Below are 121896 nucleotides of genomic sequence, written 5' to 3' on the forward strand. Positions count from 1 at the left end.
ACAGATGACTGTGTGGGAACCCACTCAGACATCAAGAGTTGTCATAGGGACCAGGCACAGTGGCTAATACCTGTAATCCCAGCACTTTGGGAGGCCAAGGCAGGTGGATCATGAGGTCAGGAGATCGAGACCATACTGGCTAACATGGTGAAACCTCGTCTCTACTAAAAAAAATACAAAAAAAATTAGCCGGGTGTGGTGGTGAGCACCTGTAGTCCCAGCTACTTGGGAGGCTGAGGCAGGAGAATCACATAAACCTGGGAGGCGGAGCTTGCAGTGAGCCAAGATCGTGCCACTGCACTCCAGCCTGGGTAACACAGCAAGACTCTGTCTCAAAAAAAAAAAAAAAAAGTTGTTATAAAGATTATTTAAATGAAAACATTTGAGATACCGAAGATGAAGAAAGAAATCTTACCAGAACTTACTTTATCTAATTAAAGCAGAGCTCCCAGAAAATACAGCTGCCATTAACCCCATCCAAAGAGTTTCTTTCAAATTCAGCTGCCAAGAAGATAGCCTACTCATTCCCATTAGCACTGAAAAATGGAAATGAAATCCTAAGCTCCTAACTGACTGAACAGACCCACTCTTGGCTGAGGGGATCCCAGAGTGACTTTCAAAACTGAGTTCTCAGATTTACAGAGGGTTCCATCTTAGAATTCCATAAAGGTAGAGAGAAAATTATTTTTCCTCCCCTATTACAAGTTGGGCACGATAAGATGACAGGGGTCAGATACACCTCATTATATCCCCTCCTTTGCTAACCATGATGAGGCTTTCTTCCCTAAGGATTTAACAGAAACAAGCCTTTCAAAAGACTCCACCACTGATTTCAACCAACTGCGTGAAGCTGCCTCTCCTCTCTTGCCTAATAAGAGACCACCCATTATGGAGAGGTTCTGGACAGCGTACACAGGATGCACAGAGCGAGTTTTCATATCCTCTGCTTCAACTTTTAATGTCAGAGGGCTGAAAACTCCACCCTGGGATCATGTTAACACTGCCATTTTTTTGTACATTGGACCCATGAAGGAGCAAGAAACTCAATTGCGCATGCATGCATTTCTCCTTTCAGAAATATGCATGACTCCTCCTAGAGCTTATTAAATATGTGTATTTGGCCATGCCACTCAGTATAAATTACTATTTCCTTTACCTCTCCCTTGAAGTGTCTGTTTCTGACTTCTGGCTGGAGGTTATGCTTCCTAGCCTGTCAGGACTATCCTGCAGGCTGCAACCCTTTACAGGAAATAAATCTCTCACTGGGTGCAGTGGCTCATGCCTATAATCAAAGCACTTTGGGAAGCCGAGGCGGATGGATCACCTGAGACCAAGAGATTAAGACCATCCTGGCCAACATGGTGAAACCCCGTCTCTACTAAAAATACAAAAATTAGCTGGGCATGGTGGCGCATGCCTGTAGTCCCAGCTACTTGGGAGGATGAGGCAGGATAATCGCTTGAACCTGGGAGGTGCAGCTTGCAGTGAGCCAAGATCACTCCACTGCACTCCAGCCTTGGCAACAAGAGTGAAACTCCGACTCAAAAAAACAAAAACATAATGAAATCTCTCCTTTCCGAATTTATGAAGCTCATCATTCTTCAGTTGACAGCATTAAAAAGTTCAAAAAGACCTTCCATACTGTCCCACAGAAGCCCTAGAAATCTCCATTTTGTTAATCATTTTGGATGCCTGAGAACTTGTAATACAATGAGTAGAAATGTTGGTACCCCATTTATAGCTGTCATCCTGCCAGTTCTCAGGAGTTTGTATAAGTCTAAATCTGCAAGGGTCTCATCTCATAAGGACCCTTGTCTCTTTCTCTGTTGCCTTTGCCCACTGGCTCTGGCAACTGGGGTCTTTCTTTCTCCTTGGCTATCTTTGGATATGGGGGCTCCATCTTCTGTGCCACCTTAGGAAATGCCTGTTGCATGCATGGCTAAGTCATTAAAAAGCCTACAGTTTGAGTAACATTTTGAGTGAGTACTCTCTGAAGCTGAGTTGGAATCTCAGGCTTCTTTGTCTGAAAGGTAACGCTTGGGCTAGAATTTTCTTATCCTAGCTTTGGTTTTGAGGCCTCTCTGTTCTCCTCTTGGGTTGGCAGTTATTCCTGGCTTTTTGTTTCATGGTGTGTCTGTGATCTTGGTCTTGCTCCTTTCAGAGGAACTTCTCAGTTGACTAAATTCTCCCTTCTCAAACCTCTGCTGACTGTGTGTTCTACCAATATGGAACTAATTCTGTCTACTTCCTTTCCTGTTTGCATGACTTTACCAAGAATTATTTAGAACTTTAATAGTTCTTTTGTGGCCGGGCGCGGTGGCTCAAGCCTGTAATCCCAGCACTTTGGGAGGCCGAGGCGGGTGGATCATGAGGTCAGGAGATCGAGACTATCCTGGCTAACATGGTGAAACCCCGTCTCTACTAAAAATACAAAAAACTAGCCAGGCGTGGTGGCGGGCACCTGTAGTCTCAGCTACTTGGGAGGCTGAGGCGGGAGAATGGCGTGAACCCGGGAGGCGGAGCTTACAGTGAGCCGAGATCACGCCACTGCACTCCAGCCTGGGAGACATCCGTCTCAAAAAAAAAAAAAAAAATAGTTCTTTTGAGAAAATTTTGATCTTCCAAATTGCTTCCTTTAGACCTTTCCTTTCCTAATTGAGTCTCTCAACTCCCTATAATCACTGAAACTTTAGGCACCCCACTCCATGCCTTGGAGGCTCTCAATATGCTCAAGGATCTGCAAAAGCAAACACCTAAGGCTGAAAAATAAAATAGAAAAAATAAAACAAAATTTAATTCTCAGCTTCATACGATTATATGTCAAAAGAAAATCTTGAAAATCTTTAAAATCTCCAAAAACATTGGTGGAAAAAAGCTTTAGCCCTCATATGAAGAAGATAAAAACTTGTTCCATTTTCCAGAAACACAGTTATAATACAAACATAAAATGGGGTAAAGACAAAAACCAAGTCTTCTATATAAACTAGTGAATTTTGTATTTTGTATTATTGTCATCACATTAGTCAGGGTTCCCCAGAAAGGCACAATACGTAGGATATATGTAGATAGACAGATGAGAGAAGGTTCACATAATTATGAAGGCTGAGAAAGTCCACGATAGGCTGTCTCCAAGTTGGGGAACCAGGAAAGCTGGTAGCATTGCTCAGTCCATGTCCAAAGGGCTCAGAATCAGTTAAGCCAATGGTGTAACTCTCATTCTGAAGCCAAAGGCCTGAGACCCTGAAGTTCTGATGTCAAAGGCAAGAGAAGGATGTTTCAGTTTCAGAAGGAGATAATTCACCTTTCCTCTTCCTTTTTGTCCTATCTGGGCTCTCAAGCAATTGGATGGTGCCTGTATTAGTCTATTTTTATACTGCTATGAAGAAGTACCTGACTCTGAGCAATTTATAAAGAACAAAGAGGTTTAATGGGCTGACAGTTCCACATGGCTGGAGGGGCCTCACAATCATGACGGAAGGGGAAGCAAAGATGTCTTTCTTCACATGGCAGCAGCAAGAAGTGCTAAGCCAAAGGGGAAAAGCCCGTTATAAAACCATCAGATCATGAGAACAGCATGGCAGTAACCACCACCATGATGCAATCGTCCCCCACCGGGTCCCTCCCACAACATGTAGGGATCATAGGAACTACAATTCAAGATGAGATCTGGGTGGGGACACAGTGAAACTGTATCAGTGCCCATCCACATTGGGTCAGAGTGGATCTTCCTTATCTCAGTGTCTTCCAGAAACACCCTCACACTTATGCCCAGAAACTGTGCCTTACCAGCTATGTTAGTATCTCTTAATTCAATCAAGCAGAGATCTAAAATTAACCATCAGAATATTTATGCCTGTTTCATGGCTAAAATTTCAGATGAAAGCTATGAGATCTCTATTTGTGTTTGTATGTCTATTAATGTATGTTCTGTATATGTGATTTTTCTTAACTCTGGATAGCACTGCAAAATTCATTTATAAAATCCTCTAAAAGTGTTCTATTCTAACTTGGCTTGGAAAAAAAACATTGATAAATAAATATTCCCCAAACTCCTAGAAATATAGGAACCGATCCAAATGTTTTTCAAGTTAACATGGTTTGGATACAACTTAGTTAAATAAGATAAATTTAATATTTTTTGTGTAATAAAACAACTATGTCTTCAGAGTTACCACTATTAAATATAAAACAAACAAGTTTCTTTCTTTTTTTTTTTTTTTTTTTTTTTGAGATGTAGTCTCTCTCTGTCACCCAGGCTGGGGTACAGTGGTGCGATCTCAGCTCACTGCAAGTTCCGCCTCCTGGGTTCAGGCCATTCTCCTGCCTCAGCCTCCCAAGTAACCAGGACTACAGGCACCTGCCACCACGCCCAGCTAATTTTTTTTTGTATTTTTAGTAGAGACAGGGTTCCACAGTGTTAGCCAGGATGGTCTTGATCCCCTGACTTCGTGATCCGCCCTCCTCAGCCTCCCAAAGTGCTGGGATTATAGGTGTGAGTCTCCGTGCCCAGCCAACAAACAAGTTTCTATTCTGCTTGAGTGCTTACAAGAAGCTAATATTATACTTACTAGATAATTAGAATCAAATCTATAAGCTTAAAGATTTTAAGTTGTCATTCTTATGAAAAACATTATTTCCTCTTTTTTCATGGTGAAAAGATATACATCTATTTAGAATCAGCCAGCTGGACTCAGTTTAGATGATCCCAGGTTTGTTGGCAACATCCAAAGCATCGTAATCAGGAGTCAGTCGAACATATGCCTTCTTCTCTCCATCAGGCCGAATCAGGATGTTGACCGTGGCCACATCCACGTCCCAGAGCTTCTTCACAGTCTGTTTGATCCGGTACTTGTTGGCTTTAACATGGACAGTGAACACAAGTTCTGCATGGCTGACTCAGTGATCAGTGGAAACTTGATGATAGCATGGTGGTCAAGCTTGTTTCTCCGGGGGGCGCTCTTCCCAGGATATCTGGGCTGCCTCCAGAGTTGCAGTGTCTGGGGATGCTGGAAGGTGGATGAGGTGCAGATCTTCTTTTTTAGGGGGGCTGTGGATACATTTCAACACTGCTTTCTTGGCCTTTAAAGCCTTTGCTTTGGCTTCGGCTTTAGGAGGGGCAGGAGCTTCCTTCGTTTTTGGTGCCATCTTGTGAAAAGCGAAAAACATTATTTCAATAATAAGTTTTTTTACAGTAAATCTGCCTAATAGTAGTTTCCAAGATACTTTTGGTAATTTTTAACCTTAAAGTTAAGCTAAGTAAAATATTTCCATTAAATATCTACATCATTTATAAATAAGATATAATACTAAAACATTAATTACTGAACATAAGAAATTCAAGTTTGTATACTTTTGGCTTCTTATTTTTACAGAGAAAGTAGATATTTTGGCCTGTTAATAAACACGTTTTTGCCCACCACATTGAGAAATTGAGACGGAGCGACACTCAGTCTCCAGAAAAAAGAAAAAAAAGAAATCTCTTTCTCTTAAGTTAACTCTTGTTTTTTTGAGATGGAGTCTCGCTCTGTCACCCAGGCTGGAGGGCTCACTGCAAGCTCCGCCTCCTGGGTTCACACCATTCTCATGCCTCAGCCTCCCGAGTAGCTGGGACTACAGGCGCCCGCCACCACGCCAGCTAATTTCTTTTATTTTTTAGTAGAGACGGGGTTTCATCATGTTAGCCAGGATGGTCTTGATCTCCTGACATTGTGATCCGCCCATCTCGGACTCCCAAAGTGCTGGGATTACAGGCGTGAGCCACCTCACCTGGCCACTCTTAAGCTAACTCTAACTCACAACAATTTTAGTAGATTATGCTTTTGTAAACAGAAATGGAGCATTTATCTTTTTTTCCCCACCTGATTTCTCTAGAATTTTGAAATTCTTACTGAATACTCTTACTTTCATGACAATATAGTTGTTAGCAAAAGTCCAGTAAGAATATGTTCACCTTGTAACAGGACATAATTGGAAACTTTGTCTATATTATCAAGGCTTTTACTGAAATATCATATTTAGGAAGTGTACCTCAGACTAGTTATGACTAGCAATTGTAAGGAACTAAGGTTGACTTTTATGGAGTTAATGCTTACAAAGCACTCTGAGAAAAGCCAGTCTGATACCTAGATTATGGGGTTCACAGCCTTACAGATTAGTAAGGAAGATCATTTCCTTGTAGGCCCAGGAATTTGGGGCTAATTTGAGGGCCTCAAGCAGAGAGGAAGTCACACGAAGCTATAAGGACTGCAGCTGAAATTTGATAGTATGTTCTTGGCTTGGCTTTTAGCCTCAATAAGGCCTTTAAAAGTCCAATCTGAGATTCTGTAGGAAAATTTGCAGCAAGGAACTTGAAAGCACCTATGTGGTCAACTCTTGTTCTTGCTGCACTAACGTAAATGATCAGGCAAAATCTAACAAGGCTAGACTTATTTTTGAAACAAGAATAATCTTACTTTGATTATCTATGATCAAAAATGATGGTTACTATGGAGATAAATTTTATGTTTCAATGGAAAACTATAAGTCGGATGGGTGTGGGGGCACATGCCTATAATTCCAGCACTTTGGGAGGCCAGGAGTTCAAGACCAGCCTGGGCAACATGGTGAAACCTCGTGTCTACTAAAAATGGAAAAATTAGATGGGCATGATGGCATGTGCCTGTAGTCCCAGCTAATCAGGAGGCTGAGGAGGGAGGATCACTTGCACCCAGGAGGTAGAGGTTGCAGTGAGCTGAGATTGCACCTTTGCACTCCAGCCTGGGAGACAGAGCCAGACCCTGTCTCAAAAAAACCTTTTTTGAGGAAAACTATACGTAACGTAAATGATGAGTAGACGGGTGCAGCAAACCAACATGGCATATGTATACCTACGTAGCAAACCTGCACATTGTGCACATGTACCCTAGAACTTAAAGTATAATTTAAAAATTTTAATAAATAAAAGGAAATCTATAGCCTTTGTGGGTTATCAGATTCTAGTCTAGTTTCTTGTCTTTGGGCTATTTTTACCTGTTTGTAAACTGGATCCTGTCATCTGATGAATTTTGTCCTACAATGATACTTGTGGAATAAGAAGCCAAATATTGTCTCTCCTGTTAATGTATCTATTGTCAGTTAATTTGAAGGTCTCCAACCCTGGAACCAAGTTAGAAGAGGAAGGTTTTTCTCCCCAAATGCATAACCAAATTGTGGTACATTCATGCAATGGAATACTATTTAGCTGTAGAAAGGAACAAGCTACCAACTCACACAAAGACATTAGTGAATCTTGCATGCACATTACTAAGTGGAAGAAGACAGTCTGAGGAGAATGCACACAGTGTGACTTCATTTAATGAGATTCTGGAGAAGGCAAACTACACAGATGGGAAGCCATTGGCTCCATGGGGTGGGGGTTTGAAACATTCCATATGATACTTTAATAGTGGATACCTGCCACTACGCATTTGTCAAAACACACAGAATTTTACAGCCAAATGGGTAAGCCAAACTCTATTCAAATTAAATAAAATTATTCAGGATATGGAGTATCCCAACACAGAATACATCATGTGAAAAAGAAATTAACTATGCTACAAATTACTATGGTTTGGATGTGGTTTGTCACTGCAAAAACTCGTGTTGAAATTTGACCCCCAGTGTGGCAGTGTGGGGTGGTGGAGCCCAGTGGAAGGTGTTTGGGTCTTGAGGATGGATTCCTCATGAATAGGTTAATGTCCTCCATGGGGATGAGTGAGTTCTGCTCTCACAGGAATGGATTAATTCCTGCAGGAGTAGGAGTTAACAAGAGTCTGGGTTCCTTGGCTTCCCTCCTGCTGTCGCTCTTGCTATATGATCTCTGGTGCACCCCTTGCTCCCCTTCCACTTTCCACCATGAGGTGAAAAAGACTGAGGCCCCACCAGATGCAGCTGCCTAATCTCGGACATTTCAGCCACCAGTATTGTGAGCCAAATGGACCTTTTTAACTTATAAATTACCCAGCCTCAGGTATTCTGTTATAGAAGCACAAAGTGGACTAAGACACAAATGTAGGAAAAAGCTCAATGAAGGTGTAGGGAAAATGGTGTTGACCTAAGTCACTTCAAAAATGAATAGATTCTGTAGGCTGAAGGCAAATGAACTACACTTCATCACTGGATTCTATTTTATAAAGTTCTTTCCAACAGGAGTAATTGTGAACAATTGTAAAACCACAGTATCTGTATCCGGAATAAAACAATGACTTACATAAGTTGCAGATGGTAGGAACCAGGTCTCTCACTGTTGAAGTGGGAGGTTACAAATTAGCAAGGGTAGAAGGCTAGAATGATTCATGTGATAGTAGATCAGAGGTGGAGACATCAACATAAACTTACATTTTGTTTAGTGTAGATACAAACAGTTCCACATAGAAACCTTTATAATTAGGGGTGTATAGGTCTGTTAGATGCACACATATACTTCCTAGCATTGCTAAGGACAGACAAGATATAATGTGCTCATTCAGCAGTCAGATGTAAGTTTTCCTACCATTCTCAAAGGAATCAGGCTCTTTGAAGAAATGTCTGGTACTAGAACTGGGACAGTAAATATATGAGCCAGGATAATCTTGAAGTATCAGAAAGTAAGTATGTATGAAAAAAAAATTAAAATATGTAATAAAAATAAATAAAAATTAATTCTTTTATTGAAAGAAAAACAGGAGCCAATAAAAAGAGCTACCCATGACCAACACAGGAATGAATTGTGCAACATAATGCTGTAGTGCTGAATAGTAACTAAAGCTTTAAGTAATTATCTAGGTGTCTGTGTTTGTATACATAGGTGAATAAGCAAATGGAGTTGAATAGAAATCTCCTTTGCAAAAGAATTCCAAATAATTGAGGTAGACAGTCAGCCATCAAGAAGGTGGAGCTCCTCACTCTGTAAGTGTGGGCTCCACATAGTGACTTGCTCCGAAAGAACACGGGCAGTATGGACAAGGAGGAAAAATAACGTCACAGTGGAGAAACCTGACAAACTAGCTCCACCGAACAATCCAAGTGAACATCAAAGGCGACAGTTCACCTTGAGAAAATGAAGTGAGAAGAGTAGCACTTCACCTCTGTGATCTACTTCTTCCAGACCCATAACCCCAGTCTAATTATAAGAAAAATTCCATGTTTAATCACAATGGGGGACATTCTACAAAATTCCTGACCAATCCTCCTCAGTACTGTCAAGGTCATCATGAGATGGAAAGCTGGACACGCTGTCACATCCAGGAGCCGCCTATGTGATGACTACATGTCATGCGGGATCCTGGATGGGTCAGGGTAAGATGGAACTAAGGGAATCCAAATGAAATATGAATTTTAGTTAATAATCTATCAGTATTTGTTCATTAACTGTGACACATTATGTAAGATATTAATAAACCATGTGAGACACACTGACAGAAGATGTTAATAAGAGAGGAAAGTAGGTTGAAGCTACAAGGGAAATCTCTGCAACTTTTCTTTTTTGCAATTTCTGTGTAAGTCAAAAACTGCTATAAAAAATATAACTGTATTTGAAACATTGTTATATTTTTCAAACACTTCCTTTTTAAATTATTTATACCATGAATTGCTAGTAATTGACACTGTTAACTAGCCCTGTTTTTTAAATAAGAGCATTTATGACACAAAAAAATTAAACAATGCAGACTGATATATAAATCAAAATAAATGTTCTTTACATGTTTTCTGTTACAGTGGTAACACATATGTGTAAACTTACTTATCATATTTTTTTCTTGTGCTGTGGTTGTGTCCTGGGTTCATTCTCTAAAATGCTGTTCACCTTAGACCAGGAAAAAAAATAACCTACCAGACTCTGTTTCAATTCATGACTAAATATTTTCAAAAGAGTGACTTTGTAAAAATATGTTCCAATGGCAAATTGATTCATTGTGACTGGATCACTTCTTCCAAAGACTTCTTGTCTTTGTTTTGTTCCATGCCTACCTTTTAGCCTAATACAACAGAATCAAATATTGGCCACTGGGAAAAAAATATTCAAAGAAAGAAAGAATGTGAACAGAACTTGTGACCATGAAGATTCAATGTTTTACCACAAAGCTTTCTAAAACAGAAGAGTATAAAAAGATATTAAAAGTCAATTTCCTCAATAGGCTTTGCAGAAAATGGGAAAACTAGAGAAAAAAAATGGCAGGACATTCTACGGGTGATTTTAGATGTTCCTATGCTTTACAGAAAAAAAATACTTTACCTTTTAAAGAATCACAAAGAAGTATTAGAAACCAAAACTCTGGAATGTTTCCAAATTTAGTTGAACCTCTATGTTGTTATGTCTATAGAGCTAGTCATGAAGTTGATGATTTTTTTTTTAATCCGTGCCTTGTGTAATAAAATACCCAGTGAATACTTAGTGCTCATAGGAAAACATAGTAGACCTTGTGAAAGGAAAATCAACCTTGGGGACCCAAAATCACTAAGCTAAAGGGAAAAGTCAAGCTGGGGCTGCTGAGGGCAAACCCGCCTCCCATTCTGTCCAAAGTCACCCGTCTGCTCACCCAGAGAAATGTGTATCTGAGTGCCTCATCCGGAGAGGGTAATCGGCAACGCAAAAGAATGAAACCATTTGTGTCTTACCTACCTATGACCTGGAAGCTCCCTGTCTGACCTTCTCTTCAAGTTGTCTCACCTTTCTGGACTGAACCAGGGTGTATCTTTCACATATTGATCGATGTCTCACGTCTCCCTAAAGTGTGTAAAACCAAGCTGGGCCCTGACCACCTTGGGCCCGTGTTGTCGGGACCTCCTGCAGAGGCATCAGGGGCGCATCCTCAAACTTGGCGAAATAAACTTTCTAAAAAATCTGAGACCTGTCTCAGATTTTCAGGGTTCACACATGTAATGTAGGGTATCAATGTTTATAAAACAGACATTATTCTATCTACTATTAAAATATGCTGCCAATTAACCTTAGACTTTCTCAACAAAATAAAAAATGTTGATGAGGTAGAAATAATATATTTAAACTTAAATAATGTTACAAGTTTTAATATGCCTACTTTTCAATTTTTCAATACCATTTTTACTACTTTAACACTGTAAGAAAAATGAGTAATGAAAACATGAATAAAAGAGTTTACAGAGGGTGCACATGTTTCCTTCACCTCTGCCCATCCCCAGCTTTCATCCCAACTGTCCTGATAGTGGCTCTAAGCATTGCTCCTTTCTCTGTACCAAGATCTCCCCGCTGAAGCAAACCCAAATCTTACCATATGTTATGACACGCTGTGATGATGAGCAACCAAAGTCTCAAGGAAGGGATGCTTTTGTAAAACAAGACTTGCAGGATATAACGTGTGAAGTAAAGCCCATGGCAGAGCTCCCTTTAGCACCCAGGGAGCAGACAGGAAGCTTTTGCCTCACCTTCCTCACTGGCCCGCAGCCACGTCTCCCCAGGTCAGTCTTGAGGACAATGAAACTCTAGTCTTCACTGTGGACACACTACCAGGTGCTCCAAAGCCATGGCCTCTTCTCTGGTGGGTCCTGAGGAGAACAAATCTCTGGTTCCAATCCTAACCCCAATCCTGTCTCTAGACTTTGACCCTGACCCTAAACCCTGATCCCTACCCTGGTCCCTAATTCTGACCCTGACTTTGACCCTGACTCTGATCTTGACCCTGACCATGACCCCACCTCTAACCATACTTCCGGCCCTGGCTCTGACCCAGGCCCTAATCCTAACCCTAACCGTACTATTATGTTTACAATCTATCTCTAATCTTATCCCCTACTGCTAAATAGCTGTACCCAAAAGCACTTTTTAAATTATTTAACTTCTTTTCCTTGAATTATCTAAGGACATCCTAAAGGAGATGTCATTATGTATTTTGCAGTCCCTCTGAGTGGTATGGCTTCAGATAGGAAGTTCTAATACTTTGCAAGACATAAAAAGTTTGGAGAGTAACAGCATGGGTTTGTCAGGGATGCATGTTGGCATTCATGATAGTCATTGGTGCTGTTCTCCAAATATTTTCAGTTCAGTTTTCATGAATGCATTCTGACTATTCCAACCCACCTACTTAAATTTTTGCATGACAACATAGCTTTTTTTTTTTTTTTTTTTTTTTTTTTTGGCCAATGGAGGTGAGAAGAAATAACATGTGACTTTTTCAGGAGAAATCTCTAAGAACAGAGTTCTATTCAGCATGCTTTTTTCTCTTTTCTATAGCAATAATTTTAGCAACATTAATAGCTTCAAAAACTAACTTAGCTATTAGGTTTTTTAAAATGTCTTTTGTCTTCCAGTTTGTAAGCCACACTTATCAGGACTACAGAGTTGAATTATTAGAAGTGATAAAGGAAAGATAATGCTTATCTTTCAAAAACATGAATTGCCTGTTTAATAGGCACAAACAAGTTTTGTTCTATTCATCAGGTAATACACAAAACTTTACACAAAAAGTGAGGGTCAAGGAATGCAGAGAACACACAACTGACTTCATGGCAGGAAGATTCTGAGTGCTAATTCAATGTTACTTCTCATTAGCTGCAAAATATAATTGTATTTGAAATTTTCATCATGGACACTAACCATCATTATGGACACAGGATGGCCATTGACCAATGAGAAAAGATGGTGGTCATAACAACCAGCAGTGCCCATGGCACATCCGCCAGTGTGCAGTGACTGTCAGCTCTGACTGATCTGGATGTCTTAACGGCTTCATCTGTGAGTGACAGGATTGCCTGGTGTCAATGGCTCTCAAACCTGGGTGCTTGCTTGAATCTCTTAAAGAACTTTCAAAAATATGCTCATCGCTAATTCACAATTATACTGTTTAGGAATTATGAATCTGGGTGCTCCTGTATTGGGTGCATATGTATTTAGGATAGTTAGCTCTTCTTGTTGAATTGATCCCTTTACCATTATGTAATGGCCTTCTTTGTCTCTTTTGATCTTTGTTGGTTTAAAGTCTGTTTTGTCAGAGACTAGGATTGCAAACCCTGCCTTTTTTTGTTTTCCATTAGCTTGGTAGATCTTCCTTCATCCCTTTATTTTGAACCTATGTGTGTCTCTGCATGTGAGATGGGACTCCTGAATACAGCACACTAATGGGTCTTGACTCTTTATCCAATTTGCCAGTCTGTGTCTTTTAATTGGAGCATTTAGCCCATTTACATTTAAGGTTGATATTGTTATATGTGAATTTGATCCTGTCATTATAATGTTAGCTGGTTATTTTGCTTGTTAGTTGATGCAGTTTCTTCCTAGCATCGATGGTCTTTACATTTTGGCATGTTTTTGCAGTGGCTGGTACCGGTTGTTCCTTTCCACGTTTAGTGCTTCCTTCAGGAGCTCTTGTAGGGCAGGCCTGGTGATGACAAAATCTCTCAGCATTTGCTTGTCTGTAAAGAATTTTATTTCTCCTTCACTTATGATGCTTAGTTTGGCTGGATATGAAATTCTGGGTTGAAAATTCTTTTCTTTAAGAATGTTGAATATTGGCCCTCACTCTCTTCTGGCTTGTAGTGTTTCTGCCAAGAGATCTACTGTTAGTGTGATGTGCTTCCCTTGGTGGGTAACTCGACCTTTCTCTGGCTGCCCTTAACATTTTTTCCTTCATTTCAACTTTGATGAATCTGACAATTATGTGTCTTGGAGTTGCTCTTCTTGAGGAATATCTTTGTGGCGTCCTTTGTATTTCCTGAATTTGAATGTTGTTGTGCCTTGCTAGGTTGGGGAAGTTCTCCTGGATAATATCTTGAAGAGTGTTTTCCAACTTGGTTCCATTCTCCCCATCACTTTCAGGTATACCAATCAGATGTAGATTTGGTCTTTTCATGTAGTCCCATATTTCTTACAGGCTTTGTTCGTTTCTTTTTACTCTTTTTTCTCTGAACTTCTCTTCTCACTTCATTTCATTCATTTGATCTTTAATCACTGATATGCTTTCTTCCAGTTGATCAAATCAGTTACTGAAGCTTGTGCATTTGTCACATAGTTCTCATGCCATGGTTTTTAGCTCTATCAGGTCATTTAAGGACATCTCTACACTGGTTATTCTAGTTAGCCATTTGTCTAATCTTTTTTCAAGGCTTTTAGCTTCTTTGTGATGGGTTCGAACTTCCTCCTTTAGCTCGGAGAAGTTTGATCGTCTGAAGCCTTCTTCTCTCAACTCATCAAAGTCATTCTCCACCCAGCTTTGTTCCATTGGTTTTTAGAATTTTCAGTTTTTCTGCTGTGTTTTTTCTGCATCTTTGTGGTTTTATCTACCTTTGGTCTTTGATGATGGTGACGTACAGATAGGGTTTTAGTGTGGATTCCTTTTTGTTTGTTATTTTTCCTTCTAACAGTCAGGACCCTCAGCTGCAGGTCTGTTGGAGTTTGCTTGAGGTCCACTCCAGACCCTGTTTGTCTGGGTATCAGGAGTGGAGGCTGCAGAAGAATGAATACGGCTGAACAGCAAATGTTGCTGCCTGATCATTCCTCTGTAAGCTTCGTCTCAGAGGGGTACCCGACCATGTGAGGTGTCAGTCTCCCCATACTGGGGGGTGCCTCCCGGTTAGGCTGCTGAGGGGTCAGGGACCCACTTGAGGAGGCAGTCTGTCCGTTCTCAGATCTCAAACTTTGTGCTGGGAGAACCACTCCTCTCTTCAAAGCTGTCAGACAGGGACATTTACATCTGCAGAGGTTTCTGCTGCCTTTTATTTGGCTATGCCCTGTCCCCAGAGGTGGAGTCTATAGAGGCAGGCAGGCCTCCTTGAGTTGCAGTGGGCTCCACCCAGTTCGAGCTTCCTGGCTGCTTTGTTTTACCTACTCAAGCCTCAGCAATGGTGGGCGCCCCTCCCCCAGCCTCGCTTCTGCCTTGCACTTAGATCTCAGACTGTTGTGCTAGCAATGAGGGAGGTCCCATGGGTGTGAGACCTTCCGAATCAGGCGTGGAATGTAATCTCCTGGTGTGCTGTTTGCTAAGACCCTTGGAAAAGCACAGTATTAGGGCGGGAGTCACCCGATTTTCCAGGTGCTGTGTGTCACAGTTTCCCTTGGCTAGGAAAGGGAATTCCCTCACCCCTTGCACTTCCTGGGTGAGGTGATGCCTTGCCCTGCTTCAGCTCTCACTTGATAGTCTGCACCCACTGTTCTGCACCCACTGTCTGACACGCCCCAGTGAGATGACTCGGTACCTCAGGTGGAAATGCAGAATTCACCCGTCTTCTGTGTCTGTTATGCTGGGAGCTGTAGCCTGGAGCTGTTCTTATTCTGCCATCTTGGAACTGCTCCCATCCCCTTTTTTTTTTTTTTTGAGATGGAATCTTGCTCTGTTCCCCAGGCTGGAGTGTAGTGGCATGATCTCGGCTCACTGCAAGCTCCGCCTCCCAGGTTCACGCCATTCTCCTGCCTCAGCCTCCCGAGCAGCTGGGGCTACAGGCATCTGCCACCATGCCTGGCTAATTTTTTGTATTTTTAATAGAGATGTGGTTTTGTCGTGTTAGCTAGGATGGTCTCGACCTCCTGACCTCATGATCTGCCCTCCTCAGCCTCCCAAAGTGCTGGGATTACAGGTGTGAGCCACTGCCAAGATTTTTAAACAAGGTCAGAGTCTGACCCAGAGGCAGGTCATGCAGAGGGTCTGGCATGGGTAGTCAAGCGCTGCTTTGTGCCAGGCACCAGGCACCTCCTTCTCAACTCTTGTGATCCCAATTTACAGATGAGGGGACTGCGGCTCAGGGAAGATGTCACAGCCCAGCCTGCCACTGAGGCAACTGCTCAAAGCATTGAATACACAGGATGGTAGCCAGAGGGAAGAGCAGGCTCTGCATTGAAGAAGGAACCTGGGTTCAAATCAGGCTTCACCATTCCTTTGCTGTGTGGGCCTAGGAAAGTCACTCAGCCTCTCTGAACATCAATTCCTTTGTTTATAAGGAAGGTTGTAAGGTTTAGAGATCATGAGTAAAAAGCCTTTGGCACTTAATATATGTTCAATAAGTGGCCACGCCCATCCTCTCATCCTCAGAAGGGCAGGTGGGGCTTAGAGGACAGAAGTGGCCATCAGATGACTCCAGCCACCAGTCAGAAACCTGGCAAAGAGTTCCTGGTACCAGCAACCTTGCGTGTAAGTCATTGGGTGCAAGGAAGAGCCCCCAAGCCCCAACAAGCTCACAGGTAAGTTATCGTTGGCCATGAGATAGGCTGCCATCCTCTAGAGGAGCCTCCTACCTCCAGGGGCAGTGGCTCATGGCGGCCCAAGTCATGGGCATCAACACCTTGTCCTCTTGGTCATCAATGAGCACTTAGATGGGTCTTCAGGTCGTCAGTGCCAACAGCAGAGGGGACACTCCCCTCTTCTAAAGCTTCCTCGTATTTGGCTCCCCAGTGCGGGTCACTGGCTCTGACCTCCTCTGCTGCCAGAGTGGCCCAGGACTCACCTCAGCCCTGCTGGTCTCCAGTCCTGCAGACCAGGTGGGATATCCCTCCTGAAAGGCCCACACTCTGGCTCCAGGACTGGCCAGCCCCTCCATGGACTCCTCCTCCTGTTACCCTCCAATGAGACATTGAGGCTTGTTTTATATATATATATATATATATTTTTTTTTTTTTTTTATAGAATGCACATCAGGCCAGGCACAGTGGCTCATGCCTGTAATTGCAACACTTTGGGAGGCGGAGGTGAAAGGATTGCTTGAGGCCAGGAGTTCAAGACCAGCTTGGGCAACATAATGAGACCCTGTCTCTTCAAAAATATAAAAATAAAATTATCCAGCCATGGTGGCATGCACCTGTAGTTTTAGCTATTTGGGAGGCTGAGAAGGAAAAATCACTTGGACCCAGGAGGTCGAGATTGCAGTGAGCCATGATTGTGCCACTGCACTCCAGCCTGGGCAACAGAGCAAGACCCTGTCTCTTAAAAAAAAAGGAAAAGAAAAGAAAAGAATGCACACCAGACTTCATCAGACCAGCACAGAGAAATGCACAGATGCAGAAGAAGCTGCTCAGTGCCGTAGAGCTAGGGCCACTGATACATGCAGGATCACGCAGTATGAGCACAGGACCAGGCTACTTCTGAGTGGCAGGAACAGAATCCCAACCCAGAGAGGCCTAAACAATGAGGAACTGGGTGCCACATCCCACATAATGGAAAGGCTGGAGGCACAGCACCCCCAGACTGAGTAATTCAGCAGCTCCACCCCAGTCGGGGCCCGAGTCGGCCTCTCTGTTATTTCTATGGCTTTTCACTCATCTTCCCACAGAGGCTGTGGCAGCTCCAAGCATCATATATTTACACAACAAGGCCCAAGGACATAGAAAAGCCACATCCCAGAAGCAGCCTTCTCTTGTGTAAGGTCTAAAACTAATATTATTAATGAAATTATGCGCTGCCTTGACATCTGGTGAAACCGGGAAGGCTTCGAATGGCCTAACCACAAGTTCCCCTCTGCACGCCTCTACCCTCCTTCTCAAGGGGGCCAGTCACAGTTCCTGCTTGTCCCTGCATTTCCATTCCCTATCGGCCCACAGAATTATTCAAACAAGCCAATCACATCACCAGAGAGAAACTAGGGTCACCCCATTCTCTTAATACTGCAAAGTCTGCCTCCTTCAGCCCCTGCCAGGTCCCTCTGCTTCCACCACAGCTCCCATGGGCCCTGTGTCCTCCTCTCCTAGCCTGTGGGCATACGAGCCTCATAAACTTTTGTCCGTGCCATCTGTCCATTGTGTCAACATTGTGTGTTGGGCCATCCCCATAACCCTGGAATGAGAATCCCTCCCTCAACAGCAGGGTGAGTGGGAGGCGATGAGAACACCCTGACCCACAGCAGAGCTCTCTCCCTAGGGCAGAGGCTCCCCGAGGAAGGGACGTTGTTCTATCCCGTGTGAATTCCCTGTTCGCACAGTAGTGCCTAGAAAAGAGCAGGTGCTTGATGCCAGTAGAGTAAATGTGAGAGTGGAAACCGAACAGTTCAGCTCTGTCATTGGCAGGGGCTGTGGAGCATGCCCACACCTGAGCCAACAATGGCAGGGAGACTGGCATCACCTGGACTGGCCTCAACCTGGGCTCCTTCTCCGGTGTGCAGGGGTGGGCAGGTCCAGGGTGCTGAGGTGCTGCTTTCTCGGGCCTGGAAGAGGCCTCTGCCACCTGAGCCAGTTGTAATAAAATTGTATGTATATACTGTCTTGATCCAGTTTTGAGGCCCTGGTTAGATGCCACTTAGTTTACTTTCCTGAGCAGTTAAGTCTACATTCTAACCACTTCCCTTAAGGGGCTGCCACTATGACCATCTCTCCAGACCGCCATGCCCCTGCCCTAGCTGCCTGGTGTCAAGTTCCAGACAACCCGGGATGGCTCCCAGCCTCCTGAGCCTGCAAAATTGTGTCAATGAATCAATTCCCAGGGAGCCCATGAAGCCCATCTCAGCCCACCCCACTTGCCATGTATGAGCTGCTCAGATAGCCCCGGCGTGCTGGCCCGTCGTCCCGGGTGAGCCCCCTGAGTGGCCCTGCCTGGCAGCCAGCTCTCCTTTGGAGCTGTAAGGAATCAAAAGCTCCGCCTTTCATCTCTTCCAGAGTGTTTGTGTTGTGTCCACCGTCAAAAGAACATTGAAATCTTACAAAACAAACGGCATTGTGAGCAGGATGGCGTGGCCGTGACGCTGGCGCTTGGACAGCTTCGTCAGGGACTGCCCTTGGCTTGTCGTTTTCTCCCAGGCCACTTCGAGAGGGTTTGGGGCAGAACTCGAGCCTGCACTTCAGCCCAGTTGCCTGCTGCTGCGTCTGCCAGGGATTGCCGAGTCTCTCCCCACCCAAATGTCCTCAGTGTGGGACTATTCAAAGTGGACAGAGCTGACTGACTAAACTCCAGGACTGGACACCAGCCCAGGAGGCTCACGTTAGGGCGAGGGGAGTGAGGAGAACCACAGCAGCTCTTCTCTTCCTGGGGGAGGCGTTCCTGTGTGTGTGGTGGAGGCCTGTCCTAGGGCTCATTAGCTCTACAGCATCAGTGTTTACTCTTATTTGGGGCAGAATCCTGGCTTGTCTGTGTCTTTCAAGCAACTCCTGTGAAGGAAGGTGTTGCCGGACTCCCCCCCGCACAGAAGTGGAACCCTGGCCTCAGTGCTGACGCTGCCCAGGTGGGGGCTGCAGCCTACCTGTCTCCTTCGTGCTACACACCTTGCTGCGGTCACCAGCAAACTTCACTCTCCCGACCCCCCCACCACTCCCATTGGTGCACTCAGAGACTCCTCCCCCCACCACCACTCCCATTGGTGCACTCAGAGACTCCTCCCCCCACCACCACTCCCATTGGTGCACTCAGAGACTCCTCCCCCCGCCACCACTCCCATTGGTGCACTCGGAGACTCCTCCCCCGCCACCACTCCCATTGATGCACTAGGAGACTCCTCCCCTGCAGATTCTTTGGCAGCCTCCTCCAGCCTCCCAGAGTCTCCGGACCCCCAATGCAGCCATGAGTTGCCCTGTGGGCTTCTGTTGAGAAAAAACTGCCCTCCTTGGCTCCACGCTGTACACCTTAGAGAAAACATTGCTGGCCACATACTGGGATCTCCTGAAAATAGAGGCTTTCTGAGCCCCTGAGCCCGTGGGCCTCCCTACAGTTGCCCATTATTCTTTGGATCATGACAACAGCCCCCCACAGCTTGGCACAGCTACCAAGGCCTCCCTGATGTTAGATGGAGCCAAGCCTGCAGCCACTGGTCCATTTCACCAGCGTGAAGGGTGGTCTCCCATGTCCTCAGTCCCTTGTGAGGTCACCCTCCCCAGACCCCTTGGCTATCTGGAAGCCTCTTGGATTAACTGAGTGAGGCCATCTCTAGACACGAGCTCTTGGGCCAGGGCTTGCAAGATTTTCGGTGACTGCTCACCAGACTTGCTTCTAGTTTCCCATGCAGGAAGAACGTGATGACCACGCAGACCACGGTGAAATGGAAGTGATTCATCAACACAGGAACAAAGCCATCCACAAAAGAAAGCAGTAAATCTCTCTAAGGCTGTATTCGTCAATACGAGTGCAGGAGCAGCTGGAAACCATGAGAAACTCATGGTAACAATGCTTATGATATCGAGGCCTTTCTCAAAATTGCAGAAATGGTAACTGTGTGTGTGCACACACTCCCGTATGTGCATGTGTGCAGGCTCAGAAGCTAGATGCAGCCTGCCAGACAGATTTCTTAGGGAAATACTGAACTGGGGCCTTAGAAAACTCTGGTACCAAACTTCTCATTTATGAATATCAAACTTAACCAGGCTCAGAAAGTCCCTGAGGACTCTCTTCATTTGTCCACAAGTTATTCAGAAAGTCCAGGAAGCCACTGACCTTTGTTAAGAACCACCACCAGGGCCAGGTGCGGTGGCTCATGCCTGTAATCCCAGCACTTTGGGACGCCGAGGTGGGTGGATCGCTTGAAATAAGGAGTTCAAGACCAGCCTGGCCAACTGTGAAACCCTGTCTCTATCAAAAATACAAACATTAGACGGGCGTGGTGGTGCATGCCTGTAATCCCAGCTACTGAGACTGAGGCAGGAGAATCACTTGAACCCCGGAGGTAGAGGTTACAGTAAGCAGAGATCACGTCACTGTACTCCAGCCTAGGCAACAGAGAAAGACTCTGTCCCAAAAAAAAGAAAAAGCCTAGGAGTTTGAGACCAGCCTAGGCAACATAGTAAAACACTGTCTCTACAGAAAAAAATACAAAAATTAGACAGGTGTAGTGGTGCACACCTGTACTCCTCACCCCTTCCTCCCCAACACAGAAAAAGCAGAAAGGACCAAGTCCCCAAATTAGTGCAGCGGGTCCAGATGCATGGGTGGGACTTCTGTGAACTACATTCGCTTCCTAGCTGTGAAACGGAGCCTCTGAGCTTTAAGCCATCCCTCAGGACCCTTGAACCAGGCCCGACCCCACGCAGAACCTGCCAGTGGTAAACCTGTCCTGTCATACTTCTGAGCTGGGCAGGCTCCAGCCCTCCCTCACAGGCCCGAGAGGCCACCGGAGGTAGAACCTTCAGAGCCAGCTCAGCAGGTGACTAAGGGCTAACGAGGCCCCGTCAGTGCACCAGGTGGTCCAGTGAGCCATGGAGGGAGTGAGCCCATGAGAGCTGGGTTCCCACGAAGGCTGGGCTTCCACTGGGACTGAGAGACTTTATTTGCTGATGACAGCTCCGGGAGCTTTTTGAATTTGCTTTCCTTCCCTAGCGTTGCAAGGCCACAGCGGCCCCTTGTAAGAGCTCACAGTGAGGCACTCACATTGTGTCAGCCTTGGGTTTCGCTGGAGGCTCAGCTGTCAGCTGTGGGGTTGGCTCACGTAGCCGTCCCATCTTCTGCTGTATAGGAATTCACAGTGCGGTGGCTCCTGCGGTGACCAGAACAAGAACTGCCACTTGCTAGAAGGGTAGGTACAGAAATAGCCTTAGGCCTGGGAGGTGACAGCCTGGAGATGAGGTGGGGATCTGGGTGTGTGTGTGAGAACCAGAATGTTCCCTAATAGAAGCTGCACTCAAATAGGGGAGAAAAATTTTCTCCTGAGAGTGAAGCTATGAGACAGGGCATGGCACGTACAGGACGGCGAAGAATCCTGGGGAAGCCCAGGTAGCCTCCATTTATGTCAACACCAGCTGTCATGTCCTGGGTGTTACCTCATGCCTGGTACTTCCAAGGGCGCTCACACACATTATCTCGTTTAATCCACAGATAGCCCTGGGAGAGAGATTAGCATCACTATCGTGTGGACAAGGAAACCGAGGCACCGAGAAGTCAAGTAATTTGTCTACAGTTGCACAGCAAGGAAATAGCAGAAGGGAGACTTTGTTTGTTTGGTTGGTTGGTTGGTTGGTTGGTTGTTTTTGAGACAGAGTCACTCTGTAGCCCAGGCTAGAGTGCAGTGGCACAATCTTGGCTCACTACAGCCTCCGCCTCCCAGGCTCAAGTCATCCTAGAAGGGAGATTTTTAACCCAGGACCTGAGGTCACTCTAATCTGAGTGCTCTCTGAGGTCTCCCAGAAGGGAGGAATTCTGTGGTACATTCATGATGTGAGCAGAGAGAGGATGGCGCCTATGAAGAAGACAGAGGTACCACACTGACCCTGCGCGCAGCCGTCTCTGGGGAAGGCAGTATGCAGAAGAGAAAGCCAGAGGCCCCAGGTCAGAAGTGCCAGGCACGGAAACAGGCAACCTTTTCTTGGGAAGGAAGGCTAAGGCACAGGGCAGTGAGGCCAGCACGGAGGGGCCGCTCACCAGCCCCGGGCCTCCAGGGATAGCAAACACGCAGCCATCTCTGCCCAGCCCTGCCTGTGAAGCGACCTCCACAGATCAGCAGGCTGGAGCCAAGGTGTGCATTCCTTGAGTGGGGTTTCAGCTGCAAATTCTACACCCTTTGTCCACTGTTTAACGAAAATGTGACATGTCTTGCCCTCAGTCCAGCGCTTTCTCACCCCCCAATACCATCCTACCATCCTCAAAGGGAGCCGTTGTGAGGAGCCCAGTTTCTGTCCATCCAGGTGTACATTTACCTCTGTGTCTGCAGACACATTCTATTAGAAGCAAACAATGGATTACGCTTTAACGACGGCTCTGCCACTTCTTTTACTTCGAAAGAGCGCTGTCCCGGCGTCCTCCAGTGTCAGTACATGGACCCCTACTGTCCCTTTTCCACCCACAGCAGGGTGTCATCCCACAGCCTGGACACAGGCCTCCTACGCCAAGCGGATTAAACACTTCGTGAGAAGGGACTGCACTTTCCCACGTAAAGAGCAAGTGATCGGGCCTGGAGCTGGTGGGGAGGGACTGTCATGTCTCAGAGGACTGGGTAGCGCCAAGATTCTGACCTCTCTGATTTTTTTTTTTTTTTTTTGAGACAGAGTCTCGCTCTGTCACCCAGGCTGGAGTGCAGTGGCCGGATCTCAGCTCACTGCAAGCTCCGCCTCCCGGGTTCACGCCATTCTCCTGCCTCAGCCTCCCGAGTAGCTGGGACTACAGGCGCCCGCCACCTCGCCCGGCTAAGTTTTTGTATTTTTTTTTTAGTAGAGACGGGGTTTCACCGTGTTAGCCAGGATGGTCTCGATCTCCTGACCTCGTGATCCGCCCGTCTCGGCCTCCCAAAGTGCTGTGATTACAGGCTTGAGCCACCGCGCCCGGCCTGACCTCTCTGATTTTTTAAGGGGTTTGGGGGAGGCGATGGATCTGAGAGGTGATGGGGTCTGGCAAGTGATAGTTTGGAAAGATGGTGGGGTCTGGAAAGAGATGGGCCTGGGGGCTGGGGTCTGGGAGGTGAGGCAGAGGGGATGGGTCTGAATACTCCTCGGGATGCAATGCCTAGTCCTGCACGGTCAGGGTGGCTCCCAAACAAGCCGGGCTGGTCAGATGCGGGCAACCCTCCCCTCCACAGCTGTGGTTGCCCTCTGCTCCTCAGCCTCTGGTTTCCTACACACCTCTGAGGTGCACCTCTCTGGGCGCCTCCTCATCTCTCATCCAGGTGGGACGGTGGCAAGTCCCCTCCCTTCTTTCCAAGGCTTAGCAGCTCTGAATCATAGACCAAGACCTGGGGCGGCCAAGAGCTTTTCCTTCCTCTTCCTTTAGGCCCTACTGCTTGAAAAACAGGTCTGTTGCCACAACAGGAACCAATGCACCCAAAGGACACACTTTGTGTCATGGGCTGCAAGTTTAGGAAACCAATAGGACAGACCCTGTGGGGTCTGAGGGTTCTTTGGCTTTCAAGATGCCTGCCTGTGAGCTCGTTTTTCCCGCCCTTTCTCCCTGTCCTTCAATAAGCACTCATGGCCTTGCCCATGGGCCAGGCACTGCGCTAAGCACTGGGCACTGAGACGTGAAGTAACAATTTCTTACTACCCTCCATGCAAACATTCCATTCTTCTTTAGCAGCAGGTTTTTGCATTCTACTTTGTTGAGGTTTTATGGTTTTGATGTGTTTCTTGATCTCATGCTGTCCCTGATCTCCAAGTCCCCTGGGCCAACTCAGAGACATCTGGGCTGGTCCCTGTGCCCTGTTTCTTCTGGCTGTGCTCCAAGTGCTTGGCCCTGGCCAAGCATTCCAGGGACAGGAGAAACAGTAACCCTCACTGGACCCTGCTTTCTTCCCCTAGAGGAGAACCCACATTGGCCTTGTGAAAGGTCTTGATGGCCCCACCCTGGAGTGCCTGCACCTCGCAGGCTCCCACGTGCACCTCCCTGTCCAGCCTGGCTCCCTGTGCTCACACAGCCTGGGTGTGACACTAGGGGAGTGTGTTTGAGGCTGAATGAATGGACAAGTCACCAGCTGGAAAGAGAAGCTCAGAGAGGGAATGAGTTCACCTCTCCATGAGTTCTAAAAGATCACGTGCACAAATGAGAATAGTTGCCTTGATTTGGAAGAATCGGGGGCATTAGGACAATGCTGTTTTCCTCTGTTTTCTAAGTAAGGGTGTATTTTTTCCAAGAGAAAATAGGAATGCTAAGAAGAAAGGTATCTAGCACTTGAGCCCCCACTGCCACAGTCTCTCTCCTTGACTGTAGGGCAAGGCAGCTTCTCCAGAAGGTGGATTCCTGGTCATCCACGAGGGAGTGACAAAGGCGGGTGAAGGAAGCCCCAGGTGGAAGTATAAGTTTGAGCAGAAAGGCCTGGGGCCAGGGTCCTTGCAGGATGCATCTGCTAAATTCTGTTATTTACTTAACAACCACTCCAGAGTCTAAGAAGGCAGGTGGCGGCTATCTGAGGGATGCTGTGAGTGAAACCTAAAGGAAGATGCGTTGCACTGGAGCAAACCAACCTAGCCCCAAACATGCTGGGACTGCATTCCAGAGACCCACTGGCCCAGCCCTGTGGCTCTGATGTTTCGGGCAAGTTGGGCCAAATTCCTGGTGCAGCTTGCTGGGCAGGTTGTGAGCTCTCGTGGGGAGGTGCAGGGTCCGGTCTCTCTCTGGGGCAGAGAAGGCGGGCTCCAAACAGGGAAGAAGAGGGATCTTACTCCTGGAGTTGAACAGAGGGAATGGACTAAGTTCAAGGTATGCGGCATACCCTTTACATTTTGCCTGAGCCCAGGCTGCCCTTGGCCTTTCTGGGTCTGACCAGGAGCCGCCTTCTCACACAGGTCAGAGGCCTCCCCAGCCCCAGGGCTCACCTGCACTGTCCCCTTGGCCTGGCACCCTCCCTCCCTCTTCCTGCACATCCACATTCCATGCAGCCTCACAGGCCTTCCTCAAGCTCCACTGCAGCATCAGTTCTGTTCTCCTCCCCTTCCAGAACTTGCCCCCAATGCCTGTTCCTTCTGCCCTGGACTCCTGTGGCTGTTTATATTCTGCCTCCTCCCTGCTCCATCGCTTTCCTCAGACTCTCACTGTTGATCTCTGTATGTGCGCTTGAAGCCCGCAATGTGTGGTGCAGTGCCAGACCCTCCTCCAGGAGATGGCATGAGGCCTGGTGTGTGCTGCTCTTGTGTCGGGAAGGCTCTCTCCCTTCACCTGGTAACCACTGCCCACCAGTCCAAAGGGCACTTCCTCCCACAAGCTTCCCTATAGACCAGGCTGAGCCGGTGGTGTACCTGGGCTCCCTGAGCCTCATGATAAGCTTCAAAGAGGCAGGGGCCCCTCCTCCATGGCGTCCCCATTGCCCAGCGCTTACTGAACGTGGGCTGGAGACAGGAGGCTCTATTGAGTTTACTGTTACATCCACAGGGTGGGCACAGGGGTACTACCCAAAAGGTATTCAGAAACAGGGCCCCACCGTGCAGCCTGCCCCCACCCCAACTTTGTTCTAGAACGGTTGGTCCATGTGCTCCCTGCCATGATCTGAATGTCTGTGTCCCCTCCCCAAATTCCTATGTTGAAATCCTAACCCCCCAAGATGATGGTGTCAGGGCTGAGACCTTCGGGAGGTGATCAGGCCATAAAGATGGAGCCCTCTTGAATGGTATCAGTGTCCTTAGAAAAGAAGCCCCAGAGAGACCCTTCACCTCCTCCAACGTGTGAGGACACCACAAGAAGGTGCCGTCTGTGAGCCAGAAAGCAGACCCTCAACACACGCGGAGTCTGCAACACCTTGATCTAGGACTTCCAACCTCCAGAACAGTGAGAAACAGGCTCCTGCTGTTGACAAGCCTCCTGGTCTACCGTAGTTCATTACAGCAGCCCGAACAGACCGAGACACGGTCTCCGAGCACTTTGCCTGCAGTCACGGGCAAAGGGTGCCCAGCATAAGCCCTGGCCAGGTGCCTCTCAGCCTCACTTGCTGTCCCTCTTGAAAAGAGCTCTCCTAGGGAGCAGGGACTCTGTCTTTCCTACTCACATACCCTCTACCCTCCATCCCCATCCACAAGACACCCAGACAATGCCAGCCTGTTGTGCCACATCTCCCTGGTTCTAGAAAACATGATCCTACAAGAGGGTGGGGAAAAGAGCTCATGCAGATCATTGTCCCTGGAGGCAGTGGGCACACGGAGCCCGTGGCCCGTCAGAGGACAGTGCCCTGGTGAGCAGCCACCACTTCTGATTTTCCAGTTTGTGGATTTGTGCAGTAGACACAGAGCCTGCCTGCTGGAATCAAGAGGCCTGGTCACCAGCCATGTGGTCTGGGCACATTAACTCCCATCGCTAGCCTGTATGGTGGGTGACACCTGCCGGCAAGGCTCTGTGGGATTAAATGAGGCCATGCAGGCAAAGTGCCTGTGGCAGTGCTGGGACTTAGCAGGCCCTTAGTAACAGATTCCCCTCCTGCACTGAGGCCAAGGCAGCTGAGGCTGCCATTCCCCCATCCACCAGCAGGTGCCCTCACTGCTTCACGCCTTCGATGGAACCCAGGGCTGTGGGTGACTGTGTCTGTGAGACAAATAAAATCCCTAGGGATAAGTGTGGGTTCAGGGTAGCTCTCTGAACTCATGTCTGCACCCAGCCTCGGCATCCATAAATGGGGATGACGACCCCCACTACCTTCTGTTCCCAGAGGTGAAGGTCCCAAGCCCTGTCCACCAGGGCAGGTGCCCAGGGCCACGCCTGAGATGACCATGAAGACTGGATTTGGGAGGCTGCCGATGTCTGCATGGAACTGGCATTTGAATGGCAATTGCTAATCTTGAGCAGGGTTTTCATCGAGGGTTCGAAGCTTTAGAGGTGCAGTGTCACTCAGGTTCAAGGTGCTCAGCAGTTCTGTGTCCTTGGGCAGCTACTTAACACTTCTGAGCCTCTGTTACCTCATCAGTAAAATGGGAGTCATCTTACCTACCTCAAAAACCAATGCACCTGCTATTATGAATGGGCAACTCCTGCCCCATTAATCTTTCCCTAAACACATCCCTCTCCCCACAATCTCCTCCCTCCCCCTGAACACACACAAGCTGGAGGTAACCTCTTCCTTCCCCAGGCTGGCTCTGCAATGGCAACTTTCCAATTCCTACTTTGTGGAAACCCGCCCAAGGCCAAGTTAATATTTGACAGAAGCCCCAGATCCACCCTCTTATTCACACCCACTGGGAAGACTGAGGACACTCACTGAGTTACTACTGGCTGAAGTTATTTTTTCATATCCTGCTGGAAACCAAAATATGGTCCTGGGCTTCTGATAAGTATCAACCACCACATTGATCAGCAGGTGGCCCAGAGCACGTGGGGAAGCTGTGCTGGGAAATGAAGACAGGCCCATCTTTACTCACCAATGCCTCTCTCTTACCAATGTCTCTCTCTCTCTCTCTCTCTCTCTCTCTCTCTCTCTCTCTCTCTCTCACCAATGCCTTTCGTTCATCAGCAGGTGACCTAGAGCACCTGGGGAAGCCTACCAATGCCTCTCTCTCACCAATGCCTCTCTCTCACCAATGCCTCTCTCTTACCAATGCCTCTCTATTACCAGTGCCTCACTCCTTACCAGTGCTTCTTACATCCAAACAGGGCACTTACATGTCCTCCTCTGGTGGTCAAGCACAGACAAGGCTGGAGCCATCCAGCATCGAGCACTCACCAGAGGTTGGGTTCGGCTTGGGGCTGAGGATATGCTAGGGTGGGGAAGGAGAGAGGCAGATGGGGGTGGTTGGAGGACGCCCTGCGGAGGGTAGAGTCTAGTCATGAAGATGAACATCAGGCGGAGAACTCCAGTGGAAGGAAGGAGTCACAGAGATAGGGACAAACTCGCTTGACCCTGGCCGGGCTGCCCTCCTCATCCTCTGAAGCCTCTTTCAGAGATTGCCGCCCCTCTGCCTTATCAAAGGAGGGCTGGGACTGCTGAGCTCGACTGAGCTGCCCCTGGAGTGAGCTTTCCCCAAAGGCTCAGGCCCAAGTGGGAAGAGTTAGCAACAGAGGCGTGAAAGAAGTAGCAAAATACCAAACCAAACTACAGACAAAACCCCTCCAGACCAGGCAAGGACATTATTAGGAGTTGATAGGATCTTCTTGTTTTTAATTAGTGTGTGCTGATGGGAAATTTCCAAGCTGCTTTCGCTGGACTGCCCGAGGGTCATCTCACCCCCCACTGCAGGCTGCGGCTTCCTGTAGCCACCTTGCTTTAAGGCTTGTTCCCAGGACGGTCTCCTGGGGAGGAAGAAGATGTCCTCTCAGAGGCCAGCAGGTCCAACTAGCGAGCTATGAGATGCCCACGGTGGGTGAGGACCTGGGCTTCTGAAGTCCCACAGCCCATTGTGCCCAGAGAGATGCTGCCCTGGGGACCCGACACAGTGAACTTGGTTGCAGCCATCCGAGCTAGCAGCTCTCTCAGAGGCACAGCGGGGTTTTCTCATTTCAAATGCCTGGCCCCTTTCCAGAGGCGCTTTAGAATGGCCAGCTGATGGGAGCGCTACTTTTCTTTGGAAAATGCGTCCACGAATGTACTTCTCTCCCTAGGGACTGGGAAGGAGGAAGAATTGTGCAGCAGGGAGAGATGAGGGCCCCACTGGAGAGAGGGGAGCCCCTTGTCCTGCCTGCAGCAGCTGCCAGTGAAAAGAAAGAAGGGTTGGGAGTCTGAGCTGGAGGCTGCGGGGACAATTCCCTCTTGGCAGGAGAGAATCCGGACGGGGGCGGATTTCAGGCTTCAGTGTTTGTAGGAGGAAACACAGCAATCCACTATTAATAGTAAATTAAAATAAATAGGCAACTGCTGTATAGTAATACTTGTTTTTTTTTTTTTTTTTTTTTTTTTTAAGGCAAAAAGTAATAGATAGTGAAACAGAGAAACAAAACAGGAAACACTGGCAGTCAACAGGCAGCAAAGAACATGCGGGTGGAGGTAGCAGCGGTCCCACCCTCCAAAGGCCCGGGCTGCCCAGACCAAGAGAAAGAGATGAATCTCTTCTGGTAACGTCCCTTCCTGTCCCATGGAACCAAGGCAGACCTGCCCCAGCACCACCACCAGCAGCCTTCTGCTGGGGCCGGCACAGCTGGGAGCAACCTTCTTCCCTCAGGCAGGCGCGCAGCGCCAAGTACAGAGGCCCCGGTGCACGTTCCCAGCGCCGAACCAGCGCCGGCTCGGGGTACGCGGAACGGGCCGGCGGCCGGGGCTGGTCCCAGCCCCCACTGCAGACCCCCAGGCTGTGGCGGCGGTCCCGTTCCGCCAGGAAACCGCCGCCTGGAGCTGTGGGTCGCGCACATTAACGCATCCAGCGGCAAAATGAAGGAGACCCAAATTCAAAGTTAGAGCAATGGTGACCCGAGGGGTGCCTTGGTGGGTTTGGGGTCCCGGTTACTGATGGTTAACATTCTTAGGAGATACTGGTCACCTACGAAGCGAGAAAGGCATGAGGAGCCCCTGACCAAAGTGGTTTTGCCCTGCTTCCCACAAGAGGTGCCACCCACGGCTGGAACGCAGGAGTCAGGTCCACCGTCCCCAGCTCTGCACGCCCGCAGCGGGCCCTCGAGGAGGTTCAGGGCGGTGCCCGCGGCGCTCGGGCCGGGTCTGCCGGGGCGTGGGGCTGGGGGCGGAGCTGGGCGGCGGCCTGGGCTCCTCCCTCCTCTGCTCGGGCTCCCCTGCTCTTAACCCGCGCGCGGGGGCGCCCAGGCCACTGGGCTCCGCGGAGCAAGCGAGAGGTCTGCGCGCAGTCTGAGCGGCGCGCGTCCAGTCCCGAGGCCCACGCCAGCACGCCCTCATGGCCCCCGCAGCGGCGTCGGGGGGCAGCACCCTGCCCAGTGGCTTCTCGGTCTTCACCACCTTCCCCGACTTGCTCTTCATCTTTGAGTTTGTGAGTGACTCCTGGCCAGGGAAGGGACTGGGGGATGCTGAGCCGTGCGCTCTCTCGGGCGCCCAGCACAGCTCTCGGACTGGATCCGCTAGCTCCGCAGGTCCCGGGAGCATCGGGGCAGCAGGGACAGGGCGGGGACTAAGCCAGGGAAGCCCCCTCCCACCTCCGGTCGTTTGTCCCCTTCTAGACCAACGGAATGAGGGAAACAGTCTACAGGACTATGGAGGAAAAACCGGGTTCCCAACCGGGGTCGGATGTTGGCAGCGGGTCAGGCGGGGACGGCTCTTGGTGCGCTGGTCCCAGAGCTGCGCTCGGGGCCCTCCAGATGCGCCCGGCGCCGCCGAAGCTCACGCCGCGCTTTGCGCGGTTGGGTAGAAGTGCGCAGCGTTTTGAAGGGAGATAGTGTCGGAAAAAAAAAAAATCAGCAAAAGAAACGTTAGTGTTACCAACCGAGATCTGGAGATGAGAGGGAGTTGAATCCGGTTTATTTTCTTCTGGCCTTTTACAGTTTCTGGCGAGGGGACGTATTTGCGACCAATTCGATCTGGAAATGAGGTCCTAGTTTGCGCGGCCGCAGTCCTTCTGCCCCGTGTGTGGGGTGGGAGTGGAGGAGACGGGGGTTGGGGGGCCGGCGAGAGCGATCCGCGTGCCCTGGCTGACCTTGGGCAGCTCCGGGGCCTCTGCACCTGCGGTCGGTCCCGCCTTGCGCGCACGGTCTCTGCCTGAGGCTGCGGGAAAGCGCTTCCTACTGAGAACTCCTGATAAACGCTCAAGGCGTCGCGAGGCCGAAGTGACCTCCCTCAGCCTCAACTCCCCGGGGCCCGCTGGCCCTCACCTGGGAGGGGTGTGCCCTGTATATTCTGTGGGTGCGGTCCGTCGCCGCCTCAGGGACACCTTTTCCGGCACCCCACCCTCAGAAGCACAGGCGTGGAGAGTTGGAGGGGAAAGAAAATGTCGGAGCCTGGCTGTTTAAAAATTGGACCCCAGGTTGTTATTGCCTGATTGGAGGGGGAGGGTCAGTTCGTCCAAGGAGGGCTTGGGGGCAGAGGCTAGGCAGGGGCCGCTGCGGCGGCCTGGGAGCAGGACTATCATTGAACTTGGGGTGAAAGTCGAGTCGAACCCCAACCTGGGTGGAACCGGTGACTTTAAATCCTAGGGATAGGCGGAATCAAAGCAGTTACATTTAGAGGAAACCCGGGAAGCCAATGAACGCAGCCCCACCATTCACAGAGAGCCAGCCCCTCGCTGGTCTTCAACATACAAGAGGGAGTGCCCCTGAGAGTAGGAACAGTCCAGTGAGACGGGGCGATCTCATCTGCGGGAAAGGTGACCGGAGGCTCCCACCCAACCCACCAATGCTGCAGAGACTACAGGGGTGTGGGAAACCTTGGAACCGTCTACTACTGGCAGCTTGCTCCGACAGCGCCAGCGTGGCTCTGTGGCCTGCCCATACGGGGCTTCCAGAACAAACAACTCCCCCTCGCCCAGAACGCTTCTCTCAGCTGACTTAGAAAGTCACTTCTCCACCTCACCCCTGTTCCCCACCTCCCTTCCTCACTTCCCAGGAGACCCGCAACGCACAGTCACCTCCAGGCGTCTTCCTCATGCTCTAGATTAGGGGTGGGCTAGCAGGTGCCTGGGAGAGAAGAGGAGAAAGCTGGCCCCAAGCCTCTCTGTTCTCCTCTGTGTGGACTGTAAATATGAAGCTGTATATATTTGATGTGTGGAAGGAATGCGGAATTAAACGGCCTGAGAAGGCGCTGGCCACCCCGGGGGAGGTATTTTTTTAAATTATGGAATATTACAACTCAACAAAAAGACAACCCAATTAGAAAATGAGCAACGGACTTGAACAGAGGTTTCTACAAAGAAGATATACAAATGGCCAATATGGACATAAAAAGATGCTTAACATCATCAGGCATTAGGAAAACAAAATTGAAACCACAATGAGGCCAGGTGCGGTGGCTCACGCCTGTAATCCCAGCACTTTGGGAGGCTGAGGTGGGTGGATCGCCTGAGGTCAGGAGTTCGAGACCAGACTGACCGATGTCTCTACTAAAAATAAAAAAATTTTTTTTAAAAACTTAGCCAGGCGTGGTGGCTCATGCCTGTAGTCCCAGCTACTCAGCAGGCTGAGGCATGAGCATCGCTTGAACCTGGGAGGCAGAGGTTGCAATAAGATCACGCTGCTGCACTCCAGCCTGGGCAACAGAGTGAGACTTGGTCTTAAAAAATACATAAATAAGTAAATAAATTAAATAAATAAATAGAAAGAAAGAAATCACAATGAGATACCACTTCACACCCATTAGGCTGGCTAGCATCCAAAAAATGGAAAACGTCAAGTATTGGGTGTGGAGAAATTAGAACCCTTGTATGTCGCTGGTGGGAATGTGAATGGTTCAGTCACTGTGGAAAACAGTTTGGTGTTCCCTCAGAAAATGACCCTCTGACCCAGCAATTCCACTCCTGGGTATATAACCAAAGGATTCAAAGCAGGGACTTTAGTATTGGCACATCCATGTTCATAGCAGCACTCTTCACAATAACACACAGCCCAGTGGCCATCAGCAATGAACTAAATAACAAAGTGCGACACACCCAAACGATGGATACGACCTGGCCATAGCAAGGAACGAAGTACTGATACGTGCTACAAAGTTGATAAACCTTGAAAACTCTATGCTAAGCAAAAGATACCAGGCACAAAAGGTCATATAGTGTATGATTCCATTTATATAAAATATCTGGAATAGATAAATCTGTAGAGACAGAACACAAACCCTGGTGGTTAACCAGGCACCGAGGGGAGCAATTGTTTAATGGCTATGGGGTTTCCTTTTGGGGGGTAATGCAAATGCTTTGGAATTAGATTGAGTTGGTGGGTGCACAATACCATGAATGCACTAAATGCCACTGAACTGTCAACTTAAAATGATTGGTTTGATGATATGTTAATTTCGCTCAAGTTTAAAAAACAAAAATAGAAATATTTCAAATATCACAGAATATATATAATACTTTAACAGACACCTATATAATTATTGCCCAACTTTGTCAAATCTTAATATTTTGCCTTGTTTGCTTTTATGTATTAAGGAAATGAAGCTTTCAGATGGCATCTAAGCCCCCTAGACATCCTTCTGTTATCTTATTCTCTCTCTCCCTCCATCCTCAAGGCCACCTGTAAGCTGAATGTGGTGTTCACTTCCAAGCACAGTCTAGACTTTCACTGCACACATATGACCTACACATGGCATTGTTTTACGTTTTCACACTTTATGAAAATGCCAGCGTACCGTACATATCCTTCTGCAACATGCTTTCCAGGCAACATTATGTTCTGAGATTTATACATGTTGACTTTGTTTATCCAGTCTTCTGTTAATAGACACTTGGGATAGTTCCAATTTGCTGCCTTTAGCTACTGCAGACAGCATTGCCAAGAACATTCTCATATTTGCCTCTGTAGTTACCTGTTGGAAATTTCTCCCATAAACACGTGGAGGATGTGACTTGTTGGGTCACAGGGGATATGCACATTGTCATTTTCCCAGATGTTACCACATTGCCATCCAAAAGAGTAATTCCAATTTACACACCCCAGGAGCAGATTTACTGGGAAGCCGATGATGTTTAACTAAGTTCAAGACCCCTCCTTACTCATGCCCCTTCCAAGACTCTGCCTAATTTTGTATTCTTTTATAAAGATAGTCCCCCCAATTGTTTAAGCTTCAGGCTAAACCTGGACCTTCCCCGGCCCCCACCAGCAGCACATGAAAGTCGCCATTGTTCCTCATCACTTGGTAGCGTCAGACTTTATAATTTTCTGCTAATCCGATGGGTGTGAAATGCTTGATTATTTTTTAAATCTGTAGTCCACTGAGTTGTTGATGACTCATAGTTCAGATTCCCATGCCTGACCTCCCAACAGCCTGGGAGGCGCAGATGTCCAAGGCGATCAGGGTGGAGCACCACTTCCATGGTGAGGGGACTGCCCACTGGAGCAAGTGAGGGTGGCAGCTCAGGGTGGGGCATAGCCATCTCTCCTTGGCTCTGCAGCCCTATCCCAGACCTCCTGACCTCTGAAATCTGCAGAGTCCTCACAGGAAGAGGAAGGCAGGCCCAACTAGGAAGTGAGACTGCCTTTCCAAATACCTCCAAAGTCACAGAGGCTGTGCCCCTATTGCAGGTGGTGGGTCATCAGCGCAGCCCTGTATAGGCCACGGGTGAAATGGCCAGTGTTCTCTCCTCCTCCAACAAAACCCAGGGCTTTGCCTCTGGTCTGCTCCCCTGCAAAAGTCCCACCCAGTGAGGAACTTTTCCTTTTGGAGCCACTCTCTGTCTCCTCCTTCTCCATTCTAAGCCAGGGGCTTCATGACACTGAGCCACCGTTCAGGAAACAGAAGATGTGCAGGGAAGGCTTTCTGTCTCAGCTATGGCCCCCAGACGCAAGGTCTCCCACAGAGAGACCCCTGTGCCAGGAGAGACCCCTACCCTTTCAGGACTTGTGAAGGAAGTGGCTGAAGAGGGCTGTGAGATCATCTACTCAGCCTCTCCTCCCCAGGCCACAAAGAAGGCAGGGTTGCGAGTGAGAGCCTGAGGAGTGCCACCAGCCCTCCAGGGGCACGCCCTCCTCCTCTGTGCCTCAGAAGCACCAAGAGAAGTGCAGTCACATCACGGGTTGGGGTTGGGGTGGGGAGACACCTGAAACCAGTTTGCAGTTTTGACAGTTTCAGTGAACTGGACAGAGTAATGACTAAAATGACACCTTTTCTGCGGCCCAAAGCGACCAGACTTTTATTAAGAGTGACCAGAGAAGTCTAGGGACCTACGCTAGATTTCTACCTGGCTGGGGAAGAGCCAGCCTGACAGAGCTGGGACTGGGCCACGGGCCGGTGATCCAAGCTGTGGCTGCATTGAGAAGGTGGCGTGGGAGCTCCTAGGAGACCAGAGATGTAGAATCACAGAAACCTCACTTTCAGACAGAGAGCAGCTTGCCTGGGTCACGGGGTCTCCAGGGTCCAGCGAGCACTTCTAGCAGTGAGCAGGTCATGCCCAGCCTTCTCCATTCACCTAAACAGCCACGCGAGATTTTGCTTGCGCTAGAAGGCACCCTGGGATCCTGAGTAGGTAGCCCTGCCCACCTGGCAGCCCTGGGCAAGGCTGGGGTCCCTTCTCTCCCCCCTACAGAATGAAGGGACAGCTCAGGACCACTGGGACGCTCTCACCTTCTCTGCGTCTCCTTGTCAAAAACACACTCTGCAGGTTCTGAGTCACGAGGTCCAAGGCAGGTTGAAGAACACACATTGCACTGCACACCCTCCACTGACTCTCTGAGACTTGGCGCGGGCGTCTGGAGGCCAAGCCACCCTCTTGATATTTTTAAGGGGAACAGAATAGTGGGAACAGTTCTCAGGGAGAGGCTGGGGCAAGCAGTCAGGTGCTCTGAGGTTCTCGCAAGTCAGTCCAGGGACCTCCTCTCTTCCTGGAGCAAGTTCCCTGCTGCTCTAGCTAGGAACGTCTCCTACAGGCACCAGGGAGTGGAGCAGGCCCTGCTTGGCCAGCACAGGGTGGTGTCTGAGCTGGCCTTCCCTGACTGTGTTCACTGGCTTCCGGCTTTGTCCCCTCTCTGTAACTATTTAGGGAGGGCTACTGCCTGATCTGCCCTATTTTCTCCTCTCTTCCTCTCTAAAGGGAGGAGAAGTGTTCCAGACAGAGGTTCCACAGGGGTTTGGTGGAGAAGTGACTTTTCCAGTTTTTCGGGACCAGAGGCCAGCTTTGGTGAGGACTCAGTGACTCTGAGCTGCTCCCTGGAAACTGCTGAGCGATGACGGGGCTCAGATCCACAGGACTGTCGGACGTGTCATCACACCTGAGCTACATTTTAAGATTGCTTGTTAGCTTTTCATACATCACTCCCCCACCTCACAGGGATGGGGCAATGCCAGGACTGGTGCGAAGGCACCCGTTCTGTCCCAGTGCTTTCAGAAGTGAATAGGAAGCCCCAAGATGCGGCTGCCAGCAGGGCTTACCCTCAGGTCGGCCAGGGACAAGGGCTGAATTTTGTACCTGTACTCGCCACACCGGCAGGCGAGGGGCAGAGCACATTGTGCCACCAGCGCAGACTTGCTCTGCACGGACTCAGTAGTGGCTTGGCTTTGCCCTGAGCCCAGACACATTCTCCAGAGAACGGGCTGGGAGTAGGGACTGGACCACCTGGGACCTGCCTTGACACAGGACAGAGCCAACCAGACTTGAACTAGAAGGGGCTGGGGGCTGACTTAAGCCACTCTGGGACTTCCTCCTGGCCCCTCTAGTCTCAGTCCCTGGACACGGTGACTTGGAGCAGCAGACCTCAGGGGCAGCTGCTGATAGGATACCCCAGCAGGTGTTCCCTCCTGGTGCTGACGGGTGTGAGGACAGTGGGGGATAGTGCTCCTTGTCCTTGAAGGAGGAATGTTCTGGGGTGTGTGGCCAGCTCCTTCTCACAGCTTTCAGATTGTTCCCAAGGGCGTGGAGCATGGCGCAGGTCCCTCGTGGTCTCTCATCGATTTGGAAGGCTCCAGATTGCCTTTGACCCCCTGGTGAAAGGCTTGGTTCCCAGTGAGCTCCTGGCTGGGCACGAGCAGCGTAGTCATTTCCCTTCTTGGGGTCATGAATGTGCCACACTCTGATTGTCTGCAGCACGTCTCCCCAGGCTCTCTGCCACTTCTACCGCATTCATAGCTAGTGTTCTACCCTAATATTGGGCGAATCATTTCAATGTACCCAAGCCCTGGGTCCTGAAAAACATATGTAGGAAATCGAAGGAAAGCCTGTCACCAGCCACAGCCAGCCTCACTGACCGGCAGGTCCTGGCCAGAGCCTCCAGTCCCTGTGAGAATGCAGTGGGCTGGGAGGGGAGGGGCTGGAAGGGCAGGGGGAGGAGGCAGAAAGTGAAAGTCCCAGAACCAACTTGGAGGGAGGGGGCCCAGGAGGTGGGCACTCCAGGAATAAGGCCATGGGGAAGAACATAGGTCATAGGTCCCCTGACCTACGAGTGGAGTGGGGAGGGGTGGGGTCTGCATGGCGGCCCCTCCCTCTTCTTCAGACTGAACTGCAGGCCCGCGTCTGCCCAAGAGGGAGAGGGAGCGGGATCCTTTGGCGTTTCATCTTGTGCTGTGTGCGTCTTCAACACAAACCTTGCTGTTGTTTTCCTCTGAAGGAACAGAGGCTATTGAGACTCATTGTTTCAGTGGCGGGCTGGGGAGGGAAAAGCCGGCTGGGAGTGGCCTGACGACTAATTGGTTACTCTCCCTCCTCCATGTTAACACGTCTGTAATCCTGGCACTCTGGGAGGTCAAGGTGAGAGGGTCACTTGAGGTCAGGAGTTTGAGATCAGCCTGGGCAACATGGAAAGACCCCATTTCTACAAAAACTATAAAAAATTAGCCAACCATGGTGGCGTGCACCCATAGACCCAGCTACTCAGGAGGCTGGGGTGGGAGGATCACTTAAGCCTGGAGGTCAAGGCTGTAGTGAGCTGTGATTGCATCTCTGCCCTCTGGTGTGGGTGACAGAGTGAGAAACTGTCACCAAAACAAAAATCCATGGCCATTTCCAAAGCTGACCCTAGACACAGGAGGTAACTGTCACACTCATGGGGTCCTGCATCTGGGCCTCAGCCAGCTCATCAGAGCAGCACCCGGCAGCTGTGGGAACGTGGGTAGGTAACTGTGCCTCAGTTTCTGCATCAGTAAAATGGGGACATAGCAGCACCTGCCTCACGTAGCTACTGCCCCATAGCTATCAAGTGCTGTTATTACTAGTTGACTAATAATTTAAACATCTGCTCTGAAACCAACTGGACGACCCGTACCCACCGCGGGGTCCACAAGGCTCGCCCCCATCACCTTTGCCGTAGGTGTCTTCTGTTCCATTCTCAGGCAGGTGCTGCATGAGGATTGGGATTGGGCCAGGCTGTGGAGGGCACACTTGACTTTTCCCTGGGGTCACCAAGTCCTGCCCAGACACCACCTTCCTGGGGCCTTCCCAGTGGCTCTCCTCTCACCAAGAAGGAACAACTGAGGTCAGAGGTCAGTGTGTCCTCCGCTGGGAGCTTGATGGGGACAGCCAGGAGGTGGAGGACAGGGTGGCAGCCCCAGCCTGCCTTCTGCCCAGGGAGCAGGCTGCTTTCTAAGCCTCTCTGCATCACTTGCCAGCCGGGTGCCAGGATGGGCAGGGAGAGCTTTTTGGGTTCTGAGTGACGCATAGCTACATCTGCCCGCAGGCATAGGAACGAGTTACCAGTGGGTTCAGATTAAAGCTTTCAAAGGCGATTTGTCATCAGTGTCAGTGTGTCGGCTGTATGCCAGGGCATCGGTTCAGGGAGGGGGCAGCCTCTGGCAAAAACCTGTGCCCTCACCTCCCCCAACCTCCATCCTGGCCCCAGCTGCTTGGCAGGTGGGCAGAGTTGGATTGAGGGGCCTGGCAGGAAAGGAATCACCCAGCTTGTGGGTCTCAGGACTCTTTCTAAAACCAGCCACAGACCTCCTTCATCTCCATGTGTGATCGGGGTGGGGGCGGCAGTGGGAATGCTTCTTTGTTGGAGGTGGCCCTTCAGGCCCGAGCTAACCCGTCACCTCCACCGGGAAGCCCACCTTCCTAGCACCCTTTCCTGGCACTCAGAGCACATCCTGCAGACCTTTGTTTTTTGTCTGTCTCGTGCCTACACCCCGAGCCTGCCCACATCCCTGGCCCAGATCAAGAACTCGGAGACATTTGTTCTCAGCAAGCATCGGTAGGGAAAGGGCTCAGGTCTCCACTCTCACCTACCCAACACTGATGAATCATAAGATGAGTCCTTGACCTCAAAGGCGGACAGAGGGTGAAACTGACAAAGGCCGCCAATCCCCAAGAGACTCTGGGAGTTCCAGTTCCCTTGGACCCTCCCAGACCCGGGGCAGGCTGCCTCCTCTCGCCTCTCTCTTGCAGTTGTACACCTGTTTTGTGGGTTTGTTCACATTACTAACCTACCTGATGACTCCCATAAATCCCTTTTGTTTTTCTTGCATTTAAGCCACTCCTGTCTGGTCTAGCATTTCCACGGATTTTGCCTTTTCCAGGTGGCTTACACTGTATTTTCATGGAACCTCTCGGTTTCTGTTTATCCTGCTGGGTAAGGCCACCAGTGTAGACGTGGTAGGCAGAATTTTCCGTTCAAATGAAGACATGCCTATCAGAAAACCCCTAGATTTGTGGATCTGAGTGGAGTTTTCATTCACGCAGGAACTAGTGACCGACCGTCCTCTAGCTCGTGAGGGAGGCAGGTATGAAGTCAGCAGTCACTTGGTCCTGCTGGCTGTGTGTGCTGTGGGAGAGAAGGCTTCCCTGGGGCTGAAGGCGGGTGAGATTGCAAGCCTGAACAGGGGGCTCTTCCCAGTCCAACTTGCCTTGTTAATATAAACTATGGCCCTGAACTCAGCTCTTAGACTTTTTTTTTTTTTTGAGACAGAGTCTCGCTGTGTCGCCCAGGCTGGAGTGCAGTGGTGCGATCTCAGCTCACTGCAACCTCCGCCTCCTGGGCTCACTTCATTCTCCTGCCTTAGCCTTCAGAATAGCTGGGACTATAGGCGCCCGCCAACACGCCTGGCTAATATTTTGTATTCTTTAGTAGAGACGGGGTTTCACCGTGTTAGCCAGGATGGTCTCAAACCCCTGACCTCGTGATCTGCCCACCTCGGCCTCCCAAAGTGCTGGGATTACAGGCATGAGCCACCGCGCCTGGCAGCAGCTCTTAGAGCTTTTAATCCCAAATCTCTATCCTCTTCTTCACAAACTGATCCAAACCCCCTGAGTCGTGCTCTTGCCTTGAGATTAGATAAGGAGCACGGTCTAAGGCCAGCTGGGGGTGAGGATGGCATGAGGGGTCCCTCTGGGAGGAAGAAGCCAGGAGGGGAGAGTGACTGCTGTAGGTAAACCAAGTCAGGTCCCAGCCCCGCTCCCAGGGTTCTCTTTTGTAGCAGCCCCAGGGGTCAGACTCCCAATACTCTGCCTTTTCAGTTGATGCAGGGAGAGGGTCACCACCCAGAGAATCTCAGACCTCTCCCCCGATCTCTCCCCATGGGCTCAGATGGGCATCTTGTGCCAACTACCGGGCTCTGTCCCTGTCCCATGTGGCGTTCGTATCTGGTCACCGTTGCTCAGACACTGACACTTTCACCAGGGCCTGAATCCACCCTTGGTGGACCCAGAGCTGCTCCAGTGGGGACTGTCGCAAGACTGCATGAGAGAGGAGAGAAAGGGAGAGGTGGGCTCCGTTCATTAAAGTGTGTCTTCGAATGAGATCCATTTCACTGGGTGAGCCTGCCTCAGTGCTGACCATGCCACTCCCAGCATCTGTTAAATGCGTGAGTGAATGAATGACCAAGTGAGTGAGTCAGCGAGTAAGAGAGTGAGTGACTGAGTGACTGAGTGAGTGACTGACTGAGTGAGTGACTGAGTGACTGAGTGACTGACTGAGTGAGTGAGTGACTGACTGACTGACTGAGTGACTGAGTGACTGACTGAGTGAGTGAGTGACTGAGTGACTGAGTGACTGACTGACTGACTGACTGACTGACTGAGTGGTGACTGAGTGACTGACTGAGTAACTGACAGAGTGAGTGAGTGACTGACTGGATGAGTGACTGAGTGAGTGAGTGACTGAGTGAGTGGGTGAGTGACTGAGTGGGTGAGTGAGTGACTGAGTGAATGAGTGGGTGAGTGAGTGAGTGGGTGAGTGAGTGAGTGGGTGAGTGAGTGAGTGGGTGAGTGACTGAGTGGGTGAGTGAGTGACTGAGTGAATGAGTGGGTGAGTGAGTGAGTGGGTGAGTGAGTGAGTGAGTGAGTCAGTGAGTGACTGAGTGGGTGAGTGAGTGAGTGACTAAGTGGATGAGTGACTGACTGAGTGAGTGGGTGAGTGAGTGAGTGAGCGAATGAGTGGGTGAGTGGCTGAATGAGTGACTGAGCGAGTGAGGGAAACTTCTCTGGCTTGCTGGGACTGAGTTCCTTCGTACCGGGAGGTAGGTAGGCTGACAAAAGGAAGGAAGCCAAGCCGTGTTTGCTCGTTGCCTCTCGGAACTGGAGCAGAGTCCCCTGCCCTCCCTCTCAGATGCGTCGTCTTAGGGGAAGAGCTGCGGGACTCTGGGGAAGCCTTCAGCAGTAGGGGTCTTGGGTCTTCCCCTGAGCTCCTGCTCTGTGCATATTCATTCTCCCACCACCTGGTGCACGGGGCCCTCTTCACTTCATCCTGGCTTCAAAGCCTGTTGTGCCATTTACCTGCTCTACAGTAGCTCATCCTTAACCCGGCTCTACCTACACACACACACACACACACACACACATGCACTCACATGCACTCATATGCATGCATGTGCACACACATATACACAAGCATACACAGGCACATGCACACATACAAATACACATGCATATGCGGCACCATACACATACATACATGTGCACAGACATACACGCATACACACCTGCACACAAACACATACACATATATACAGAGAAGTACACGTGCGTGCATGCATACACATACATGTAGGCACATACATGCACCTATACACAAGCATACATGTACACACACACACATACATACATGCGCACAGAAAAATGCTTCCTACCCTCTGTCTCACTGCTGGAATGATTAGCTTTAAACCAATCATCCCATAGAGCTGGGCAAAGACTGCTGAGCCTCTCCTGAACCTCACAGGTGTTTTTCTGGTCAGATCACCTGCACAAAATGTCCTCCTGGCATTGAAATAAGCCTTGGCTGCTAAAACGACTCAGTGAGTGAGTAGATTGCCAGCAACATGAGTTGGGGGTGCTTCTCGTGGTGGCCTTGGGAGGACACAGAAGGGCTGGGAGCTTCCTGAAGTCCTCCCAGCACACGGGGATGAATCCGCATGCCTCCCTCGTCCGGCGAGGACATCTCTTCTTTTCCTTCCTGGGGAGATGACCTAAGTGGCAGGGGAGCTCAGCAGTGGTGCTCAGCCTCTCTTCTGTGGCCGGTTTCCTTTACTTCTCAGGAATTCGAGGCACAAACTGTTGTTCACATGTGCCTTTAAAGGCACACACCACGTGCTCTGTGCTGTTGGGCTCTGGGGACCACACGCCCAGGTGTGTAGATGGAAAGCCTTGCCTAAGAAGACCTCTTTGGTTCACGTCTTCATGTGTCCTTGGAAGAATTTCCGCTTGTGGAGGCCCTAACAGGGTGAAATGGAGCCCCAGAAAAATATCCAGAGAATTTGAGTAAGCCCTCTGCACTGCCTCGGTTACCCAGCCCTGCAGCAGAAACACTGGGGACTGTGGATGAAGAGTTCTTTCAGCCCCAGGGAATGGAAACTCCAGACGAATCTCAAGAATGTGCCAGAGAATGCGTCTTCCCGTCCTCCATGACCAGGCCCGTTGTTGGAGGCAAGGCTGGCTCATATCTTAGTGCCCTTTGTGCTTCCTTGTGCGGGGCAGGCACATTTTTCTCAACTTTGGGTTTCTGGAGACCGTCGGTTTTCCCTTTTTGATTCTCTTGAGGTTATTTAAATATTCTGGCTCTCTTTGGACAAGTTTTGGAGTAGATGATTGTGCGTATTGAGATCATATTCAGACTGCTGGGATTTTGGATTTTTCACATAGTTACAAAAGAGGCTGCTTCATCTAAAGACCGTCGTGACAGCAAGAGCTTAGTGGCAGCCAGGTGCCAGCCCCCTGCAGATATAACCTGAGTCACAACTACGGTTATCACTACTTTTCAGATGAGGGACAGAGAGATTCAATAACTTGCCCAGGGACAGCAGGTCACCCAGCTACCAACAGAGCTCACTTCAAACTCATCAACCCTGGCTCCAAAGTGCATACCCTTAACCACCTCTTAAGCACCCTGGCTGCTTCCCGTGGATTAATTTGGAAAGAAAACATGAGAAGCTTCTCCGATTTCACACGAGAGCTCCCAGGAAGACAATTCCTGACAGAATTTTTTTTCACAAACATCATTTCGTTGGGTAGACCGTGGATGTGAACTCTTTGGAAACTTTTTTGTCCCGTTTTGTACATTATCCCATGTTCTTAGAGAAGTTCAACTCTGCTCAGCACCCCCAACTGGCCTGAATTAAAGGTGGGTGGTTTCCAGCTCTGTCATACCAGCGTTGGGAGGGGCCTCCAAACGTGCATGCACCCCCTCGGTCCCCATCCTCAGACAGTGAGGCTGCATCTCAGAGTTCAGAGGACACCCAAGGACGAGCTAGTCTCATGTTCCAGGCGAGACAGGGACCCAAGCTCGAGGAGAGGACAGGAGGGGAGAGGAGAGGAAACGCTATGGTGACATTTTGCACTGAGAGATGGGGCAGGACCTGGACGGGGGCAGTGGACTGGCATCGCTGGAAGGCAGGCAGCGCCCTGAGACAGGAGCCATTTCCTCTTCTGTCTTACAGGAGTTACAGAGCATCGCCCACGGCCGTATGTTACGGCAACACAACATGAGGCGTTGGCCAAGAGTGCGGGGCGTCTGTCCCATCACTCTGCTTCTTTCCTGGGAATCAGACGCTGGGCATGAGTCCTGGGCTTTGGTGTTTTTTTCTAAAGGCAGCCTAGGTGACTTAACGTATAGTCAGGGCTGAGGACGATAGTGTTTGCCGAGGCCCCACCCCCATCTTCTAACTCAAGGCCCTGGGACTCAGAGCACTCAACCCTTGTCCCTCTGCAGCCACCCAACTGGAGACCTTTGTCTGAGATCACCCAGCTAGCTGTACCATCTCTATTTTGATGGACAGTGATGGGGTGCAGCTGCGAGGTTGGGGGAAGTCTGGCCTGTTGGCAGAAACGAAGGGGACACAGACCGTGCCTCCGGGGTGCCAATAATGTTTTCAAAATAATCGCCTCTGTGCATTGCCGCCTGGAGACTGGGAGCCACCTGGAGTTTCCTTGATGAAAGGAAATCCTTGAACCCTCACCTACTCCCTCGCTCTGGACAAATATTTGGCCAGTGGGGTCCTGAGGCCAGACTGGAACAGACTGCGCCATGCCCAGGAGTGCCTTATCTCCCTGGTGTGGGTGCCTTTCCTGCCCTGCTTGCTCTCTGTACATTTAGTAGGTGGAGCAGGGCAGGAACCAGCTTTGACTCATGGTTTACACCAAATCTCAGCTTTGCACACAGCGGGGCTGGAGGCTCACCCTGCTCCAGCCCCACCTTCTGCTACTCCTTGACCCATGCCCAGCTGCCCAGCCTTCAGCCTCCGAAGCCCTCACAGCCGCTTCAGCATCCTCTGACCTTGGCATGTGCCCCTTCCACCCCCTGGCACTCTCCTGGCTCGGCTGCACCTTTCCCGTCTCCTCCTCTTCTTCTCAGGGTTGTCTGCACCCTCCTCCGCCCCGCCCCCAGATAGCCCCTGTGACCCCGGGCTCTGCAGTCCTCCCTGGGCACCTCCTGGGCAGTGCTGAGAAGAACTCTCCCAGTTCTCTGGCCTGGTTAACCAGTTAAATCCACCTCTCTCTCCAAGGCTTGACTGACCCTATGCACCCGTCCAGGCTGCTCTGCCCACTCAGGGCTGATTGTCCACCTGCATCTTAAGTGGCTGCTTATGTGTCTGTTTCCACGGAGCCGTCAGTCTCCCGCATGAACGACGTCTTTTTTTGTTTGTTTGTTTTTGGTTTTTTTTGTTTTTTTTTTTTTTGAGACAGAGTCTCGCTCTGCCGCCCAGGCTGGAGTGCAGTGGCGGGATCTCAGCTCACTGCAAGCTCCGCCTCCCGGGTTCCCGCCATTCTCCTGCCTCAGCCTCCCAAGTAGCTGGGACTACAGGCGCCCGCCACCTCGCCCGGCTAGTTTTTTGTATTTTTTAGTAGAGACGGGGTTTCACCGTGTTAGCCAGGATGGTCTCGATCTCCTGACCTCGTGATCCGCCCGTCTCGGCCTCCCAAAGTGCTGGGATTACAGGCTTGAGCCACCGCGCCCGGCCTGAACGACGTCTTATTCCCAGGTATTGGTAGTGCTGGGCTCAGTGCCAGAAGCTTCACACTCACATCCGTAGTTTCAGCCAGTTCACACCAGCCCACAGTGTGGGGAGACGGCTGCGAGTTGCCATTTGCAGAGAGGAAACCGAGGCCAAGAGGCAGAATCACTTGCTGCAGCGTCCTGCAGACTTCAGAGGACAGCTCCTGTGAGAACGGGAGTCCCCTGCCACCGGGAGGGAGCCAGCAGGGCACCTCTGCAGACGAGACCGCAGCAAAGGTCTGTGCTCCGAAGGGAAGGGGCCGTGACTCAGCTGAGGCAGCAGCTGTTTCTGTTCCACAGACACCTGGCCGGGAATGAAATCTCTCCCGGCTCGGCTGCGCCTTTCCCATCTCCTCCTCTTCTTCTCAGGGTTGTCTGCACCCTCCTCTGCCCTGCGCCCCCCAGATAGCCCCTGTGACCCCAGGCTCTGCAGTCCTCCCTGGGCACCTCCTGGGCAGTGCTGAGGGGAAGGCCCACCGCCCCACTGCTCATCTCCTGGGAGCAAACCACCGGCTGTTGTGATGTCATCTGTGCTGAGACATCTGTCACTAGCTGCACCTTCACATGCTTCTGGGACAGGCAAGGGCTGGTGTAAGAGCGTCCCTAGGAACGCCGTTCCTCAGATGCTCCTGTGTTGGAGGCTCCAGAGAGATGAGACACACTCACCCAGGACCCCTGAATGGTGGGGTCCAAACGGGCCACTGTGCGGCTTCGACGGCGGAGATATTCTGTATCCGTCCCCTTGAGAGAGAATTTCTCACCTGAACACATTGTACTAAATGAAAGAAGTGAGTCACAAAAGTCCATATACTGAATGATTCCATTCATATGAAAGTTCCAAATATGGGAATTTATAGAGATAGAAAGTAGATTCGTGGTTGCTTGGAATGGGGGCAGGGAAGCCACAGCTCATGGGATTTCTTTCCAAGGTGATGACAATGTTTCAAGATTGACTGTGGTGATGGACGAGCATATCTGTGAATATTCTGAAAACCAGGGAATCATACCGTTTCAATGGGGGAATTGTATGGGCTGTGAATTATAGCTCATAAAGCTGTTTAAGGAAAGAAAAAGATAATCTCTCCCCACCATCTCACTCTGAAACAGACCGCTCTACATATACCACGCAAAGGAAAAAAGTCGGCCTCATTTTTTGAAGGACACCCTTGCAAGGTGATGCCCTCAGAGGCTGGGTGGGGTCCTGAGATGTGTCAGGGGACAGGGGCTGGGGTTAAACCCACAGTAGACTTTGTTCTATGGACAACTGTGGACAGGGTTCCCACTACAGACAGCAGGAATCTGCGTGCCAGTGTGGGCAGCATGGACTTTCCCAGGGAGCTGGAAAATAGTCTTCATCAGGTTGGTCAAAGCACACACTGGAACAGGGCAGAGGTCTGGCCTGAGCTCGAGGCCCTCTGCGCAGCTGCTGGAAGCTCAGAGCCCAGGCTGTGGCTGTGCCCAGCAAGATGCACACAGGAGGCTGTGGCCAGCCCTCCAAGTACTGACTTCCCCTCACTTTTCCTGCCCTTGATTCCTCATATCAGTCACGTCTCAAGCCACACGAGAAGAATGGAGTGGAGATGACTCTGCAGACAGGAGCTGAGGGCCACCTTCTCAGATTTGCCATTTCCAGGTGCCACCTGTGCATTAATTCACTTCGTATGTATTTTACAGTTAATTTTCCCAAAATAATGACATTGCGACCATAAGCATAGAAACAACGTCACTATCCAGTTTACCGTTGCCTATCCGCGCTATTAGAGAACTCCAGACACCTGGCTCCACCCTGAGCCCTTCCTGCCTTCATCAGAAAAACCAGAGAGAGTAAAGGAGGGGGAAATCGTTTCCTCACTGTGAAATTCAGTGTTCTTCGATAGCATGCGTATTGGTCACCCATAAGCACCTCTGGCCCACGGGGTCCCACTGGGATTCCGCAACGGAGTCTCTTCCCCACCATGTGCAACCCAAGCTGCTCCTTTGGGATTTGGTTCATAAGTGGCTCCAGTTTAGCCACACCCGGGTACCAGGAGACCAAAGTCCCGCTAGCTGACTTGGACACGGACGCATGGCTGGATAGGTCTTCTCCGGGTCCCCACCAGGGAGGCAGCTGTGAGCAAGGCAGACCTCAAGCCCACCATCACCGGGTAAGGGAAAGCCCCAAGTTATCCCTAACCCAATACACCTGTGTTTATGCCGAGCGCTGCAGAGAAGGCGTGCAGGACTCCCCGAGACTGTGTGAACAAGGAAGCAACTTAAATTGATCCTCCTGGGAGCGTCACGTAGCCGCCAGGCAAAGGGCGCTTAGGAGAGGGGTTCCCAGGCCGGGGCCTCCCTCTGCCCACTGGATGTGCCCGCTGGATCTTCCCATTTCTCCACGCCACCCTCACATGCCTCCTGAATCCAAGCCCTGCCTACACCGATGTGCTCCTGTCCCTCCATCAGTGCCCATTATGGAAAAGGCCGCATAATCTGTTGGATCTGAAACTCAACTGTGGATGAAATCTACACACATACATCTTATCCCATGGCGGTCTGGGCATTTTTATTTAATTGATTTTGCTCCCAGTGCATCCCACCGGCCCTGCCACGTGCCTTCAGGCGGCCTAAGATTCATCAGCAGAGGACGCTTTCTGGTCAGAGATGCCCACATCTGATTCCTTTGGGACAACTTGGTTTTAATAAATCCAAAGTCTTCATTGCACTGATTTTTCTACCTAAATGCAATTCTCTCCTGATTGCTTCTCAGCCAAGCAGCTCAGAGAAGCCTGTGAAGACAATGGTAGCTCTAACCCAGCAGGTGGTCAGCGGGTTCAGGGAGGTGGGGGGTCAAGGGGCTATGTGAATTCAAACCACAGGGGACACAGGCCTGGGAGGGCAGCCCCATCCTCAGCCCCCTAGATGCATCTGTAGTACCTTGGAGGCTTTTGGCTGCAAAGGAATCGCCACATAGGCCTAGAGTGCTCCGAGCCCCGTCCTCATCCAAGTACGGAACATGTGGATGAGGCTGAGCTGATTCTTTCTGGGGGCGGGAGCCAGGGGCGGGGGCGGCGCAGGGGGAGATGAGGAGAAGGGAAAGAGAAGTGCAGAAAGTCTCCACGGGGGTTTGTACGCGCCTGTCCACAGTGAGGAGCAGGGTTTGCACGTACCCATCCGCGGTGGGGAGCGGTTTTGTACGTGTCCAGCCACAGCGAGGAGCGGGGCTGGGCTACCGAGGGGCGCTGCTGGCCCCCGTGTCTGCTCCTCTTTGACTGTGTGGAGCTCACTGACCCTGGCGACCTCAGCTGGGGTGTATTCTGGATAACCACAGGACTGTACTTCCCTCACTGTATGCCCATCCTCAGCCATCCAAGGAGACAAGGCTGGCCTGGGTTACTCCATTCAAACTCCAAATCTGGTCGTCAGAACACTTTCTGGACTTGGGAATATAAGGGGTTGAATCCAGAAAAAGAAACAATGAGCAAGAGAAAGAGAGAGTTGGGGGGGAGAGAGACAGAAAGAGAGAGAGAGAGAGAAAGGGAGGGAGGGAGGGAGGGGAGGGGAGGGGAAGAAGAAAGGAAGGAAAGAGAGAGAGAGGGAAACAAAGGAAGGGAGGCCAGAGGGCTATTGACAGTGTGGCTAATCTGTTTTGCCAAATAAAGACCAAAAAGATATGCTGGTCACTACCATTGCATAAAAAAAAAAAAGGACATTTTAATATCAAAGCAAGTAGGAAGGCTAGAATATCAGAAGAAATAGCAGCCCTTCTCATGACAATACCAAATGGCATAAGTATTTTCCTGGAATGATGAGTTACTTAACTTCCACCTACCTCAGTTTCCTCATCTGGCAAACGGGTCGGCATTACTCATAGGGTTGCTGTATCACTGAGTTATTATTTGTAAAGTGCGTAGGATAGTGCCTGGAATACAGATCTGATATGTTTGTTCAGTAAAAAATTAAATCCATATTTAAAAAGTTAATTAGGCCGGGCGCGATGGCTCACGCCTGTAATCCCAGCACTTTGGGAGGCCGAGGAGGGCGGATCACCCGAGGTCAGAAGTTCCAGACCAGCCTGGCCAACCTGGCGAAACCCCGTCTCTACTAAAAACAGAAAAATTAGCCGGGCGTGGTGGCGCACACCTGTAATCCCAGCTACTCAGGAAGCTGAGGCATGAGAATCGCTTGAACCCGGGAGGCAGAGGTTGCAGTGAGCCGAGATCACGCCCCTGTACTCATGCCTGGGTGACAGAGCAAGACTCTGTCTCAAGAAAAAAAATGTTTAAAAAGTTACTCAGAGCAGGCATGCTGGGGATTGGGATTGAGATCCAGCACAAGGCCTTGCGGGGACAACAGATGCATTTTTGGACAGGAAAATGCCTGCCCTGTCCTCTTTGCCTGCTTGCTGTGTTTTTTGCAGACCAGTCACCCCATGTGACCGCTGGTCGGGGGCCCTTCCTGGGCTGGGGCTCTCCTCTGGGCTGAAACTCACCCCTCCTCCTCCCCCACAGATCTTCGGGGGCCTGGTGTGGATCCTGGTGGCCTCCTCCCTGGTGCCCTGGCCCCTGGTCCAGGGCTGGGTGATGTTCGTGTCTGTGTTCTGCTTCGTGGCCACCACCACCTTGATCATCCTGTACCTAATTGGAGCCCACGGTGGAGAGACTTCCTGGGTCACCTTGGTGAGTGCAGCCCAGGGCGACTGCTGGCTGTAGTGGGGGGCGGGGCGGCAGTAGTACTGGCCCCTGGCCCGGTAGGGTGGGCTTTCCCAGTGCCAGGTGAGACTTCTCCATAGACGTCACCCCACCATGTTCCAAGGCTGAGCCTGCCCAGGGCTCCCGGCGCGGAATCAGGAGAGGCAGGGGCAGAGGCAAGGTCTCCACTGCCAACCCTCATTGGACCTGTTCTGTTCTCCCGCATGACTGCCTTTCCATGGATAACCAGCTGCCCAGCCCCCACACCACCTGTACCCACCAGGTGCCTGCCTGCCCCTCCCATCACCCGCGAGGGCGGTTTTCATCTCAGGGGAGCGGGGCCCTGGAGGCTGACCGAGGTGTTGGGCTCCGGAAACTGGCTCTGAGGGTCAGGCCATGGTTACTGTCCAGCTCCAAGCAGGGCTGCCACAGAGCACAGGGAAACAGAAGTGGCCTTTGGTCGTTATTCTGTATAAATTCTGCCTTGAGGGCCACGAAAAGGTAACTTTTACATGTAGGACACTTGTCCCTTACCTGCTGTAGGGGTGGTGGGGCCGTTTGGCCAAGCCAGTCTCAAAAGTTCTGCTACTTAGACTTTCGAAATCACTTCCAAATCACAACTACATAAAACCCTGTTTTAGTACCTTTTTGCTTTCATTTATTTCTTTATTTTGAGTTGGGGGTCTCATTCTGTCATCCAGGCTGGAGTGCAGTGGCACAATCTCATCTCACTGCAGCCTCAACCTCCCAGGCTCAAGTGATGGTCCTGCCACAGCCTCCTGAGTAGCTGGGACTGCAGGCATGTGCCACCACACCCAGCTAAGATTTCTTGTTTTGTGTAGAAATGGGGATCTAACTATGTTTCCCAGGCTGGTCTCAAGTCCTGGCCTCAAGAGATCCTCCTGCACCAACCTCCCAAAGCTCTAGGATTACAGTCATGAGCCACCACGCCGAGCCCTTTTTTGCTTTTAAATATACCAGGAGCCAAAAATAAGCAATGAAACAAAACAAAACAATAGCAACAGCATGGTCCTGCCTCATCCTGCACTGGTCAGTGAGGCCACACCCACGCTGGACTGTGGCCATGCACGACACTTCTCGGATCCAGGACGAGCTTTTCCCTGGGACACCCCAAGCTGCTGGCCCCTCCTCTACCTCTCCCTTGACCCTTCCTCAGGGGAGACCCATGTCCCATCCGAAGTGCTTGCTCTGGCCCCACGGCAGTGAAGTGAGACTCAGTGCAGCAGGGCAGGCATGGGACCTCCGTGACAAGGTTGGGAGGGGTGGGATTCAAAGGAAGTAGGGGGAGAGGCAAGGGACGGGGGTGGAGGGGACCTCAGCTCTGCATCCGGGCCCCGTCTCTCTCTCCCCATCCCTCTGACGCTCCGTCTGCCCCGCAGGACGCAGCCTACCACTGTACTGCTGCCCTCTTTTACCTCAGCGCCTCGGTCCTGGAGGCCCTGGCCACCATCACGATGCAAGACGGCTTCACCTACAGGCACTACCACGAAAACATTGCTGCTGTGGTGAGTCTGGGCACCCGGGGCTGTGTCCACAGCGGGCGGCTCCGCGGCTGGCAGGGTGTGTGTGGAGGCTGCCCAGGCCCTCTGTTTTCAGCTCAGTAACTTTGGAGTGAGGTCAAACCTTGCCTTCATCCCTGGAGCAGGAAAGCCCCAGAGAAAGGGGGTGTCGTGTCGTGCCCAAGGCTCTGCTTAGTCGTCCGGCCAGGGCTGCATGCCCTAGGCCTGGGTGGGCTTTGCAGAGGGCAGACGTGTGAGGGGATGCAGCTGCCCAACGCCTTACCCAGGTGCTCTGTGAACAATCTTATTCAACATCCACGGCAACCCTACAGCCCAGGATTATGAGACCCATCTCACAGGTGAAGTGGGCCAGAGAGTGTGGGTGACGGGCCCAAGATCACCAGGCATCGTAGGGCCCGGCATCAAGGCCGGGGGCCCAGTCCCCACACCCTCAGCACCGGTTTGGGGCCGTGAGTCTGGCCACATGGGTCTCCTGACGCTCCCCACGCGGCCGTCCATTGAAGCATTCAGCCAGGGGTGGGGACACTGGAGCCAGGTGGATTGTCGTCTTAATGGACTGGATCAGAATGACAGGGTAACAGAATACAGTGTTTCATCACGTGGTTTTCAGAGCTGAGCATGTGTGCCCTTGCACCAGTCTACGATATAAAACACGCTTCTGGCCGGGCGCGGTGGCTCAAGCCTGTAATCCCAGCACTTTGGGAGGCCGAGACGGGCGGATCACGAGGTCAGGAGGTCGAGACCATCCTGGCTAATATGGTGAAACCCCGTCTCTACTAAAAATACAAAAAAACTAGCCGGGCGAGGTGGCGGGCGCCTGTAGTCCCAGCTACTCGGGAGGCTGAGGCAGGAGAATGGCGTAAACCCGGGAGGCGGAGCTTGCAGTGAGCTGAGATCCGGCCACTGCACTCCAGCCTGGGCGACAAAGCGAGACTCCGTCTCAAAAAAAAAAAAAAAAAAGAATTAAAAAAAAAAAATAAATTTAAAAAAAAAACACGCTTCTGACTGTGGGTATTGTTAAAAAGTAAGAAGTTTCAGAAAGAGCATTCGTCAGATATCTAGAACTTGACCTATGAATTATGCAAATCCCAAGGTAGAATGTAGTGATGTCCCGCGTTGTCCCATCTCCCAACACGGCTGGTTTCCAAGCAGCAGCACGGCCAGGTGGCTCCTGACTGATCTTCCTTCCTGGGGAGGCTGGTGACCCACCCTCCATCTTTTTCACGCAATTCCCTCTCATCTCCCTCTCCCAAGGCCGCTTCATACCTCCCCCATCCCAACCAAGCCTTCTCTTTTAACAAACATCAGCAAAGTGTCTGATAATAATTTCCATAAAACTGTGGTGGGCAAGGGTTGCAAAATGCAGATGGGATGTGGTCAGTGGGTCAGCACTTGATGGAAAAACCCAGCTAGGGGAACGAACGCCCCCTCCTGCTGCGCGGGTCTCTAGTTGGGAACCACTAGGCTCTACTGCCTTCCGACTTTTCTCTTTTACCTTTTATCAAAGGCAGCACACAGCCAGAGAGGCGTGCAGTTACAAGCCCACAGCTCAACAGATTTCATACAGCGAACTCCCTGTGTGGCTGGTGTCTGGACTAAGAATTAGGGCCTGATAAACCACTCCCAGAAATCCCCTCAAGTCCTGTCCCCATCACTGTGCCCCACCACCACCCAATTCTGATTTCTGGCACCTGTTCAGTCTCGCCTGCCTTTGAACTTCATATAAGTGGAATTATACAGTGGGGACTCATGTGGCTTCTTTCTCTCACCCTTATGTTTGTGAGATTCACTCAAGCGACAAGTGTGTAGATGTGGGTTGTTTGTTCTTATTACTGTGTAGTATTCCCTTGTAGGAACAGACCAACAGCTACTTATCCATCCCATGATTGACCATGTTCCCATTTTTTTAGTTCAGATGGATAGACACGAATATGCTCATGCAGACAGGAGGGTTACAATTGAGAACCGAGTGTTCTCAGCTGGCAGATGCACCCAAATAAAACCACCAAGGGGAAATCTGCACGGTGTTCGATGTAAAGTCACGCCTTTCAACGCACAGTATCAACTGCATCTGACTGTGAGAGAGAAAGAAGTTCGTTACTCAGGATTCAATCCCAGACCCGCCCAACCGCAGCATGTCCAGTCCAGGGGATACTGGGGTGCAAGGAGGCACCTCACACCCTCTCTCACACAGCCTGGTTTTGGAAGCAGCCAGCCTGCCTCACCTCCACTCTGTGGCTACTAATCAGGGCCTGTTCCAAGCTGAGCTCCTCCCTCTCTCCTTTGTGGGTGGCAGAGCTGCTTTGCCAAAGGGACCCCGGGGATTGGTGGAAGTTGACTGGGACGAGATGGAAATTTCTGGAGAAATCTGGAGGTTTCTAGATTATACAATGGTAGGCGGCGATGGCTGCAGTTTAGGGAGAGAGTTTTCTGAAGCCAAAATTTGCCCATTCGTGCCCAGCTCTGCGTGTTCCCAGTGGGCCATTTCTTGACTCCACTTGGAAAATGAGTCTCCACCGCTCTTCCTGCTGGGGACTTCCAAGGTGCTTCTGCCAAAGGCCCTCGTTGGTCTGGAACGCCCACCGTCTGCGGAGGGCTGCCCACTGGGGTCTGACTGCCTGCCCCAGATACGCTCTCTTAAATGTGTTATTCAATCATTCGGCTTCCTTGCCGCCTGCGGGCAATGAGGGAAAGGGCTTGCCCGGGTGTAGAGGCAGGAGAGCAGGCGCCCTGAGGGCTGGGGTGGATGGGCATTTTCAGGAGTCACAGAGGCGTAGCCGCCCTCAATGGATGTTATGCCCAAGCTGGAAACTCTTGACCTCCACCCAAGGTCACAAAACCAGGTGCAGAGATTGGGCTCGGCAGCAGGCAGGCCTCAGGGAGTGGGGCGATGGGAGCAGACAGTGCTCAGGAGGACACAGCAAGTCCCCAGCGAGCAGGGCCATCGCTCCCGGGGCCACAGTGGCTGATTGGATGGTCCCAACAGCAAGGCCCCTCCTTTCGACAAAAGCTCAAACTCCCTCCTCCCCTTCGCTGTCCCTCACTCCCTATGAAGTCTGGCTCCCTCAGCCACACCTGTGACATTAAGAACCCAAAACAAAATAATGATCGGGCGAGGATGTCCAGGCAGCACGGAGACTTTCACCAGGGCCAGCAAACCCAGGTATTTACAATCTCTCAACCAAGCCACCAGGACCACAGCTGGAGGGTGCTGGTCTCACTGCTGGGGGAGGATGTTGTCCCTCGAAAGTTACCTGCTGGAGATGCTTTCATTGGAGGGGCCTTTGAGGACTCCATCTCAGGTCAGCCGAGACCTCAGGCTGAGACCAGTGTGATGCTGGGCGATAGTGGAGAGTCTGACCTTGCACACCAGGTCCAGGCGGTTGTTAGGTCACACGGAGCTCTGTACTGAGAGGATGTGGTGGGCGCCTGGGCTCAGCAGGGAGGGCGTCCATGTGAGGGGTGAGAAGCAGTGGCAGCCCAAGCTCTCTGGGTCTGGCGCCCCTGCGCCGTGTGAGGCTGGATGCAGTGCAGACGCTGTGCCTCGCCCTCCTGCACAAACCCATTAACGGCCATTTCTCTTGGTTCCAGGTGTTCTCCTACGTAGCCACTCTGCTCTACGTGGTCCATGCCGTGTTCTCTCTAATCAGATGGAAGTCTTCATAAAGCCGCACAGAACTTGAGCTGAAAACCCAGATGGTGTTAACTGGCCGCTCCACCTTCCGGCATAACTTTTTAGAAAACAGAAATGCCCTGGATGGTGGAAAAAAGAAAACAACCCCTCACCCCCACCCCCAACAACAACAACAAAAGCCCTGCCCTATTGCTTGTGGGTGCTGCGTTTACTCTCCCGTGTGCCTTCGCGTCCGGGGCGGGAGCTCGCTGTGTCTAACCTCTGACTGCTGCGCTGTCTGCTAGGGTCACCTCCTGTCTGTGAAAGGGGAACTTCTTGTTTGGGGGTGGGAGGTGGGGACCTGACCTGAGAAGGAAACACAGATCCCCTGCTGACCCCTGGACCAGCTCTCGAGAACTACCTGCTGGAATTTTCCACAGGCTCTCCTGAGCGTCCCCTCCTGTGGCATGTTTTAAGTCTTCACGGACGTTCTGTGTGTCATGGGGACTAAAACTCACCCCACAGATCTTTCCAGAGGTCCAAGGTGGAAGATGGTAACCCTGTGAAATACTTTATAAAGTGTCTTTATGTTCAATACATTTGTTGGGTGTTTTTTGGGCTTGGGTTAAATTCCTCAGCATCAGGAATGCCATCGTTTCAGCTTTCTTTCTGAGGAATCCTTTGACTTAATCTGAATCTCAAGAGACAGCAACAGGTGGCAGTTGAGATGACAGATACTGTGTGTGCTCGGCCACTGCACTCTCAGAGCTCGGTGCTGGGGAGCCCACGCTCCCAGCCACCTGCCCAGATGGCTTTCCCCTCTCTCTGGAAACAGGCCAAGTGCCAGCCGGGGGCAGCTTCTCCTTCCTACAAGACGCAACAGTCTGTGCCCCGCTAGAACCTCCTTCCATTGTGACACTCATCAGCATGTTCCTGGGCAGTCTGCTCTGTTCCCATTATGTGGATAATACATTATTTTAGAATTTCCTCGGGCCACTCCATAGGACAGAAAGGAAAGGAGATTACAGAGTGAAAGGAAGTACAGTGACAAGGGTGAATGCCACGTTTTGGGTCTGAGATGTCTGGGTTGAAAGGAGATGGGATGATTAGGAAGCAGGCACTGCGTTAGGGATCTGGAAAGCCCAGCTCTGTTATGAAACGCTCCTTTATCCCTTGGCTCCGAGCAGTTAGTGCCATTCCAGAGATGGGATGTTGGAACAGGTGCTGGAAGACCTGTGAGCTTCCTGCCATGGAGGCGTGTGGCAGAGCATCTGCGACCTCTTGCTGGCAGCCATGGAGGCAAAGATTCAAGCTTCAGGCCGGGAACGGTGTCACATACGTGTGGTCCCAGGTACTCAGGAGGCGGAGGCGGGAACGTCACTTGAGCGCAGGAGCTCGAGGTTGCAGTGAGCTGTGATGGTGTCACTGCACTCCAGCCTGGGCAGCAGAGCAAGACCCTGTCTCTAAAATAAAATACAATAAAATAAATAAAATTCAAGCCTCAAGTGGTGAGTTCAGTTGACATTTTACTCCTCTTCAACTTGGAGATTCTACAACTAAATTGGTCTATTCAGGAGGTCCTTTGTTAACCCAGGATAACTGGTACCAGAAACCGGCCACTCTTAGTAAGTACACTTCAAACACCCAACGTTTCATAGTACATCATGAGCAAAAGGTTTGATTGGGGCTTTACCTTGAAAAAATTAAACTACAAATGAGAAGTAATCGGAAGTTTGTTACGTGTTTAACAAAATTTCCAGCAAGTGTTGATTGAGGGAAGTCCCATTTTTCAGCAAAACCGTCCACAGGAAGCCAGCAACATGTTAATGAAGCTCACTTTTTACCCTCATCAAAAAGAAAAAGAACAATAAAGAAGGAGGAGGAGAGGAAGAAGGAGAAGGAGAAGGAGAAGGAGAAATGGAAGGCTTAGTTTCCCAAGGGCTTCTCAATGTTTTGACATTTTAATCATTCTCTTTTTTAAAAAACTTTCATATACTCTTTCTCTATTTTTTCTTCAGCCAAAGGCTTTGCCAGTGGTTCTCTGGCACCACTTTCTGATTTCTTCTAGCCCTGGGCATATTTTAAATCTGCAGTTTCATTTCACATTTGACTTGCATCCTGTTCACATTGGATGTAAATTGGATGGGCAAGGTTTCATTTCCAGCCTCAAAAATGCCCCCTCCTGGTCTTGCTCTTCCTCCTCACCCCCCACGCTCACCCCCCATCCCCTGTCGGGTTTCTTTGCTCCCACATGTCTGTTCCCAACTCTGTCCCTGTCCGGCTGTTTTGTGCTTGCAGGTGCACATGTGTGCTGGCGGCAGCCCTGCCAGCCATGGGTGCTGCTCCCCTGGGAGCCCACGATGCCTGGGTAGGAAGGGTTGGGAACGGGGACATTAGAGAAGCCTGCTGGGTGAAGCAAGATGCAGAGCAGGGGCACCGACTGAGCACCTTCCGTGTGCTGGGACCACTGGGGGGATGGTGTCTAGCCCCCAAAGCTGCTTCTTGCTGGCACGCCTCACCTCTCTGCCTCTGGGTGTTACGCAGGAGGGGACCTCACCTCCTTTAGGGCAGAGCCTGGTGCCACCCAAGACACTCAGAGACTGCCTGCTTGGTGGCCCTCACTTGGATCAAATGCAACTGCCCAGAAGATCCAAATTCATTCCTGTGTTACCATCTTCCTGCCATTCTGGGGGCTCCTGCCTTGTGCCAGGCACTGTGTAAGCACTTTCCATATAAAGCTTTCCGTTACTCTCCCAGTGGCCACGTCATCCTACAGGCAGGGAAACTGAGGCTGGTGCAGGTGGTGAGAAGTGCAGCTGGACTGAGGGCTGCCTCCCTCTGGCCCTGGAGCCCTGGGCTTGATATGACCTCAAGGCACCCAGACCCGTCCTCGTTGCCGGTTGTCCTCCCACCTCCCAGGAAGTGGCGGTGAGATTTAGTGGTTGACATGATGCTAGTCGGCAGGGGCCTTCACAGAGTGATGAAGCCAGGCACTTAGGATAGCCCCAGACCACCATTCCCGACCACCACCCCAGACCACCACCCCAGACCACCACCCCAGACCACCCCCACAGACCACCCCCCAGACCACCACCCCAGACCACCCCTCAGACCACCCCCCCCGACCACTCCCCCAGACCACTCCCCCAGACCACTCCCCCAGACCACCCCCCCAGACCACTCCCCCAGACTACCCCCCAGACCACCCTCCCAGACCACTCCCCCAGACCACCACCCCTGACCACCCCCCAGACCACCCCCCCGACCACCCCCCCAGACCACTCCCCCAGACTACCCTCCAGACCACCCCCCAGACCACCCCCCAGACCACCCCCCCAGACCACTCCCCCAGACCAACCCCCAGACCACTCCCCCAGACCACCCCCCCAGACCACCCCCCAGACCACCCCCCAGACCACCCCCCCAGACCAACCCCCAGACCACTCCCCCAGACCAACCCCCAGACCACTCCCCCAGACCACCACCCCTGACCACTCCCCCAGACCACCACCCCTGACCACTCCCCCAGACCAACCCCCAGACCGCCCCCCCAGACCACCCCCCTGACTACCCCCCAGACCACTCCCCAGACCACCCCCCAGACCACCTCCCAGACCACCCCCCAGACCACCCCCCAGACCACCCCCCCAGACCACTCCCCCAGACCAACCCCCAGACCACTCCCCCAGACCAATCCCCAGACCACTCCCCCAGACCACCACCCCTGACCACCCCCCAGACCACCACCCCTGACCACCCCCCAGACCACCCCCCAGACCAACCCCCAGACCAACCCCCAGACCACTCACCCAGAGCAACCCCCCGACCACCGCCCCAGACCACTCCCCAGACCACCCCCCAGACCACCCCCCAGACCACCCCCCGAGACCACCACCCCAGACCACCGCCCCAGACCACCCGAGACCACCAGTCCCAATCACCACCCCAGACCACCCCCCAGACCACCCCCCGAGACCACCACCCCAGACCACTGCCCCAGACCACCCCAGACCACCACTCCCAATCACCACCCCAGACCACCCCCCAGACCACCCCCTGAGACCACCACCCCAGACCACCTCCCCAGACCACCCCAGACCACCACTCCCAATCACCACCCCAGACCACCATCCCCAATCACCACCCCAGACCACCGCCCCAGACCAACCCCACAGACCAGCACCCCAGACCACCTCCTCCGACCACCACCTCAGACCACCCCCCCAACCACCGCCCCCGACCACCGCCCCAGACCACCGCCCCAGACCACCCCCCAGACCACCGCCCCAGACCACCGCCCCCGACCACCGCCCCAGACTACCACCCCCAATCACCACCCCAGACTGCCTCAGACCACCCCCCAGACCACCACTCCAGACCACCACCCCCGATCACCGCCCCAGACCACCGCCCTGACCGCCACCCCCGACCGCCTCCCCCCACCGCCACTCCCGACCGCCACCCCAGACCACCCCCCAGACCGCCGCCCCCACCGCCGCCCCCGACCGCCGCCCCAGACCGCCCCCCCAGACCGCCCCCCAGACCACCACCCCAGACCAACACCCCAGACCACCACCTCAGACCACCTCCCCCGACCACCACCTCAGACCGCCCCCCCAGACCGCCACCCCAGACCACCTCCTCAGACCACCCCCCAGACCACCACCCCGACTACCTCCCCAGACCACCCCCCCCAGACCACCAGCCCAGACCGCCAACAGGGCCTGTAGCAGGCCACGGCCACAGCCAGGCCCTGGACTCAGCGTCTGCTGGAGAGGAGCTGGTGCTCAGAGCTGCAGCCACGGCCACGCAAGCTCAGGTAGCTGCTGGGTCCACTTTGCAGCCCCCACAGAGCCAAAGGCAACAGTCCGGCTGATACTTTGCAAAGGTGAGGAACTGGGTATTTTTAAGCTCACAGAATAAAGAGAAAAATCTATCCACAAGCCTGAGAAAGGATTAGGAAGAGGCCAATGTGTATGCTGTGACTCAAAGCCAAAGCTTGCAGAATAGGCGGGACCATAGTCAGTCACCCCACTGTCGTCCCCACCAAGTCATGGGCCCAGCAGAGAAGAGGACTGGGGGCTTTGGACCAACTGGGCCTCGTGGGTCACTGCTAAGGGCTTCCCCCTTCCCTGACCGTCCCTGTGGCTCGTGTGCTGTCCATGGACCCAGGAACATGCAGCGCCCGGCCAGGCGCCAGGAGAGACACAGGGCCAGTGCTCAGTAAACACGACCGCATGAGTGAGCAGGCCCAGCGCCCCAGGGCGGCTCCAGCTGACCTGTGCTCAGGCATGTCTGTCCTCTGGCCTCTCAGGAAATGACAGAGAGTGGTGAGATGCCAGGTGAAAGGGTGTTTCTGATGGGGGTGCGGCGAGGCTTTGGGACAGTGGCTGGGAACGCTCTGGCACAGCTTTGACTGGACAGTGATCTGATCAGTGCGTTCCCTCCTGCCTTCCATGGCCCTCGAGCAGCTCCATGGGGCTTGTGATTCATTATGGACATGTGTGTGGGGAGGGGGCACATCACCAGAGGGCAATCAGCAAACGGTAGCTACCAGCCAAATCCAACCAGGACATTTTGGAGGCTATGGCCTGTGACTTCCCAGGCTGTGGCTCCCTTGCTTCAGGGGGTGATCCTGGAGGTATCCTCCTGGTGGCCTTCCCCGTGCAGGGCAGGGGGGCCTGGGAGGTGTCCCAGGAAGCAAAGCTCCTGCCCCCCACTCTGCCCAGGACAGATCCCCATCGATCTTCCCTTCTTGAGAAGACACAGCTTATGGGAGCCGGGCCTCTTCAACGTTCGAGGGCTGAATTCTAAAAAGCGTCTCGTACCCCCACCCCCGCAGGTTGTAGGACTATTTTTGCAAAGCAGCCCGAATGGAAGATCGAAGGCTGCTTCACGCTGACCTTAAAGAGGCGTTTGCACTGCCAGCCGTGGGCTGGAGCGAGCCTGCCTTCGGCGCCCACACAAGGGCCTGTTGTTCTGGGTATCAATTGGGGCCGGTGTGGGGTTACAATGAGGCCTTTCAAAGAGACAAAGCGCCTCTGGACAGGCTGAGTGTCCCTGCACACGTGGGCATCCGCCCAGGGCATTTAAAATAACGCGATTTGAAAAAACAGATTTGAAGTGATGTTTCCCACTCCGCGCTGTTCGGCGGCCTTTGTTCTGTCTGCATCACACCCGGCGACGGCAGCTTCTAAGAGCTGGGCGCCGGAGCGGACACGGGGCTCCCAGCTGCGGCTGCTCTCTGCCTTCCCAGGTAACGAGATCATCGCACTGCCAGGCTCTCTGGAGGGTACCCAGAGAGGCTGGATCCACACAGAGTGCTCGGCCGCCAGGACTTCCTTCAGCCAGAAGCAGGCACCCAGGACATACCGTATGAGGTGACTTCCCAGCGCCGCTGGGTGCCAGGTGCTGCTTGAAGTGCTTTACTTCTTCACGTAATCCTGTGACAACCTTATGTGGTGGATACAATTTAGATGAGGACTCTGAGGCACAGAGAGGTTAAGTGACTTACCCAAGGTCACACAGCAAGTAGGCGTGGATCCTGGTTCCAGCAGAGTGGCTCCTGGGCCCCTGAGGCTAAGCGTCATGCTTCATGTCTCACCGTGACAGGGTCCTTGTCCCTCTGGGAGCAGGGGGCACATGCTAAGAAGTCCGTCACACCCATACTGCTGACTTTACCAATACTGAAAACTCCAAACGGTGCTTGAGGAGTGTCAGGAAAACCCAGCCAGGAGCCCAACCTGCCAGGGAGGGGTGTCTGAGATGAGGGAGACAAAGAAGGCACAAAGGGCTTCCCGGGGTAGAACAAGGGTGATCCGGACCAGGTGCGTGTCAAAGGCTGGGGGGGTGAGGGGTGCCTTAGGAGGCTGCGAGGGCCCGGGCTGGTCCTGGAGGCAGAGCCGAGCTTGGCTTTCACCCACGGGGCAAGCCCAGTGGGGGTATCTGTTGGGCAGTGGCAGCCGTCCAGCCGAGAGACGCTGTGGGTGTGGGCGGGCAGGCTGGACCGGGAGGATGGGAGAGGCTTGGCCGGATTTTGGTGAACTGAGAGCAGCCAAAGGGAGTGGCCGAGGGCACAGAACCCTGAGCCAGCCCAAGTGTGTGGCCCCCTCAGCCTCAGCTTCCTGTCTGCAGAATGGGAATATTATTTCCACCTCACAGGCAGCTGGGAGGATTTGAGGACTCGGTGCAGATGAGTCCCTGGGACCGAGGACATCTCGGGAAGTCCCGGCCGCTGTTATCATTGTGGGAATGAAGAAAAAGAAGGTCTAGAATGATCCTGAAGTTTCCAGCCTGGGCAGACGATGGCTATTCACATTATGCTTATTCATTAACCACGTTGTTGGCATTCTGTCGTGAACTTGGGCTGGTACTTTTGCTTTTTCCCACAGGACTGAACGTTTAATCAGCCATGACAGAGTTTAAAATAGTCCCACTTAGGAAAACAAGCTCCAGTGCTTCGGGGAGAGGCAGTTCCTGCCACAGCCCCTGACAGTGAGGGAGGGACTCCCAGAGGGCCTGAGAAGGTCACAGTCACCGGGCGGGCCTCTCCACTCCCTCCCTCGGGCAGGAGCAGCCAAGCCAGAGAAGCCTCAGCCACAGGCAGGTGCAGCGGCACTGGGAGGAGCCGGGAATGTACAGATGAAGAGCCCAGGCCCCAGGAGGGTGGGAGTCTGGGCCAGGGCACCAGACAAGTCAGCGCCAGGGTGGCCTCGGCCCTGCCTCCCAGGCTGCCTCCCCTGTGAGCCCCTGCTGCCCGCCTCTCCTATGGTACCTCATCGCTTCCCACACTGAGGCAGAGGGAGAGACGGGGGCTGGTGAGAACAGGGAGTAACCCACGATAAAGACGGGGCAAGGGCGCGAAAAGGGCCCGGGGAGGCTCGCCGAAGGCAACTTCCAGGTCTGTTGCCCACTGGGAGTCTGGCCCCGCGGCCTCCACCTTCTAGGGTGAGAGCTGGTGACACCTGTGGGTCATGCAGGACATGCCTCCACCGGTGGCTGGAAGGAGGGGCACGGCTGCCCCTCGCATCATGTACACAATCCCCCAGCACAGTCCAGGCGGGTTGTACCATGGGTGTTAGGTGGCATGATGGTGGTGACGAGGATGTAATCCACTGGCTTAAACCCTGCCCAGCTCACACACCCCCTCCTCCAGGGCGCTACACCTGTCCCACTCCTGCTCCTGGGCACCCAGGCTCCCCACACCCCACCCACTGTCCTTAAGCCTACAGGGCCCCACCTTCCAGACCCCACTCCCAGGACTCCACTGCCTCCCAGACACCACGGCTGGGTCTCTGCTGATGCTCCCCCATAGCCTCCCTCAACAGGCTAGCAGGACTGAGGGGCCCCACGCAGCCCCCCAGGACAGGTGGTGACCGAGGGAAAAGGAAAAGAGTTGACCCTGAGGGCCCCACCCGCGGTTCATCCCTTCCACTGAGCCAGGAGATGGTGGCCTGCAGGGGAAGTGCAGGTGGACGGACAACATATTCTCATGGACTACTCACTTCTACAATCGGGGTTGCGGCCTCCAATCTAGGCCTGTGCCCCACCTCGGACAAACAGTCACAGGAATGTGACCGAGATGGCGTGCCCAGCCAAGCCAGTCTGGGCGGCCAGATGCTGGGATAGGGCCTGCCCTGCCCTTCACCCCACTTTCTGAGGTGGGCAGTTTTCTGGCTCCGGTGCTGACAGGCAAAGGGGAAAGACGCCCAGTCCTCTGGTGGCTGTCCCCACAGAGTGTGCCCTCGGCCCCCACAGAGTGTGCCCTCGGACACTGGCACTGTCCCTGCTGCAGTGGCTGCCCCCACAGAGTGTGCCCTCGGACACTGGCACTGTCCCTGCTGGAGTGGAAGGGGCTGCCCCCACAGAGTGTACCCTCGGACACTGGCACTGTCCCTGCTGGAACGGAAGGGGCAGGGTGTGTGGACTCACTTGGCGGGAACGTGGGTAGAAAGAGGTTACGGAGGGACAGAGAAAGCTGGCCACGTGGTCAGTCTTGCACCCCATCCCACCTGCTCCATCTGCCGAATGTCGTCACCTCCTGTATGAAACACGAGGCCCCGCAGTGGCTGGTGTGCATTCTCCGTGTGACTGGAACTAAGAGCTCCACACGCATTCTCCACCATCACCTCGGGACAGTCCTCCTACAGAGACGCTACGATCATTTCCACTGTGCAGATGAGGAAGTGGGTTCTCCGAGGCTGACTCGTGCCTGGCTAACGCCACACACAGATAAAGCCAGGCAGAGGCATCACTTGGACTTCTGCATCCTCAATGTTCCCTGCCTCCCTCTGAGTCTGTCTTCCCTCGAGCACTCTTCCCACCGTAGTCCCATACGCAGACTGCGCTGGATGCACGCTCTCTGCTGTCCCGGCTTCCCTCTGGGGCTTAAAAGGGCTACTGTTCCCAAAGACGCCTGCACTTTGGCCCGGGACCCTTGAAAATCCACAAAGAAGGTGCTCCTGGTGGTGCACGGGGCACCAGAATGGGGACTATTTGGGGATTTGGAAAGCAAAAAACCAACATTTTACAGTAAAACTTACTGGTGGGGTGCAGTGGCTCATGCCTGTAATCCCAGTACTTTGGTGGGAGGTTTGCTTGAGGTCAGGAGTTTGAGACCAGCCTAGGCAACCCAGGGAGACCCGGCTTCTACAAAAAAAAATTAATTATCTGAGCATGGTGGTGTGCACCTGTGGTTCCAGCTATTCAGGAGGCTGAGGTGGGAGGATCACCTGAACCCAGGAGGCTGAGACTGTAGGGAGCTATGATTGGGCCACTGCACTCCAGCCTGGGTGACAGAGCAAGATCTTGTCTCCAAAAAAAAGAAAAAGGTGTTTATTATACACCCCAAATAGGGATGGTGCTAATCTTTTGACCTAACAGGACTCGGATGAGACTTTTGTAAAGAAGGCAGTCACCTGGTCTTGTTTTGTTTCAGGGGAATAGAATGCAAGCATTTCCCACTCCAGACAGGCAGGTCCTCTGGCCCCCGCTGTGGCCTGGTCCCGACACAGGGTCCAGGTTTGGGAAGAGGCTGGCTGTTAGGTCCACTCACTCCTTCCAGGTCTGAGTCCTCCGTCTTGCTGAGCATGTGCTTCCGCAGGGGCAAGAGGACAAACCCACAGGAGCATACCCTCCACCCAGCTTTTGAGGCGCTGTAAGCAAGCCCCAGCAGACTCAAGCAAGCTCCGATCGAGTTACTTCCCAGACAGCTGTGAGAGAGAACAGGCTGCAGAAGCCACCTGAGGTCTACAGCAAGCGGCTGGGGACGGAGAGAGCTTCAAGGGACAGGCATGGATGAAAGCGCCCCTTCCTTGGGCACCCGCACACTGACAGCCGAGGGTCTGGCTTTGGCTCCGCAGGGTCTCCACATCCACACACAGACCCGTTTGAGGTGCAAAGTCGCGCTCCGGCCACCTGCCCGGATGGTGGGCACCAGGGAGCCTTCCTTCCTCCCCAGCCACAGAAACACAGCCCTCTCCCTTCCTGCCCTCCTGCCCTCCCGCCCGGGGTGCTGAGAACGGTCTGTGGCTTCACAGAATGGATGCACCCTTGCCTCCTACCCAAGCAGGGCCTCAGCCAGCCACTGGAGCGCCCTGTGGAACTCACTCACCCCTCAAGCCCCTAGTGGTCACTCCCTTTGGCACAGGGAGTAACTTCACCTCCTACTTCTAAAAATAGAAATTTTTTAATTAAAAAAAAAAAAAGAAGAAGCTTCCCTATTAGAGGAAGGGACCCTTCCTGGACCCCTTCTTCCTGCACATCCCTCCCCCTCTACAAATCCACCTCCATCCTCCCGGTCACATCCACCCCCCGACTGCCAGACCTCGGGCCTCCTTCCAACACCGCTGTCTCCCCCGTCTTCAGTGGCCGTTCTGCTCCCTGCGGGGTCGCCCACACAGCATCCAGTCCAATCGCTGCGTCCAAGGCAACAGCACCACCAACACAACCAAAACCAGATGAATGCATAAGCAAAAATGAAAAGGCAAAAAACTCACAACACCCAAATCACACCAGAGCCAAGAAAACCGCCAATCCCGCTCCTCTTCTCCCCTGCCCAGCCCGACTCCTTGAAAGTCAGCCTGCAGCTCTGCCCGTTTCTCCACCTCCAGTGTGCTCTCTTTGTTTGTGTTAGTAATCCTGACATTTTTATTTCTACCAAGCATAGATGTGAACATGGTTTGAAGGCTCAAATGGTTCACAAAAACTCCCGATACCGCCCTGCACTCCTGCCCTCCTGCACCCTCCTCTTCCCCCAGAGGCAGAGGCAGCCGCTTCCACCTCTTACTCTAATCGTGTTGGCATTTGTTTGCTCTGTGCATAAATAAGAGTGAGGTTTTATTGCTGGGCGTGGTGGTTCACACCTGTAATCCCAGCACTTAGGGAGGCAGAGATAGGAGAATTGTTTGAGCACGGACCTGCCTGGGCAACATAGCCAGGCCCCATTCTCCACAAAAAGGGGGAAAAAAAAAAAAAGTAGATTTACAGATTCTTCACTTTGGATGATGAGAATTGAGCTCTTGTCCTTCTCCGTCCCCCACCTCCCGCATTCAGTTCCCCTCCCTCCACCCTCCTGTGCGGCTGGCTGCGTGGGAATCTTGTGTAGGTCAGAATTCATCCTTCGTAGCACCGTATGTCATGCTCTTCAGAGACAAGCCATTTAGGGCACCAGAACCACTTCTTTCTTTTGTTTCCCATGAAGCTAGTAATTGCCTGCAGTTTGGGGTTTTGTGGAGTTGTGTTTGTTTTGTTTTTTTGTTTCTGTTTTTCAAGAGAAGGGGCTTTTCTTCTTCTATTTACTTGTTATTAATTCAACTCAAATCTGGTGACAATTTTTTTTTTTTTTTTTGAGACAGAGTCTCGCTCTGTTGTCCAAGCTGGAGTGTGGTGGCGGAATCACAGCTCACTGCAACCTCAATCTCCCAGGCTCAAGCCGTCCTCCCCTCTTAGTCTCCTGAGTAGCTAGGACTATAGATGTGCACCCACAGGCTTGGCTGATATTTTCTTTGTAGAGACGAGGTCTCGCTGTGTTGCCCAGGCTGGTCCAAACTCCTGGGCTGTGACAATTTTTTGAGTCTCCCTCAAGATCATCAGACACATCAGGTATTCCATCAGCTTCCTCTTCCTGGGGGGTCTCTCCCAGAGCCTTCCCACCTGCACGGGGTGCCCTCAAGGCCTGGGGCCCACGGTCCCTGCCTCGTCTTCCTGGGTGCCCCTCCTCACCCCTGTGCCCCTCTCCCCTTTCCTGCTGTGTGCACAGCTCTCGCTCCTGTCAGGTTCGTTCATGCGGGGACACGTTCTCCAGTGACCGCCTACGAAACTAACTAATAGGAGTTGGTATGGCTGGGTTTTAGACTGTTACTGTTGGACAACATTTTATTCTGCTTCCACCCTTGATTAATAGTTAAGCTGAGAATAAAATTGGGGTTAAAAGTAATTTTCTTTCAAAATGTGGGAGGCATAGTTCTGTTGTATTCAAGCTTCCAGAGTTACTATTTCTTCCATGATTTCCTGCGCTATTTTTCTGTCCTGTTTAGGACTTTCTATTATTTGTGTATCCAGTTTTCTGAACTGGCTCTCTAAGTTTCTTTATTTTACTGTCTTTTTTTTTTTTTTTCGAGACAGAGTCTCACTCTGTTGCCCAGGCTGGAGTGCAATAGCGCGATCTCGGTTCGCTGCAACCTCCGCCTCCCTAATTCAAGTGATTCTCCTGCCTCAGCCTCCTGAGTAGCTGGGATTACAGGTGCGTGTCACCACGCCCGGCTAATTTTTGTATTTTTAGTAGAGACGGGGTTTCATCATGTTGGTCAGGCTGGTCTCGAACTCCTGACCTCATGATCCACCCGCCTCGGTCTCCCTAAGTGCTGGGATTACAGGCGTGAGCCCCCGTGCCCGGCTATTTTACTGTCTTCTATCTCTTTGTCATTTTGCTCTACTTTCTGGGAAGTTCCTCAAATTTGTCTTCCTATCCTTCTACTGAGTTTTTAATTTTTATTGTTAATTTTTAAAAACGTATTTCTAAGAGATTTCTTCTGTGCTCTGATTTTCCTTTTCAAAGTCATCCTTCTTTGCTTCACGGATCTGTTATATTTTCTTTTTTCCCCTCCTAGGATATTAGTAATCGTATGGATGTTTTATTCTCCCTTATACTCACTTTTTGTTTGTTTTGATTTCCCTGTTTTATATTAAAGGCATTCCTGGGATTTCTGGTAATCTTTGTTTTAATAGTTTATATTTTAAAAAACAACCTTATTGGGGCTTGGCGCGGTGGCTCACGCCTATAACCCCAGCACTGTGGGAGGCCAAGGCGGGTGGGTCACCTGAGGCCAGGAGTTTGAGACCAGCCTGGTCAACATGGTGAAACCTCATCTCTACTAAAAATACAAAACTTTGCCTGGCATGGTGCTGCACACGTCTGTAGTCCCAGCTACTCGGGAGACTGAGGCAGGAGAATCGCTTGAGCCCAGGAGGTTACAGTGAGCCAAGATCATGTCACTGCACTCCAGCCTGGGTGACAGAGCGAGACTCTGTCTCAAAAATAATAATTAATTAAAACAACCTTATTGAGGCACAATTTGCATTTAATAAAAGACAACTGTTTTCCACATACATTTTGATAAGTTTGGCACATACATGCATGCATGTGACAACCATGAGAATCAAAAGAAAGAACATTTCCATCACGTAAGATAGTTCCTGTGCCTTTCCCAGTCAATCCCCACCATCCTCACCCCTCAGTCCCAGGCAACCACTAATCTACTTTCTTTACTATGGAGTAGATTTGTCATTTCTAGCATTTTATATAAATAAAATCTTACATGGTATGTTCATCCACGGTGTACATGGTGCCCGCATTCTTTTGTCCAGCATGATGTGCATGAAATTCATTCATGTTTTGAGCACTTCAGAGTTCATTTCTTCTTATTGCTGTTTTCCCCCAGTAACCCATTGCATGAATATGTCTTTATTTATTCATCCATCTGCCAATGGACATTTGGCTTGGTTCAGTTTTAGTTATTATGACTAAAGCTGCTAGGAATATTCACGTAAAAGTCTCTGTGTGGGCATATCTAGTTGTAGAGTGGCAAAGTCAAATTGTCAGTGAATCTTAGGTTTATAGGAAACCATCAAAATGGTTTCCGAAATGGTCGTACCGTTTTCCATTCCCACCAAAAATGTATGAGAGTTCCAGTTTCTCCACATCTTCTATTATCAATCTTTTAAGATTTTAGCCATTCTTATGGGTACGTAGTGGTAGCCCTTTGAGGTTTTAATACGCATTTCCCCAACAATTAATGACGTTGGACAATTTTTTGTGTCATTATTGGCTATTTGTATAGCTTATTTTGTGAAGTGTGCATTCAAATAATTTTTCATATTTTCTATTAGATGATGACAGATAGACTCAATTCTTGTTAATCACAGGAGTTACGTTCTATAAACTCACCACAAACACTGAATTAGGGAATACCGAACTGCTGCTCGCAGGATAAATAGAGGATGAGGTTCTTATGAGCCTATGGCCACAATATTTTTGTCATCTGAGAAATACGTAATCTTGTTTTATGTGAATTTCTGTTTAGAGACACCCTTATTTAACGTATGTCATTGGTTCATTAACGCTGAAATAACAGCCAACAGCACTGTAACTCACGCCTGAACAAAGCTGGTCGAACACGTGTATTTTCTCCACAAGGCACATGGAAGCACTCTCGAGCATCCGACAGCACGTCAGCACTGTGCTTGAGGGTCACTGGACACAAAGCACCAAATGCGAACAAAGGGGCACTAAGTGGGCAACACAAAGACTTGTTTACAGTGTGAGCTCACACCGTTGGGTTTAACCACGGCTGCTTGGATATGATACCAAAAGCACAGGCAACAAAAGAAAAAGTAGGCAAATTGGACTTCATAAATATTTAAAAGTTTTGTGCACCAAAAGGCAACATCAACAGAGCAAAACATAACCAGCAGAATGGGAGAACATATTTGCAAATCATGCATCTGATAAGAGATTAATATACAGAATATATGGAGAACTCCTGAAACTCAGCAACATGAAAAGAACGAACCTGGCTGGACGCGGTGGCTCACACCTGTAATCCCAGCACTTCGGGAGGCCAAACTGTGGATTGCAGCCAAACCCTTCTGTGTCCACCTGTGGGGCCACATGAGCCGCCAGTTCTGGGGTCCAGGACATTTAGGCTCAGGAGAAACTGCACCTTGAAAAAGAGATGACCAGAGAGGAGCAGCCTTTTAACTGGCCTCCATCTGTTGGTGTCTCAAAACTTCATCTGTCAGATACCAAAGGAATCAAAGAAAAGCTTCACCCAGAAAAGGGAATAATTCTTATTTCAGAAGGTTCCACCACAGGACTACTGTAATGTTCTATAGATGTGCCATAATTTTTTGGGGATTTTCACCTTTGGATGCATCCATGGAATTGACATGCCATTTTGTTTTGTGTGTTGCCTGGACTTGGGAGCTTTAAAAAATACAGCCCAGGACCCAAGCCTTGGAAATCCGGATCCAGTTGCCAGGTAACGGACGTTGAAATCTGCTTTTTTGTTTGTTTGTTTTTTTGTTTTTTTTGAGACAGGGTCTCTCTCTCTCTGTTGCCAAGGCTGGAGTGCAGTGGTACAATCACAGATGACTGCAGCCTTGAACTCTTGGGCTTAAGCATCCTCCCACCTCAGCCTCCTAAGTAGCTGGGACTACAGGTACGTGCCACCACTCCCAGTTACTTTTTATTTTTTGTAGAGACACAGTCTCACGATGTTGCCCAGGCTGGCCACAAACTCCTGGCTTTAAGCAGTCTCCCTGCCTCGGCCTCTGAAAACGCTGGGATTCCAGGGGTAAGCCACTGCACCTGGCCAGAAATCTGCATTTTTAAAGAGCTTTTTCAGAAGGTTCATTTATGGTCAGCCAGGTTTGAAAACCACTGACTGAGAAGGTACTGGAAGGCCCTGGCCTCAGCCTCATCATCAATGAGATCAAGGGGCTCCTGGAAGGTCTCAGAGATGGCATGGTCACATGCCAATTCTAGCCCACGTAAAGCAGGAATGTGTGTGTGGGTGCACACTGCTGAGTCCGGCTCTCACTGGGGACTCAAGGGGACTCTAAACCTGTGGCTTCCATCCTGAGGGCCCTGGGAACTAGCTCTGCACATTCACCTGCAGTCCAAGCCCCTTATAACCTCCAGTGTTGTTTTTCAAAATGTATACCTGTGCTCATGGTGCCTGCGTTAAAAACACCGCTGACCTCAGAGCGGCGTTTTACAAACCTCTATCTCCATCGACAGCTACTAGAAGTGTACCTACTATTAACATGTGTCTTGGGTAGAGGACCAATGTGCGAATTTAAAATATATATATATTAAACAGAGATCTTTGAGCATGGACAGGCTGGGAAGTCCTGGGGAGAGGGCCTCCCTGGAGCCAGAGGCCGCCTCTGAGTTAATGAGCAGCTGGGTAGCTGCTGCCCTGACCGCTGGGCAGGCAGTCACCCCACTCCCACCCCACTCGGGTGACAGCTGGCCCGGGTGCGGTCCAGGACTTGAGTCATCCCAGTCTGTGACAGGGAGGGCAACGTTAGAGAGGAGGGCCTGGGACAGAGTGAGCCTTTTGACCATGGAACTGCCTGGGGTGAGGGTGAGGGCACCGTGGCGGCCATCCTAGTGAAGCCCCACCCCACCCCACACTTCAGGCTGACTCTTAAGATTCTTAGAAGAGTTCTCAGCCTGCCCAACATTGAGTGGAAGGGTCTGGGTGTTGATAGCCTCAAAGGCACCTGTCAGGCCCACAAAGACACCATGAACAAGCCCACAGTACCTGACCAGCAGCATGGCTGACCCCACGGTCCTTCCCTAGGCGTAGGCAGGGGCTATGGAGGGTCAGCTGGCCAGCGTCTGATTCATAGGCTCAAATCAAAACGGCCGCTGAAGCTCACATGGCTTCCTGTGGGGAGGAAAGGAGATTTTACTCCTGCACAGCCCAAGGGCACAAGAAGCCCTGGCCATACGGCCATCTGGAGAGGAGAGCACACCAGGCACCTGAGGCTGTGTGAGGTGGGTGAAGGCCAGCAGTCTCCGAATGCTCTCAGATGCCCCTGTGCTCAACAGCACGTTCCCCACGCCCCAGATGCCCAGCTGAGAAATTCTGCGTGGTCCATGGTAAATGCCCTTTCTGAGAAGCAACCACGACCTTCTCAAGAATACTTCAGAGGCACTTTTCCTTCTTCTCCACCAACCGACATCCTATTTTGTTGGAACTCACCAGGCAGAGCGCACCCAGCTCTGCTCCTGCACCTTCCCTCAGAGCTTTAACAGCTGTTTCCAGGCTGCCTCTTTGGAAACTGCTGCACAGCGGTAACAACGAGCAACAACTCGGGACGCGTTCTTGTTAACGGAAGAGAGGGCCAGGTGGAACCGCCAAGGGGGCCATTTCTGGCTCTGCGGGAGTCTGTCAGCTTCTGGTGGGAGCCACAGCCTGAGGGCAGCCAGGATGGCTCTGCTGGGAGGGAGACCCTGGGAGCAGGTGACGAAGGCTCCTGGAGGCAGGGTTATAGCCCGGGGTCCCAGAGGCAGGAACAAAGCCCCCAGGGCAGGCGGGTGAAGGCTGCTGGGGGTCGGAGGGGAAGCCTTGCTGCCTAGGAGCTCAGGCCGGACTGAGAAGGGCAATGCCACAGAACCACTGAAAGGAGCAGGACAGCAGTCAGAGTTCTGGACGAGACTGCAGAGGGCGGGGGAGCCAAGCACCACGGGGACGTCAGGAAGGGCCGTGAGCCCTCCTCTGAAGGCCACTGTGGCACCCGCATTCGTGAAGGGCTTGAATGACTCCTCTTTTAACGGACAGGCATCCAAGGGCTTCCTGAAAGCCACAGAAAGCCTGGCAGTAGGTTGTTCCTTACCTTCTAGGAATGATCTTGGTCATGCTGGTGGTGAATCCCCCTCCCTTTGGTGACCTCCCCCCCCTCCCCGACATCTGCCCCAAGCGACTTCTCCAGGGCCAGCCTTGGGAGGCAGAGAGAGCCACTCTGGCCTGCTGTCCCAGACCTTGAGGGTGCCATGGGTTACACGTGTGCTCACATGAGTCTATGAGTTGAATCCCCATAGGACTGGGGGCAGCACCATGTCTGAAGCAGCAGCTGCACTTGCAAGATGAAGATCTGAGCCAGTTTTTCAGTTGTATCCGCAGCGTTTATCAAGAAAGGGCCTCTGGGTTTGTGTTTACTGGACATGAATTGAGCTGCTCTCCAGGGATAAGAAAAAAATATAGCAACCCTGCTATGTGGGCACCCCATGGCAGCCCCCGGGGTTAAGGGGCAGCTTTCTTTCCAAGGAGTCCCATTGCCAAAGATGAACCTTCAGGTGAGGGCTCAGAGCTGCTTGCTTGGGCAGATACTTACGGCATGGCAGCATGGTTCCCAGGGAGATGAGTCCATCGCCCCACAGAGGAATCTGTGCTCAGACGCTGTGCCCAGGGAATATCAAGATCCGCACCCGGGAAGCCTAAGGCTGTAGCCTCAGCCCCAGTTAAGGATCATGCAGTCTGGTCTGTCCCTTAGTTTTACAGATGGGGAAACTGAGGACCCAGAGGAAGCAAGAGCAGCCCCAGGCCACACAACCCCCTTTTTATTATTCATTCACTGACTACACTGCAGAGGCTGGACCCCTATCTCATCATCTGAATAGTAAATTGTTTTCTCTTCCTGACCCTTAGTCTGTGGGGGGTCTCATTGCACCATGCATCCAAGAAGGAACTTTCTGAAGCTTTCCAATGCCACCCAATCCCTGCATCCTACTCTATGCTTGAAAGTGAAGCTCGTGGGTTTTTTCCCACTTCAGGTTGTTTTTAAAACCACAATCGGCCGGGAGCGGTGGCTCACTCCTGTAATCCCAGCACTTTGGTGGGAGACTGAGGCCGGTGGATCACCTGAGGTCAGGAGTTCGAGACTAGCCTGGCCAACATGGTGAAACCCCGTCTCTACCAAAAATTACAAAAATGGGCCGGGCGTGGTGGCAGGCCCCGGTAATCCCAGTTACTCGGGAGGCTGAGGCAGGAGGATCGCTTGAATCCGGGAGGCGGAGGTTGCGCTGAGCCGAGATTGCGCCCTTGCACTCCAGCCTGGGGGTCAAGAGCGGAAAACCGCCTCAAAAATCAAAAACAATAACAAAAAACCCACAATCAGTGCTGAGTGCTGAGCGCCCCCGCCAGCAGCACCGCCCTCCCTCCCCCGCCACACTCAGGCCGGCCCCGCCCCCGAGGTCACCCCTGGCAGGGGGCGCCTCCCGGGTGCAGCTCCCCTGGCGGGACTGGCGCCTCCCGGGTGCAGCTCCCGGGTGCAGCTCCCCCAGCGGGACTGGCGCCCCGGCCCTCTCGGGAAACGCCAGCGCCCAGCCCAGTTCGGGCCAGCAAGGGGCGTTCGCGGAGCAAACACCGAGCGGGGCTTGCTGACTCGCGCCCTCCAGAAGGCGCCTTGTTCAGGCGGGGGCGTCTGGACCCGCGCAGACCCCTCCTCAAACCAGCAGCAGCTAAGAGGTGGGACCGCCGGGGACCGGGAACAAAGGCTCCCTCCGGCGGCCGAGCGCGCCGCAGCCCGAGGGGGGGTCAGGGGACGCTCCCAGGTCCCAGCAGGCGCCACCAGCGTCCCAAACGCCCGCGCACCCCGCCTGCTCCTCCCGGAGCGCCTGGCGGAACGGAGGGGTTCTCCGGCCGCTACCCTGGCGGGGCGCCCCCCACCTGCAGGGACCCCACCAAGGTTCAGCAGCCCGCTGGGCAGAGCTGTGGGGATCGCAGAGCCCCAGGACTACGGCGGGGCGTCCCACACACCCTACGGGGCCTGTGCAGCTGCCGGGGTCCTCTCCCTTCCCCCTCCCCACGAGCCTCCGCAACCACTATGTCTCCCGGTGTATACAGCACCCTTGACATAACCAACTCCGCCTTAGAAAAAGACTGCATCTTACACACCGTAGGACACTGTGCTAACAGGGACCAGATATTTGCCTGGCTAAAGACTGCATCCAGCCGGACAAGGGCATAACCAAGCACGCTCCTCCACTCAGTCCTCGTCAGAGGACACCGTGGCCATAAGAGCAGGACTTCAGCAGCCGCAAATGGCCGTCTGAACAGACCCAGTCTTACAGCCACTGGTGATCAGCAACTGACATCTGCCCACATCAAAGACGCTTCCTACAAGTACTGAAGGTTGCACCAGCCCACACCGAGAGATTTCTTTTTCTCTGTTACTCTCCTTGGACTGGTTTGTTAACCTTTTTCCTACCGCCCTTCTCTTCATGTTAAATGTTACTGCGTGTTGTGGAATGTTTAATCTATAACATCTATATATTGATTAAGTATATGACTCTGCCTGGCTTGTAATGCTGACTGGCTGGTGGAGTGGCTGGAGCATGTGTGCTCTGACTGGGGAAGTGAACAGGAAGTACTAAGGAGAACTGCCCCCTGAGGAACTCCATGGCACTCATGGCCCCTGTGATTGAAATAACATCAATCAGAGTCAGACACTGTGGAAAGACAAAACACGCGCGGACCTGGTTATCGCTGAATTGTGTGCACCGCTCAGGACAGAGGGCTCGGGACCCACGTGGCTCCCACACACAATCCAGCTTCAGCTCTGAACTAGCCAAGCTCCACCACGCCACAGTCCCTTCGCCCTCTACCCAGTGTGTGCACGCACACGCACTCACACACCTCCTACTGTCCCTCATGACCCTACGCAAAAATCCTTTCACTCCTCAGTGCTCCTTGAGCTTTCCTTCAAAGGCCTTTGAAACCCTTGCTTCTCCTCCACTCTCTGAGCTATTTCCAGGTAAGGGAACTTATCCAGCCTCACTGGGGCAGCCTGGTCTTAGGAGCTGGGCACTGGGCCTGCCTGCCTGGGTGTCAACCCTGGCCTCACCTCTTACCAGCTATGTGTTGAGCAAGTTTTTAAATTTGGGGATCTAAGTGCTCAAGGTTATTAATTTAAATATGTAAGTGGATTACAACACTGTCAAGCACAGGTCAAGTGTTCAATAAATGTCAGCACATTGGAAAAAAAAACACCTAAAGTCACAGGACACTAATACTCACCAAACAATATTCTAGGTAAGCATGAGGAGATCAACCAACATCAAAGTAATGAGCAAATCTCTGAGGGTCCAGAATCACTGATTTGAGTGCTAAGAAAAAGGCTGAGGTGCTTCTGCCTGTCGCAGGCTGTAGAGCTGTGGCAGCCAGTGACAGTGCTGTGCAGCGTAGACACTCATTGCTTCTGCCTGCACCTACAGCTCGGTTCTCATTTGCTGGCCTCTTTCTAAAAATAAATGAGCCTCTGGCTGGGCACAGTCACTCACGCCTGTAATCCCAGCAGTTCGGGAGGCTGAGGCGGGAAGATTGCTTCAGCACAGGAGTTCAAGACCAGCCTAGGCAAGAAAGCGAGATGCTGTCCCTACAAAAAGAAAAAAAAATTACTGGGTGTGGTGGCATGTGCCTGTGGCCAGTTACCTGGGAGGCTGAAGTACAGGATCGCTTTATCCCAGGAAGTTGAGGCTGCAGTGAGCTGTTTACACCACTACACTCCAGCCTGGGCAACAGAGCGAGACTCTGTCCCTAAAAAAACCAAAAATTAAAAAAAAAAAAGAGCCTTTTAGAAGTAGCGGCACTGGGCTGTTGAGAGGATGGCTCCAACTCACACGCCTCAGGTCTAGGAGGAGCTCAGACGGCTCCACTCCCTGAGCTGCTGTTTGTCCCCTGCAGCCCATCAGCCACCGATGACACCCAGCATGATGCTTTCCTCTCCACCCGTGCTACGCTGGCCGACGGTGTGGATCTTACATAACGCTCACGCGGTGGAGAGCTCATTACTTTCAGAAAGCTGAGATGGTGGTGGAGGGTGCTGGGGTCGGACCGAAGACTTAAGCAACACGACTGACGTCACACAGCAAGTTGATGAATTTTCAAGGGGCAGTCCCCAGATCCGGTGTGCGTCCTGCCTTTGCCCCACAACCCTGACCCTGACTTACACTTTAGGCTAGTGATAAACTGCAGTGCGAATGCATGATCTGCAGCTGAAAGGTGTTTGAAAACCGCTCAGGAGAGGAAGAGAAGCAAATGCGATTCTTTCAAGGTAGTCTTTGTCATGCAAATCTGGAAGCTTAACTTTAATCATGTTGCTAGCGGGTACTCACACCCCTTGAAGATCCCACATCTAGCATTTCAAACAGAAGTGATTATCTCTGTAGAACACAAGCATTTTTCTTTTCTTTCTTTTGCTTTTTTTTTTTTTTGAGATGGAGTCTTGCTCTGTCGCCCAGGCTGGAGTGCAGTGGTGCCATCTTGGCTCACCGCAACCTCCGACTCCCTGGTTCAAGCGATTCTCCTGCCTCAGTCTCCCGAGAAGCTGGGATTACAGGCATGTGCCACCACGCCCAGCTAGTTTTTGTATTTTTGGTAGAGACGGGGTTTCATCACGTTGGCCAGGATGGTCTGGATCTCCTGACCTCGTGATCTGCCTGCCTCAGCCTCCCAAAGGGCTGGGATTACAGGTGTGAGCCACCGCACCTGGCCCGGACACAAGCATGTCTAACTGCAAACTATTTCACTGAAAGGAGAGAGAGGTTTCTACTAGAATCATCAGTGTCTACATTGCGCATTCAGTAAACAGGGACTAATATATTTGGGAAGCTCTTCCTACCCCCTGGTGGTTGTAAAGATGTTTAGCATAAACTGCACACTAAAGAGTGTACTCTTGGCCGGGCGCGGAGGCTCAGCCTGTAATCCCAGCACTTTGGGAGGCTAAGGCGGGAGGATCAGGAGGTCAGGAGATCGAGACCATCCTGGTGGACACGGTGAAACCCTGTCTCTACTAAAAATACAAAAAATTAGGCAGGCATGGTGGTGGCGCCTATAGTCCCAGCTACTCGAGAGACTGAGGCAGGAGAATGGCGGGAACCCGGGAGGCGGAGCTTGCAGTGAGCCAAGATCATGCCACTGCGCTCCAGCCTGGGCAACAGAGCAAGACTCTGTCTCAAAAAAAAAAAAAAGTGTACTCTTGGGTAAGTTTTGATATATACATACACTGTGAAACCATCACCACAACCAATTTGTTGAACATATCTGTCACCCGTAAAAGTTGCTTCATGCCCCTTTGTAATCCCTCCCTCACACCCATCTTACCCCCACCCAGCCCCAGGCAACTGCTGATCCACTTTCTGTTATTGTAGACTAGTTTGCACTTCCTAGAATTTTATAGAAATGAAATCATACAGCATGTGCTCACTTTTTGGTCTTACTTCTTACACTCAATGCATTTTGAGACCCATCTGTATTGCATATCAATAGTCCTTTTTTTTAATTGGCCAGGTGTGGTGGCTCACACCTGTAATCCCAGCACTTTGGGAGACCAAGGTGGGCAGATCACTTGTCAGGAGTTCAAGACCAGCCTGGCCAACATGGTGAAACCCCGTCTGTACTAAAAATACAAAAATTAGCCAGGCATGGTGGTGCACGCCTGTAATCCTAGCTACTGGGGAGGCTGAGGCACGAGAACCCAAGGAGGTGGAGGTTGCAGTGAGCCAAGATCGTGCCACTGCACTCCACTCCAGTCTCGGCAACAGAGCAAGACTCCATCTCAAAAACACAAAAACAAAAACAAAACCTATGCTACCTGCAAGGCCATTTGCACAACGCATGAGTCAGATGACTCCATTCTTTGAATGGCCAAGGCGACAGCATTGTTTCAAAGAACTTCTGACTAGAGAGTATCATGAATGTGCAATATTTCACATAAAGAAATAGTTTTTAAAACATATTGAAAACTAGAGGAAAAAACATCCTACCTATAGAGAGTAAAAATAGAATTACATCCAACTTCTCCCCAAAACCACGCAAGCAAGAGTGAAGTGAAATATTTAAAGTGGTAAGAAAGAAAAAATCACCCCACTACCTAGAATTCTGTATCCTGTGAAATTATCCTTCAAAAGCACAGGAGAATAAAGATTTTCTCAGACAACAGGGAATTTGATGCCTTGTGAGAAATGTTAAAAGTTCTTTAGAGAGAAGATAATGACATAAGTCAGAAACTGGTTCTACACAAAGGAAGAGCATCAAAGGAGGAACAGGTGAAAGGAAAATAAAAACTTTTCATTTTTCTTGGTTGATCTAACGGATAACAGTTTGTTCAAAATAGTAATAGCAACAATGTACTTGATGAGTATAGTTTATATAAGTAAAATGAATGACAGCAACGGACAAGAGGGAGGAATTAGGAATAGTTTATTAATGCAAGGTACTCGCACTACCCAAGAAGCAATATACTGTTATTTGAAATTGGCCTTGGATTAGTTGCAAATGTGTACTGCAAGATCTAGGGTAAACACTAAGGAAAGTTTTAAAAAAAAAAAAAAAAAAAAGGGTGTATGCCAAGAAAGGAGAGAATATGGAATCAAAAGGCAGGAAAAGTGGGAAACAAAAATAGGAACAAAGAGCGAGGGCAGCAAAGAACAATAATGTTATGGCAGACAGTAATTCAATTCTATCAAGAATTACTGTAAATGTCAAAGTTCTAAATACACAGATGGAAAGACAGATTGTCAGAAGGGAGATTTTGATTCTTGATCAAAAATCAAGAATCAAGTATATACTGTCTACAATAAACCCACTTTAAATATAAAAATGCATGTAGATTAAAAGTAACGGAATGGAGAAAGACATATCATGCTAACACGAATCAAAAGAAAGTAGCTATATTAATTTCAGACAGAGCTGACTTCAGAGCAAGGAAAATCAGCAAGCATATGGGAAGACGACATGATGATAAGGGGTCGATTTTCCTAGAAGACATATCCTTGTTTTGGGGGGTATAAACATGGCTCATTACAGCCTCAACTTCCCAGGCTCAAACAGTCCTCCTGCCTAAGCTTCCCTGTAGCTGAGACTACAGGCACGCACCACCATGCCTGGCTAATTTTGTAATTTTTTGTAGAGATGAGGTCTCACCATGTTGCCTAGGTTGGATTACAATCTTTAATGAACAACAGAGCGTCAAAAAATACATGAGGCAAAAACTGATAGAACTGCAAGGAGAAATAGAGGGATCCAGTATTACAGGTTAGAGACATCAACACCCCTCTCAGAAACAGATCTAGCAGGAGGAACATCAGTAAGGACACAGGTGAAAGCAACACCACCATCAACCGACTGGTTACAATGGACACATTTAGACCATCTACACTTTAGGTGATTATGACATGGCTGGGTTTAAATCTACTATCTTGCATCTTTTCTATTTATTTCAGCAGTTCCTTGTTCCTCTTTTCCTGCCTTCTTTTAGAATACAATCTTAAAACTTCTTCATAAAAATGTTTTAAGATTGCTTTTGTATCCTCTTTGTTGGCTTAATAGCTGTGACTGTGTTACTTCAGTGATTCCTTTAGGGCAAATTTTTAGTGCACATCTTTAACTTAAACCAATCTACCTTCATATGATACTACACGACTTCCAATATGTAAGAACCACATGACTACGTATTTCCATTTCTTCCCTCTGCCTTTGGGCTATTACCATAGATTTCACATCTGCACGTTGGAAACCACAATACATGATTATTTTTGCTTTAAGTGGTCAATTAGGTGTTAAAGATACCTAAATAAAAGGATATATGAAATATTTTATGCATATAATAACCTAGTCTTCATTTCTAGTGTTCATTTATCTGCATAGAAGGGATGTTACTATCTTTCTTCTGCATGAAGAACCTCCTTTAACAACTCTTGTAACGCAGGGCTGCTGATTCTTTCAGATTTTATGTCTGGAAAACCCTCCATTTGTCCTTCATTTTTGAAAGAAATTTTCATTAGGTAAAGAATTCCAGGTTGGTAATGTCTCTTTTCATACTTTAAAGCTGTGTTTCCCTGTCTCGTACCTTTCGTTGTTTCCTACAAGCAAGCTGCTGTCATCTTTACCTTTGTTCCTCTGTACCTAATCTTCTCTCCCTTCCTCACTTCTAAAATTTCCTCCTTATTGCTAGTTGAAATTTGATTGATACAGTTATTGTATTCATTGGGTCTCAGTAGTTGCCATCAACTCAGCTATTATTTCTTCGAAAAAAAAATTTTTTTTGAGACGGAGTCTCGCTCTGTTGCCCAGGCTGGAGTGCAGCGGCGTGGTCTCGGCTCACTACAACCTCCGTCTCCTGGGTTCAAGTGATTCTCCTGCCTCAGCCTCTGCAGTAGCTGGGGTTACAGGTGCCTGCCACCATGGCTGGCTAATTTTTGTATTTTTAGTAGAGATGGAGTTTCACCACGTTGGCCAGGCTGGTCGCGAACATATGACCTCGTGATTCAGCCGCCTCGGCCTCCCAAAGTGCTGGGGTTACAGGCGTGAGCCACTGTGCCCAGACATAGTTCTTCAAAAATTTTTTTATACCTCCCTTCTCCAGGGACTCCAATTACACACACATTTGTCTCCCGAAGTTGTCCCATAGTTCTCTAATGCCCAATTTCTCCTACCAACTCTTCTTCAGTCGTTTTCCTGTTTAAGTTGCTGTCTTCAAATTCTTTCATATCTTTTTCTAAGATGTCCAATCTGCTGTCAGCCCCATTCAGTGTTTTTCATCAGATATTGCAGTTTTCATCACTAGAGGTTCAACTTGGTGTTTTGTATCTTCCACGCCTCTACTTAGTATGTTTCTCTCTCTAGCTTTTTGAACATATGGAACACAGTCATAATACCTGCTTTAATGTCCTTGTCTACTGATTGTGCCATTCCTGGATGAGTTTTGATGGACTGATTTTTCCCTTCATTATGAGCTTACGTTCTCGTTTCTTTGCATACCTAGTGATTTTTTTTTTTTTTTTTTTTTTTTTTTGAGACAGAGTTTCACTGTTGTTGCTCAGGCTGGAGTGCAATGGCATGATCTTGGCTCACCACAACCTCCACCTCCCTGATTCAAGCGATTCTCCCGCCTTTGGCCTCCCAAGTAGCTGGAATTACAGGCATGTGCCACCACGCCTGGCTAATTATTTTGTATTTTTAGTGGAGACAGGGTTTCTCCATGTGGGTCAGGCTGGTCTCAAACTCCCGACCTCAGCTGGTCCGCCCGCCTCAGCCTCCCAAAGTGCTGGGATTACAGGCGTGAGCCACCACGCCTGGCTGCCTAGTGATTTATTCGATGCCGAGTATTGTATATTTTACTTTATTGGGTATATTTTTGGTATTCCTATATTCTTCAGCTTTGTTCTGGAACACAATGAAGTTACTTGGAAACAGCTGTGTTCCAGTTTGGTCTTGTTTTTAAGCTTTCTGAGTTGGGACCAGGGGTAGTTTTTATATATAGTTAATTTTTCTACTCGTAGGGCATCTTAGTTCTCTTCCAATGCCACCTAGATTACAAGGTTTTCCACCGTGGCTGCTGACACTATATTCTGCTCCAAACACTGTTCCTTCTAATTCTTTTGGATGAGTTTCCTCACAGGCATGCACTGTTAGTGTGTAACTAAATATTTAATGGAAACTCTGCAGATCTTGGTTCTGCTGTGCAACTCTCTCCTCCAAGGCATTCTCCCCGTGAACTCTAGCCATTTTGGCTGCCCAACTGCACCTCAACTCCAGGAGACCGCCAGGTCCTGATGGGGTAACGCTTCCTAGAGCCACAGACTTTCTGCAGATAGTAAGGACGAGTAATTTTGTTTCCCCTCTCCAAAGGATCATTGTCCTTTATTGCTTAAAGTTCATTGTCTTGATATTTGTTAGGTATTTAAGGAAAGAAGGTAAACTAACAAGACAGGTAACTTTCAGGAAATAACTACCTTACTCTAGCAAAATGCCACAGGAAAAAAAAGGGACCTCACCCTCACCAGATAATGTCACAGGCTGAAAACTTTCACCATCCAGCCTAACATGGACTTCTCCCTATCCCATGTCATCAGGGTGCTCCTACTTCCAGCAAAAAGGCATCAGCAGAGGTCCCGAGGACAGCGGCAGTAGGAAACCTGGATCTCCATCCTCACCAGGCAGTAAGGAGCCAGGGCCCCATCCCACACCAGCACCGTCAGAGGAAGCATGCTGACAGATTTAAATAAGTGTCAGAGCTTCATAACGTAACAGTGACGATGTCCAGTACAGCCAAAGTCACTCATCATAACAAGAACCAGGACATTGTAAACTTGAATGAGAAAAAACCTCAAGGGATGTCAACACTAAGATGACACAGATGTTGAAACTTTATGACAAGAATTTTTTGTTTTTGGAGACAAGGTCTCACTCTGCTGCCCAGGCTGGAGTGGCATGAACAAGGCTCACTGCAGCCTCAACCTCCTGCGATCAAACGATCCTCCCCTTCAGCCTCCTATGGAGCTGGGACTACAGGCGCACACCACTATGTGTGTCTAACTTTCACATTTACTTTTATTTTTTGTAGAGATGAGGTCTCACTTTGTGGCCCAGGCTGATCTCAAACTCCTGGGCTGAAGCAATTCTCCTGCCTCAGCCTCACAAAGTGCTGGGGTTACAGGCGTGAGACACCACACCCACCTGATGACAAGGATTTTAAAGCAGCCACCATAAAAATGCTTCAGTGAGCAGTTATAAACACTCTTGAAGCCATTAAAAAAAAAAAAGTCGGCCGGGCGCGGTGGCTCAAGCCTGTAATCCCAGCACTTTGGGAGGCCGAGACGGGCGGATCACGAGGTCAGGAGATCGAGACCATCCTGGCTAACACGGTGAAACCCCATCTCTACTAAAAAATACAAAAAAAAACTAGCCGGGCGAGGTGGCGGGCGCCTGTAGTCCCAGCTACTTGGGAGGCTGAGGCAGGAGAATGGCGTAAACCCGGGAGGCGGAGCTTGCAGTGAGCCGAGATCGCGCCACTGCACTCCAGCCTGGGTGACAGAGCCAGACTCCGTCTAAAAAAAAAAAAAAAAAAAAAAAAAAATCTCAGCAAATGGAAAGTCTCAGCAAAGAAACAGTAGGTATAAAAAAGAAATCAAATGGAAATTTTAACTGAAATATACAATGATAGCCAAAGTTAAAGTACTGCATGGATGGTTCAAGAGCAGAATGGAAAGGAAAGAGAAAATAACCAGTTATTCTGAAGATAAAACAATAGAAATTATCTAAACTGAGCAACAGAGAGAAAACAGACCAGAAAAAAATAAACAGAGCCTCAGGGACTCACGGACGATAATAAAAGATTGAACATTTGTGTCATCAGTGTCCCAGAAAGAGGATGTGGGTGGGGCAGAAAGAGTAAGCAAAGAAATAAAAATAAAACGTTCCACAGAATGGGTAAAAACTTTTGTGAAGCATGCATCTGATAGGGGCTTATATCTAGAAACTATAAGGAACTCAATAATAATAAAAAATAACTTTTTAAATGGGTGAAGGCCCTGAATAGACATTTCTCCAAAAAACATATACAAATGGCCAATCAGCACATGAAAAGATGCTCAACATCATTAGCCCTCAGGGAAATACAACGGTGTACAATTAATCGCCACTTAACATTCCCAATGTAGCCAACAACTTCCATTTCCACTGTAGAAAAGTTTGGCAGTTCCTCAAGGTAGTCAAGTTACTTAACCGCTCTGTCAAATGAAGTTAATCACGTTCACTTTGGATGAATGAGTTCATATATATCAGCTATAATTGCTATAGCGATTACCACTGTGTACATTATTACCAATCGGGTCAAATTGTTAGCCCCGTCTCCCTAATTCATTTACTTTTGTTACTTTGGATGAATATTTAAAGTAGTCTTGAACTGAGATATGTATGTAAAGGTTCTATCACATTGGCATATAACATGTGCTCAATAAATCAAAGCTGTTAATTATTTATTTCTGAAGAGTTTACAGATTAAACTTTCCTCAAAACAAACAAAAACCAAGGCCACGCCCCAAGCTGTGAGGGGCTGAGTCTCTCCTGGTCTCTCCGAGGCACAGGAACTGGCTGCACAAGGCCAGAGAGCTTACGTGGCGGCTCTCTTCAAATTAGCCCACACGGAGCGCTTCATCCCCTGCGCGGCCTTCACGTCTTGCCAGTCCAGTTTGATGTCTGGAACATCCTCTTCTGGCTCCGGATCCTTCCTCAGGGCCCCCCGGGGGGAGGCCACCACAATGGGCAGAGGGCCACACTCCTCCCGGATTTCTACAACATGGAGACCCTTCTTATCAGCCAGCTGCTGATGGGTTTCCTAGGCAAGACCAGATTCACAACAGATTAGGTCTGAAGTACATTTGCAACATAAAGAGCAGGAACTTCCACAGGCCAGAAGAGTACAGGCTGGGGGAATTCGAAGGCCATGTCAGTGGATTTGGGTTAATGTGTTTTGTGGCTAAACTCTAATAACCTGTCATGGGTGGAGCCATTTCAGCCTCACCTGCCGCATCTGCCCACCCCAAACTGGGACAGAGGAAGGGCCTTGGCCTCTGGTCTCTTGCCTTCTAAACCCTCCTGATTATGCACCATGCTGTGCCAAACACTGCACTTGAATCTCACCAACCCCCTAGATCTAACTACCAATTTACAGTAAATATAGGGAAGATAAGACATGAAGGACCCTACAGGTATTTTAGTCAGCAACAGGCCAGGAAGCACCACAAAACAAACAACCTGGTTTCCTCAACAAAAAATCCTAAGGGGGCAGGGCGGGGGGGGGGGCGGGGGCGGGAGACGAGGGGAACCTATTTAAAAGGCATAGCAAAAACATACATTAACCTGTTCTGCAAGCTGATTCAAACACATTGTGTAAAAAAAAATTTTTTTAATCTAACAAATGGAATTTGTTCGTTTGTATGAACACTGATTGGATGTTTGATGATACAAGTTACTGGTAATTTTTTAGGTATGGTAATAGTATTACAGGATTTTTAAAATCCTTATCTTTTCGAAGATACATACTAAAATATTTAGGGGTGAAATAAAATGTCTGAGATTTGGTTCAAAATAACGGGGGGTGGTACTAAGAAGCAAGACTGGTCACGAGCTGGGTGACGGCCACGGAGATTCACTGCAGAGGGAAACCACAGAGTTCTGGAAGCCGGCAGATCAGTTCAGTAGACGTTATTCATGGTACAGTGACATACCTGCTATGTCAATCCTGTGATCCCGGGCCTTATGGCTGCCTTGCACTATTCTATGTATGTTTGAAATTAGAAAAGAGATGAGCCATTCCACAAACAAAATAAAATAACTTATATTGGTGTGTCTTTCAATCAAAGCACATCAGCTAAATTGGTGGCATCTTTTCCTTTTTGAGTGACATATTAAATAATGCAACCTTTTATAGCTGATGGCATTTTAGGAGAGATGACATATGGTAACTACATCAGAAGGTTTAAAAGACTAACAGAAAACAAAAATATCACATAAAAGAACAAGCCTAGGCCAGGCACAGTGGCTCATGCCTGTAACCCCAGCACTTTGGGAGGCCAAGGCAGGTGGATCATGAGGTCAGGAGTTCAAGACCAGCCTGACCAACATGGTGAAACCCCGTCTCTATTAAAAATATAAAAATCAGCCGGGCATGGTGGCACGTGCCTGTAGTCCCAGCTACTCAGGAGGCTGAGGCAGGAGAATTGCCTGAACCCAGGAGGCGGACATTGCAGTGAGCTGAGATGGAGCCACTGCACTCCAAACCTTGGTGACAGAGCGAGACTCCGTCTCAAAAAACAAAAACAAACAAACAAAAAAAAACAAAAACAGAACAAGTCTACTGGATCATAAATAACACCTATCTAAAACCAACACCTTAATTAAACCTCTAATGTTTCTGTTTAGAAGTGCTCTGAAGGGTGTTTAGACAGTACCTACACACAAAAGCTGTTCGGAAAACAGAAGGCTTTTACCCAAAGCCTTCCTTTTCTTTTAATTTTCCTATTTTAAACAGAGACATGTAAAATTTCTCCATGGATCACTCTAACTAAAACCCACTACTGTACTCCTGAAGTGTCAGGAAGTCTGCCAGAGTCCTCAGCTAACAGGGTCAGCAAATGGAGCCTACTGAACCTGGTTGTCTTTTCTGCTCATCCACCATGCTGAGGTCTACCCATCCTTTCAAGAGACAGGCCAGCCCTGCGGGGCAGGTAGGGCGGCCGCCCAAGAACAGGGGGCCGGTGCAGCCACAGCCCTGCCCTCCACGGTGGGTGACTGGGAGCCGGGCCCAGGGCTCCCACCAATGAGGAAAAGTAACCTGGCATGTTAATGTTCAGAGTCCCACCAACCCAGGCGTCAGTCCGAACCCTCAGTCCGAACCCCTACACAGGTAACCTGGCATGTTAACGTTCAGAGTTCCCTACCAACCCAGGCGTCAGTCCGAACCACCTACACAGGTCACAGGGAACTCACCGTGCCTGCCCTGAGTGCAGAGGTGCCCTGGGTGCTTCACCCTAGCCCCAACTGAAAGGACTAAATTAGGAAATAGACTTTCTCTTTTGATTTTACTTTTCCATACTGTTGGAGCTTTAGAACAAGCATGTGTGATTTTCCTAATAACATGTAGACTGTAATTATTGGCTTTAAAAAATGCTACTTAGAAAAACCCTTGAAATACTTTTTATAAGGTAATTTTCATGAACTCGTCAGTGGATTTAACTAAACTGATGTAGTCACAGACAGCAAAGAATGCCCAACTCCTCAGGTGGTCCCAGGAAAGCATCGCCAGGAGGCCCCAGGGCATCGCAGCCCCAACACACACAACTGATAAACAAACTAGAACTTCTGTTTCAGACCCCGGGGAAGGGTTACCTGTCTGGAGAGCCCATAGAAGAGGCCCCGGGTGAGGTTGATCATATTAACAGACCCAGAGACCTTGGCGTACATGTCTTTGATGCCAATGAGCCGGCAGATGGTGATGATGGCTCTGTGGCAGCGGAGGCCATAACCTAGAAAAGGAGAACTGGGTGAAACACAGCCCACTCGCCTGCAGCGGGAGGAGTCGCCCTGCTGACTTGCGCATGGCTTCACTCTGGGCTTCGGGAAACTGGTTCACATTCTGGTATCACCACTTCCTGGTGAGTTGACCCTTGACAACTTACTTAACTTCCAAGATGACACTTCAACAGGATACTACAAGGATTAAAAAGATGACACCTACAAATATCCTGAACACGTATCCAGGGCAAAGAAACAGGATTGTTATTGAGATTAACAAACATGCATGGAGACTCCTGACACTCCAGACTCACGTTAACTAAGGACGGAGGGACACACCTCTTCTCACCCTCCTTGATAGTTACGTTACCCTGAGCAGACTGGTCCACTTCCTCCTCCCGGAGAAGCTCTTCTTTTCGTGTTGGTAACACATCCTCTCCTGGCTTTCCTCCTGGCTATTGGCCTGTCCTCCCCTCCTTGCTGGCCTCTAACTCTTAGCGGGGGGGGTCTCCCCTCCAGCCACTTGCCCTACCCTTTTCTGCCTGTAATCCCTTCTCCAGAGAGCTATAAAAACACAAACCAAACACGTTGTTCCCCCATTTAAAGATCCCTCCTTCCCACTGTTCTTGAGATTGAAATAAAGAATGCCATGGCCTATCCAGAGCCTTCTGTGCCTGGGAGTCCTGCCCACCTCCCTGACCTCATCTAGAGACGGGACACCTCCTGCTGGCTTCCTCACCTTAAGGACTGCACTTGGGATTTCCTCTGCCTGGAATGTCCTCCCAGCTCTGCCCCCTTGGCTCCTTCTCTTCTTCAAAGTCCCATTCAAATTGCTCCTCCTCAGACAGGCCTTCGGTGACCATGCTAGTCAAGATGGCATCCTTCCTTCTGCCTTCCTCCCTTGTACTCTAACACAGTACGCTGATTAGGGCATTCAACAAAACCTGTTTATCCAATGATTCCCCTGAATGGAAAATGGCCCCCATAAGGGCCAGGATATTGTTTGCTCACCGTGGTGTCCCCAGAGCCTACAGCAGCATCTGGCAAATGCAGGTGGAGTGAGGGAGCTGCAGGGCCCAAGTTTGGCCTCCAACATTCTTATTTGCCAGACATAAAACTCAGCACACACCTCTTATGCTCCAAGGCAGAAGATCTCCTCTGGAAATTGGACATTACTGGCTTTCCAGTTTGACTTTTTATGGTCAAGAACTATTCCTTCTACTTGAAAGTGCCAATGAACTGTGGCCTCCATCATTACGCCAGAGTGCGCAAGACCTTAAGAGGAGAGCTAAAGACTGGTCACAATGGGGTCCTCTGTTCTTCCAGATGGAGTTATTCACACACAGAACAGGTGCCATCCATGTCTGGATGAGCATGGGTGCACACACACCCAGAGAGAGGTACACGTGGAAAGGGCATCGTGCAGATTCTGGAAGGAGCTGAGAGGCAGCTCTACCCTGCCACTGCTCGCTGGATAACCGTGACAAGAAGGCCCCCCTTAAAATACCTACTTGGCAGGGCTGCTGGTGAGTGCCGCGAAGGTGTGTGATACACAGCACCTGGACCAGCACAGACACTGCAATGAACACTGCCACTGCGTGACACACACACCAACACCCACGTGGTCGTGGTCGTGGTCAGTCCGATGGTAATGATTTCACTACCTTCCAGGCAGAGACTGTGTCAAAAAACACTGAATAAATATGGCCAAGTTTTGCAGTGCTGTGTGTGGAACTGAATACTGTTCTATAGCCGAGGCAGAAGTGTTCCATGGTGAAATAAATTTGGGAACACCACACCCTCCATTTCTCTTGGGAGATTCATATTGCACGGCAGAGCATTAATGACTGCAACATTCACAAAGATGCACAAACACTTTTGGTGCCTTTCCTTAATCCAGTTCTGCCATTTGGCATCCTTTTTGGAGTAACACCTTTTCTATCTCCTACAGAACTAGCAACACATAGGCGACATGGTTTAGGAAATGCCTATTTGAACATGTATGTACAAAATGTCTATAAACGTGTATGTATTTAGGAAATGTGTAATGGTCTAGATAATACAAACACCTGAAAAACACAGCTTTGACGAGAAGACAGGAAAGATTTTAAAAGGCAGCTTCCACAATTAAATTAAAATTACAGCAGTCATTTGAATAGGATTCTGTTCCAAGATGGCCGAATAGGAACAGCTCCAGTCTGCCGCTCCCAGCGTGATCGACGCAGAAGACGGCTGATTTCTGCATTTTCAACTGAGGCACCTGGTTCATCTCACTGGGACTGGTTGGACGGTGAGTGCAGCCCATGAAGCAGGGTGAGGTACTGCCTCACCTGGGAAGCGCAAGGGGTCAGGGGATTTCCCTTTCCTAGCCAAGGAAAGCTGTGACAGACTGTACCAGGAAAATCGGGACACTGCCCCCTACGTACTGTGCTTTTCCAACAGTCGTAGCAGACGGCACACCCGGAGATTACACCCCGTGCCAGGCTCAGCGGGTGCCACGCCCACGGAGCCTTGCTCACTGCTAGTGCAGCAAGTCTGAGATCCAGCTATGAGGCAGCCCTGGCTGGGGGAGGGGCGTCCGCCGTTGCTGAGGCTTGAGCAGGTAAACAAAGTGGCCAGGAAGCTCGAACTGGGTGGAGCCCACTACAGCTCAACAAGGCCCACGTGCCTCTGTAGACCCCACCTCTGTGTGCAGGGCATAGCTGAATAAAAGGAGGCAGCAGAAACTTCTGCAGACTTAAACGTCCTTGTCTGACAGCTCTGAAGAGAGCAGTGGTTCTCCCAGCATGGTGTTTGAGCTCTGAGAATGGACAGACTGCCTCCTCAAGTGGGTCCCTGACCCCCGTGTAGCCTGAGAGACACCTCCCAGTACGGGCCGACTGACACCTCATACAGCTGGGTGCCCCTCTGAGATGAAGTTTCAAGAGGAAGGATCAGGCAGTGATATTTCCTGTTCTGCAATATTTGCAGCTCTGCAGCCTCTGCTGGTGATACACAGGCAAACAGGGTCTGAAGTGGACCTCCAGCAAACTCCAATGGACCTGCAGCTGAGGGCCCTGTTAGAAGGAAAACTAACAAACAGAAAGGACATCCACACCAAAACCCCATCACCACCATCAAAGACCAAAGGTAGATAAAACCACAAAGACGGGGAGAAATTGAGCAGAAAAGCTGAAAATTCTAAAAACCAGAGCGCCTCTTCTCCTCCAAAGGATCCCAGCTCCTCGCCAGCAACAGAACAAAGCTGGACGGACAACGACTTTGACAAGTTGGCAGAAGTAGACTTCAGAAAGTCGGTAAAAACAAACTTCTCTGAGCTAAAGGAGGATGTTCGAACTCCATCACAGGAAGCTAAAAACCTTGAAAAAAGATTAGACGAATGGCTAACTAGATAACAGTGTAGAGAAGACTTTAAATGACCTGATGGAGCTGAAAACCATGGCAAGAGAACTACGTGACAAATCCACAAGCTTCAGCAGCCGATTCGATCAAGTGGAAGAAAGGGTATCAGTGATTAAAGATCAAATGAATGAAATGAAGCGAGAAGAGAAGTTTAGAGAAAAAAGAGTAAAAAGAAACGAACAAGCCTCCAAGAAATATGGGACTATGTAAAAAGACCAAATCTACATTTGATTGGTGTACCTGAAAGTGATGGGGAGAATGGAACCAAGCTGGGAAACACTCTTCAGGATATCATCTAGGAGAACTTCCCCTACCTCGCAAGGCAGGCCAACATCCAAATTCAGGAAATACAGAGAACGCCACAAAGATAGTCCTCGAGAAAAGCAACCCCAAGACATAACTGTCAGATTCACCAAGGTGGAAATGAAGGAAAAAATATTAAGGGCAGCCAGAGAGAAAGGTCGGGTTACCCACAAAGGAAAGCCCATCAGACTAACAGCAGATCTCTCAGTAGAAACTCTACAAGCCAGAAGAGAGTGGGGGCCAATATTCAACATTCTTAAAAGAATTTTTCAACCCAGAATTTCATATCCAGCCAAACTAAGCTTCATAAGTGAAGGAAAAATAAAATCCTTTACCCACAAGCAAATCTCTCAGAGATTTTGTCACCACCAGGCCTGCCTTACAAAAGCTCCTGAAGGAAGCACTAAACCTGGAAAGGAACAACTCGTACCAGCCACTGCAAAAACATGCCAAATTGTAAAGACCATCAATGCTAGGAAGAAACTGCATCAACTAACTGGCAAAATAACCAGTTAACATCATAATGACAGGATCAAATTCACACATAACAGTATTAACCTTAAATGTAAATGGGCTAAATGCTCCAATTAAAAGACACAGACTGGCAAACTGGATAAAGAGACAAGACCCATCAGTTTGCTGTATCCAGGAGACCCATCTCACACGCAGAGACATACATAGGTTCAAAATGAAGGGATGGAGGAAGATCTACCAAGCAAATGGAAAGCAAAAAAAAAAAAAAAAAAAAAAAAAAAAAAAAGCAGGGGTTACAATCCTAGTCTCTGATAAAATAGACTTTAAACCAACAAACATCAAAAGAGACAAAGAAGGCCACTACATAATGGTAAAAGGATCAATTTGACAACAAGAGCTAACTATCCTAAATATATATGCACCCAATACAGCAGCAGCCGGATTCATAAAGCAAGCCCTTAGAGACCTACAAAGAGACTCAGACTCCCACACAATAATAATGGGAGACTTTAACACCTCACTGTCAATATTAGACAGATCAATGAGACAGAAGGTTAACAAAGATATCCAGGAAGCAGACCTAATAGACATCTACAGAATTCTCCACCCCAAATCAACAGAATATACGTTCTTCTCAGCACCACATCGCACTTACTCCAAAACTGACCACACAGTTGGAAGTAAAGCACTCCTCAGCAAATGTAAAAGAACAGAAATTATAACAAACTGTCTCTCAGACCACAGTGCAATCAAACTAGAACTCAGGATTAAGAAACTCACTCAAAACCACACAACCACATGGAAACTGAAAAACCTGCTCCTGAATGACTACTGGGTACATAACGAAATGAAGGCAGAAATAAAGATGTTCTTTGAAACCAATGAGAACAAAGATACAAAGGCACACATTTAAAGCAGTATGTAGAGGGAAATTTATAGCATTAAATGCCCACAAGAGAAAGCAGGAAAGATCTAAAATCAACACCCTAACATCATAATTAAAAGAACTAGAGAAGCAAGAGCAAACACATTCAAAAGCTAGAAGAAGGCAAGAAATAACTAAGATCAGAGCAGAAATGAAGGAGATAGAGACACAAAAAACCCTTCAAAAAAAATCAGTGAATCCAGGAGCTAGTTTTTTGAAAAGATCAACAAAATTGATAGACCGCTAGCAAGACTAATAAAGAAGAGAGAAGAATCAAATAGACACAATTAAAAAATCACCACCAATCCCACAGAAGTACAAACTACCATCAGAGAATACTATAAACACCTCTACACAAATAAACTAGAAAATCAAGAAGAAATGGATAAATTCGTGGACACACACACCCTCCGAAGACTAAATCAGGAAGAAGCTGAATTGCTGAATAGACCAGTAACAGGCTCTGAAACTGAGGTAATAATTAATAGTCTAACAACCAAAAAAAGTCCAGGACCAGACACATTCATAGCCTAATTTTACCAGAGGTACAAAGAGGAGCTGGTACCATTCCTTCTGAAACTATTCCAATCAATACAAAAAGAGGGAATCCTCCCTAACAAATTTTATGAGGCCAGCATCATCCTGATACCAAAGCCTGGCAGAGACACAACAAAAAAAGAGAATTCAACCATTGTGGAAGACAGTGTGGCGATTCCTCAAGGATCTAGAACTAGAAATACCATTTGACCCAGCCATCCCATTAGAGAGTATATACCCAAAGGATTATAAATCATGCTACTCTAAACATGCACACATATGTTTATTGCGGCACTATTCACAATAGCAAAGACTTGGAACCAACCCAAATGTCCATCAATGACAGACTGGATTCAGAAAACGTGGCACATATACACCATGGAATACTATGCAGCCATAAAAACGGATAAGTTCATGTCCTTTGTAGGGACATGGATGAAGCTGGAAATCATCATTCTGAGCAAACTATCACAAGAACAGAAAACCAAACACCGCATGTTCTCACTCACAGGTGGGAACTGAACAATGAGATCACTTGGACACAGGGCGGAGAACATCTCACACTGGGGCCTGTTGTGGGGTGGGGGGAGGGGGAGGGATGACATTAGGAGATATACCTAATGTAAATGATGAGTTAATGGGTGCAGCAAACCAACACGGCACATGGATACACATGTAACAAACCTGCACGTTGTGCACATGTACCCTAGAACTTAAAGTATTAAAAAAAAAAAGAAAAGAAAACATGAATATAATACATAAACATATGGGGACCTTGCCAGAGAAATTATTTTTAAAATAAAATTGTAGCAGTCATTCAAAAATCATTCAGATATAAATGTGCTGCCCAACATAAGTATGATCCAAGCCATAAGCAGAAGCCACATAGGTAATTTTAAATGTTCTCATAGATACATTTTTTCAAGTTTTTAAAAAAAAGTTTATTTAGTGATGTGTTTTATTAACCCAACATGTCTAAACATTATCATTTAAAATGTAATCAATGCAATAATATTTTTGAGATTTTATATTCTTGTTTTCTACTAGGTCTTTGAATTCTGGTGTGTATTTGACAATTAGAGCACATCCCAATAGCCACATGTTAAGTGCTCAATAGCCAGGCCGGCTAGTGACTAGTGGCCGCTGTATGGGACAGCACAGATCTAAACCTTGAAGTCCACTTAACACCTTTTCTAAAGACAAAATACGTGGTTTTTATCCAGCACCTAAATCATTAATTATGGCTTTAAAGCAGAAGGCAAGTTCTGGTGCATTAACACAACTGATTCTGTATTTGAGGGTTTTTTCCCCTGATTTATTTCCAAGCCATGGCTCTAGCAAAGTTGTATTGGAAGCTTCGATATGAAAATTTAATGTTTTATCTCTTCTGACTCAAACTTTTTGAGATTTAAATACCAAAAGTTATATAAAATTATTTTTTACTGATTTTATATAATCAGTAAAATGCAAATCAGAAGGTTCAAGAATCCTACACTCAGAGACCACTAGGCATGACTGCCCTAGCCCATGACCCTGAACTCGGTCTGCCTGCCTGCTTGTCCACAAAACAGGAAAGGCCATCTCTGCACATCCCTAGTGCCCAGCATAGCACCCAGCTCACAGAAGGCATCCAATCAGAATGTGATGAGCAGTAAACACCTGGACCTGAGTAAGTCAGAACAGAAACACCTAAATGCATCAATGAATTCCCTGTGAGGAACTCATGTTCCCACTCCTCCAAACCCTACCACTCGCTCAGGTGCTATTTCCTGTTTCCAATGTGCTCTCCCCACATAAACTTTTTCTGGAACAGGCCTGTGCTCACAGGAGCCTGTGTGCCTTGACTATTCTTTCTCCAAAAGCCTCATCGTTCTTAAACCTAATATAAGCCTTTACATTTTGGTGTTTCCAAGATGAGTTCAACTAAAGATGAACAAAAATAGAGGAGAGGATAGACCTGTTATAATTTCTCTGCTTTATCATCGACAAATGGGAAGAGTTTTAAAGTTACCTTTGGGTTGTTTCTTCATCCTGATACGCGTCCTTTTAAATCTTAATGAAATATCATGGAATACTGGAGGGTAAAAACATAAACACAGAAGGATTAAGTGTGTGGCTTTAATAAGCCTTTGCAAATATTGCAAAGCAATTTATACTAGCCTCAACAGCCAGCACATACTGACCGAAGATAAATGGTAAGCTCTGATTTCATTCACTTTGGTAACCTTCTTAGATTTGTTTTCACACTTCATATATTTGTAAGAGTGTAGTAAGAGAGAAACACAAAGATACTTATAGAGATGTATTACCACACATACTTTAACAAATGTAATCCTGCAAATTAAAAAAAAAAATAGATTAACACTCACTTGTATGGTCTTCATATCGTTCTATATAATGCAAACAGTAAACTGCTCTGTTCTTTGCCTGAAAGAAGGAAAATGTTTTTCTTAAATCTATTGTTGAAATTCACATCTTTTCAAGGATTCCAAAAATACCTTTAAAAATGTTTCATTACTAAAAATTCACTTATGCAAAAAGGTTAGTATATACTTCTAAAATATAAGGACTTATTTTTTAAAACTCTTAACCACAATATCGGTATCACCCCTAAAAAAATTAACAATAATTCCTGGCTAGGCGTGGTGGCTCACATCTATAATCCCAGCACTTTGGGAGGCCGAGGCAGGCCAATCACTCGAGGTCAGGAATTCGAGACCAGTCTGACCAACATGGAGAAACCCCATCTCTACCAAAAATACAAAAATTAGCCGGGCCTGGTGGTGGGCACCTATAATCCCAGCTACTTGGGAGCTTGAGGCAGGAGAATCGCTTGAACTCAGGAGGCGGAAGTTGCAGTGAGCCGAGATCACATCATTGCACCCCAGCCTGGACAAGAGTGAGGCAACATCTCAAAAAAAAAAAAAAAAAAAAAAAAAAAAATTAACAATTCCTTAGTATCTTCAAACATTCTGTCAGTGTTCAAACTTTCACAGTTGTCTCATAACTGGGCTAGGCAATTAAAAATCTGATTTAAAAAAATAGTGCAAAGGAATATAAGTACTTCTGAAACTGATTTTTACGAGCTAATTAACCCTTGACAGCAAGCCTCATGGGAAGGTTTTGGGACAAATTATTATTGCTTTGTGGTTCCCACCGTGTCCAGCATATAACTTACTAATCTTTTACTAAGTGTCGACAAAGGAAAAAAATGCACATACTTTCCTGAAAGCGTCCATCCGATCAGTGGCTTTCCCAATAGCAAAACCTTTAAACAAAAAAGCAAAAATAAGAAAAGAGACAGAAATTTGGCCCACGTGGTTTTCACCACATTTCAAGTTTCTGCTCCTACAATATTTCATAGCACTTCATCTTTCTACCACCCACAAAAGACTTGCTATATAAAACCAGTAACAGGCTGGTGTGATGACTCACATCCGTAATCTCAGCAGTTTAGGAGCCTGAGGTGGGACGATCGCTTGAGCCCAGGAGTTTGAGACCAGCCTGAGCAACACAGCAAGGCTTTGTCTCTATTAAAAACAAAATTTTAAAAATTTGCCAGGCATGTTGGTGCGTGACTGTGGTCCCAAATACTCAGGAGGATGAGGTGGGAGGATTACTTGAGTTTAGGAGTTTGAGGGTACAGTGAGCTATGACTGCGCCACTGCACTCCAGCTAGAGCAATACCCTGTCTCAAAACAAAACCAGAACAAAAAAGCTAACAATAACAAAGCATGAGGTTACAGAGATCTGTTCTGAAGCATCCTGGAAATAACAAACTTAGATGTATTTATAAAATCCAAGGTTAGACGCCACCTTTTAAAAATAGCTAGATAAAATACACTCAATTTTTAAAAAACTAAATATATTCTAAATTAATTAGGCAAATCACTTTGGACATTTAAAGATAGATTAAAATAATCAGAAAGGGGCCAGGTGCGGTGGTTCACGCCTATAACCCCAGCACTTTGGGAGGCCACGATGGACAGATTGCTGGAGCTCAGGAGTTCACAATGAGCCTGGGCAACATAGTGAGACCCCGTCTCTACCAAAAATACAAAAATTAGCCAGGCATAGTGGTAGGTGCCTGTAATCCTTGCTACTCAAGAGGCTGAGGTCGCGGGATCACTTGAGCTCAGAAGGTTGAGACTGCAGTGAGCCATGATGGTGCGACTGCACTCCATGCTGGGTGACACAGCAAGACCCTGTCTCAGGAAGGAAAAAATATCAGAAAGGGTGGGAAAAAACATCCACTGCTAGAGAGTAAAACCATGATTTCAATGGAACTTCAAATGGAATCCAGATTTTAATTAACCAGGAAACCAAATTAATGACTTTAGTTTCTAAACACTTCACTAGGAAATACAATTTACCAGCCATTACAGAGACACTGCCATTATTTGCTGCCACTGTATTTTGTTTTGAACAACGTGTTTTGTTTTTAAATCATACATGGGAAAATAACATAAAACAACACTGCTCCATAAGACACATGGGACCTCTGAGCCCTGGGACAAAAGAGGCTGCGAATGCCAGTTCCTGGTTTAAACAAAACAAACTAAACCACGGAGTCCTAGAGGAAAATACGGGGAAACTTACTGACATTTATAATCTTCAAATGAGGCTTTCTAAGCAACACACAAACCCGAAGTGGTAACTAATATTTATAACCCAGTAGTGATACAAGACTGATAAATTTGCCACAGAGCTTAAAACTTCTGTGTGGAAAAAAATTAAAACCTAAGTCAAAATATTTGACTAACAAAGAGCTAATGTCCTTAACTTACGAAGAGCTTATACCATTCAATAAGGAAAATAATAACCACCCAATAGAAAAATGAGCAAAGCACATAAACGAACAGATCTCAAAAAGGAAATAACAACAGCCAATAAACATGTAAAAGGGTGTTCAAGCTCTCAGTTTAAAAAATAAAAGTCAGCCGGGCACGGTGGCTCAAGCCTGTAATCCCAGCACTTTGGGAGGCTGAGACGGGCGGATCATGAGGTCAGGAGATCGAGTCCATCCTGGCTAACACGGTGAAACCCCGCCTCTACTAAAAATACAAAAAATTAGCCGGGCGTGGTGGCGGGCGCCTGTAGTCCCAGCTACTCGGGAGGCTGAGGCGGGAGAATGGCGTGAACCCGGGAGGCTGAGCTTACAGTGAGCCGAGATTGCGCCACTGCACTCCAGCCTAGGCGACAGAGCGAGACTCTGTCTCAAAAAAAAAATAAAATAAAAGTCAAAACTGAGAGATTTGTTTCACAGATCATACTGACCATCAGTAAGGTTTGATGATACCCGAAGCTGGCAAGGGTGAGATGGTGTAGAGGAACACAGACATTGATGTAACCTTTTGTGGGGAGGCAATCTAGCAATATTTATCAACACTTAAAATATGTATAACCTTGGGGCAGCAATTTCACTGCAAGAAGTTTCCCCTATTGATATACTTGCAGCAGTAAAACAAATTACATATACATGAACCATACTGTTTTTTATAATTAGTAAAAATTTGGAAACAACATAAATATTCAGCAACAGGGAAAAGGTTACAAAAATTATTCATGGACAATGGAACACTGCAAACAGTACAGAGAATCAAGGAGAATGTTTATGTTAATCTGAGTATTAATATCTCTGAATATAATACTATGTAAGAAAATCAAGGTGCAAAATTATGGCTATAATGTGATTCCTTTGTGTAAATTTTTTTAAAGATATGTGATAATAATATGAACATAAAATTTAGGAAAATTACAAAAGTAGCTGTAAGGCCTGGTTTCCTTTGGCCACATACTATATACGTGTATTACTTTTGTTTTGAAAATGTCAGTATGGGCTAACTAGGCCATTTTCCTGTGTTCCTTTCCTTCAAAAGACATGAATACATTTCAAAAACAAGTGTCCACTATGGTAACTATACATAGGAGAAAATTTAAATCATCAGCAAACCTACTAATTGGAGTAAACACTATTAACCTTAACAGTGTATAGTTTTCCAGTCTTTTCTTGGCATATAAATATACTTAAAAAAAAAAAAAAACTAGGATTTGATATGGTCTTATATAAAGCTTTTGTGTTCTTTTAACTTAGCATTGTAAGTAATTTCCCATAATTCTTTAATGGATACAGAATATTACACTGTATGGCTACACTGTTTTTATAACCATGACCCTATCGAACATTTAGTGTTTTTCTCCCTAATTTTCCACTATTATACATAATAAAATAATGTCTTCAGCCTTTTATAATATTCCTTTTCCTCAGAGGAAAAGGCACGTATAGTAGAGTCTATTCTCTCTTTTCTAGGGGAAGTCATGGGCTTACCACAAGCTTTGTGAACTCAAACCACTAAAAGGTTTAATCAGCAGAAAAAGTCTGGCCAGCAGCATGAGCCCACGGGCTCCACAGCACGGCCCCGTGCCACGCCTGTCCCTGCGTGTCACGCCTGTCCCTGCACACCACTGCCACTGTGCAGCCACCACTCCCCATTCACCTGCAGCTCCTTTTCCGTTCCCCACAGCCACCAGGACACGGACCGATTTCTTTCTTCCCTCTTTCGCTGTCATATTGAAAACATTTCTTACCTAAAAGGCAAAATGTCTCATAAATATTGCACATTAAGAAAATGTGAAGGAGGGAAAGGGAGGAAGCCGCCTTCCTTGCAGGCATACACGGTGAACAGGCGCACACGGTGAACAGGCGCGCACAGACACAGGCGCACACGGTGAACAGGCGCGCACAGACACAGGCGCACACGGTGAACAGGCGCGCACAGACACAGGCGTGCCATCCTCCAGCTCCTGAGCACAGCAGCCTTTCTCCAGATGGAACCTCCTCCTGGACTGTTACAGGAAGAAAACAGAAACGAGACTTTCTCTTCATTCCACAGGCTTGTGAGAAGCTTCAACTGAGAAAACCTTTAAAGGTATTTGACATTATACATCTCGATATACCCTATCTCAATGAATGTATCACAAGAAAGAAAAAAGTTGCTGTCAAACTTTGATGTAATTTATCACTGATTATAAGATGCATTCTAACGTCAGAGATGATAAAATGTGAGGAAAATATGCACCTTAGAAATTATGACGTGCAGTGTATAGACATAACCAGCACAGGACTGGCGTCTATGCTAACGATTAGCATATTTGGAAATACCTGCTTACTCCATGTATTTTTTTCTCATGTATTTAAAAGGCCAGGAACAGCTGGGCGCGGTGGCTCACACCTGTAATCCCAGCACTTTGGGAGGCCGAGGCGGGTGGATCACGAGGTCAGGAGATCAAGACCATCCTGGCTAACACGGTGGAACCCCGTCTCTACTAAAAATACAAAAAATTAGCCAGGCGTGGTGGCGGGAGCCTGGAGTCCCAGCTGCTTGGGAGGCTGAGGCAGGAGAATGGTGTGAACCCGGAGGTGGAGCTTGCAGTGAGCTGAGATAGCGCCACTGCACTCCAGCCTGGGTGACAAGAGCCAGACTCCGTCCCTCCCCAAAAAAAACCCCAAAAAAGGCCAGGAACTACTGAACTGTTAACTAAACTGCTTACGTGGCAGCTGGCTCCCTGGTGCATAGTTGTCTCTTATCCCATAAAACAGGGTTAAAAGAAAAGGGAGCTTGAATCCACCTCCATGGATCTTACAGAAAATCACCCACATATATACGAATTATTCAAAGAGATTAACTTCCAAAAGCTGTAAGTGGGAATACCAAAGACATAATATGTGTTAACATTTTAAATCCTACAATGCAATTGATATTGAGGAAACAATATAGATAATCAGAGGCTCAATCACACACTCAATAAATGACTATTCCACATAGTATTTAACATTGAGGGTTCAGTGCCAGCTCAAAGGGAAGCTGACTATTTTAGAGACTGCTCCGGAGAGTGACAATAGCTTACCTGACACAGGCTTCAGTTTCAAGGGCCCGTGAGCAACCCAGAGACCATTTCCCCATCAAGAACCAGACATGCACCACAACTCTAGGCTTTCCACCCTGCCCAGGGCTCCCCGCAATCCCAGCTTCCCGCACAGAGTGCTAGATACAGCTGGTTTATATTCGAACATAGACTCCCAAAGCTACTTTAGCCTTAGGAAGGAGAAAATTTAAACCTCATCTCCAAATCCTGTAGTTAACAATATCACCACCTTATCATGAGACCTCAACGGTAGCCCCCCAGAAAAAAGAGGGTAGTAGTCAGAAGAGCCAGTGTCAAGTAACTGAAATTAAAGTTGCATAATTTCCTTCCCCAGATCAGCTGTGTGTCAGAAATAGTCACGCATCCAAGGCCACCCCTTACAATTCCTCTTGCCCTGTCCCTGCCCCAACCACCCCAACCTCTCCAAAGGCTTAACCAGGTATTTAATTCTGCATGCCTACCTCAAGTACCCTGGTATCAAAATCCTCGTATGTTTCTGCAGGGAGAAAAGAAACAGGGATACAGATGAAATCTGTGTACACAACTCACAGGAAAGCATTTTCAACACAGGCACCATCACAGACCTTTCAGGGAGAAAGAATCTCAGATCTTTTGGTCCCACTCTCAAGGCCACGCCCCAGTCGCCCCTCATCACTACAGACCACTCCACCAGTAAGTTCATAACTTAGTCACTGATCTCCCCACCTGCATCCTCCTCCCTGTCCAACTGCCTCTCATCAGTTCCTGGCCCCTCCAGACCCTGGATCCCTGCTCTCCCTCCTGCTTTCCTCCATCTTTGTGGCCTCTCCCCATCGACCAAGACACCACAGTCCATCATTTCCACCAGACCTTGTGATGCCCCCAACCCCTTCACCCTTTGCTCTCTCCACCACACTAGCCAGGCCTGAATCCATGCAGCTCTCTGGCCACTCCTGACCTGCTAGGTGCTGCTGGAAAGAAGTCAAAGTATGCACACACAGGGCCCGCTAAAAATCCATGGACTCCAGTTCCATCAAGTCCTCCCTGCTGCCAGCTGGCCTTTATGTACTTTCAATTCGGTCTCTCTCCGTTCACCACCGCAGCCATTTCAGAGACTCTCTACATTCTTTTATTTTTTTAATATTTTTATCACAGACAATTTCAATCAAACAAAAATAGAACAGCAGAAAGCTTTACGTATACATTAGTCAGCTTCCACACGCATCAACTCACAGCCAATCTTCTTTCCTCTAAACTCTGCTCAACCCTCACTCCGTTGGATAATTTTGAAGCCAGTTTCAGATATTCTACCTTTTCATAAAGAAACAATCTGGAGGCCACAATCATCAATGCCCCCACCTCACTCTCCGCAGATGATTCCACCTCTTCCTCACAGACCAACTGCGGCCACGTCACGCAACACCCCCACCTACCTTTCCACTACAACCCCACAGGCTCACCTGATCCTGCACCCTGCCCTTCCTTCTGTGAACAAGTGAAGCCGTTTCTCCAGACTCCGGATCTGGGCCGTCGTTAGGTACTTGATTCACGGATTTTGTTCTCCTCCCCCCCATACCTTCATCCTCCTGACTGAAGCATTTTGATCAGTTCTAAGCATGGTCCTTGGAATTTCTCAATCTCTCCCCTCCTCTTTAAGCCAAACTTCTTAAGAAAGCGCGGTGGCTCACGCCTGTAATCCCAGCACTTTGGGAGGCCGAGGCGGGCGGATCACAAGGTCAGGAGATCGAGACCACGGTGAAACCCCGTCTCTACTAAAAATACAAAAAATTAGCCGGGCGCGGTGGCGGGCGCCTGTAGTCCCAGCTACTCAGGAGGCTGAGGCAGGAGAATGGCGTAAACTCAGGAGGTGGAGCTTGCAGTGAGCCGAGATCGCGCCACTGCACTCCAGCCTGGGCGACAGAGCGAGACTCCGTCTCAAAAAACAAACAAACAAACAAACAAAAAAAGAAAGCAGCGAAACTCTAACGATTTCTTCTTCCTCCACTCACTGACAAGAACAAGTCTCTTGGATGATGGTTTACTGCTTTACATACTCAAGGAGGACGGAGGGAAACTTTGTCTTCAAATTTGGCCTAAGTATTTTCAATTTTTGCTTCATGTGTGCTTTTCCAGGGTTAACATGACAACTATCTGCTTTCCTGATTTCTAGACAGAAACAGCATTCCCAAGCCACGCTGCTCCACTGGCGCCCCCTGTGGCCACCTGTGTTTTGGAAACAGTGTATCCTACAGGCAGCTCCTGTAGGTCCACAGGGCACATCCCCACATTTAAGGATCTGAGAAGGTACATGATAAACACCAGGAACCCAGTGCTTTCTATCCTGTTAGTGGAATACTTCCGCACTCCACAAAATACAGTTGGGATATTAATGTAATATGTTATTTCAAAGATGTTCAAATCTTTTTGGAAAAAGGTAGTACGAACAGACAAATAATAACACCACTTCAAGGAAATTCTAAACTACAAGTACTCTGTCACAAAGGCAAACAAAACCAGGAGTCTGCTACCTCCATTGGGGCCAGGGCCAGGGGGGCCAAGACTGACGCCTCCCCAGGAGTTTCCAGTCCATCCTCGCTCGTGTTTAACCTTTATCTTCCTCTTTCGGTACCACTCTTCTCTCTGCTGGATCATGTCGGCCTCCATCTTCTTCTGCTCTTCCTTGCTTCTTTGGGCGATGGTCTGCACTGCTCCATTTTTCATAAGAGGGACATTCAGACCAGGCCACAGAAAACCGTAATGCCCTGAAGGTTTAAAAATACAAAGAGTAATTTTTTTAAAGTACTCATTTGTCAAGTGTTAAAACGTCAGGCAATGCATGTACAGATAATGATGACACACTGTTCACTGGAGCTTCAGCTAACATTATTAACTTGGTAGGCCACTTGGCACAATCACAATTTTACATATACTTCATGGTATTACCTAGAGAAACACTCACATATAGGTACAAGGCATATGGATGCTTGGACAAGGACATCCACTGAAACATTATTTGCAAAGAGAAGAAATGCAAGTTATCTAAATGTCCAGCAATTATGGACTGGTTAAATGAACCACAGTGTCTCCAGCAGAGGAAACACCCTGCACTAAATCAAAGGAACAAGGTATCGCTCTAGATTCTGATGTGGAATGATTTCCAAGACCTATAATTGAGTGAAAAAAGTAAACTGTAAGACAGCATGTATCATGTGATATAATCTAAATTTTTTTTAAAAAAGAAGATACCTATTTGTTTTTAGGTATTTATGTAAAAATTAATAAAAAAATTAACACATAATACCTTTTGCATTAATCTTTTTGGGTATTTATGTCTAAATAACTAAAATTTAGTAAATACCTTTTTAGGCATTTATGTATTAAAAAACTGAAGGAAACACACCAATATGAGGCCAGTGGTTTCCTTGAGGGAGACAACAGGATTGAAGAAGGTAGAAGAAGCATCCAGGGGGACTTCATGTTTCTCTATAATCTTTACATTTTTTACTGAGAAAGTATACATACATGATCCTTATAATTAAAAAAAAGTGTTAAAAAGATAAGATACAATAAAGGAAAACATCCATGTAGACATGCGATGCTGGAAGTGTGCTGCCAGGTGTTTTCTTTATCCCTGAAGGCCGTTACTATCAAAGACGGTTTGGCAGCAAGCACAGTACAAGATGGGCTGACTGAAGTACACTACACTATTTTTACTCTTCCAAAAGCATGAGTATAAACAATTATGTGTTCTAGGTGTCAACAAACGAAGGCCCACAGGCAAACTCAGTTCGTGGCTTGTTTTTGTACATGAAGTTATACTGGAACATAGCGATACCTATTCGACTGTATGTTGTCTGTGGCTGTTTCTGTGCTACAACAGCAGAGCTGAGCGGTTGCAAAACAGACTATGTAACTCACAAAGCCAAAAACATTTACTGTCTTCCCTTTGCAGGGAATATTCTCCAACTCTCCATTTAGTCTCTATTTTACCACTGATTACAACCTCCTTGAGGGCAGGCACTGCTACAGGAGTTGACACATAGAGACATTTAATGCTTGCTGAATGAATAAATCCATTTCTATGGGATTTTCCTCTCCCAGAATCCTGGGGCAATGAGTAAGTCAACTGGTTGAATTCTAAAACCATAGATCCTAGTGCCCTTCATGAGAAATGTTTTGATGCTTCTAGTTTGTAAAATATCTATAAAATCTAGGGTAAGAAACTTAAAAAGCACTTCAGCTATTTTTATAAACAAGTTTACCTTCACCAATGATCTGACCCCTGTTCAGATCCTTTCTTTTCCTCTTTTTAGTTCTTTTGCCTCTTCCTTTTCTTGATCCGGCACCACTCTCCGCTAAAGCGCCTTTCCACAGCTCATCTGCAGTCACTGTAACGAAACAGGGTTTCTTTTTATAATTCTGTAGTTTTCAAGCAATGGTCTATGCTCTCCTATTGAATCATAAGAGAAGTGGAGGTCTGCTTACAGCTTTACCCACACATCACTGAGGTGATGAAAGCAAAATTAAATCATTCTTTGCACACATCAAGACGGTTACATTTGGAAAGCCCAAGAAAGACAATCCTATCACTTTCCTCCACAAAACTCTCACTAACTATTTTGTTTTTCCCTCTAACGGCTTAAAAGCCAGCGTTCCGATCTCAGTTCTCCACAAAACTCTCACTAAATATTTTGTTTTTCCCTCTAACGGCTTAAAAGCCAGCGTTCCGATCTCAGTTCTCCACAAAACTCTCACTAACTATTTTGTTTTTCCCTCTAACGGCTTAAAAGCCAGCGTTCCGATCTCAGTTCTCCACAAAACTCTCACTAAATATTTTGTTTTTCCCTCTAACGGCTTAAAAGCCAGCGTTCCGATCTCAGTTCTCCACAAAACTCTCACTAACTATTTTGTTTTTCCCTCTAACGGCTTAAAAGCCAGCGTTCCGATCTCAGTTCTCCACAAAACTCTCACTAAATATTTTGTTTTTCCCTCTAACGGCTTAAAAGCCAGCGTTCCGATCTCAGTTCTCCACAAAACTCTCACTAAATATTTTGTTTTTCCCTCTAACGGCTTAAAAGCCAGCGTTCCGATCTCAGTTCTCCACAAAACTCTCACTAAATATTTTGTTTTTCCCTCTAACGGCTTAAAAGCCAGCGTTCCGATCTCAGTTCTCCACAAAACTCTCACTAACTATTTTGTTTTTCCCTCTAACGGCTTAAAAGCCAGCGTTCCGATCTCAGTTCTCCACAAAACTCTCACTAACTATTTTGTTTTTCCCTCTAACGGCTTAAAAGCCAGCGTTCCGATCTCAGTTCTCCACAAAACTCTCACTAACTATTTTGTTTTTCCCTCTAACGGCTTAAAAGCCAGCGTTCCGATCTCAGTTCTCCACAAAACTCTCACTAACTATTTTGTTTTTCCCTCTAACGGCTTAAAAGCCAGCGTTCCGATCTCAGTTCTCCACAAAACTCTCACTAACTATTTTGTTTTTCCCTCTAACGGCTTAAAAGCCAGCGTTCCGATCTCAGTTCTCCACAAAACTCTCACTAAATATTTTGTTTTTCCCTCTAACGGCTTAAAAGCCAGCGTTCCGATCTCAGTTCTCCACAAAACTCTCACTAAATATTTTGTTTTTCCCTCTAACGGCTTAAAAGCCAGCGTTCCGATCTCAGTTCTCCACAAAACTCTCACTAAATATTTTGTTTTTCCCTCTAACGGCTTAAAAGCCAGCGTTCCGATCTCAGTTCTCCACAAAACTCTCACTAAATATTTTGTTTTTCCCTCTAACGGCTTAAAAGCCAGCGTTCCGATCTCAGTTCTCCACAAAACTCTCACTAAATATTTTGTTTTTCCCTCTAACGGCTTAAAAGCCAGCGTTCCGATCTCAGTTCTCCACAAAACTCTCACTAAATATTTTGTTTTTCCCTCTAACGGCTTAAAAGCCAGCGTTCCGATCTCAGTTCTCCACAAAACTCTCACTAAATATTTTGTTTTTCCCTCTAACGGCTTAAAAGCCAGCGTTCCGATCTCAGTTCTCCACAAAACTCTCACTAAATATTTTGTTTTTCCCTCTAACGGCTTAAAAGCCAGCGTTCCGATCTCAGTTCTCCACAAAACTCTCACTAAATATTTTGTTTTTCCCTCTAACGGCTTAAAAGCCAGCGTTCCGATCTCAGTTCTCCACAAAACTCTCACTAAATATTTTGTTTTTCCCTCTAACGGCTTAAAAGCCAGCGTTCCGATCTCAGTTCTCCACAAAACTCTCACTAAATATTTTGTTTTTCCCTCTAACGGCTTAAAAGCCAGCGTTCCGATCTCAGTTCTCCACAAAACTCTCACTAAATATTTTGTTTTTCCCTCTAACGGCTTAAAAGCCAGCGTTCCGATCTCAGTTCTCCACAAAACTCTCACTATTTTGTTTTCCCTCTAACGGCTTAAAAGCCAGCGTCCGAATCTCAGTTCTCCACAAAACTCTCACTAAATATTTTGTTTTCCCTCTAACAGCTTAAAAGCCAGCGTCCGAATCTCAGTTCTCCACAAAACTCTCAATAAATATTTTGTTTTTCCCTCTAACGGCTTAAAAGCCAGCGTTCCGATCTCAGTTCTCCACAAAACTCTCAATAAATATTTTGTTTTTCCCTCTAACGGCTTAAAAGCCAGCGTTCCGATCTCAGTTCTCCACAAAACTCTCACTATTTTGTTTTCCCTCTAACGGCTTAAAAGCCAGCGTCCGAATCTCAGTTCTCCACAAAACTCTCACTAAATATTTTGTTTTCCCTCTAACAGCTTAAAAGCCAGCGTCCGAATCTCAGTTCTCCACAAAACTCTCACTAAATATTTGTTTTTCCCTCTAACGGTTTAAAAGCCAGCGTCCGAATCTCAGTTGCTTACCAATAGGTTCGTTTCCCTGACATTTTACCAACCAGGATACAGGCGTCTTCCTGTCCTCTTGCCTCCACTATAACCACTAAGATAATTAATAACTATCCTTCCTAAGTATAAGTTTTCTAGTCCAAACAAGAATCAACATTTCAATCTGAACCCATAAATCTGGAACACAATCTATGGTTATAAAATCAACTGTTGGCCAAGTACAGTGGCTCATTCCTGTAATCCCAAAACTGTGAGAGACCGACGCAAGGGGGATCACTTGAGCCCAGAGTTTGAGACCAGACTGGACAACATAGTGAGACTCCATTTCTACTAAAACTTCAAATATTAGCCAGGTGTGGTGGCATGTGCCCGTGGTCCCAGCTACTAGGGAGGCTGAGGTGGGAGGGTCACTTGACCCCAGGAGTTTGAGATTACTATAATCATGCCACTGTACTCCAGCCTTGAGAACACAGTGAGACCCTGCCTTCAAAAAAAGAATGGTTCCATTACCAATTTCTTTAATAAAGAATCAGAACCACAAAATATTGTAATAGTAAAAAATCTAAGACACATTTATATCTATATACCTGAAACACTAAACAAATTCTAGAAGACAAACGAGTGCCTTTATTCTCTTATGAATGCTCAGAGTTTAAAACGTCTACCTACTTGCTTCCTGCAAGGTCTTACGTTGATCCTCTAGGTAGATAACACGAAAAGAGAAAAATGTTTTAGGTTTATAATACTTTTAAATGCTCTATATCTGTACAGCATCCAGTTTTTCAAAAACACACACACGTATCACAACTGGTCTTCGTAAGCGAGGCTCAGGGAAGTGCGATTCCGCGTCGCATGTTGCTTTGGACATCCCTGATCAGAACAAAGGATTCAGCTCATCTTTAAGCTGACTCGAATTCACTTTAAAAGACCACAGGCTCAAAATAAAAGTACCAACCTCCAACCAAACTCTCACTAACGATTTGATTTTTCTCCGTAAGTGCTAAAAAATGGTGGTACCTATAAATGCCATGGAAAACTTGAAATTCACTTGTAATGGAGGCATACTAAGAGGCCAATCGATCACAGAGTTTTCTTTCACTTAGAATCAGAACTCATAAATCACTCATTACGATCAAGAGACTCAATTTTAAAAAGAACTTGACATTGAGACAAAAATGTAAGCTCTTTCATATATATAGTAAGAGAAAAAATATTTAACTGCATTTAAAAAAGACAGCAAAGTCATTAGTCAATCTTTGAATGCCACTATGCTATTAAAAATGTTTTAATCCTTTTTCAAATTATAAAATAGTTATTTTTTAAAATCTGGAAAATACAGAATGCAAAAATAATCATAATCCCATTACCACTGTTAGATAAGAATGTGTATTCTGCCTTTTTCTTTACACATGCATACATAATATATATTTAAGCAAAATTATACTACATGCACATTTGTATCCTGTTTCTTAATTTAACATTACATCATGAGTCTTTTCCCATATTCTTAAATATTATTCATCAACACAATTTTGTAATGGCTACAAGGTGAATTAAGTTCTTTTAATAGAAATTTTACTATTTTCACATCAGGTCTAAGATTCTAAATAACCTAAAAGGCTAGTTAGAATACATCTACTACTATTTCAATTCTTTCTGTCATTTTTCCATAAGGGTGCAGTTAGGTTAATACATACACCTATTACTATTATAGTTATAAAAGATTAAGTTCATGTTTTTTTTTTTGAAACGGAGTATCACTCTTGTCGCCCAGGCTGGAGTGCAGTGGCACGATCTCAGCTCACTGCAACCTACGCCTCCCGGGTTCAAGAGATTCTCCTGCCTCGGCCTCCCAAGTAGCTGGGATTACAGGTGCCCGCCACCACACCCAGCTAATTTTTATATTTTTAGTAGAGACGGGGTTTCACCCTGTTGGTCAGACTGCTCTCGAGCTCCTGACCCCGGGTGACCCGTCCACCTCAGCCTCCCAAAGTGCTGGGATTACAGGCGTGAGTCACTGCACCCAGCCTCATGTTTTTTATATATATACACATATACATAAATCCACTGTAGTGTCTAATCTTATACACTGAGTTATTTCCCTCTTAATCATGCTAAATAACACAGATTGCCAATTTGAATCAAAAGGATTTAAACAGTGGATCCTCTATAGAAAAGAGATAGGTTTACAAGAACAAGATTCAATACTCATAGGAAATCATTTTTGAAAAAGTGTGTCTCTAATTTCTTGGAGATTCAGAAATCAAAGACTATTTCCTAATGAAACAGTGAAAACTAGCCCCATGCTAGTTTCAACTGAGCTGGCCCCAGTGAAGCAAATCTTACTACGACTTGGAGCCATAAACCCACAAAAGTACTGAGTCGGGCCGGGCGCGGTGGCTCACGCCTGTAATCCCAGCACTTTAGGAGGCCCAGACGGGCGGATCACGAGGTCAGGAGATCGAGACCATCCTGGCTAACATGGTGAAACCCCGTCTCTACCGAAAATACAAAAAATTAGCTAGGAGTGGTGGTGGGCACCTGTAGTCCCAGCTCCTCGGGAGGCTGAGGCGGGAGAATGGCGTGAACCTGGGAGGCAGAGTTTGCAGTGAGCCGAGATTGCGCCACTGCACTCCAGCCTGGGTGACAGGGCAGGACTCTGTCTCAAAAAAAAAAAAAAAACAAAAAAAGTACCAAGTCATGTCACTGAGGAAGAACACCGTGGATGAAGAGTCCGAGGCAGGGGTGGGACAACTGTGAAGGATGAGGTCTCGGAGGGTAAGGCCACTTCTAGAACAAGGCTTTTTAAAACAGGGAAAAGGCTATTAAAAAATAAAAATTCCCGGCTGGGCGCGGTGGCTCGCACCTGTAATTCCAGCACTTTGGGAGGCCGAGGCGGGTGGATCACAAGGTCAAAAGATCAAGACCATCCTGGCTAACACGGTGAAACCCTGTCTCTACTAAAAATACAAAAAATTAGCTGGGCGTGGTGGCGGGTGCCTATAGTCCCAGCGACTCGGGAGGCTGAGGCAGGAGAATTGCTTGAACCCAGGAGGCGGAGGTTGCAGTGAGCCAAGATCACACCACTGCATTCCAGCCTGGGCGACAGAAGCAAGACTCCGTCTCAAAAAAAATAAGTAAATAAAAATAAAAATAAATAAATAAATAAAAATTCCCAAGGCTTGTAAATCTGATATACCCACTAAAGTACAAAGTCATCTCTTAGAAAAAACTGGGGCTATGCATACCAAGTGGAGAGAGACTAAAGGCCCCAACTCTGTCCATCTCTCTTTTCTCTGTACTGGAATCTGCAGGTTCAACTAAGCCTACGTTGCTTAATCCTCCACCAAGTCTTTTCTGTGTTGTTGCTACACAAATGACCTCGTTACCAGGAGACTTCCAAATTAAAGTGAGCTGTATCCATACAATGAAATACTCTATGGTCATACCGTTGCACTGCAGAAGTCCATGGAAAAATGCAATGTATTACTACATTGAAAAAAGCAGCAGGCCAGGCGCAGTGGCTCACACCTGTAATCCCAGCACTTTGGGAGGCTGAGGCAGGCGGATCACGAGGTCAAGAGATAGAGACCATCCTGGCCAACAAGGTGAAACCCTGTCTCTACTAAAAATACAATTATTAGCTGGGCGTGGTGGCACGCGCCTGTAGTCCCAGCTACTTGGGAGACTGAGGCAGGAGAATCGCTCGAGCCTGGGAGGCAGAGGTTGCGGTGAGCCGAGATTGCACCACTGTACTCTGACCTGGTGACAGAGCAAGACTCCGTCTCCAAAAAGAAAAAAAACCCAACAAACTCAGTATTTCATAGTAGGAATATAGGTGATTATCTTTTTTTTTTTTTCTGTATTTACCAAATATTCTAAACTAATCATGAATTGCCTTTATAATCCTAATTTCTTTCTTTTTTTTGGAGACGGACTCTCGCTCAGTCGCCCAGATTGGAGTGAGTGCAGTGGCGCAATCTCGGCTCACTGCAAACTCCACCTCCTGGGTTCACGCCATTCTCCTGCCTCAGCCTCCCAAGTAGCGGGGACTCCCTGGGACTACAGGTGCCCGCCACCACGCCCAGCTAATTTTGTTTTTGTTTTTTTAGTAGGGACGAGGTTTCACTGTGTTAGCCAGGATGGTCTCGATCTCCTGACCTAGTGATCCACCTGCCTCGGCCTCACAAAGTGCTGGATTACAGGTGTGAGCCACCGCGCCCGGCCAATCCTAATTTATTTTAATCTGCTAATGCAGAGTTTAAATTCAATCTCCATTTATTCCCTGAGAAGCCAGTCTCAGTTCAGATTAGACTCTTTTAAATGCTATCACAAATAAGAGTAGCGTTAGTGAACAGTATCTCCTTAAAATTAACTTTTTCCAATTAGATGTCCTGTCTCCTCAACTAAGGCACAAATGAAAACATGAGTATATTCTTGGTGTGAATCTAAGTCAGCAAGAGATATGGGCCATGATACAATATCCTTCAGGCCTCAGGTGCCCCAAACAAGGGGACTAAAGCAAACTAGTACTCCCCAAAATACAACTGGTAGCATTTGAGATAATTCTAGGACGTACATCAAGGAACATTTTCATTTTGACAGTACATTGTAAACTAATCACTAAAATCTTCATTCATGTAAAAAAGAAGAAAAATTCAGATATAAGAAATTCTTTTCCTGTTTCAAGAAACAGGAAGTTTGTGGCCATTCTACATACATTTAGTGAAGAAACTATATGGTCTATACTGCTGGCCCATCAGGTGACTGGGAGAAGAAACACAGCATTGTGTCTGCAGCGCGTGGCTCAAGCTGGCGTAGGGATGGGTGTCTCTGGTTCCCAGTGATGACAAACAGCCTGTAGGCAGAGGGGTTAAACTTTGAGTTAGATGTTTCGCGGCTGTGGAAAAACACTGGTAGCATCAAACAATCATTACTAATAAAAATAAGTCACTAAAATCCTGAACTTTTAAGAATCAGATTTTTAGGGCAGTCTTTCTTTTAAAAATAAAACAAAACTCTTGACCAACAACAACCTAAATGCCCAGCCTAGCTGGGAAAGTTATAGTTCATCCGCACAATGGGTGCAGCTGGGTAAAGAAAGAAGTAGATTTGTCCATCCCGGGGTTTCAGCACTGCACTGGCTAGCCTAGGTGAGCAGTCTACGCTGGGCAAACGGCGCCCTCTGCTGTGTGCGGCCAGCAACACACTCTTCGGAAAGACCTGCAACTGGCCAGGTCAGAACAGCAAGGTGCAGAGAGCACGTACACCATCCTACTCTTCTGTTAAAAAACAAGGAGCAGGTGTGAATGCATTTCACAGACTAACCCAGAAGTATGTAAGAAAACCTGGAAACAACGGTTGCCTCTGGGGAAGAAATCTGATACATTTAAAACTGGGTATGAGGGACTTGCTTTTTTTGTTATTTTTTGGAATTGTTATCATCCAGTGCATATATTACTTAAAAAGTTTTTAAACATCCATGTCTTAGAGGCAGCATCTAATCAGTTCATGGAGGGTAAAGTCCTGTGAGGAAGGGGAGAGTTGAGAATTGGTGCATGTGAAGAAATGGGAATATTGCTAACAAAAACAGTGCACACTCTTAAGCTTTGCATTTCAATAGAGACACTAGTGACTCCAAGAGAAGTGAAGGGAATTAAAACAACCCTTGAGAAAGAAAAAAAAAAGGTTATTTAAGAATACTTGGCTTAAAAAAAGAAAACCAAACAGTGACAACAACAGCTATTTTCAAGTCTATGTGAAGTTATGAAGAAGACGGTAACAGCTGCTTTATGGCCACAGAGGGCCATATACCAGCAATGATCTTACGTGGCAATAACAAGTAGTATCAAATGGTTACAGTAGGCTATTGAAATATCTCCACTGCATAGACACACTAAGAAATAAAGGAATAATCTCCTTTTAATTAAATTAGATGATCTTTAAAATCATTTAAATATCTAATTAAAAGGAGGTTATTCCTCTTTTAATTAATTTAAATGATCTAATTAAATTAGATTATTTAATCCAATCTTTTCATTTTACAAAATAAACTTAGGCCTATGAGGTTAGGGACTTGCCAAAAGTCACAAGACTAGTTAGTAGCTGGGATTTAAGCACTAGTTCTGATTCCAGATGAGTTACTCAATCGCACAGAGGCAGGGAGATGACACACTGAGTTCCCTCTCAGCGCACTTAATGAACTAGTCAATAAAAAGTAGACAGGACATACTGGCGTTTCATTTTTAAACTCAGGACTTCATCATTCTAAATTCCATCATGCAGCACACACTTTAGCTTTAGCTTTTCTTGTATGCTCCTTAATTTTCTTTCTTTTTTTTTTTTTTTTGAGACGGAGTTCTGCTCTTGTCACCCAGGCTGCAGTGCAATGGCACAGTGTCAGCTCACTGCAACCTCTGCCTCCCAGGTTCAAGCGATTCTCCTGCCTCCGCCTCCCAGGTAGCTGGGATTACAGGTGCCCGCCACCATACCCGGCTAATTTTTGTGTTTTTAGTAGAGATGGGGTTTCACCATGTTGGCCAGTCTGGTCTTGAACTCTTGACCTGACGATCCACCTGCCTCAGCCTCCCAAAGTGCTGGGATTACAACTGTGAGCCATCGCTCCTGGCCAGCTCTTTAATTTTCAACAAAATATCTTACTTAATATTGTTATTTATATTAATATTAAATAAGATATTTAATCTTGTACTGTTTAGTACTGCAATCTCTGACATACTTCAAAAAGTGTAAAATCATTACTAACAAATGTAGAATTCTTTAACTTTTTTTGAAAGCCTGAAATACTTCCCCAGCTAATAATGTACCTTAAAAGGTCCAACTGTCGGCCGGGCGCGGTGGCTCAGGCCTGTAATCCCAGCACTTTGGGAGGCCGAGACAGGTGGATCACGAGGTCAGGAGATCGAGACCATCCTGGCTAACACGGTGAAACCCCGTCTCTACTAAAAAATACAAAAAACTAGCCGGGTGAGGTGGCGGGCGCCTGTAGTCCCAGCTACTCGGGAGGCTGAGGCAGGAGAATGGCGTGAACCCGGTAGGCGGAGCTTGCAGTGAGCTGAGATCCGGCCACTGCACTTCAGCCTGGGCGACAGAGCGAGACTCCGTCTCAAAAAAAAAAAAAAAAGAAAAAAAAGGTCCAACTGTCAAAAGCAGAAAGAAATTGACTTTAGAATTGAGAAACAGTCACTTAAAATACACTGTTACTACAACTGACTTTGTTTAAAATGTGTTATAATTTTTAAAACAGGAGGTGGCATTAGCTTATGCTAAATTAGTCAGTTATAGATTATCCATCAATGATCAATTATCAGTTTGGGTTTTGTTCTTATTCTCTGAATTATTAATTTCAGACCATGAAGTCCCCATTTTAGGAAACAATTGCCCTGGAATCCAAAATGGGCCGAGCCCAAAAAGCACCCTCCTGTGGGTTATGTAAAAATACAAAAATTAGCTGGGTGTGGTGGCACATGCCTGTAGTCCTAGTCACTCGAGTGGCTGAGGCAGGAGAATCACCTGAACGCAGGAGGCAGAGGTTGCAGTGAGCCAAGATCAAGCTATTGCACTCCAGCCTGGGCAACAGAGCAAGACTCCATCTCAAAAAGAAAAAAAAAAAGACACATAGTCTGACCCCAAGGAGGATTCCGTTTCAGCATTTACAGTTTTCACTATTTACAGTTTTCACTACGATGAACTTCTTCCTCCTAATTGAAATCTCATCTATTTAATCAAACCAGCTGATCAGCGATGTGTTTGAGAGATTTTAGAAAACTATTGCCATTTGTCTGACCAATCTATTGCAGCATTTAGAAAAATACTGTAATAGATACTAAGGAAATTGTTGTAGGAAAAAGAAAAAAAATGTAAAGATAGAATTCTACCTAACTCAGCTATAAATACATACACAAACTTAATAATAAAAACACTGACCAGAGATTCAATCAAAATTGTGCTTATAACTATGTTGGAGAAGGCAGGAACAATGAAGGGTTCAATTTTCAATTAACATAACCATTGGTAAATTGAAAATTCAACTCTTCATTGTCCCTGCTCTAAGCCTAATACACAGAAACTACCCCGTAATCGTTTAGTTACTATTTTGTAAAGCCTTGAACTATAACAACTGCAATCATAAGAAATCTGAAAATACTCTTCAGAGCCTATGTATTTGTATCATAAAGAATGCGATTATTGAAGTAAGACTAACCAGGCTAAAAAATGAAAAAGAGAGAAAAGAAAAAAGCAGGTGATTACTCATATTTTTAAAAACTATAGAAACTACTCCGACATTACATCTTATGAGAAAAGGTGGTAGCATTAGTGAATCTCACCATTGCTCAGAGCACTCTTCCACGCCAAAATGGAAACTGCTGGTAAGGTGCTTAGGGAACGCTGCCTCCCCAATAAATGACCTGCAAATTGGGGGAAAAAAAAAATTAAGATACATTTCTACATGAAAAGGAACATTTTAAACAGTAACACCCACAAAATATATCTATAGAATAAAGAACCAAGACAAGGGAATAAGTAATTTCTGGGCTCCAGGGCAACTTGTCAAGTAGCTGACATCATACCTCATCTTCTCCCTTCACCCTCACATCCAGCCAGTTACCAAGCCCTTCAGTCTCCTCAAAAATCAATCCACCTGCCAGCTGTACCTTTTCCTGTGGCCTCAAAGACCCTTCTTTGCTCAAGCCTCATCACCACTCAGCCACAGAGTAACAAGTTTCCTAGCAGGTTTCCTACTTTCAATCTCTCCCCCTCTGCTTCACGGCTTTTCTAAAATAAAAGGTCTGGTCACTTCACAGCTCTGACAGATTATTCTCTGGCTCCCTACTACCTTCAGAACAAAGTCAAAACTCCTCAGCATGGCCTACAGGCCTGCCACATGGCCCCAAGCTTCCACACCAGCCTGCTGCCTCACCTTTCTCTCCTCCACCTTCCCTCTGGCCATGCCAGGCTTGTACTCAGTCTTGAACCTACTGTGCTCTCGCATACTTCTGTGTCTCTGCAAGGTTCTCTGTTAGCCCGAAACATCACCTCTTAGTGAAGCCTCCCCGATCCTACAATGTTCCCCCTTCCCTCTGGAACCCCTGCAGCACCAGGCTGACTGTACTGTGTACCCCCTCACACAGTGTGGTACTCCAGAACAGGATCTGACACAGCATTTATGGGCAAGTGATTTTTGACAAGTGTGTCAAGATCACTCAATGAAGAAAGAATCATGTTTTCAACAAGTGGTGCTGGGACAACTGGATATGAACATGTAAAAGAATGAAGTTGGCACCCTACCTCACACCATATATAAAAACAAATTCATAATGGACCAAAGACTTACAGGTAAAGCTAAAATGATGAAACTTAGAAGAAAACATAGAGGTAAATCATCATGACCTTGGATTCTGCAATGGCTTCTTACATGAGACACTAAAAGCACAGCAACAAAAAGAAAAAAAAATAGATAAATGAGACTTCATCAAAATTTAAAACTTGTGGCTTCAAAAATACTGTCAAGAAAGTGAAAAGACAACACACAGAATGGGACAAAAATTTTGCAAATCATATATCTGATATAAGGGTCTTGTACCTAGAAAACATAAAGAATACCTACAATTCAACAATAAAAAGACAACCCAATATAAAAGTGGGCAAAATATTTGAATAGCTATTTCTCAAAAAAAAAAAATATATATATATAAAAATGGCCATTAGCACATGATAATATGCTTCTTATTCATAAGGGAAATGTAAATCAAAACCACAAACTGATACCACTTCACATCCACTGGGCTGGCCAGGTATGGAGGTTCATGCCTGTAATCTCAGCACTTTGGGAGACTGAGGCAGGAGGACTGCTTGAGCCCAGGAGTTCAAAACCAGCCTGGTCAACATTGTGAGACCCTGTCTCTACAAATTTTTTTTTTTTTTTAATTAGCTAGGCATAATTCCACACACCTGTAGTTCCAACTACTCAGGAGGCTGAAGTGGGACGGTCACCTGAGCCCAGAAGGTTGAGGCTGCAGTGAGCTGCAACTGTGCCACTGCACTTCTACCTGGGTAATGGGGTAAGAATCTGTCTCAAAAAAAAAAAAAAAAACACGAAAAAACAAAAATAAAAAATAAAAAAAAAAAACCCACATCCACTAAGATGGTTATAATCAAAAAGACAGACATTAAGTGCTGGCAAGGAAGTAGAGAAATTGGAAGCCTCATATACTGCTAGTGGGAATGTAAAATGGTGCAGCTTTGGAAAACAGTTTAGCAGTTCCTTGACACCTAAACCTATGTTTCAGCATGGTGGCTCACACCTATAATCCCAGCACTTTGGGAGGCTGAGGCGGGAGGATTGCCTGTGCCCATGAGTTAGAGACCAGCCTCGGCAACATAATGAGACCCACTCTACAAAAAATAAAGAAAAACTAGCCGGGCATGGTGGCATGCACCTGTAGTCCCAACTACTCGGCAGGCAGAGGTGGGAGGATGGATTAAGCCCAGGAGATGGAGGCGGCAGTGAGCCATGATCGTGCCACTGCACTCCAGCCAGGGCGAGAGAAGGGAGTTAAAGAAACAGCAATTACAATCCTAAGTATATACCCAACAGAAATAAAAATATACTTGCAAAAACATTGCACACAAATGTTTCTAGCAAAATAGGCCTAAGAGCCAAAAGGTGGAAACAACTCAAATGTTCAACTGATGAGCAGATAAACAAAATGTGGTATTCATACAGTAAAGTCTTGCTACAGAGAGAGGGAAAGCACATCAGTGGTTGTGCTGGAGGCCAACGGGAAGCTGGGAAGTGACAGCTAAAAGGCACAGGTTTTCTTTTTGTAGTGGTTATAATGGCTGCATTGCTCTGGTGATATACTAAAAACCACTGAAATGTACACTTTAAATGGATTCATTGTATGGTATGTGAATTATGTCTCAACAAGGAAGCTGTTACCAAAAACAAAAAACAGGCTTTGGAGCCAGGTGATATGGATGCAAAAACCTGATGTCCACCTAGCCTAACCTTAAGCAAGTTTCTCAATCTATGTGCCTTAACTCCCTCATCTGTAAAATGGGAATAGCAGTACATACCTCATGAAGACATTGCGAAGATATGGTGAGGAAAATGAAGGAAAGCTACAACAGCTAGGAGCTATTTGAACAGGGCCTTGAAAAAGGAGGAGACAGCCGGGTGCGGTGGCTCACGCCTGTAATCCCAGCACTTTGGGAGGCCGAGGCGGGTGGATCATGAGGTCAGGAGTTCGAGGTCAGCATGACGAACATGGTGAAACCCCGTCTCTACTAAAAATACAAAAATTAGCCGAGCGTGGTGGCGGGCGCCTGTAGTCCCAGCTACTCAGGAGGCTGAGGGAGGAGAATCGCTTGAACCCGGGAGATGGAGGTTGCAGTGGGCGGAGATCGCGCCATTGCACTCCAGCCGGGCGACAGAGTAAGACTGTCTCAAAAACAAAAACAAACAAACAAAAAAACAAAGGAGAAGACGGAGACAACATGGACAAAAGAATGTTCAAGTCAGATTTTCTGCCAAATGACTTCAGGTTAAAGACTGCCGCTAAATGAGTTTTAAAATACACATATTCGGGCTTTAGCGGTCTTCGGATTTCGAAACTACAAACGCTGGATTGTGGACTTCCAGTAAAATTGAGCAAACAGAAAATGCAAAGTCAACCACGGAGCGTTTCCTAGAGATAAACGTTACGCCGGAGGACAAACCCAGGCCGACATCCAACGACCCCGGGGGTCGCACGCGTGCCAGTTCCCGCTCCTCTTCGCCAAGCACGCTCAATGGGTTTTGGGAACTGGGAAGAACCTTGGAGAACGACGTCCAGTTCCCCCTCATTTGACAGACAGGAGCTCCGCGACCCAGAGACGGAGGGGACGCGCCCAAGGTCACACAGCGGCTCCGGGGTAGGTGGAAGCACGGCGTGCGGAGACGGCGGCCGCGGCTTCCCGCTTCCCTCCGCCCGGGCTTCTCCAGGCCCCAGACGAGCCCCGCTCCCGGCGTCCCAGCTCTCACCTGCCGTCCCGCTACACAGCGCGGGCAGCCGGCCCACAACACGCGCCGCGGTCGCCATGCTGGAGCCCGAGCCTCGCCTCGGCCCCCGCCCAGAGCAGCCTCGCCCACCGCCTGCCGCGACTGCTCCTCGTCAAACGGCGAGCCTTGGGCCGCAGCGGAATTCCTGAGGCCCGAGTCCACGCAGCAGCGCAGGCCGGGGTGAGGCACTGTCCGGACGGGACACACGGCAGGCGGAGCCCGGCGCGGCCGCGGACAGCCCCGCGGGAGCCTCGCGTTAGGACCCGAGGGCTGGGCTTGGGCGGGCGGCCGGGCGGGGGCGGGGCTTGGACGGGGGGACGAGCGGCCGGGCGGGGGCGGGGCTTGGACGGGGGGACGGGCGGCCGGGCGGGGGCGGGGCTAGCTCGCGCCTGCGGCGCCGGAGAGAGAGCGCAACCGGCCGGGTGAATTTGGCTGCTTGTGCAGGGGCGCTCTGGAGGGGTCCGCTGGCGGGGGACCCTCGGGCTTACCAGAGCTGGCACTGCGGACGCCTGCGAGGTTCACAGAAGCACCGAAGGGGTCCAAGTGCAATGAGGATCCAAGGGATGAATAAGACGAGGAACGTAGAGGTGTTCATCCCCAACTCCAGGAAAGCTCTGAGTTTCATTAGATTAAGCACTTAAATGACCTGCATTTCACACACACTTGTGGATTCATACTGATTTTAACGTTTGGTCACACATGTGTATCTCAGCCCCGGGTCACGGTTTTTTTATTGCCTCCATACCATCTACGTCTACTCAAGTGACCCACACACCTGCAACACAGCAGGGCACAATGTCTTGTAAGAGGGTAGCCTGCTCAGATAAACGTCTGGTTTTCAAGTCTAGCATAAAATTTTTCAAACATACAGAAGAGTAAAATTACTGACAAGCTAGAGTTAAAGATTATCAAGAGGAACACAGTTGTTTCATCTACTATTTTCCCATTTTCTTTGCTGAAATAGACAACTTATTTCACTCCAGGTTATTTTGATGCACACCATTTTCAACAGACCTTTTACATCTTGAGTTGGCGAAATTAAGAGAAAAGAGATTCATTACACCTATGTGTAAAGCCAACTGCTTCAGCATATTTGGGAACATGGTAAGACCAGCTAATTCCACGAGCAAGGACCTACTGTCACACTTCATTTGCTGTGGAGTGAGTTCCTAGGTCAGAGGCAACAGTGTGTGAAATAATTATTAAGTCCAAGGACAGTTGTTTTGGCAGACGCACGGTGGGCAGGAATAGCAAATCCATATCCAGAGTGTCTATTCCAGTCAGAACAAGTGCTGCCCCTTCCATGGTCCAATGTAATCAACCTAGAGCCAGAGAGCTTGCTGAGCCCCCAGAAGTGCTGCTGTATCAGGAGCTGTAGCCAGATTGACTGGCGAGTGAAACTCCACATTGACCCCATGTGTAACCTCCATCCCTAGCCCTTTATTCATGAGTCCATTTGGCTAGGTAAAGAGGCTGACTGACATCCACAAAATGGATTATTCTATCCACCTCATTAAAATCCTCTGTGGAGGTCACCCTTTGATAAGCACTCATGTGGGAAATAATTATCTTCACATTC

The 121896-nt window shown here is 48.4% G+C and overlaps 2 protein-coding genes and 1 long non-coding RNA gene across 6 annotated transcripts; 1 reads left to right on the top strand and 2 right to left on the bottom strand.

The window, feature by feature from the left end:
- Positions 1-29955: 29955 nt before the first annotated feature.
- Positions 29956-55565, top strand: MAL (mal, T cell differentiation protein). Its single transcript, XM_015112833.3, has 4 exons — positions 29956-30133; positions 49637-49804; positions 51217-51342; positions 54949-55565. Exons 1-4 carry the CDS (start codon positions 30041-30043, stop codon positions 55021-55023), a joined length of 462 nt encoding a protein of 153 aa, XP_014968319.1. The 5' UTR covers positions 29956-30040; the 3' UTR covers positions 55024-55565.
- Positions 53247-72912, bottom strand: LOC114671859 (uncharacterized). 3 transcript variants are annotated; one of them, XR_003721988.2, is made up of 5 exons: positions 71800-72912; positions 65796-70191; positions 64513-64618; positions 61485-64113; positions 53247-56433 (listed from the first exon to the last, which is right to left on the bottom strand). It is a non-coding gene; the product is annotated as an uncharacterized LOC114671859 (long non-coding RNA). The 3 variants fall into 3 exon arrangements; XR_013402572.1 differs by lacking the exons at positions 65796-70191; positions 71800-72912 and adding an exon at positions 64702-65774; XR_013402571.1 differs by lacking the exons at positions 65796-70191; positions 71800-72912 and having other exon boundaries at positions 61485-65774.
- Positions 72913-84785: 11873 nt separating this feature from the next.
- MRPS5 (mitochondrial ribosomal protein S5) lies at positions 84786-120372 on the bottom strand. 2 transcript variants are annotated; one of them, XM_015112834.3, is made up of 12 exons: positions 120300-120372; positions 116602-116682; positions 112977-113114; positions 105646-105771; positions 103912-104145; positions 101866-101900; positions 99976-100066; positions 96700-96746; positions 95848-95905; positions 95490-95552; positions 87712-87848; positions 84786-85159 (listed from the first exon to the last, which is right to left on the bottom strand). In XM_015112834.3, the coding sequence occupies exons 1-12, from the start codon at positions 120355-120357 to the stop codon at positions 84935-84937; spliced, it is 1293 nt and encodes a 430-aa protein (XP_014968320.2). In that variant the 5' UTR covers positions 120358-120372; the 3' UTR covers positions 84786-84934. The 2 variants fall into 2 exon arrangements, with proteins under 2 accessions (XP_014968320.2, XP_077814927.1); XM_077958801.1 differs by lacking the exon at positions 116602-116682.
- Between the last annotated feature and the right edge of the window lie 1524 nt (positions 120373-121896).

The sequence above is a fragment of the Macaca mulatta genome, chromosome 13, assembly GCF_049350105.2.
Source record: "Macaca mulatta isolate MMU2019108-1 chromosome 13, T2T-MMU8v2.0, whole genome shotgun sequence".
In the NCBI taxonomy this organism is placed as follows: domain Eukaryota; kingdom Metazoa; phylum Chordata; class Mammalia; order Primates; family Cercopithecidae; genus Macaca; species Macaca mulatta.

What these genes read in the sequence shown, in the direction of transcription:
- MAL (XM_015112833.3), top strand. Translation starts at nt 30,041, where the DNA reads ATGGCCCCCGCAGCGGCGTCGGGGGGCAGCACCCTGCCCAGTGGCTTC. An exon ending in TGCTCTTCATCTTTGAGTTT is followed by an intron (nt 30,134 to 49,636) that starts GTGAGTGACTCC and finishes CCTCCCCCACAG; the next exon opens with ATCTTCGGGGGCCTGGTGTG. An exon ending in ACGAAAACATTGCTGCTGTG is followed by an intron (nt 51,343 to 54,948) that starts GTGAGTCTGGGC and finishes TCTTGGTTCCAG; the next exon opens with GTGTTCTCCTACGTAGCCAC.
- MRPS5 (XM_015112834.3), bottom strand. Translation starts at nt 120,357, where the DNA reads ATGGCGACCGCGGCGCGTGTTGTGGGCCGGCTGCCCGCGCTGTGTAGC. An exon ending in GCTGTGTAGCGGGACGGCAG is followed by an intron (nt 116,683 to 120,299) that starts GTGAGAGCTGGG and finishes CCCAATTTGCAG; the next exon opens with GTCATTTATTGGGGAGGCAG. An exon ending in GATGAAGAAACAACCCAAAG is followed by an intron (nt 87,849 to 95,489) that starts GTAACTTTAAAA and finishes CTCCTTTTCTAG; the next exon opens with GTTATGGCCTCCGCTGCCAC.